The sequence below is a fragment of the Leguminivora glycinivorella genome, chromosome 25, assembly GCF_023078275.1.
Source record: "Leguminivora glycinivorella isolate SPB_JAAS2020 chromosome 25, LegGlyc_1.1, whole genome shotgun sequence".
NCBI lineage: Eukaryota > Metazoa > Arthropoda > Insecta > Lepidoptera > Tortricidae > Leguminivora > Leguminivora glycinivorella.
This window is the reverse complement of record NC_062995.1, coordinates 7,284,798-7,392,511: the sequence shown is the minus strand read 5'-3', so window position 1 is coordinate 7,392,511 and position 107,714 is coordinate 7,284,798. Positions and strand designations below refer to the sequence as shown.

General features: G+C 37.7%; 5 protein-coding genes and 1 long non-coding RNA gene across 8 annotated transcripts; 4 read left to right on the top strand and 2 right to left on the bottom strand.

Annotated features, from left to right (window-relative positions):
* Nucleotides 1-1,568: 1,568 nt before the first annotated feature.
* On the top strand, nt 1,569-3,029 carry LOC125239230 (protein HGH1 homolog). The gene has a single exon (XM_048146761.1). The coding sequence runs from the start codon at nt 1,627-1,629 to the stop codon at nt 2,713-2,715; it is 1,089 nt and encodes a 362-aa protein (XP_048002718.1). The 5' UTR covers nt 1,569-1,626; the 3' UTR covers nt 2,716-3,029.
* Nucleotides 3,030-37,237: 34,208 nt separating this feature from the next.
* Nucleotides 37,238-41,024, top strand: LOC125239321. Of its 2 annotated transcripts, XR_007178521.1 has the most exons (6): nt 37,238-37,503; nt 37,802-37,904; nt 38,248-38,368; nt 38,617-38,687; nt 39,151-39,234; nt 40,867-41,024. It is a non-coding gene; the product is annotated as an uncharacterized LOC125239321 (long non-coding RNA). The 2 variants fall into 2 exon arrangements; XR_007178520.1 differs by lacking the exon at nt 37,238-37,503 and having other exon boundaries at nt 37,544-37,904.
* A 10,664-nt stretch (nt 41,025-51,688) lies between these two features.
* On the top strand, nt 51,689-81,299 carry LOC125239430 (zinc finger protein 98-like). The gene is made up of 15 exons (XM_048147002.1): nt 51,689-51,896; nt 53,517-53,691; nt 55,008-55,046; nt 55,187-55,279; nt 56,832-56,966; nt 57,237-57,655; nt 60,074-60,290; nt 62,729-62,859; nt 64,335-64,409; nt 65,266-65,404; nt 65,811-65,920; nt 67,171-67,312; nt 72,396-72,527; nt 79,844-80,131; nt 80,820-81,299. Exons 1-15 carry the CDS (start codon nt 51,823-51,825, stop codon nt 80,997-80,999), a joined length of 2,349 nt encoding a protein of 782 aa, XP_048002959.1. The 5' UTR covers nt 51,689-51,822; the 3' UTR covers nt 81,000-81,299.
* An 817-nt stretch (nt 81,300-82,116) lies between these two features.
* LOC125239288 (gametocyte-specific factor 1-like) lies at nt 82,117-87,077 on the bottom strand. Its single transcript, XM_048146829.1, has 4 exons — nt 86,917-87,077; nt 86,509-86,686; nt 85,329-85,454; nt 82,117-83,969 (listed from the first exon to the last, which is right to left on the bottom strand). The coding sequence occupies exons 1-4, from the start codon at nt 86,922-86,924 to the stop codon at nt 83,823-83,825; spliced, it is 459 nt and encodes a 152-aa protein (XP_048002786.1). The 5' UTR covers nt 86,925-87,077; the 3' UTR covers nt 82,117-83,822.
* An 893-nt stretch (nt 87,078-87,970) lies between these two features.
* Nucleotides 87,971-98,861, top strand: LOC125239216 (inactive peptidyl-prolyl cis-trans isomerase shutdown-like). 2 transcript variants are annotated; one of them, XM_048146738.1, is made up of 7 exons: nt 87,971-88,130; nt 92,065-92,190; nt 94,096-94,235; nt 96,167-96,288; nt 96,881-97,083; nt 97,527-98,291; nt 98,539-98,861. In XM_048146738.1, exons 1-6 carry the CDS (start codon nt 88,060-88,062, stop codon nt 98,281-98,283), a joined length of 1,419 nt encoding a protein of 472 aa, XP_048002695.1. In that variant the 5' UTR covers nt 87,971-88,059; the 3' UTR covers nt 98,284-98,291; nt 98,539-98,861. The 2 variants fall into 2 exon arrangements, with proteins under 2 accessions (XP_048002695.1, XP_048002694.1); XM_048146737.1 differs by having other exon boundaries at nt 97,527-98,295; nt 98,543-98,861.
* Nucleotides 98,862-99,433: 572 nt separating this feature from the next.
* On the bottom strand, nt 99,434-106,159 carry LOC125239293. The gene is made up of 4 exons (XM_048146835.1): nt 105,820-106,159; nt 105,517-105,697; nt 102,811-103,002; nt 99,434-99,662 (listed from the first exon to the last, which is right to left on the bottom strand). Exons 1-4 carry the CDS (start codon nt 106,001-106,003, stop codon nt 99,497-99,499), a joined length of 723 nt encoding a protein of 240 aa, XP_048002792.1. The 5' UTR covers nt 106,004-106,159; the 3' UTR covers nt 99,434-99,496.
* Nucleotides 106,160-107,714: the final 1,555 nt, after the last annotated feature.

The following is a 107,714-nucleotide window of genomic DNA, read 5'->3' as shown; positions in this document are numbered from 1 at the left end:
ATTTAAATGCACTCTTAGTTTATCAATTAAGTACTTAATATGACCAAAACTTATTCAATAGAGAAACTTTAAACACACATATAGACTGTCAAGCAAATTTTGACACAAAAAAAGACGCGAAATTCAATTTCTATGGGACCATAAACCTTCGCCCCCATATTTGGTCATCTCCATGTCCCATCAGTATACATTCATGGGACAAAATGCCCATGCCCATTGTCCTATGCCACCTATTTTAGTGACAAAATTAGCTTGACAGTCTATACTTAAAAGTCTGCTCATTAATTTTCTTCAAGTTAAATTCATGTACTTTTAAATTTATTAAGTTTGAATACCTACATATAATTTTATAACATAATGTTATTAAATAATGCAAAGCGCACTTAGTACTTAGTGTGATTTATATGCTTCATAGTCTAATAAAAACATGCTGAAATAAAACTAATAAAATACTAATAATCAATGTTTGTGCCTAAATATCCGTCCTTGTAGTAAAATCAATGTTTAATATTAAAAATAAATAAATGTATATAGAATATTATCAAGCTAACACTAGTAGTTAAAATGCTATTTAATATATGTTTTATTTGTGTGAATATTAAACACGTTTAATAAAGAAAATAATAAAAAATATATAAATAAATATATGATTAAACCACAGCACGCTTTTAGGTACTTATAATATCACTTTTAGAGATTTTCATATTTTTTTAGCCAAAAATACCAAGCTGAAACAATCTTTACTCCGCAATATTTAGTAATAAAGTATTAGACATAAGATCTAGATGTAATTTCAAGATTCATTGTAATTTAGTGATTGCTACTGCATTTTTGGAAAGTAGATCAAGTATAGATTTACAAGATGTAATGTTTTATTTACAGTTTTAATAAAGGCGATCATAATGAACATTGTGTATGAATTTTATACCGAAAGAAAAGACAAACTTCTGAAACAAAATGCTTACTACAAAAAACTTACACATTTATGTCCTCTTGATCCCAGAGTTTCTTTAAAAATAATACAGTAAGTTCGAATCATGAACTATTAGGCACAATGGGATTAATTAAAATTTCAAATTCATCCCACAGCATCGGCCTCACATCAGTTTTCGACAACAGAGCCATCTAGTACCATTAAGCTGATAAATGTTAATATCACTCCGGTTTGTAGTTGTTTTGCTACTCACTAACAGATGTCGCTTAAGTAACAGTGCCATCTAGTCCGTCCGCCCATAATCACTAATTTCTTTCCAGTTTGTAGTTGTTTTGCTGCGTACTCACAGATGTCGTTAAATCTACTTGTGAAAATGAATCAGCTACTCACCAGCAGATGGCGCTATTACTTATTTGATCAAAGAAATAAATCAGTGTAGATATGCTCTATTTTTTATTGCGTTCGATAAGTTTTAAAACAGCGTGCTTTTTTTATAATCATAATTATATTAAATTGGTGTTTGTACAGAAAACATTTTAATACATTTCATTATATTTTATTTTACCGCGGCAACTTTAGCTGTCGTTGTCAAACGTCAATGTAATATTAATGTCAAACTTGTCAAAGTCACATTTCCGTGTGTTTGGTACGCAGTAATATTGGTAATTATTGTTTTATTTTCAAAATCCACGATGTCCAAAGATCCACTTGACGAGTTAATACAGTTCCTGAAACCCGAGTCCAGGATAGATCTCAAACATATCGCTTTGGACCATTTAGTCGGCTTATCAGGCAGCGAGGAAGGTATTCACACATTGCTCAAAAACGAACAAGTAATATCGAGTATCATTGAGTTAACTAGTGATAGTGTTGACGAGGTCGCTAAAAATGCTCTTTTAGCGCTTGTAAACATCACAGCCAACTCCAAGGGAGCTTCGGAGATACTGAAATATCGCCCGAGTACTTCTAAAAACATAATAGAATTACTTATAGGTTATGTTCTCGATCCTAATAAAAAAGATGCCGATGCAGCTTGTATGATACTTTCTAACATCACGCGGCTAGAAGATGAGTTGGAAGTGTGTTTAGACACATTAATACCCAAGTTAAATGATATTCTGAATGTGTACGTCAACATTGACTTCAATAAAACTGGTTCAAAGTTACACTATCTCGCAGCCATGTTTAGCAACCTGAGCTGCAGCAGTAGAATACGAAAATGGCTGACAGAAGAGAACCCACACGTACCTTTAATAAAAATCCTGCCATTTTGCAATTACGAGCAATCTAACATTCGCCGCGGCGGAGCTATAGGAACCATAAGAAATTTATCCTTTGATGTTGAATATCATGACATATTACTAAATCCAGATTTAGATATACTTACATATCTGTTGAACCCTTTAATGGGCAATGAGGATTATCCTGATGAAGAAATGGATGTACTACCGATAGCATTGCAATACTTACCTAAGGAAAAGAAGAGAGAAATTGATGTAGATATTCGTAAAATGATTATAGAGACGCTAAACAAGTTTTGCAGTAAACGGAACTGTAGGGAGATTCTACGGGACAACGGTGTATATTACGTGTTACGGGAGTACCACAAATGGGAGAAAGACCCAAAAGTCCTATTGGCGTGTGAGAATGTTGTAGATATACTGATTCAGAAAGAATCTGAAGTCGGAGCGGAGGATTTGTCAGCCGTTGAGGTGCCAGAGGATTATAAAGAGAAGTTCGAAAAGATGGATGAGGATTATATAAAAAGCGCTGCATCTTAATTTACATACAGTCAACCTATTTGAATCCTAAGCCACTGTAGAACCTTTTCATAGTAAACGTCGAAGTGACTTTCATGACAAATACAACACGGTGTCAATAAAACAGGGTTCTAGCTCCTCGGGTGCCAGACTGATTTTTGAGTCATTGGAATTTGGATTTTATTCTAATTAATCAAATTTCAAATTTGATTGACATAATCGGCCGGGAGTCGACCGGCCTGACTCCAAGGGCTAGAGTGGCCTAGGATTCAAATTGATTGACCATACACTTGTTAGTTTAAGTTATAAATAAATGCATTTATTTATGGTTTCTAGAGCTGTCATTTCAATTACTGAAACCTTATAAGTAACTACTCATTTAGAGCTGCTGCAACTATCTATTATATAGACAGACGTTATTAAAGGACATTATCTTAATTATATCCAAAATAATCATTAACACATACATTTTCGCTAGCCATTTCCATTAGTAGAAGATGGCAACTAAAATGTTCCCATATATTCTTACAGAACAATAAAAGAAAAGCCTTTTATTTCAAGTAAGACAGTACAGTAAAATATTACAGTTAGAAATAAATATAAATTTGACGCAATTTAACCCATTCATGGCCACGCACTGTCGAGCGTACACATCACGCCGGGGCCACCATACAAACCGTTTTTAGCTAAAACGCGTGACTCAGCTCATGGGTCTCTGGCCTGGCGCGAACGCAAAATAAAGTGCCGCTTATGAATCCAGCCAGTTGAACAATGTTATGCAACATTTTTACTAACCAACTGTTTTCTGTTCATATTAAAAAATATATTATTAATTTATTTTAAGTTGACAGCATTTTATTTTCCAATAAGGTATTTAGTTCTAGTAAACTGTTCCTAATTCCGTAAAACTCATTGGTACGAGCCGGGGTTCGAACCCGCGACCTCTGGAACGAAAGTCGCACGTATTTACCGCTAGCCTAAAATGCTACGAATAAGTAAATTTGAATTAATCAATAATCACAAGCAAGAAAAATAACGAAATCCGTTTATCTAAATGAGTTTGGATTGTAATTGTAACCCAAAGATATCACAGTAATTAACAAAGAATTAACTAAAAAAATATGACTCTTACCGGCAGGTTCAATCACATCCACACCCATATGTTGTTGTTGTTTATTTCTTGCATCATTGCTGTTAAATCAGGATGCATATCATTCAACAAAGGCGAGTTCAGGGTTCCAGTGTTCGAAGCCAGGCCGTTCGTGTGAAGCAAGTTCGGAGTCCATCAGGAGGATTCAAATTCCGGGCATCCATAGCCCAAAGACCTTTACAGGGGACAGCTCAATCACATTTTTTGCCATACGAAATTAAACCTTATTACTGAAACAGAAAGTCGATCGTATCAGACTAGCGAAAACGGTCCACATGAGAGGGCATTGTTTGGGCTGGTGTCCCTCTCGCACGTGTTGCCAGTGTTAAAGAGGTTCCCATATTAGTAGTACTTTTATCTGTATATTACCTGACTTTATAACTTCTTATTTTATTTTAATGTTATATTCAAACTAGGGTTTCGATATATATCAAAAAATTAAAATAATTATAATGTCATTATTTTGATGCCAGTAAATCAAAGATTTGTATAATTAAAAAATACTTTCAATTGGGTGTTAGTAGATTTAGTAGTAACTTTGAAAATTGACTGGTATCCCCAATTTATGACAGTGATGACGTCACTGAATAATGTTGACATTGTCAGCAAGTGCGAGAGGGACACCAGCCCAAACAATTACCTCTCATGTGGACACACTTTTTGACCTAACTAAACAATCTAGTTTAATAATTCTAAATCTATGCCATAGCCAAGGTCACAAAAATCACAAAATACGAAATCACTGAAGTGCACTGGGAGGAGTATAAAGTCGCCAACGAAAAATCGTGACTAAATAGAATTTCCCATATTACTCTAAAATACATCCTAATAGAGGGGATGGGAAAAATAATTTCTTGAGTTTTTGTCAAACCGCGTGAAAGATAAGACGACCGCTTAATTCGCCGCCGCTCAGGTGCATTCATTGTTTATTGGCCAAGTGTCACCGATAATCTTACATGTGGCCGGTCATGATCTTTGTTTTGGTGAACGTCATTATAATAGAAACAATAGAGCACTTAAAAACTGTTATAAACACCACGCAAATGTTTAGAAAAAAGCTTGTCTTGTAAATATGTCACACACTTTTATGATATACAATACAATTACTATTTAGTATGTGACTGTTTGTTTAAGCCGCCCTGTTTTTGTAATGAAACAAAGTAATACAGCATGGTAATAAGTTTGGTTCTTAGAAATGTTGCTTGCTGCCATCCAAACAGCAATACGTTGTAAAATGGTACAAGTTGCAAGGAATTTCGTCATGAAATAAGCTTTAAAACAATGCAATAAAGTTTATTTTTGCGTGCTACGAAAATATGTGTAGTTTTTACAAGTAGCGCCAGGCCACGGTGACCCATACCTTGAGTCGTGTCTATAACTTCAGGCATATATATATTATTTATATTTTTGAAATGTGGATTCATCCATTTGCTTGAAATACGTATGTATCTCGAATTTCAGAATATTTACTATATTACACTTATAGTAAACCAAACTTGAATATTCTAGACCCCATTTCACTAAAAAAAAACATCTTTATATTGTTTTTATTCATTACACCTAATGAAAATGGTTGTTAGCTCAAATTATACTTACATTATTACGTTTTGTTTATGTTTAAATCAGAATTTATTCAGGACTCACATGCGAGTCATCGGCCCTGCGGAACTGTTCCGTCATGACTCATAAGCTGAGTTGCTGGCCATGAATGGGTTTCGTTAGATTTGGCAAACGATACGTCTTAGCCACATCGCAACCATATCGCAACATACTTCAAAACAAATGTGTCAAAAATGTGAACTTACAAATCCGGGACAATACCGTCCGTAAACCGACTTTACAGACAACCAATTTTTTTGACGTGATAACGTCTAATAACTCGTTACTACGGGCAGCATGCACGAAAAAGATGACGTCATTGTCCCGTTTCGCAATATAGCTTTTGCGCCATCTATTGGCGCGCGTTGGAACTAAGCGGCTGATCGATGCGCTCGGTATGGTTATAGCGTGTGGCCTGAGTAAAGCACCACAGCTGGGACAGATGGCGCGCCCGTGTGTTGTTCTCGACAAAATTAATTATTTTAATTTATACGACTTTTTACAGAACATATCCCGTCTGAACTCATCATAGATTTAGAATTATTAAACTAGATTGTGTAGTTAGGTCAAAAAGTGTGTCCACATGAGAGGTAATTGTTTGGGCTGGTGTCCCTCTCGCACTTACTGAGATTGTCAACATTATTCAGTGAACGTCGTTTTTAATTATACAAATCTTTGATTTATTGGCATCAAAATAATTACATTGTAATTATTTTCCAATTCTTTGAAATATATCGAAACCCTAGTTTGAATATAACACTAAAATAATATAAGAAGTTATAAAGTCAGGTAATATATATATATATATATACTACTATTATGGCTCATTAACACTGGCCACACGTGCGAGAGGGACACCAGCCCAAACAATGCCCTCTCATGTGGACCGTTTTCGATAGTTCAGAATAGCGAAAACGGTCACCTTTTTGTCTCAGTAATAAGGTTCAATTTAGTATGGCAAAAAATGTGATTCCGCTGTCCCCTGTCTTTGGAACTCACTGACAATGACATTTGGGCCGCTAAACATGGTACAATAGGGACTGAGCTCACACTTTTTTGCCATACTAAATTGAACTTTATCACCGGCGCAGAAAGGCGTTCTTGTCAGACTAGTAAAAGTTTTTGGCTTAACAACTCAATCTAGCTTAATATATATAAATATATGGCATAGAACAACATGTCGGGTCCCTATATATAGGTCTAAGGTTTTATTTGAAAATTGAAATGGTCATACAATGCCAAAAATTGTAAGTATTTGCAATATTACTTTCTATTATAGTAAAACATATATTTTTTAAGGATTATAATATATATACGTATGTTTTTTCATAGCCAAATCTGGTCTGCTTTGGCAAACATTGCCATCATTGCGGTAAATGGATGGAGCGAAGAGCTTTGATGAAAGATTGTAAGTATTCACTTCTGATAATTGTGTTAAAGGCTTTTTATCTATCTACTCACACCAGTATTCCCAAAAGTTATTGGCAAATCACTAGAAAGAGTGCAGAGGAAGTTCTGTAGGCACATTTACAAACGACTGTACGGGTATTACCCATATATGTATCCATCTCTACTCGTAACAGGAATGGTTGGTCTTCAAACTCTAGAAACCAGACGGAAACTGCTGCATATTATGCATTACCGCCAACTGTTTCACCATAGAGCATATAGATGACGCATCCGTGCTTGAGAGAATGGGGCTGCAAGTACCAAGAGCGAATGTGGTGGTTGGCATGCCGGGCGCGGTGCCGGCACGGCGGCGGCGGCGCCTGTTCGCGGCGGCCGGCGCACCGCTCGAGCCCGAGCTGCTCTTAACCGCATCATGTTGGAGACAGACGATATTGACATATTTGCTGATAGTGTTGGTGTGTTTTACAGAAAACTCTTAAGGTTCATAGACCCTACACTCCTTAGGTGATTAATGTAATAACCATAGTTTAACTTTTAAGTGTGTTTGCTTTTATTTATGTCAATTTAACATGTACATAATTGTATTACCACATAAGTGCTTTGGTGAAATACTGTTAACTTTTGTGTATTTTTAATAAATAAATAAAAAATCGTGAAAAAAGTCCCAGAATCGGGCCCCTTTTGCTATACACTGACCGCCCCTGTCTATACTACTGTAATGTTTGACGTTATCACGTTAAACTGCCGTCCGTAAACCGACTTTACAGACAACCAATTTTTTGTTGTACGTAATTTATCACGTACAGTATAATTATTTTCACTTTTTTAAATATTATTTTGGGCATATTTGCGATGAAACCGTTAGAAATTTTAAAATATTTACTTCTAGTTTACATCAAGGCCTATTGACTTCCTTAGAAACGTATGTCTCTTAGTAACGGATCCAAATGTTTCTATGTGTGCTAGTGCTGGATTTTATGTTGCTAGTAATTAACACAATCATATTTTCCTGTAGCAACATTGCTTCTAATGGTTTCGGTTTTGTCTAAGATAAAATTTCGGAAACAAATCAAATTATATTATTTAATATTTTGATTATTATCACACTTCCATTTACAAAAACTATTATTCATAGAACTTGTTTCTATACATAATTATTATTATCTATTCCAGTTTAGTCTTTGGAATATTATGAATTGATGTTTATTGTCAATGTCACTTTCCAACTTATATATTCGCAGTACCTAGGTTGCTGCTTCTGATGGTCATGAATTATAACAATGCTCATAGGAAATGTACGAAATTCGGAGCCACAGCCTCAGAGGACTTTTCCGTAAAATTTCACCGCTTCCCTAAACTGGGAGAGGGAAAAATATTTTAAGGTAAAGTAGATAAATAAACGAAGGGAAATGAGACGGATCGCCTGATGGTAAGCGATTACCGCTACCCTTAAACCCTCGAAACACCTGACGGGTTGCAGAAGCGTTGCCGGCCTTTAATATGGGAGTATGCTCTTTTCCTGAAGATTTGAAGGTGGTGTTGCTATGGAAATACCTTCGCTGAGACCAAAAAATTGCCTCCGGTAAAAATGGGTCACTTTATGCCCCTGTTGTACAATCTACTATTCACATTATTGGTAAATAGCCTAGGTGGCTGGACGCAAAAATTAAGTTGGCTCGCCGATTGTACGTTATTTAATTATAAGATCATGATTAAAATGACCGAAAAAATTGAGGTGACGACGAAGAACTACTGTTTGTAGGATTAGGTACGTATATTAAAAAGGTACAAAAGGAACCCTTATGGTGCGACTCCGTCAGTCTGTCAGTTTATTTGACTGTATGATGAGATCACACTTTTTTATGAGATAGGAAGCAAACGAGCAGACAAGTCGCCTGATGGCAAAATATCACCGCCCAGAACCATGAGATATAGAGAAATACTGAAGCTATCGATTTGAAGTCTATGATAGTATGAATAAGGCTAACTCAGTCGCATTGTAAGTGTACTAGATCGTCTATACGAGTATACATACATTCATAATACATATATATACAGGGTGGTCCAGTACTTAATATTATAATTGGGAAAGTGTGTGTGTGTGTGTGTGTGTGTGTGTGTCTGTTTGTATGTCCGTCTTTCAAGGCAAAACAGAGCCACGAATTTACCTGATTTTTTAAGTGGAGATAGATGAATGGATGGAGATTGACAGGCTATTTTTTTTCTTTTTCTAACCCCACACTTCCCTAAAGTGGTCGGTAGAAGTTTGTAAGGACCATTCCGCAATTTTCGAATTTGACGCGAGTGAAGCCGCGGGCAAAAGCTAATAGTTAAATATATAAATGCAAGAGTTCTCCTGACTGACTTAATTATCAATGCAAAGCCGAAACTACAAGGGCTAGGTTGCATTAACATTTATGTGATTTATGAAACGTGCGAGAGGTAAGAATAAGAAGCGAGTTTAGAAAAATCAATTAGTACTATATGATTACGTAGGTCCACTTTTATCACTGTACTTGTATACTGTACGTAGGTCCACTTTTATCACTGCACTATTAGGCACTGAGCTACAGGGGGTCAAAGTGGGTCGAAACGGTTCGTGTAAATAGTGCACGGCATGCTCGCGGCCTCTTGCTGGAACTTGGCCTGCGCACTACCGTGCGTTTAGATCCATAAAAAGGCGATTAATAAGCGATTGAAAGTATGTATGTGGAATATTGCTGAATTGCGGATCGAGTTTTACTTTAAGTGACTGGACGCCAAAATAAAATTTCACATTATTTGATCATGACCGAAATAATTGAAGTGACGACGAAAAAAATACCAATTCGGGTTCTGTAAAGTAAAGGTATGGTGCGCCTCCGTCAGTCTGTCTGTCTGTCAATTTATCTGCCTGTCTGTCACAAATCCAACTTTTTATTAGATAGGAGGCAAACGAGCCAGACAAGTCTCCCGATGGGAAAATACACAGCCGAAACTACAGAGACTAAGGTTGCATTGATTAATAAGGGCCATAAGGGGTTGAAAGTTTCTATTCGGATCAAGTTTTATATTAAGTGAAACTTCATGAAAATATTAGAGTAAGAAGGATTATCAAATTCAGCATTCTAGAAAATCTTACCTGGAATGGAGTGAAAGCTTGTATGAGCAACTATTAGCTTTATTCGAATCTAGAAATTTGAAAACTTTTAAAATGGGAATGAATGATATATTTCAAACGAAACTTGCAACATCGTCAAAAGGTAGTTCAGACAAGAACATGAAATGTGGGTTCAAAATTCCACCACGTTGGGAGTCAAAAGTTGGATAGAAGTGGAAAATTTGTATGGACATGGGCATTAAGGTTTTTAAGCTAGGAACTTCAAAAGTTTAGTAAAATATAAGAACAGTGTTTTTAAAATTCATCTGCTAAAGAGTTTACAAATGGGATGAATGATAATTATAAGCCTAATGTTGAATGATAATTATAAGCCTAAACTCTGTTAACACTAAATAATGTTGCATTAATCCCAATCCCAATAGAGCCTGCCAAGACCATTTTAGAGAAAAGGTCGTGGTAAGTAGTAAGTAAGTCATTTAGTAGAAGTACGGCACTTGGCGTCCACAAGGTTGTATAGATGAACTAACATGTTGCTGGTGAATATTATGGCGACGAAATTATGCCTGTGCAAAGAACCACTATTAGCATAAGGTGGTAATAACCATAGATGATATGCCTAAATGACCTGACGCCTAATAGCGTAATACGTAGAATTTACGCCTATAGGCGCTAGAAGTGATATGCTCTTAATAATTGTAATGAGTAACATTTTAATCTATGGTAACATATTAACTGAAAGTTTCTACGGAAAATATCGTAGCGCCTGAAATAAATGTCTTGGGCAATTGACACAAGATTTGTGAATTTAATTTTCTCGAGCGTTTATTTAAATGTAAATTTTGTAACCCAGCTCATTAGAATTTTATAGAATTTTAATGACCTATGCAGCTGTGACCCGAATGGCCGAGAGGATACAGGCATCGGCCGCGATTGCAGAGTACGTTGCATCGCTGGTTCCATTCCAGCCTCGGAACTGTAAGCCACTGACCACTGGGGGCCTTGGTAATTTTTTGTCTTCCATAATATGTAATTTATTTTAATTTTATATAATTATATCATGTGAATTTAGGTGCGGTAGCGATAGAGAAATTTAGTGGTAAAACTGCTAGGGAGTATTATGATTTTTCTTGAAGTACTTAGTAAGTACGAGTATGTAAGCCTAGTCGTATTAAAGCTAAGGTGTGTCTGATAGGGAGCATGACACCCCATTTGGACTGGCCATGATGTTACGTAGAGCGAACTGCCCTAACCCCTCGATCCCAGGCTCTAAGATCATACATAGGATATACATAGGATCATATTTATATATATATCATATAATGGGAAAGTGTGTGTCTGTTAGTTTGTCCGTCTTTCACGGCAAAACGGAGCGACGAATTGACGTGATTTTTAAGTGGAGATAGTTGAAGGGATGGAGAGTGACATAGGCTACTGTTTGTCTCTTTCTAACGCGAGCGAAGCCGCAGGCAAATGCTAGTAGGATGTAAGTAAGTATCTAAAGACACATCTATAAGTACCACGTACCTAATATTTGAATTTTCCCAATTAACCTGCAGGGCAATTAAATCATGATCGCGCAATAAATGATAAAACATCGGGCCGTCCCTATCAAATAGGGACGGCCTGATGTTTTCTCATTTACCATAATTGTCTGGCTGATATTTCGAAGCCTACTTTGTAAACCTTTAATGAAGTATTTTAATCCTACACAGGTGGAATTTCCGGTAGCTCTTCAGACCCAGCCAGTCTACAGGATGTATCAGAAGCACTGCTAGTTGCTGGTGCTGAACGTAGATAATGGTCTAATAAGTAGGTATGTTTTAATTGTACACCACAATTTAGTAGAAAATGTTGTATTGTAATAGAAGCGATCACTATAGTTCATCAAATGATCGTCGCTAATTTTATTTATCGATATAAGTAGGAAGTTCCCTACCTGTCAAGCTCAAGATAATGTGCCACACAAATACCTTATTTTTTAACCGCCGCCTCAAATGTCTCAAAAGAAGGTGGTTCCTTCTCTATTCGTCTGTATTTTTTATATTTTTTTAATGTTTGTTCCTCGATATCTCCGTCGTTACTGGACCGATGTTGAAATTTTTTTTTTATTGAATGTATATGCATACAGATTGGTCCCATTTTTCTCAGAACCCAGTTCTGATGATGGGATCCTGGAAAAATCGAGGGAACTCCTCAAATTTGAAAGGCATACATATGACGATTTTTGTGTTTTTAAAGGAACAGCATGCATTAATGTACGGAACAGTGACATTTGGTGCAGTGGAACTGCTGATGATGGTCAGAACGGAACTCCTCAAATCTGAACGGCACGCTTATAGTGACTTTGGTATTTTTATAAGAACAGCATGCACTTACGTCCAGAAGAGTGATATTTGGTGCAGTGGAACTGCTGATGATGGTCAGAACCAAACTCCTCTAATCTGAACGGCACACTTATAGTGACTTTGGTATTCTTATAAGAACAGCATGCACTTACGTCCAGAACAGTGATTTTTGGTGCACCGGAACTGCTGATGATGGTCAGAACCAAACTCCTCAAATCTGAACGGCACATTTATAGTAACTTTGGTATTCTTATAAGAACAGCATGCACTTACGTCCAGAACAGTGATTTTTGGTGCACCGGAACTGCTGATGATGGTCAGAACCGAACTCTTCAAATCTGAACGGCACTGTCATAGTGACTTTGGTATTCTTATAAGAACATGGTACGTCCAGAACAGTGATATTTGCTGCAGTGGAACTGCTGATGATGGTTTTTTTTTATACTACGTCGGTGGCAAACAAGCATACGGCCCGCCTGATGTAAAGCGGTCACCATAACCTATGGACGCCTGCAACTCAAACAGTGTCACATGCGCGTTTCCACCCCATTAGAAACTTGTACATTCCCTTTTGCTGCGTTAAGTACACAGCAAAAAGGAGTGTACAAGTTCCAAGGAGGGTTCGGGTTGCCGACGACTCAAAGGACAATAGACGGAACAAGTTAGTTCCGTAAGTCCTCCCGTCATCAGCACACCGCACCCTCGTTGAGCTCTGGCAGCCTTACTCACCGGCAGGAACACAACACTATGAGTAGGATCTAGTGCTATTTGGCTGCGGTCTTCTGTAACCGAACTCCTCAAATATGAACGGCACACTCATAATGACTTTGGTATTTTTGTAAGAGAAGCAGTATTTAAGTTCAGAACAGTGACATTTATTTAATTATGTTTGTTAAGTATTGAGTTTTCAAGTCAAATTTTGTCAAGATTTGATTTCTTATAATCGGATTCATGAGGAATTGAGGAAACTCCTCAAACCTTAACGTTATACGTATATTCATTTGTGTTGCCATCAAATAATTAAAGCATTAAAAGCAGTTTTAAAAAATACCTACACATTTCTACATAATCCAACATTCGCAAGTAGCTTTCACCAGAAACCCAAAGGCGGCGGTTTTTTTTCTTAAAAATTATTTACAAAGCAATTATTACAAGATCCCACACGAATAGCTTTTTGATTTTTTAGACTCTAAGTATACGGAGCTATTGGGTTGGCACAAAAGTAATGAGACACTTGGTTTACGTTTTATATTTTTTATTTATCTCTTTTCTTAGATTAGGTTTTTTACAATATGAGTATAAAAGTAAAATAAAATAAAACACTTACAAAACAATATAAAACATATAAACACATTATAAAAAACCTAACCTAGGGTGCCGCCAGCAGCGGGGCAGGGCCCAAGCTGCCGGTGGTTAGGGCTGCAGAGAGAGGAACCGTCGGACTATCCGCGCCGTGTCCAAGATCACCGCCTTCTGCATCTGACCCTTGATCCAACCACCTAGCGAGAGTCTCTCGAGATGTTGGTCGAGACTCTTCGCTATGAGACCGTTCGCTGAAACGACTATCGGGACAATGATCTTCGAATCAACATCCCACATGGCGGTCATCTCGTAAGCCAAGTCTAGGTACTTACTGGACTTGTCCTTCTCGGCTTTCACGAGATTCTCATCATGGGGGATGGTGATGTCGACGAGCACGGTCCGGCGTTGCGATCGATCTATTATGACAATGTCAGGCTTATTGGCTACAATAGTCCTGTCAGTGATAATAGATCGATCCCAATAGAGCGTGGCACGACCATTTTCGAGAACTGGTAGATAGTACAGTTTTTCTTGGCATAACTTTAGATTCTAAACTTCAGTGGGGTCCCCATATTGCTACCCTCTTGAATAGACTGAGCTCTGCAGCATTTGCAGTGAGCAAGATCCGTCAGTTAACAGACGTGGAAACAGCTCGATTAGTTTATTTTAGTTACTTTCACAGCATTATGTCATATGGTATTTTACTATGGGGCAGTGCTTCAGAGATAAATACCATATTTGTTCTGCAGAAGAGGGCTATTCGAGCAATATACAAAATGAACCATAGAGACTCACTTAGAGATAAGTTTAAGGACATTAATATAATGACAGTGCATTGTCAATATATTTATGAGAATATTATGTATGTACATAAAAACATTTGTAAATTTAAGAAAAACTGTGATGTACATAATATAAACACTAGAAATAAGCATAAGCTTGCAGTGCCCTTCACTCGGCTCCATAAAATTAAAAAATCATTCATGGGTAATTGTGTAAGATTTTATAACAAACTTCCTAATGCCATCACTGAACTGTCTTTTAATCGATTTAAACATTATGTAAAGCGTATACTGATCTCTAAAGCCTACTACAGCACACAAGACTACATGAATGATGAAACACCGTGGGATACAAGTATTGTTGAAAACCATTAATTATATAGCTTATTAATGATGATAATTATTGATAATTCAATGTATTCTTATACAATTTTTTTGACATTTAGAATTTATTCTAGAAGTTTTTATACTAGTATTTTTTTATACAATTTAGATTGATATCATTTTATTAAATCAATGTAGTTTTAAAACAATATTGTTTATTGCACCAATAAATTGCTCTGATATTTAGAATAAGATGAATATTGTACACTGTTGACAATTTAAAAGTGCTTATTGTAAGCCTATTTGAATAAAGAATATTTTGATTGATTGATTGATTGACTGGCGCAGGTATGTACTTGTATTACGGTACTTCGCGGTCCACAAGACCGTATTGAAGAGCAAGCTGCTGGTGAATATTTTTTATTATTATTACAATATAAAAAGCTTAGTCGATGATGTAATCACCATTAGCATCTATGACTTCTTGCTAACGATCCGGCAAAGTTTGGATGCCTTTCGCCCAGAACTCTGATGGCTGTGCCTCGAAAAAGTTGTTACATCATGGAAATCATTGAATTGTTTACCCCGCAAATGTCGTTTCAGGGCTCTAAACAAATGAAAGTCTGATGGTGCGATGTCTGATGGAGAATAAGGTGGGTGGGGTATCGTCTCCCAGCCCAAGTTCTGCAGCTGTTGGTGAACGGTAGATGCGACATGAGGTCGAGCGTTATCATGTAGTAAAATTACAGTGGCTCGTCTTCGTCGTTTTTTCTTGATAGCAGGAGATAGTTCGGTGAGCTGTGTTGAATATTTGTTAGCGTTTACAGTTTCATTGTGTAATAGTTCATGAAACAGCATGCTTTGCGAGTCCCAGAAACAACAAAGCAAAACTTTTAAGTGGTTCTTTTGACTCAGCTTCGGTTGACTTGGTGGCGTTTCTTCTCGAGGCAGCCAAAAAGCACGACGTGTAGTATCGTTCTCATAATAAATCCATGATTCATCTCCCGTAACCAGATCAGTCAAAAACTCTTTACGTCGGGGTCGTAGCAAAAGTGATTGACAGATGGCGACACGGACTGCACGACTGGCGTCGGTAAGGATGTGCGGTACCCATCGAGCCAAAACCTTTCGATACCCAAGCTCATGCAGATGGTATTCCACAGCGTGGTAACTGCAGTTAAGTGCTTCCGCTAATTCACGAGTAGTAGCATCAGGATTCGACTGTAGTTCGCGGCTTAAATCGTCATCATTGAATGCAGGTGGTCGTCCTGAGCGTGACTGACTTTCAAGGCTCCTGTCTCCTGATTTAAAACGGTCAAACCATCTGGACACCGTGGCATGGCTTGTACTTCCAGCGCCCAATGCAGTATGTTGATATTGTCAACCGCAGCCCGCGCACTGTGGCCTAACAAGTACTCGTATAAGTAAAGTGTTCGAACTTGTCGCTCGTCCATTTTATTTCAATCTAACTAAACCAATCACGATGGCGGCATTATATACCCTCACATTAGAAGTACCTAGAATGTTCTACAACATACTAGAATATTATCGAAAACAATTAACTTAAGAAAGGAAATGTATAAAGTTTTGTAGAGTGTGTCATTACTTTTGTGCCAACCCAATACTTCTATCCCTTTATCGAGCCGGCTCATAATACATTCAAGTCCATAAATAATGAAGGTTGTCTGGAAGAGATCGCTCTTAAGCGATAAGATCGCCTGTTGTTACCTCTGTTTAATATGTTATTATTACTTGTATTTGTATAGGTACTATATATTATTTGTATAGGTACTATAACGTCTATAACTTTGATCATAATATGTAATAGTTATAATTTGTTTCAGAAGAACGGCCGGTAGAAGTTTATAGCCGAGTTTAAAATCGATAACAGACTCAATTTTTTAAAGAATAAAGAGGCAGGCAGAGTACCTTCAGACAGTTGTAATGATATAGAACAAGAAGCGAGGACGATGACGCAGTGATATCAAATAATATGAAAAAGTTTTTTGACGGCGCGTCATGTGCTCAGAACGTAAAAACGTCTATGGATAGAAAATTAATGATGATGGGCAAACTGTGAAGTACCTTCAGATAGTAGTAATGATATAGAACAAGAAGCGAGGAGGATGACGAAGTGATATAAAACAATATGAAAAGTTTTTTCACGACGCGGCATGTGCTCCAAACGTAAACATCTATAAATAAATACTTATTAATGATGATGGGCAGACTGAGGTACCTGCAGATAGGAGTAATGATATAGAACAAGAAGCGAGAACGATAACGCAGAGCTATCAAATAATACAAAAAGTTTTTTGTCGACGCGCCACGTGCTCAGAACGTAAACGTCTATGAATAGAACATCATTGATGATGCTTAGACGCCTTAGACTGAGGTACCTTCATATAGTAGTAATGATATAGAACAAGAAGCGAGGACGATGACGCAGTGATATCAAATAATATAAAAAGTTTTTTTGACGACGCGTCATGTGCTCAGAACGTAAAGATGTATGAATAGGACGTTACTGCTGCAAATGCATGCTGAGCAATCTAAGGTACTTTCATATAGTAGTAATAGTATAGAAGCCGTTTCTGGGGCACATGTGTACCTACCTACGTATCTATATAACTCAATTTCTATTGAGTGATTCTGTTATTATACCTTATCAACACTGGAAATTTCAAATGTCGTAGTACGTAACTTTTCAAGAGACCCAATTCATATCTTGGAATCTGCTTACCTATCCTATTAAGACGAATCTTAAAATAATAGTTTCCAAATAAGTTTGTCTATGTTAACATATTAACTAAATATGAATAGTTGCTTGAGAAAATAGAGCCCCTTACGCCAAAAATGTTTTAGCTAATCGGTAGGTAAAGATGCCGTCAGAATAAAATCATTATTCTGTTGTTTATACTTGGTACTAACAGTACCTTTAATTGAAAGTAGCATGTCTTTTTGGTGCCAGCAACAACAGTTACAATAAAGGCATTTGAAAATTACTGAGACATATACGAAATCTATAAGTACCTACCTAATATGAACTATTTTATCTAAACCTTAGGAAGTTAATGACAAGGTATTTTCAGCTCATAACTTCATTATAAAACGGGTCTTTATAATGTACTTATATGTAGATTTCGTATATGCATGGGGTCTCATCCGGAACATCGTATAATTAATGTCAAACTAAACTCATAGATGGCGCTACGTGCCACGATTAGCCATTATGACTTATTTATTCAATAAATTTAAAGGTCTCAAAGGTATTATTTTAGTCTCATGCATTAAGAATATCATTAATTTAATACACAAATCCACAAAAACACGAATTCAATGCAATATTTTTCAAAATTCGAATCTAAAATTTATTACACGACTGAATGAATACAACATCAGCAAACTCGCATTGAACGTTATTGAGTCGTCTAAGTATTATTACCTCTCGTCACTAGATGGAGTGACTGTGCATAACGTACGTGATATAATTAGAATAGCCACTTGAGTGCGGGCTAGCAAAAAACCAGTGTAAGGGCGCTCTCCGGAACCATGATCTTCTTACGCGTCTGGACGGCACATTTTAGACTGGTTACGTAGCCGTATTCAACTCGTATGCACTCCGTAACCACATGGTATCGTTAATGAAACTTATGAATGAATGGCGTTGTTGGTAAAACGAAAAGCAATATGTGGAGCCTGACGTCCACTAAGCGATTCGTCACTAATGCACGCACTTTCATAACAAATTCAGAAGGCGAATTAACCCTTAAGAGGATACGATACCGAAGCACGAATTCAAATTTGAGTTTTTTAGGTCTTTATCGCCGTCGCGCTGACGGGGGTGGAACCCACAGAGAGGCCCTGTGTGCGTGCGCGTGGCACACGTACAGTCGTACACAACCGCGTCCGCCGCCGCCGGCGCAAGTAGCTACTCGCGATCGAGCGCTCTCTATATTTCTCTAGTTTTGGACTTCTGATGCGACCGAGCGGCACCACCCCCGACTGCGCGATGGCAATAAACACAAAAATCACAAATTTGAATTCGTGCTTGCCTACCTTATCGTGTTAGTTCTTCATTATTAATAAATCATTTGAATTGTAGAATGTTGATTAGAACTGTTATCTGGGACATTTTTATTTTTGTCAAAGTTGTACGTCCACCCGACTTTTTTTGAATTTGGAAATTTTTATGTGGTTTCCACTCAGAATCGTGAGCTCTTTCACTCCTAATAGGAAAAAAAGTCTCCCAAGTTTTTTCCCATTCCGTTACCATTTTTAGGGTTCCGTAGTCGACTAGGAACCCTTATAGTTTCGCCATGTCTGTCTGTCCGTCCGTCCGTCCGTCCGTCCGCGGATAATCTCAGTAACCGTAAGCACTAGAAAGCTGAAATTTGGTACTAATATGTATATCAATCACGCCAACAAAGTTCAAAAATAAAAAATGAAAAAAAAATGTTTTATTAGGGTACCCCCCCCCCCCCCCCCCCTACATGTAAAGTAGGGGCTGATATTTTTTTTCATTCCAAACTCAACGTGTGATATATTGTTGGATAGGTATTTTAAAATGAATAAGGGTTTACTAAGATCGTTTTCTGATAATGTTAATATTTTCGGAAATAATCGCTCCTAAAGGAAAAAAAGTGCGTCCCCCCCCTCTAACTTTTGAACCATATGTTTAAAAATTATGAAAAAAATTACAAAAGTAGAACTTTATAAAGACTTTCTAGAAAAATTGTTTTGAACTTGATAGGTTCAGTAGTTTTTGAGAAAAATACGGAAAACTACGGAACCCTACACTGAGCGTGGCCCGACACGCTCTTGGCCGGTTTTTTTTTCATACATTTCGTATGGCAGTAACGGAATGGAAGGTTTGAAAAATGTATGGATATCTTAAGACATTTTTTTTACTTCCTATCAGGCAGGATCGAAAGACCTTGAGATTCTGAGTATGAATCGCGTAAAAAACACCCATGTTACAAAAAAACAGGGGTGAACAACTTTAAAAAAAATGGCTCATCTGGCCGGCAGCCATAAGGCCATAACAGATAATAGTAATTATGTATTGAAATGAAATGAAAATGAAATATTTATTTTTCAAGTAGGCATATTACAATAAACATGTGAACGCCAAGTTTCAGTAAATAACTAATTTCGGTGTTTTTCTCAATTTCATGAGTAAAAATTACTGTAGACAATGAAATAAAACTATGGAATTGTTAATTAATCCGTTTCTATAATTTTATTTCATGAGTAACTATCGCGGTAACCGTTACATTACCTTTTATTTTTATATTAAGTACATGTATTTGTTTACTCAATAATATACATTTCCATATTTATACATTGAAATAGATATCATACACGAAAGGAATAACGACACCGACGACGGTTTTTTTCCCACATTTCTAATTAACTATTACGCGCCTGCTTTCGAGTGCTTTAAATTTTAATAAACCAACGCATTCTTTGATTGGGGGCTCGGGCCTCTCAAGGTCAGTGCAAGGGCATTTCTATTTAAACTTGTACCATGACTCATTTGAGAAGTTGAAAATAAAATTGGCATTATTTGGTATTTTGTCGTGTTATTCTGTTAGAAAATATATTCTAGTTTACGAAACACTGAAGAGAATCGCAATATTTTTAGGATAAACTAGTTAAAATGAATTTTTATTATGATGGGAGAGGTTTTTTGTGGTCCGTTTGGTTACAAATGTTTTTTAGTGTAGGAAATAAAAGACATACTTGAACCAAAGGTTTTAATGTTTAATAGATATAATTTGTATTAAACAAAGTAAAAACAATCATCATTTAATAATACTAATGAAACTTTTTTTATAAAACCGTATTTTAGGTGGTTTGGTTACGGCATGGTCCCAAACCGTACCTTATTTTTAGTTTTATTAAGTAACTACGGGCATTATTGACATATAATGAATAACAATTAATAGAATTAACGAAACCTGTAATTATTAGCATTAAAACCTAAGATTTATAGCTTCTATACTTTAACTAAACAATAAAAAACACTTTTTTAACAAGGGGACAATTTCCAAATGGACACCTATGTAACTTAACGGACAAAGTAAGGACGAGATCACAATAAGCAAACATTTCACTCAAATGCTTGCTCAGTAAAAAAACACAGTACTTGGAATATCAGAACTTATAATATCAATACTTATTAAAAATATATATCACTATTATAATGGCTTTTTATGAAATATACCTAATATCTAATCTCACTTTGGGTAGAGTTTAGTTCTACTAAACATCTGTGGTATCAAATGCGTATTAATCACAGTTAAAAATAATAATATTAAAATTAATATTTCTTATCAAAATGAATTTAAGTAATAGTATATTTTAGTCTTAACTCTCTTAGTAAGTAGAAAACACATTAAACGGAGTATTTTCTTAAGTAATGGGAAATATCTTCTATTTAGTAACAAAAATTATCTTATTATTATATAAGGTCATATTTTGTGTCCATGAGATCTGCAAACTAGTATGAATATTACCAAAAAATAAGCATGGACAAAGTCACGGCAAAAAACTAGCTATTCTCAATGTGCACGCAACTTTACCGTGTCAGTTTGGTTACATTTGACTGTCCGGCAATATGTTACGCTGCAAATTGTTTCCAAACGGACGTAACGATTTGTCTAGACCAGAATTAAATCGATTGAAAATAATACAAAACTAACAGCAATATTTAACTTATTTACTTGAGAAATAACTGTATGAGGCATTGATTCATTTAACATCAACAGTTCTTTACTTACCTAACAGTTTAGTTACGTAAAAATTAGAACAAAACGGACCAAACATAGTGGTAAACTTACCTGTCACATGCCAGCACTCCTTATCGGTCGCGGTTTGGCTGTTTTATTAACCAAAGTGAAGTTAGACAAGGTTTGTCTATGGTCACAGGTTTGCCAGGATTAAAATAAACCTTAAATGTTGGTAAAAAATATTTTGCTACTTAGTTAAAACTGCGTAACCAAACGGACGATCTCGAAACTGGACATTTCGAGGGGACAACGTTTTTATCGAAATTATACCCTGTTACTGTTGTTTTTAAAGTTCTTTTTCGTCAAAAATACGTTTTCTACTACTTAAACTATGGTAGAAATGCATTACTTAATGTTACTATCATAGAAAAAAATTGTGTAAAAGTCCAACAAAACTTCGAATCGTGGAAGGGGACAGTACTACAGCCACATTTTACCATATTTTAAAACTTAATTGTAAGTATAAAAAATGGATTTATTATGCATTTTACTTGATAAATGATGCGTCTACTTAATATATTTCAATAAAAACCAACATTTACCCAGTTAAAACTTCAATCTTAAGAGTAAATCGCAAAAAATGTAAGGGGACATGCGAAAACTCGGGGGTACAACTTTAAATAGAAATGCCCGCAAATGTGATGCGTAGAATAGGTACTAGTATAGGTAGGTAGGGGCGCGGGGCGCGGGGCCGCGACTAAATCTTGTTCATTCACATCCGCTTGCATGTGTCGCGGATAGAGCGAGTACGTAAGCGGCGAGCACACATACTAACCGCGCGGAGGCCGTTTGCCACCCTGATGTACCTCTATGTACCTAAATGAATTTATTAAACTAAAATTCACAATCCTGCGGACTAAATTGACAAATGACTGACAGATGAAATGTTACCAGGAACAGTGAAATAAAAATAGTGAAGGGTATATGTCGATAACAATATATCGACAAGTTGTAACAGACTAGTTTAAATCAAAAATACGTTTGTAACTTTTAAATAAAAGGTAAACATTTTGGTTTGTTCGGTTTTCGAGGTAGTGGATGGATAAAATGCATTTTTACCCACTAGTTTTATAGCATAAAAAGGTATCCGAACCAGTAGGTAAAGTCTTTATTATAAAAAATGATTCATTCCCAGGCTCCGTTATTTCGTCATCTTCTTCACCATCATCATCATCAGTTACATTTATAATAAAACTATCCGAGACATTGTCCACTAAATGGTCGAGTTGTAAAATTTTGTCCTCGGTTTTTATTATGTGATTTACACAATCTTTCCATCTTTCGACTGCAACACAATAATTGTAATAATTCATTTGTAAAGATTCAATAAACTATCATAATAAATATATAAATTTCATTTACATTATTGCTGGTTTGAAATTAACATTTTATATCTAATTAGGGGTCTACAGACCTTTTGATCTGTCGAAATCACAGAAAAAGTTGGTATATTGCTTAAAAGATCAAATTGCCAATTTGATTGTACCGTCTGGGTGCACCTTAAATTTACGGTGTAATAATAATTTTAATATCGATAAGAACGACACTAGCCAAACTGTGGCAACATTTGTTCACACTTACTTGTCAATTTGGTCCGTAGGATTATGGATTTTAGGTGTGAGAGACCCTTACGAATAACATTCAAGTTAGTGTCAAGTGATTGACTGCACATGTTACTTAAAATATGTAAAAAGAGTGTCTCTTTTCGCCAACAAACTGCTGTGCAGTTTGGCGAAGATTTAAATTTAAATTTGTGTTATGTGTTTTCTGTAATAAAATAATAAAAAAAAAAAAACAAAAAACATTAGGAATTGGTCACACACGTGTTCAGTAATTATCTTTGGTAAAGGCAGTCACACACATGTTCAGTAATTATCTTTATTTTTTTAATAACTCGATAACCGTAAGAGTTAAGTTTCTTAGAGACATTAAATTCATTTAATCTTCCCTTAAAGTTGACGGAATTCAATAAAAACAGTGTGTATAACAAATAACAATTGTAGAACGGGGGTGGCGGGGCGCGAAGTGAAGAGAAAGCCGAGCGGTACTAGCAACAAGTTTAATACAACTAAGGACCTATAGTCTAGAATTTAGGAACACTACCTGGACCTAGGTGACCTAACCAGGGTAGGTGCACTAGGGAACAGGTAAGGTTTATTAGCTCTCAGACACCTAAGTGCTTAAACACGGTTAAGGCACCAGGCGTGCATCGAACTATTCCCTGCCGCGAAAGTTCAACGATTCCCGGTCGAGGCCGGAGGGTCATGTTTCTACGTTGACCAAACGTTAGCGTGTTCTATTTTTTCCACTGGCGCCATCTATTGGTGCACCGCGGAAACATACAAGGCGCAGATGCGTCGGCGCGTCGGCTGCGCTGCACCCAACGCTGTGTACGTAGTTCGATACTATTAGCGACAGATGGTGTTGTGTGGCGGTAGTGGTGCTACAACTCTCCCCCTATGTCCACGCAGGCGTCCCGACAAGTAGGACATAAATCAGTAGAGTCTGTGTGTAGGCTGGAACATGATCTGCCACACAGTTTGGTTACTGCAGGCGTAGCTTTCTTGGGAAGCGTTGTTACAGTAGCATCTTATACATTTAACCTAAAGAGAATCAGTCTTCAATGAAGGTAGAGGCGGTCATCATATTTCCTTCTCAACAGCCGACCTACGCTGTGACGTCAAGCGATGAGAATGTTGTCGATGGGAACAGTGCATCATCGAGACCCTCCAAATCACATTCTGCATCGTAATCCTGTAGCGAGACTCTTGCGTCTTCATAGAGAGCTTCCAGGATGGGAGAGTAATTCGCCGGGTACTCCGGTCGAGGCTTAGGTCTTTTCTTAGGAGGAGAAGGAGCGTCAATCTTAATCAGTGGTCCGTATGAGCGGCACGTGTTGCCGGTAGAGATGGTGACTGAAGAAGCTCAGGAGTCATGACAGCCAGGGTGGTCTTACTGTCGTAATTGACGAAACTTTCCGGGTAAAGTTCAAATACCTGAGTAGGATCGTCAAGGAAGTTCCAAGTGCTCTGTGCTAAGCTGATATCAATGCGTGCATCTTGAATGAATCCCACCCCTAGTAAAGTTTTGTTCCGACGTGACTCGGGGAAAACTAGGAGAGTTGTGACAACCGTGCGATCATTGATTTTGACAGGCACCTGGGTAACCAATACCATCTGGCGCTTTGACTCGCCGTCAGCGAGCGTTATTCCGACCTCATACTCCTTGAACGGGAATCCTCTCTTCTTCAGCTCACAGTACAGTGAATACGACGCAACGCTAGACTTCGCACAGGTGTCCAGGAACACTGCACCAGTTATTCCAGCAATTTCAACAAATATCACCGGACGATCCCTGGCGTCGATAACAGCATCTACCGAACAAAACCCGATGTCCGGCTGAGGTTTCTGGCTCTTGTTTGCGTGACACGTTGGGCAGTTGGTCCTCACAACTCCAGGGGCCCCGCAGCCATAACATTTAAACCTCGGAGCAGAAAGTGACGGAGCTTGAGTCACTGCCGCTGAAGTAGAGGTTTCAGTACCGTTACCCTCTTTCAATTCGTTGGCTCGTTGGAGCTTCCTGCAGTTTTCAACTGAGTGCCCAAAATTACGGCAGTACCTACATTTAGTCTTCTTTATGTCAGGTTTCGTGGTGGTTGCGATGTCAACTGGTGGCTCTACTACAGTCTGGACAGCGCCGGCGTCCTTTTCCTTTAGTACGAGCTCGGCCGCTTTCGCTGCCTTGGATAAGTCCTTGAAATCTTTTATGTCTGCGCGCGGAACCTTATCTCGTATGTCTAAGCGCAGCAAGCCGTATATTAGGTCAAGTTGCTGTGTCTCACTGTGACCTGGACTAGGGAGCTGGGAAAACAGCATCCTCTTACGTCTAACAAAATCATCAGTAGTCGTTCCCTTAGCTTGCTTTTCCTGCGTTATATCCAAATATATTTGGTAGGGCTCGCGAGCAGGCGCAAAGTACTGTCGCAGACGAGTTTCAAAATCAGACCACGTAGTTACCTCATTTTTCACTCCTAACCACCAAACTCCAGCTTCACCTTTGAGTAGAAGAGGTAATTCGCTCAAAGCTGTCACGTCGCCTAGGTCTGCGGAGCGTTTGAAAATATTTATTGCAGAGAGAAACGCTTCCACAACCTCGGCATTCTTTTCACCACTATATGCATACTTGCAATAGATGAACGACCCCCTGTTTGGTTGTGGTGCAACAGGCATCCTCTCTAATAGTTGCGCAAATTGCTCGGGCGATAGCATCTTGGGGGGTGTTCTCTTGAAACTTGTAACACGACCGGCACGAGTAACCACAAAAGTTGGACTCTTCAATTTCGCAGATCCGCCTCTTCCGCTCATTAAATAGGTCGTCTTGCGTAGCGTAGCTTGTGATGCGACGGTAACAACACGAAGGTCGTAGCACGCCAATGACGTCACAGGCTCCGTAGCACGATGTCGTAGCAAATCCCGTAGCACCACGATGACGTCACGCAGACTAGCCCCACGTTGGGCGCCACTGTAGAACGGGGGTGGCGGGGCGCGAAGTGAAGAGAAAGCCGAGCGGTACTAGCAACAAGTTTAATACAACTAAGGACCTATAGTCTAGAATTTAGGAACACTACCTGGACCTAGGTGACCTAACCAGGGTAGGTGCACTAGGGAACAGGTAAGGTTTATTAGCTCTCAGATACCTAAGTGCTTAAACACGGTTAAGGCACCAGGCGTGCATCGAACTATTCCCTGCCGCGAAAGTTCAACGATTCCCGGTCGAGGCCGGAGGGTCATGTTTCTACGTTGACCAAACGTTAGCGTGTTCTATTTTTTCCACTGGCGCCATCTATTGGTGCACCGCGGAAACATACAAGGCGCAGATGCGTCGGCGCGTCGGCTGCGCTGCACCCAACGCTGTGTACGTAGTTCGATACTATTAGCGACAGATGGTGTTGTGTGGCGGTAGTGGTGCTACACAATTTTATTTACATGATTTATTTTAACTTGCATTAATATGCTGTTCTCGAACATATTGTATCGATAAACTACCTCTCTAGTCGATCTGTGTCGATACTAACCCAACGAAGTAACTTTTCTAAGACGTCACCAGGTTACCACGCGTCCTTTTCTTTAGGGTGCTATAGAAAAGGATACCTATAGTTTTCTTTGTTCTTATTTACTGACAGACTTGTTTGACAGATTATATCAATTTATAGAGCAATCAATTTGATTAGTGAAACTAAATAATTTGTTATTCATGTTACCTACTTAAAACTGGAGTTTTAACATTTGGTTTAACAAGACGTCCTTACGAGGTTATATAAACAACAATGTGCCACAGGACTCATAATAAAACGGCTCAACATAATTTTTAAGAAAAAAAAACCGTCGCCTTTCGGGTTCTGGTGAAAGCTACTTGCGAATGTTGGATTATGTAGAAATTTGTAAGTATTTTTAAAACTGCTTTTAATGCTTTAATTTTTAGATGGCAACACAAATGAATATACGTATAACGTTAAGGTTTCAGCAGTTTCCTCAATTCCTCATGAATCTGATTACATTATAAGAAATCGAAGCTTGACAAACTTTGACTTGAAAACTCAATATGCTTAACAAACATAACTAAATAAATGTCACTGTTTTGGACTTCAATGCAAGCTTTTCTTACAAAAATACCAAAGTCACTATGAGTGTGCCGTTCAGATTTGAAGAGTTCGGTTCTGACTATCATCAGCAGTTCCACTGCACCAAATGTTACTGTTCTGGACGTAAGTGCATGATGCTGTTCTTATAAAAATACCAAAGTCACTATAAGCGTGCCGTTCAGATTTGAGGAGTTCGGTTCTGACCATCATCAGCAGTTCCACTGTACCAAATGTCACTGTTCTAGACGTAAGCGCATGCTGTTCTTATAAAAAATCGGCCAAGAGCGTGTCGGGCCACGCTCAGTGTAGGGTTCCGTAGCTTTCCGTATTTTTCTCAAAAACTACTGAACCTATCAAAATTTCCTTTAGGAGCGATTATTTCCGAAAATATTAATATTATCAAAAAACGATCTTAGTGAACCCTTATTCATTTTTAAATACCTATCCAACAATATATCACACGTTGGGGTTGGAATAAAAAAAATATCAGCCCCCACTTTACATGTAGGGGGGGGGGTACCCTAATAAAACATTTTTTTCCATTTTTAATTTTTGCACTTTGTTGGCGTGATTGATATACATATTGGTACCAAATTTCAGCTTTCTAGTGCTAACGGTTACTGAGATTATCCGCGGACGGACGGACGGACGGACGGACAGACGGACAGACGGACAGACGGACAGACGGACAGACAGACATGGCGAAACTATAAGGGTTCCTAGTTGACTACGGAACCCTAAAAATGGCAAAGTCACTATGAGCGTGCCGTTCAGATTTGAGAAGTTTAGGTTCTGGCCATCATCAGCAGTTCCACTGCACCAAATGTCACTGTTCTGGACGAAAGTGCATGCTGTTCTTATAAAAATACCAAAGTCACTATAAGCGTGCCGTTCAGATTTGAAGAGTTCCGTTCTAGCCATCATCAGCAGTTCCACTGCACCAAATGTCACTTTTCCGTACCCAAATGCATGCTGTTCCTTTAAAAACACAAAAATCAGCATATGTATGCCTTTCAGATTCGAGGAGTTCCTTCGATTTCTCCAGGATCCCATCTTCAGAACTGGGTTCTGAGAAAAATGGAACCAATCTGTATGCATATACATTCAATCAAAAAAAAAATTTTCAAAATCGGTCCAGAAGCGACGGAGATATCGAGGAACAAACATTAAAAAAAATAAAAAAAAAAACATACAGACGACTTTATAAAGCTAGGAACATACTACGCGGACGTCCGTCGTAAATCGACCGCGGACGGGAATCTGGACAATGGAAATACACATAACCGTGCAAACTATCGGTCGACGGACGTGGACGTGGCCTTGAGCGCATGGACTTCCGATCGAAATCTGGCTCGCTGGATGTTTTGTTCCGTGCACACTGATCGGTCGCGGTCGCGGTCGTTTTACGACGGACGTCCGCGTAGTATGTTCCTAGCTTAACCGTCCTTCTTGAGAGATGAGGCGACGGTTAAAAATAATACCAATACTAATAGGTGCGTGCTATATTTTACTCAGCAGCCGGCGTAGCCGAATGGCAATTGTCGACACCATATGCCGACAGAAATGTAGTCTAGCTTTGTCGCGCAAGTACGCAACAGCTATAATTAGAGGTAGATAGATACAACGAAACAAATATTATCGTGAGCACGTGTGCATTCGACTACGCACACTGATGAGCGGACCCAGCGTGTAACTAAACCTCCGCTCACCTTACTTATCTACTTACTTACTTGACTAACCATTAGTATTACTAACCCCCCTTTAAAAATACCCCGTAAATTTGGCCTTGTGATCGTCTAGCGTGAATAAGTAGAACCCTTCGAAGTGAACCGCGATAACCTAGATCCTTTAATGAGTATCAGCTGTATTTTTGACTAATTTTTAAAATTTTATTTATTTATATTTTGGAAAAGAATAAAGGTTATTGTAGCATAATAATATAGTGTTATAGAAGAGTATTTTATCAGATTTAGGCCTAGAAAGTTATGAGTGAGAAAATTAATGACGTGATGAAGGAATTTTAGAATAAAAGTTAGTGAGTGAAACATACATGAAATAAATATTAAAAAAATATTTTAGAAAACATCGGCTACGCTCTATTTTCGATTCCGGTTTGGGGTGAGAACTTGCGATACCGTCTGGAATCCTTAGGCCCAATCAAACCACATTATCGGGCATCCTAAGCAAGTAAGCCTGAAGGGCTATCTATCTACAAACTAACCCCTTTTTTATTTTGTTTCTTGTCCCTAGCTAAACCCCCCCTTTTCCCCAATACTGCTAATAGACCATAACTTCTCGATCTTTCTAATGTTTTATCGAAACACCGAGCAGTTGCTAACTTTTATAAGAAATAAGTAAGTCAAACTTTCCTAAGCTTTAGACTTTCCATCAGTGGACGGCGCTCGCATGCCACTGGGCCCTATAACAAACCTATACTTTTTATTCCAAAGAATAGTTTGTTTCCCTAACCAACTTGATAGAATTTACCCTGAAAAACCAGTTAGCAACACTAAGTGTCCCGCAGCCACACCGAAAAATCAGAAATTGCTACCACAATTATTAATTTCACTCAAATAAATTAAGTAATAAGAGTTTTTATAAATTACCAGTTTTACCACATATTTTAAGATAGTAAACACCACATTTAAAGTCCATTAAAACCATAATAGTAGTAGTTAAATTATCTCTCCACAATACACGTTGACCAATTATATTCCAAGACCAATCATAAAAGAACTCTACTTTTATAGAAATAGTGTGTGACTCTACCCTATTCCTATCGTTTTCCCTATTCTAGCATATCTGAAACACAGACCATCACTTACCATAGATCTAATGTTCAGAATATGCACAAGTGTATCCCTACCATAAGCTGTACAGTTCAGCCAGCGAAGCTGAGATAGGCAACCTATAGGCTTGAGTTCTGATCCCCCCCTCTGCTTTTGCCCGCGGGCTAGGGTAGCAGAGAGTAGATCGCCCTATCCGTGTATATATCCAGTATTCTAGGACATACCAGTACCAGCCACATGGGAAACCCAGCTGCGATCAAACTTTACTTAGATATGGATCAATCACAACCGAAATCTCCAGCGACCAACGCCAGCATGGACCAGAGCACCGAGTAAATAAATATAAATATATATAGGACCCCAGCCTCAAATACTGCCGACTTCAGTGAGCAAGGATTACTCCTAATGTCTTTCGTCAATCGTGAAAGTCCTCACTTCCATCTAACAGTTGGACTCTTTGAGACCGGTGAGAAAATACGCTTTTGTAAGTATAGAAAAGCGTCCAAGCCCTCCACTTGGAACAAAAAGACCCCTAGACGCCTCTTATTTGACACCGTAAGGGAAGAAGCGCCTAGCCGGACAACAGTCTGTCACAAACAATGATCTGGCTTATAACTTTCACAAAATAATCCCATAGAAAATTACTAAATTCAATTTTACTGACCAACTAAACAAACGAGTGAAGTTTCCTTTACGTGCTATAATCTAAGCTTAGTTTTGCAAGAATTACTCCCTACAAAACCAAACACAGACTTATCTCCAAGCACCAGCCATACATCGACCCAGTCTTTGTATTGCTTGACGGCACTCATGAAACAAAGCACAGAAAACTTCACTATACACAACAATTTAAATGTAACACTACACTATAAATAGAACACTAAATTAACCCCACAACTGACGGTAAAGCAATTCCACCACAGGCCTAGGTTCAACTGTACGACGATATTGTCCCCGCACAATCAAACAGAGACACAATTTCAAAGTTTACAATCACTTAGAATAATTTCCAAGTAAAAACAAACAGAGAAACAATAGCAGAACAACTTCACTCACCAGCAACACACGAAAGCCAGAGACACTGCTAGTCTTGTAGATATTTTAAGAATGACGCGCGTCGGCTCGCTCCGACCCTTTTATAGATTCAAAATGAGCGACAAAAAGGCTACAAAAGGGCTACAAAACGGCTACAAAACGGCTACAAAACGGCTACAAAACGGCTACAAAAGGGCTACAAAAGGGCTACAAAACGGCTACAAAACGGCTACAAAAAGGCTACAAAAGAGCTACAAAGAGGCTACAAAAGAGCTACAAAGAGGCTACAAAAGGGCTACAAAAAGGCTACAAAAGGGCTACAAAACGGCTACAAAACGGCTACAAAAGAGCGACTGGCGACAAAAGAGCTACAAAAAGGCGACTGGCGGCAAATTACAATGGATAGCCGCTAAATTACACTTATAAGAAAAAAGTCGTAACTGTTTTGTTTACTAAGTCGTACGCCTTAGGCATTAATGTCCAAGACAGCTCAGCACGTACGTTTTACTTCTCAATAGTAACATCTGCATGATTGCACGTGTTTTAGAGTGAGACAGAGCTATTGATATTGATTCCTATCTCATCCAGTAGTGGAACATTCCGTAAATCGATAAATATTTTTACGTAAATATTATTTTGTGAAAGATTGTTTAAATCAATTTAGTAAGTAACTTCGCAATGAAAGATCACATTTGTTCCTAATTGTTACATTGAATGATATATTCAGAAAGCATAATAATCAATATTAGTGATTATTACCTTTCTGACTTGTAATTGGAACCAAGACGCAATATCGGAACGCCATTCGTTTGTCAGATCAGATTGTCAATGTCAACAATCCATCCATGTGAATATAGTTTGTAAATAAGCTTTTTCCAATAAGTTGGGCATCGAATAATAGTGAATTTTATGAGTGATGACGTAACTAAACATGTGATTAAGCATCACAGATATTATTTGTTAAAATACTCAATGAAATCCCGAAGGAAATATGCACCAAAAAGTTGGTCAAGGAAAAGTTGATTTGCCGTAAGTTTTATATGTAAAAACAAGTCCATTTCCTAGTCATAGACGCTTGTTCTGTTACAACTCGCCCCCAGATTGGATTTCTTTTATAAAATACAAAGTGGTTTGTAAAAAAATCCAATCTCACTTAGCAAAAGAAGCAATAAAATTGAATAAAAGAAAAATATCTCTAGATCAGTCGGAAATTTCCCCCCATTTCTAATCGTGTGGTGTGTATTCCAATACTATGCGACTGCTAGCGACTCAGTTTTGAAATCAGCTCATCAGAATCTCGACAATGAACCATGATAACTCCTTTCTCAGAGTCCACGCACCGCCAGGGATATCAGGTTGTGAATCTGATAGGTCCTACTAACCCGTTCTTGCTAGCTCGTTCCCCGGTCGCGGCGAATATTCATTCCATCCACACTGTTGGACCGGAATAATTATCGTAATAATTTCAACGAGTTCACAATAACTTCCCACGCAAATACGAAGAAACCTTTTGAGCTCTCATTATAAGTCCAGAGCCTTCAATCTCCATTGTCGGAACTCAAACCAATTCCTCTACCTAATCACTCCAGAAACATGTTTTGGCGCATGTCTCATACTTGAATAAAATATACTGACTTAAGATCTGTTTGGATGTGTTTTTTTTTTTTTTTTTATAAAACAAACCTTAAATGACATAAGCATGTACCTCAACTCGGTACCATATCATGATCAAATGAAGAAATGATTTGATGATACTAAACTTCACATATTTGAACACATAACAAGGAAACAAATATTGAAAAGAGCCTCGTTCTCACTAGACGATTTTGGCCCTTTTATTTATGTCGATTGTCAAATACATCCCATTCAAGATGAGGTGTGTGGATTCAGTGTGGGTCTTATTACCTTGTGTAGTTAGTAGTCACAAAAAACTACCCTTGAAATGGGTCGAATCCATTGGATTTTAACCTAACCGATAAGCTTTTTATGGCTAATGTGTTTCCCTCAGCCCCCCCGCTGTTTATTCCCCACAAATTCCAACCAAACTAGTTTTGACCACTTTCCAGCGCTGTCTGTCTATATCAATCCACTCATTCTATAAAAAAAAAAATTCAAGACACACATCATTCAGTCATTCATCCCATTCAAAACATTCTTACATCTATAAACATTCATCATCTCTAAATTATTCACACACACACACACATAATGTAACCATTCTTACTTCCTCATTCGCTCTTTCACTCGATCTCAACAGAAAGCCAACGCTTTTAAAAGTAATCAAAATAACGAATAAAAATGGAAATAAAATTACACAATAACTTCAAAAGTTTACGTATCCCATTTTACTCCACTCTACCCTGACTCGAAGGCAAAGAAAATTTCAATTTATTTAGGATAGGTTTCATTTTATACATCTATATTTAATTTTTACAAAGTATTTATTAACCGCAAACAATTTGACAATGTGTGAAAATTGTTTGATGCACATACTAAAAATAAAATGTTCGTACGAACAGAATGTTATATTTTATGTTCACATCTTAACTAGAGTCAATTACTGTAAGAACACTAGCCTACTTTCAATTTCCCTGTCTTTGTTGTTTTTTTTTTCTGCAGTTCATAATGCAAAATTGATAACATAAAATGCAAAAATTTAATAAAAGTAAGTACAGTCAGCTAAAAAATTAGTGGCCCTCTCTACTCCGATCTTTGTAGGATAAAATACTGACCAAGTTATGCTTAGGATCGAGGATCTGCACTGGTGATTACCGATATCGTACAGTATACCACCCTATATAATGTAATAAATGATAACGCATAAATAATAAATATCACTGCTAACTGTAATAACTAAAATGAAAAATAGCTTATCCACCGATCTCGATTTTCCTAACGTCTACCCCAGGCAGACTAGCTACTATGATGTCCAGTTATTGTTATATTAAAATAATCTAACCATACAATGTATATCCAATATATTCTTCTTACAAAATAAAGATTAAAAAAAAAATTGTTGTCCATATAATGAACCGACTTCTTTATCTAGATAATAAAAAAATTCCGTATTATAAATTTACATTCACCATACACCATTTTATAATCCTAGGAACGAAACTACTAAATGACAGAGAAACTATACGATGTGCTAGCCAATAAAGCCCTTTATCACACAGATCACTATAGAAATAAAATTAATTTCAGACAAAATTTTGAATTCTACCACCCCTATAATAATAACACTGCATCTCAATAAAATTTTGAAGAACTCGTGACACGTTTAAAGAAAAATAATAATGTTCCACATAAGTATGTCGCAATAAATAAACATTCTTTACTAAGAAGTCATTAACTTGTAACCAATATACTCATAGAATTTACATTACACATCATGTAATGTTCATAATAAACGCATAATACAATTTTGCAAAAAAAAGTAATTGCAGTTTTGAAGTGGTTTTCATATTTTCAATTTTTTTCCGCAAAATATGATGTATCCTTAATTTTGATATGGTTTTGATATTTTTTGTAAAATATAATGTAACATCAAATTTGATGTGGTTTTGATAAAATATATTCCTTTTTTTTTTTTCAAACTATCTGCAAAATTTTATTTTGGTTTTAATTGCCTTATGATAAAATACAAAATGATGGCATAAATAGGTTCAAAATACTTTTATTTGATTGAATAATAATATAACAAAATAATGATTTTTTTCTTGAAACGAGCTTAAAACTTGTATTGTCCTATTCTATGTCTTCAATATTGTATAACATGCCCCGAAAGTTTTGTAACCTCAGACAATCCATTCCTTCTTCATGGCATTCGCAGCTGCAGCAAACTTAGCAAATTGTTAACAAACACGACAATGGGTTGAGGAACTTGGTCAAAGGTGTCTCTCTTCCTTTTTTCCCTTCATACTTGGCTAGTTCTATGATGGGTTCTTGAGTAGCTAATGATGATGGTTAAATCCTGCTGGCCTCCTGGTAATATTTCAAAATTTTCCAAACTATTCTCTTCTCAGTCGGTGTCATAACCCAGGACACCATGAAATCTCTTCCGAAGACACGCTGCACACTTGATCACAATCAGCATAACCGCAAAAGATCCAGTTACTTATTTTTGAACACAGCAAGTAACTTGAAACCAATGAATATTTCTTCAACTCTAAAGTTGGCTAGTCCTTATTTGTCCAATCATTGGTCAAAAAATAAAATATTGCATAAATCGAATATCATAAACACTTGTTATTTCACTAGCGTTACTAAGCATGCACTTAAACACACACTGAAGTTTTCTCCGCATGTTTCCACCATCCTCGCTGATCCACTATGTTCAATGACAGAAACACTGCTGTGGTAAGAATCTATCTTAGGTTAAAACTAAAGTTAAGTTAAAGACTTCCAATAAACAGAGGGAAAGATAAAATAAAAATCACAAGCGTTAAAATATTTTCCAAAAAAAATATGCCAACTAAGGTTGCAGGACCATCTAGGTACTTTAACCATATGAGACGTACGTCTCATTTACGTTCACCTACAATTATTATTATTATTTTTTTTTTTTCCTCAAGTATGATGTCTGATCGCTAAGTGACTTTAATTTTTCTAACTCAAAAATTACTGCAGACTATAAAACTCCGTCTTGTTTGCTTGATAAAACAAAAATACTCGTAGGGTAAATTAACTGGGGTTTTGAACACTTACATATATGTATTTTTCTTGATCCTCATTTTCTGTTCCATTCTTCTGCGTAGTGTGGCATAATATGGCACCAATAACAACATAATCATATTGAAAATCTTCAGTAACACGTTGGTCCTATGAGCAGGTATGAGACCAGGCTCAAAAACTCTTACTCCTCCGTTAGTTGACATCAAAAGCCGGGTACTTCAACTCGAACGTCCCACGAAATATCTCAATGTTCACTTCATGTTTTTCGCGTCCAAACTGTTGCTAACTCTGTCTCCTTGTACTCAAATCTTGCACTGTCGCACTAACACCTTTTTCAACTGACTAATTATGGCCTAAACTAATTGAAATTCACTATGTTTTCATTAGCAGAGCTCTTCGTTTCAAACCGTAGTTAACCCTCAAATTTCTCTTCGTGTGATAATAAGACGTCACTAAAAATGACACGTGCTCCTACACTATCAATTACACTAATTATTTGAAGCTACATAACACTATAATTTCAGTGAAATCGGTTTTCTTAAATAAAATTTAATAACTTCGCGCTCAGATTTTTTTTCGTAAGGAACTGTCACTGTCAATATTGTCATCCTTAACCGTTTTTTTTTTCTTTTACAATTGTCCTCATGGGCGTATTTTCATTGTAAACACACTAAAGTGTTTTGTGTAGTCACAAACATTAAATCAACAAAACAATTATTTGATATCATAAATTTAGCCTATCATAATGTTCAAATATTTGACTAGTTATTAGAAATATATAATTGATTTTTTTTTTTTTCATAATTTAATGAAATCGAACGAAAACTATCGTGTAAATTTGTCAATGCGTAGGAAATCGCGTGTGCGCATCGGTTTACAAAAGTGTGACCACATTAAAAATATATTGTGAGATTCTTTAAGGATCTAACAGACGGTCGGACCGCACTTGTAAGGGGACATGTGTTAGGCCCTATTTACAAAATACCGTTCAAAATCTACACAACTTGAATAGTTTGATGTGATTTAAGCAATAGAAAATTAAATTAACAAAATCTTTTGTATTTAAATACATCTATTGTATTAATTTTACTATAATGAAGTAGAGAAAAGTGAAGTAAAGTTTTGTAAATGACAACACCGGACAATAAATTACTGAATTACTGAATATTTTTTTTTTGTCGAAAATTGTATGACCGATCAAGCGTACCAACTTAAAAACAATGATAGTTTGTGTAATGTCACCGATAGAACACCTTTTGGCGAAGATATATGTTATCTGTGGTTAAATTATTTTCTCTAATCTATGTCATGCTTACCGCTAATCCGCTTGTTCGCGAAAAAATGGCAGATCCGTTTTTGTTTTCTTTAGCTCATTATTAATTACGTGATCTACAACTAGAATTATTTAAATATTCGCTTTATTTTAATCTGCTTAAACAATACGACAGGCAATTCTGTGCCGACGCCGGTCATGTGCCGTCCATATTCGCCATTTTGTCATTTAGCAAACTAAGAAAATGCAAACAAAACATTATTTGCCCTAAACACGCGTTACTTCTAAATAATTTTGTCGACAAAGTGAGCCTGTTTTATCAAATTGAACTCTGAACTCCAATTGCAATGTAATTTTCCGTTAGCGAAAGTGAGGTTACGAAATTGACATGACATTATTGTTGGAAAAAAAAAAACGTGAATGCAATGGACATGTGTTTTGTTGTGTTTCTCATCAAGATAATAGAAGAATTTAGTGCTCATACTCATGATCTAATGAGCAAACAGCCCATGCAAAGGATGTCTTATCGGGCTATGCCTCAATTGATAAAGTGAACTAATTGCCTTCTCCAAAAGCAGTTTTGCATGAAAGGTAAGCTTTTGTTTTATTATTTGATGTGTTTTCAAACTAGTCGTCGTTTTCGAAACCCAGCAGAACATACTTGCGAACTACAACGACTAGACCGAATATATTGGTGAAATGTTGCTTATTTCATTGTTCTGTCGTCAGATAAGTTAATGATAATAAATTTCCCCACGTTACTCGTACTTTCTGACTTTCACATTGCCTAAGAGGATCTTAAATATTCTAAATGTACGTGAAATAGTCCTAACTGTCAAAATATATTTGCTACTTTCAAAGAGGTTTATATGGTTGTTTGATTTTTCAGTCAACATCTAATTGGAATTTACAATGCCCGATATTTCTACACATCTGCCACAAATTTTATGGAAAACAATATTTATAGAAACTGAACATACCTTGGTTAAACGGTAAGCATTAAAATTATATCTTTGACTAATTTATTTGATCTAGGCTACCTAACTGTTCTTGGAAATTGTAACGTTGTTTCCGTACCAACATATATACTTCTCAATTATTTTTCTGAAGCGCTGGCTTATGGGCTATGGAAAATAATATTTGTAGGACCTCAAACGAATGTCATGGCATTTAAAAATAGGCATTGAATCTTGTCTAAACTTTAATTTTGTATTTTTCAAAGATAAAACTTGACGTCTGATACTTAAATAAAATTATGTAGACTAAAAATCCAGACTTAGCATAGATTTTATTTCTGCTACATTGAGTTTAAACAATGTATGCATTAATTTTCAGTATATGAAATGGGTAACCATCCTTGAAGAACATCAACCAGCTGTCGGCAATGTGCAGGTGGACTGAGGAATTTTCCGGTGTGTCCTTTATGGACTGTACTCCGTCTTAGCACTATCCTCAAGTAAGTACAAAAAATCATTGCCACTAAACAGCTACTTTTTAACTTAATTAACTCTACTTAGTGAGTAAAACGACTCGGCAGGAAATTTTACATAGAAACATGGATATGGTTGTTCTTCTTTTTTTTTTCTTAACCATGAATGGCCTAGATAAATATAAACAATCTTAATGATACATATTTACAAATAAGATTCCTTAAACATACATACACCCTTTTTTTAACTAATCTTTCAATATGTACAATTTCAGGTTTTACCCGAAAGGCCATGCTTCAGGTTGGACCGTCTTCCATATATCTACTGACTTCATATAAATGAAAGGTACTTATGTTTTATTATAATAACACGTTCTAATTATTAAATTTAAAAGTGAACAGCTCATGGCATCATTATCTAGAAAATTGAAGTGAAGCGTAAAGCAAAACGGCGAGGCATGAGCGACCGGATAAAAATCAAACTTAACTGACTCATCATCATTTTATTGGCTAAGCAAACTTATTACTAATTTATGTCCTAGCTCATGTAGATATGAACTGCAAGGCAGGGGTTCTCAAACTTTTTTTTATTTTTAATTTCCTTTTTGTAAATTTTGCTGTATGCATTGTTTTTTCTGACACAATATTTCTCATGGGCGTGTCTTAGTTCCAAAAATTAAGCGACGCGCCCCCGTGAATAGATAAGTGAAATAATATTGTTCCTATTTGGCAGAACCCCACTCTAAAACTAAACCCTTTTCTTACGCTATCCACATGAACATTTCTAATGTCTGACTATTTCCCTTCAGTCTCGCTGATCTGCACTACCAGCTCGTTCAACGTTACTGAACAACAAAGTAATCCGACAATCAGACTGGACCCGGTCACGTTAGGTAAGTTTACATACTTAATGCGTACCACATACTACATACTTTTTCTGAACCTCAGTGAAATATGGTTTTATAATGATAATAGTGCTTATTATCTATGCCTACTTAACAGGAATATTACAAATTTCAATCAATTTTCATGAAATTCATTAAGCAATTGTGACAATGATCAAGCAGTGGTGGAGTTAAGGTATGGCAAGGTACGACCTCCCAGATGCTGGTAATTTTGTAGGAAATCTGGTGACGATTGTGTAGCTATTTAACTTAACTAATAAAATATGTATGTTGGCATTTGGCATATGCCTGATCCGTGAAATATTGCGACAGTGTAAGGTTCCGTATAAAAGCTGTTTACACAATCTAAGTGAGATAACATGTCATGTGTACCAGTTGAAAATATTGTTCATACATACATACTTGTTTGTACTATAGCAAAAATATATACTTATAGAAAGTTGAAATTCGCACTGTGCATTTAATTTATTGAAATAATTGGCAGATATAGGCTACGGTGACCTCTCACCATCAAGAGGGACGTATGCTTGTTTACTACGGATGTAATATGAAAATATATGATGACTTATAAGCTAATGAACTAAAATTAGTCCTAATATTATTAATACCTATATCTTAACAGACAGAAACCTGTTCTTCTCATAGTGAAAATATTCAGTATAAAGACTTTGTCAATTTATTGTATGATGTATGAAATCCTGTGAGACAATACGTAGATTATAGCGTGACAACTAAAATGCAAACAAACCATCCATCGAAGGATGTACTTGTCATAGTATCACATGCGTGTAGCTATTCAGCATTCATAGAAAAATGGCGGGACGCCCCATATAATATTGTACTTCAGCGCGACAACGAATAATCGCGCCCCCATAGCCATTAGACTAAAGCCTATCTTCTTGTATTACTAGGTCTTAAATCTAGGGCTTAGGTATCCTAGGTTATCTGAGATAATATAGTCTTACACCTAGATTATGATAACGACCTACTTACTGTCCTAACTAGTAGTTATCCTGCCTATAAATGAAATTCTGTATAACAGACGTCTTCCAGGAACATACATAACATCAGAGAGTGTTCATGGACTATATAAGACAGCATCGAAGCTATCCGATCTCCAATGTAAAGCGCAAACGTGATGTAAAGCTTTCAAAATAGCCCTGAAGATGGCAGAACCTGCTAAGAAAATGTACTGGGCATATAGAGAACTATTTGTTTTAACATGAAATTCTATTACTATTGTACATTGTGTACACACTTATGTTTCCAATTCCGGTCACGAGGTGGCAAACTCTTCTAAAGTGCTACAGCTCCGCGCTTCCTATTATTTTAGATACATGGGTATTTTCTATATAAGTACCTAGTATTTCCAGTACTTGCCCTGCCTATACAACAGCCATAAAACATACATTAAGACACAGAATAAATAATAGTACTACGCACAGGCGCAAGGGAACGTCAAGATGCGCCAATGCCAACAATTGCTACGTAGCAATGCAACCAAATGGCCTAATCGGGACGATGTTTAGTTCAACCACTACGATTATGAGTTAATTTTCTGGAAATAGATTTTGTCTAGGTTTACTACGCTATTTTAATTTTTATTTTTTTATTTTTCAGGTACCAAAGGAAAACGAAAATATCATTGGTTCTATACTGATGCATGACTTCGCTCGGAACGCGGCAAGAATTAACAATGGAAGAAAATACTACAGACGTGTTTATTAACAATAAAGTTATTTTTGTTTTTATGAAATAGCGATTGAATAAAAATATTAGGTATATGAGTTTTATTTAGAGATGAAATAAGTCAAGAAATACAGCACACCCACTCGTTTTCACAACAACAAATGTAGCCTGGTAAAGCTAATTCCTATTATTTATTTATAAACCTTGGTATCCAAGATGTGTTCTACAGAGCACATCTTAGATCCTGGTCACGGCACCAAATGTAACTAAACCTCCGCTCACCTTACTTATCTACTTACTTACTTGACTAACCATTAGTATTACTAACCCCCCTTTAAAAATACCCCGTAAATTTGGCCTTGTGATCGTCTAGCGTGAATAAGTAGAACCCTTCGAAGTGAACCGCGATAACCTAGATCCTTTAATGAGTATCAGCTGTATTTTTGACTAATTTTTAAAATTTTATTTATTTATATTTTGGAAAAGAATAAAGGTTATTGTAGCATAATAATATAGTGTTATAGAAGAGTATTTTATCAGATTTAGGCCTAGAAAGTTATGAGTGAGAAAATTAATGACGTGATGAAGGAATTTTAGAATAAAAGTTAGTGAGTGAAACATACATGAAATAAATATTAAAAAAATATTTTAGAAAACATCGGCTACGCTCTATTTTCGATTCCGGTTTGGGGTGAGAACTTGCGATACCGTCTGGAATCCTTAGGCCCAATCAAACCACATTATCGGGCATCCTAAGCAAGTAAGCCTGAAGGGCTATCTATCTACAAACTAACCCCTTTTTTATTTTGTTTCTTGTCCCTAGCTAAACCCCCCCTTTTCCCCAATACTGCTAATAGACCATAACTTCTCGATCTTTCTAATGTTTTATCGAAACACCGAGCAGTTGCTAACTTTTATAAGAAATAAGTAAGTCAAACTTTCCTAAGCTTTAGACTTTCCATCAGTGGACGGCGCTCGCATGCCACTGGGCCCTATAACAAACCTATACTTTTTATTCCAAAGAATAGTTTGTTTCCCTAACCAACTTGATAGAATTTACCCTGAAAAACCAGTTAGCAACACTAAGTGTCCCGCAGCCACACCGAAAAATCAGAAATTGCTACCACAATTATTAATTTCACTCAAATAAATTAAGTAATAAGAGTTTTTATAAATTACCAGTTTTACCACATATTTTAAGATAGTAAACACCACATTTAAAGTCCATTAAAACCATAATAGTAGTAGTTAAATTATCTCTCCACAATACACGTTGACCAATTATATTCCAAGACCAATCATAAAAGAACTCTACTTTTATAGAAATAGTGTGTGACTCTACCCTATTCCTATCGTTTTCCCTATTCTAGCATATCTGAAACACAGACCATCACTTACCATAGATCTAATGTTCAGAATATGCACAAGTGTATCCCTACCATAAGCTGTACAGTTCAGCCAGCGAAGCTGAGATAGGCAACCTATAGGCTTGAGTTCTGATCCCCCCCTCTGCTTTTGCCCGCGGGCTAGGGTAGCAGAGAGTAGATCGCCCTATCCGTGTATATATCCAGTATTCTAGGACATACCAGTACCAGCCACATGGGAAACCCAGCTGCGATCAAACTTTACTTAGATATGGATCAATCACAACCGAAATCTCCAGCGACCAACGCCAGCATGGACCAGAGCACCGAGTAAATAAATATAAATATATATAGGACCCCAGCCTCAAATACTGCCGACTTCAGTGAGCAAGGATTACTCCTAATGTCTTTCGTCAATCGTGAAAGTCCTCACTTCCATCTAACAGTTGGACTCTTTGAGACCGGTGAGAAAATACGCTTTTGTAAGTATAGAAAAGCGTCCAAGCCCTCCACTTGGAACAAAAAGACCCCTAGACGCCTCTTATTTGACACCGTAAGGGAAGAAGCGCCTAGCCGGACAACAGTCTGTCACAAACAATGATCTGGCTTATAACTTTCACAAAATAATCCCATAGAAAATTACTAAATTCAATTTTACTGACCAACTAAACAAACGAGTGAAGTTTCCTTTACGTGCTATAATCTAAGCTTAGTTTTGCAAGAATTACTCCCTACAAAACCAAACACAGACTTATCTCCAAGCACCAGCCATACATCGACCCAGTCTTTGTATTGCTTGACGGCACTCATGAAACAAAGCACAGAAAACTTCACTATACACAACAATTTAAATGTAACACTACACTATAAATAGAACACTAAATTAACCCCACAACTGACGGTAAAGCAATTCCACCACAGGCCTAGGTTCAACTGTACGACGATATTGTCCCCGCACAATCAAACAGAGACACAATTTCAAAGTTTACAATCACTTAGAATAATTTCCAAGTAAAAACAAACAGAGAAACAATAGCAGAACAACTTCACTCACCAGCAACACACGAAAGCCAGAGACACTGCTAGTCTTGTAGATATTTTAAGAATGACGCGCGTCGGCTCGCTCCGACCCTTTTATAGATTCAAAATGAGCGACAAAAAGGCTACAAAAGGGCTACAAAACGGCTACAAAACGGCTACAAAACGGCTACAAAACGGCTACAAAAGGGCTACAAAAGGGCTACAAAACGGCTACAAAACGGCTACAAAAAGGCTACAAAAGAGCTACAAAGAGGCTACAAAAGAGCTACAAAGAGGCTACAAAAGGGCTACAAAAAGGCTACAAAAGGGCTACAAAACGGCTACAAAACGGCTACAAAAGAGCGACTGGCGACAAAAGAGCTACAAAAAGGCGACTGGCGGCAAATTACAATGGATAGCCGCTAAATTACACTTATAAGAAAAAAGTCGTAACTGTTTTGTTTACTAAGTCGTACGCCTTAGGCATTAATGTCCAAGACAGCTCAGCACGTACGTTTTACTTCTCAATAGTAACATCTGCATGATTGCACGTGTTTTAGAGTGAGACAGAGCTATTGATATTGATTCCTATCTCATCCAGTAGTGGAACATTCCGTAAATCGATAAATATTTTTACGTAAATATTATTTTGTGAAAGATTGTTTAAATCAATTTAGTAAGTAACTTCGCAATGAAAGATCACATTTGTTCCTAATTGTTACATTGAATGATATATTCAGAAAGCATAATAATCAATATTAGTGATTATTACCTTTCTGACTTGTAATTGGAACCAAGACGCAATATCGGAACGCCATTCGTTTGTCAGATCAGATTGTCAATGTCAACAATCCATCCATGTGAATATAGTTTGTAAATAAGCTTTTTCCAATAAGTTGGGCATCGAATAATAGTGAATTTTATGAGTGATGACGTAACTAAACATGTGATTAAGCATCACAGATATTATTTGTTAAAATACTCAATGAAATCCCGAAGGAAATATGCACCAAAAAGTTGGTCAAGGAAAAGTTGATTTGCCGTAAGTTTTATATGTAAAAACAAGTCCATTTCCTAGTCATAGACGCTTGTTCTGTTACAAGCGCGTACGTACATTGCGCACCACCTGCACGCACACATACTAACCGCGCGGCATACAATCCACTGGTAGGCTGTCTACAACGCCATCTAGTAATGTCTGACTTTAAACGTGCACATGACGTTGTATGTTTGGTGCGTGAAAGCTAAAACAGATGTCGCAAGATGTTGCAGTTTAATGACTATTTCGACGTAGGATACTGATAAGAGTTTTGTTGGCCACGCGTGGCTACTGGCGCCATCTAGCTCTTTGAGTGTGGATTAAATTTAGTACACAGGTCTAGAATACTTAGGACGGCGCCCATTTTTAGTATGGGGTTAGGTATCTGTACTAGTATTATTTGATCTGTGGTATATGTCTCAGTAATTTTCAAATGCCTTTATTGTAACTGTTGTTGCTGGCACCAAAAAGACATGCTACTTTCAATTAAAGGTTTCAATAGATCATGTCTAGGCTATATTATATTATAGGCTGATAGAGATTTTTTCTGATTTCTATGCAGTATTTAATTTACTTACGACAAAATGTCCCTTACGACAACATTTGAAATTTTCAGTGTAATATGACCATGGTCGTGGGTACTTAACAACTTTTTTCTACTCCCGTATTGTTATTCGTCATTTACAGTGTCGTGCATAGATCGTTAAAACCCTACATAAAAGATGCCCGCCCCCACCCGGCGCCCCGCGCACCCACGCATACGATATGTTCTTAAGAGGATACGGTAGCGAAAATGCTAAAATGGAAAGGAGCCCCCTTTTCAACTTGGGAATTTTAGTTAAATATACAAGTGTTATTAACTAGATTTATCGAAAAAAAATTGTCCATTAAGAACAACTCAGTCAAAAGATATTTCAAAAAAATCTTTAAAATCGAGGTTCCGCTCTCGACTCTTTCCTCCTTCAAAACTTAATTAATCGGAACGAAATTTGAGAATCTGAATAACAATGAAATAATCTATGTCGGACCGTTTCGCTTTTTTGGTTAATTGTTACCAATCTTGAGTATCACACCTTTTTTTGCGCCACAATGAAAAAAGCAGAATATCAAAAAAATCAAAACGGTCCGACACAGATAAAAATAATAACAATCTGTGTTGAAAAAATCATTGCTCTATCTTCAAAAACCAGTAGGCCTAGCACATGATGGCCGCGGGAGTATGTCGCCGCGAGATAGATGACACGTCTTTGTCTAATTGTATTAATGACATAAGGACAGGTAGTCTATCTCGCGGCGACATACTCCCGCGGCCATCATGTGCTAGGCCTGCAGGGAGGAAATAGTCGAGAGCGTTTGTATGGAAAATTGACCCCTACCGTATCGTCTTAATAGCTTGGTCAACGAGTAGATGGAATGGCCGAAACCAGAAAGTTTCACTACGGGATGTTATTAGGGATAGCCAGGAGACATACATACTAAAAGTCCTCGGACTGGACGTGAGCTCGAAGAGGGGGGATGAAAAAGGTCCCATTTTATTGGTTTTTTGCTCATATTTCAAAAACTATGCGTCATACGAAATTTTGGTTTAGGTACTACACTTTGAAAGTTTATAAAATTCTCTTTAACTTTGATCTAGAAACTTTTTTTCTATTCTTAACCATTGTCTAGGTATGAGCTCCTAAAAACTGTTAATTTTTTTTAAATCGTCCCCCCCCCCCCCCCCCCACTTTTTGTTTCATAGATTGCTCCATATCTTGAAAAATATTTATCTTAGACAAAAGTTTTCTTAAAAAATCTTGTAGATCAGTCAAATACCTTTCATAATAATTATGTGTACATATGCTTCTGTGTCATGTACCGTTGAATAATTATACGACTTTAAAACGAAATGAAACAACAAATGTATGTGATAAACGTGTAAAATATGTATTTCATGAACATGATTGTATTACGATGCTGTATAAATGCATTCACACAATAGGTAACAATACAATTAGCTGTACATAAAGGCCTTCTCACACCCACATCTATCAATACTACAATCTCTGGTGCACCGGCAAAATATTAACTTCAGTATTTCTTCCGGAGCAGCTGGTACTTTGGTTTGCACAGGAATCAGTAAGTTGCTTTCGTTCCGTGCCCATCCCCATTCATCATCCTCCTTGCGTTAGATATCCCGGCATTTGCCACGGCTCATGGGAGCCTGGGGTCCACTTTGACAACTAATCCCAAGATTTGGCGTAGGCACTAGTTTTACGAAAGCGACTGCCATTTGACTTTCCAACCCGAAGGGTAACTAGGACTTATTGGTATTAGTCCGGCTTCCTCACGACGTTTTCCTTCACCGAAAAGCGACTGGCAAATATCAAATGACATTTCGCATATAAGTTCAGAATAAAGTCATTGGCACGAGTCGGGTTCGAACCCGCGACCTCCGGATCGAAAGTCAACGACACCGCCAGGATAGAGGAAGACACTGATGATAACGGCGGGGAGGATATTGTCTAAGATACATTTGTCACATCTGATCCAGACGACGTGGAAGAAACAGTTTCAATTTGTTTAATTTATTTGGGACAACAAACACAGTAACACACAAGGTTATAATAGAGAATTGCAGTGTTTGTCAACAGTAGTAAGGTGTGAGACCAACAACATTTCAAACAAACAAAGAAGACCGATTAATACCGTCCCGCCCAAAGAGGCAGCGAGTAAATTAAAACACGTGTAAGTTATATCGATACCTCCTAAGGATACTGAGGCAAGTGCAAAATCATGATTTTACAGGAGAGCCGTTCAAAGGTACAAAGTAACATTTTAACTAACATATTTGTTCACGTAATAACATAAAAATTCGGATTTGTTTTAACGAAATCAATGAGGTTATTTCTGCTTTCATGAGGATTTCAAATTTATAACAGTTTATGATATAGAGTACTTGATCCAGTATATGAGTATTTAGCGCACTTGGTCCAGTATTTGTCAAGTAAAAACCTTTTTTAGGGTTCCGGTGTCAACTAGGAACCCTTATAGTTTCGCCATGTCTGTCTGTCCGTCCGTCCGTCCGTCCGTCCGTCCGTCCGTCCGTCCGCGGATAATCTCAGTAACCGTTAGCACTAGAAAGCTGAAATTTGGTACCAATATGTATATCAATCACGCCAACAAAGTGCAAAAATAAAAAATGGAAAAAAATGTTTTATTAGTGTACCCCCCCTACATGTAAAGTGGGGGCTGATATTTTTTTTTCATTCCAACCCCAACATGTGGCATATTGTTGGATAGGTATTTAAAAATGAATAAGAGTTTAATCAGATCGTTTTTTGATAATATTGATATTTTCGGAAATTATCGCTCCTAAAGGAAAAAAAGTGCGCCCCCCCCTCTAACTTTTGAACCATATGTTTAATAAAAAATATGAAAAAAATCACAAAAGTAGAACTTTAAAGATGACTTTCTAGGAAAATTGTTTTGAACTTGATGGGTTCAGTAGTTTTTGAGAAAAATATGGAAAACTACGGAACCCTATACTGAGCGTGGCCCGACACGCTCTTGGCCCGTTTTTTACGTTAAAATTTGATTTAAAGTAGAATAGTAGTAGAAAACTTTTAAGAGTTAGGACATAATTGTAACTTAAGCTGTTATTTTCAGTTCTTACCTCCGAAACTATATGTTAGTTAGTTGTATCAGTATTCCACACTTTTTTTACCTCCCTCGCTAATATACCAGTGACTTTTTTCTGAACTTATGTGCGAAATGTCATTTGATATTTGCCAGTCGCTTTTCGATGAAGGAAAACATCGTGAAGAAACCGGACTAATTCCAATAAGTCCTAGTTAGGGTTGGAAAGTCAGATGGCAGTCGCTTTCGTAAAACTAGTGCCTACGCCAAATCTTGGGATTAGTTGTCAAAGTGGACCCCAGGCTCCCATGAGCCGTGGCAAATGCCGGGATATCTAACGCAAGGAGGATGATGAATGGGGATGGGCACGGAACGAAAGCAACTTACTGATTCCTGTGCAAACCAAAGTACCAGCTGCTCCGGAAGAAATACTGAAGTTAATATTTTGCCGGTGCACCAGAGTTTGTAGTAGTGGTAGATGTGGGTGTGAGAAGGCCTTTATGTACAGCTAATTGTATTGTTACCTATTGTGTGAATGCATTTATACAGCATCGTAATACAGCTTTCTTCCCGTGGGTGTCGTAGAAGGCGACTATGGGATATGGGTTAAATTGTGGCGTAGGCGAGAGGCTGGCAACCTGTCACTGCAATGCCAGTTTCGTTTTCTTTTAACCCCTTATTTGCCAAGAGTGGCCCTGAAGCTTTAGTAGTTTCATGTGCTCTGCCTACCCCTTTATGGGATACAGGCGTGATTGTATGTATGTTGTATGTATGTAATACAATCATGTTCATGAAATACACATTTTACACGTTTATCACATACATTTGTTGTTTCATTTCGTTTTAAAGTCGTATAATTATTCAACGGTACATGACACAGAAGCATAATTATGTACACATAATTATTATGAAAGGTATTTGACTGATCTACAAGATTTTTTAAGAAAACTTTTGTCTAAGATAAATATTTTTCAAGTGAAACAAAAAGTGGGGGGGGGACGATTTAAAAAAAAATTAACAGTTTTTAGGAGCTCATACCTGGACAATGGTTAAGAATAGAAAAAAGTTTCTAGATCAAAGTTATAGAGAATTTTATAAGCTTTCAAAGTGTAGTAAATCAAAATTTCTTATGACGCATAGTTTTTAGGGTTCCGTAGTCAACTAGGAACCCTTATAGTTTCGCCATGTCTGTCTGTCCGTCCGTCTGTCCGTCCGTCCGTCCGTCCGTCCGTCCGTCCGTCCGTCCGTCCGTCCGTCCGTCCGCGGATAATCTCAGTAACCGTAAGCACTAGAAAGCTGAAATTTGGTACCAATACGTATATCAATCACGCCAACAAAGTGCAAAAATAAAAAATGGAAAAAAAAATGTTTTATTAGGGTACCCCCCCTACATGTAAAGTGGGGGCTGATATTTTGTTTCATTCCAACCCCAACGTGTGATATATTGTTGGATAGGTATTTAAAAATGAATAAGGGTTTACTAAGACCGTTTTTTGATAATATTAATATTTTCGGAAATAATCGCTCCTAAAGGAAAAAAAAAGTGCGTCCCCCCCCCCTCTAACTTTTGAACCATATGTTTAAAAAATATGAAAAAAATCACAAAAGTAGAACTTTATAAATACTTTCTAGGAAAATTGTTTTGAACTTGATAGGTTCAGTAGTTTTTGAGAAAAATACGAAAAACTACGGAACCCTACACTGAGCGTGGCCCGACACGTTCTTGGCCGGTTTTTGAAATATGAGCAAAAAACCAAAAAATGGGACCTTTTTCATTCCCCTCTTCGAGCTCACGTCCAAAGTCCGAGGACTTTTAGTATGTATGTCTCCTGACTATCCCTAACAACATCCCGTAGTGAAACTTTCTGCTTTTGGCCATTCCACCTAGACCCCCCTTTTGAGCATTCATTGACTGTTCTATAAAGCATTGTTAGCAAGCCTTTAATGGATATAGCGTGGGTGCGCGGGGCGCCGGGGGATGCCGGCGGCGCGGGGGAGTGCGAGCGACAGGGTGAGGCAGGAACAGAGGGGAGGCCGACGCGTCAAAATACATGAAACAGTGCGAATTTAACGAAAGTTATTCTAGAAAACTATTAAAAAGTAAGTTCATGGTCGCAGAAAAAGTATTGTATGCAACAGTGTTTAACGGAGTCAAAAATACTCCTGGCGTCCTTATTAACAATTTTTGGCTTCGCCTCAAATTATTACTGACGTCTTTTTTGACCTCACTTAAACCACTTAAACGCCAGTTGCATAAAATACTATTATTGTGGATTTAACCCTGAAATGACGACAAAAGATATGCTTTCTCATAAGTTTCGCTTAATCACCTATTTGTTTTTGTTTTCTATTGAGCATGATGAAGATATGATATTCTTACTTTTATTTATTATGTACTGTATTAAAGTATTTTTCTTACACAAGCCATAAATATTTAGGTACTTACAGTCAAAAGCCAAGTAATAAATTAAGTTTCCGACGCAAAAACTTTTGAATTCCAGTAAAACTCTCTTTGTTGAATCAAAAATCAATTGTTTAGTTGTAAACTTTTATTGTTTGTTTTTCTTCATGTTCTTATTTACTTACTGTTTTTTTTTTATTATTTAAGTTTCATGACGCATTGGATTTATCTGTAATGTCATTGAAATATGTTTTAAAATAAATAAATAAATAAATAAATAAATAAATAAAAATGTCTTTGTCAAAAATGCATAAGTAATAGATAGATTTATATATTTAAAAAAAGGTGTGCATTACCCACTTGTTCTTCTTATTGCCTATCTACTGATTTTTTTGGCATTATAATGCGCCGCAATCTTGATGAGTCGTTTTACTGTATAAAGTTATTCTTACTTACGAAACCAAAGCAATGCGAATGAGTAAAACTTAATTAAGTATAATAATTATATACGTAGTAATTTATAATGTATCATAAGTGGCCAAGAGCAAGTAGGGAAATTATTTTTCCCTGTAATTTTTGGACATACCTAAGATGGTTTACGTTATTTGTAAGTATTTATTACTTGAAAAAAATGTAATGTGCTCTAAACGCCTGTTTCTTTTATCAGGTAGCATGGTGTATTTTTCAGTGCAGGTTTCCATAAATTCATGCCTACATGGATTTTAAATGTTATGTATTAACAATAAATAAATCAATTTTATGTAAAATTGCATTTTATTTAAATCAAGAGATATTTATTATCACTGATAGGAAATAATAGCTCATAATTATTAATGCTTAATAAATGGCTATTTTTTAAGAAATTAAATTTCCTTACCTAAGCTCTTTCTATTTTAATAGGCCCAAAAATGTGTTACAGTTTATTTATTACTATTTTTTTATGTAAAGAACTTCCAAATTTTAAAACATACTGGGCCAAGCTATAGGAACAAAAACAAAAAATACAAAAAGAAACACCCTCGCCGGGGTTCGAACCCAGGATAAATTGGAACAATAAATTGGATTACCTACTACCAAGAACCGCTAGGCTAAACCGGTTGTCTGCTATACATTTAGCGCGCCACTAGTATAAACGAACTTTTTGAAGGGGACATATTTCTGTATGGAGTTATCGTTCTTCTCCTAGTGAGTATTATATTCTTTGGTTTACATCACTGACATTCGATGACTTTCGATGACGGGTGACGGGTATCAAATAAAAACTTGTCAGGTTATACTGCAGTTTATGGAATGTTAAATTTGTTTCTAACTAAACTCCATACTGCAGTTGATTTCAGCCGACACTGAAATGTCTAATTGGATTAAAAGTGTTCTATTTACAAGATCCCGATGAATTCGATTATTGCTTTATAAATAAGAAATTATAAGTGAAAAGCCTCATTGAAATGCGGTGCAGTGTGTCAAACTGTTTCAACGACACAAAACGAACTACCAAAAGCCATGGGATAACCATTCATTTGTATGTATTACACTTAATTTGATTTGTTTGTATACACAATGTTGTTAAGAAGATATTTAATTCTTTAATTTCTTTTTTATGATATGTATTATGTATGGTTTTGCTTTGTTGGATGGTAGTAAAAGTTAGAAAGCTCCTGTAGTAACATTCTATAACCTTAGCATCTTAAGCTTTATTTTCATACTAGCTTTTGCCCGCGGCTTCGCTCGCGTTAGAAAGAGACAAAAAGTAGCCTATGTCACTCTCCATCCCTTCAACTATCTCCACATAAAAAATCACGACAATTCGTCGCTCCGTTTTGCCTTAAGGGACAGACAAACAAACAGACACACACACTTTCCAATTTATAATATTAGTATGGATGGATTGTATGTAAAACAAAATTTTAATTTGTTCGTATTTCATATTTATTTATTCCAATCAATCGGCACTGACAAATTAACCTTACATGCTAATTGGCATTATATATTACTTAGTGTCTAACATGCATTAATGACTATTAATAAGTTACAAATAATACATCAATAATTAATTAACAATATCTCTCCTCTCTCGCCTCTTGTTTTACCTCTTAAGTTGTTGTTTATACTTGCTATGTTGTTTCGTGTATTGAGGTGTGCAATAAAGAGTATTTGTATTGTATTGTATTGTAATATCATACTTCCGTTGATGGGTGAGCCTGACTCGCATTGGCCAGTGTAAAAAACATTTTCTATTTGTTCTATGGAAAAGTGTACTCCTCTTTTTGTCATAAAATAAGTAAGAAATGGAGGCAGGCCTTGACACATAATAGAGTAATGAATAATAATTAATTGCCCGCTGACTGTCTGTCAGAATTTAAAATTTTACCAAACATGAAACTAGACTGTGGGATACGGGTTAAATTGTGGCGCAGGCGAGAGGCTGGCAACCTGTCACTGCAATGTCACAGTTTCGTTTTCTGCCAACCCCTTATTTGCCAAGAGTGGCACTGAAACTTAAGTAGTTTTATGTGCTCTGCCTACCCCTTCATGGGATACAGGCGTGATTGTATGTATTGTATGTATGTATGTATGTATGTATGAAACTAGAACAAGAACATTCTCCTCACGTGTGAAAGTCGATACTACGGTAACACCAAGCCAACACTGACATTGGCAAATTCACCCTGTGCAATTGGCCGGGAGTAAAAGCCAAAGCAGGAAAAAAAAAACATGATACTCTTAAAGATTTTAAATATGACACATCATAATTATGTGGTGTGGCATCAAATATTTTTAAGGTAGGCAAAGAAAAGTAGTTATACTAAATATCGACGGTGAAGTAACAAGAACTCCTAAGTACAGGTCGATTACAAAGATATGTATCCACTTTTTCACCTTATTGCATTGTAATAAGGTGAAAAAGTTATACATATCTTTGTAATCGACCTGTACTTAGGAGTTCTTGTTACTTCACCGTCGATATAAAGTCATCATACAAGGTACTTTCAAAATTAACACTCTGCCACTGACGTGTCATGTGAATGTGATATGTACTTTAATATCAACATTATATTATGGGTGAAAAGTGTGGGATGTCACATCAGCGACAGAGGGTTAATTGTACTGCCATTACTATAATAGTTTTCTATAACACTAGGTTTCCCAAAGAACCACATCTCCGGACAGCCTGGATGGAGGCACTAGGCATGTCGGACTGGGAGCCAAAAGAGCGCAGCACAATATGCTCGGAGCACTTCCGGAATGACGATTTTTATGAGACCCGTTGCGGGCTGCGGAAGATCAAAAATGGGGCTGTGCCTGTGTCTGCACAGGTTTGTTGGGTTTATCATTTTTTTTTAACACTTGTGACCATGAATATTGTTACCTAAGCTTTTTTTTGTATTTAACACATTCACTGCCTGACAAAAAATGGCACACTACATCAGAAACCGGACGTTATCTGAGCATTTCTTTTTCTTTTCCATTTTTTTATTTTGATTTTTTCAGGGAATTTTAGGTCAATTGTACTCAGAATCACGAGTACTTTCAATCTCACTAGAAGACAAGAAGTGACCCAGAATTTCCATACATTTTTGTTACTTTCCTCTTTTGTGACCCCACACAACATGTACGGAAAATGGTAACAAAATAAGAAAAAATCGTATGGGACAATTTTTTTAACTACTAGGATTGAAAAAGCTATTGATTGTGAGTAGAAATAGGATATTTTTTTTCAAAAATATCACATTTCATAAAAGTGGCAAAAAAAAAGAATGCTCATCTTGTTATAGATAAAATAAATAAATAAATAAATATTGGTGTATGTAAGGTGTCCCTTACACAGATCAACTTAGCCCCAAACTAAGCAAAGCTATAGCCTGCTTTTGTGTCAACAACCCTCCCAGCGGGTTCTTTGGCATCTGAGCAAAGTTCACGAGTGCCTACTAGGTGGGTTCTTAATTGTGAAAGTGTTAAATCAACCAAATATGCATTATTTTTGTTATTTTAATTACCGTAAGGAAGGGGAGGCCTTTGCCCAGCAGTGGGACACCATATAGGCTATTAAAAAAAAAAAAAATACCGTAGACCTTTATTTCATAATTGTTCAAGAAATTATGATTTAGTTTGACTTTTTTTTTTATACTACGTCGGTGGCAAACAAGTATACGGTCCGCCTGATGTAAAGCGGTCACCGTAACCTATGGACGCCTGCAACTCAAACAGTGTCACATGCGCGTTGCCACCCCATTAGAAACTTGTACACTCCTTTTGCTGTGTTAAGTACACACACAGCAAAAAGGAGTGTACAAGTTCCAAGGAGGGTTCGGGTTGCCGACGACTCAAAGGACAATAGACGGAACAAGTTAGTTCCGTAAGTCCTCCCGTCATCAGCACACCGCACCCTCGTTGAGCTCTGGCAGCCTTACTCACCGGCAGGAACACAACACTATGAGTGGGGTCTAGTGCTATTTGGCTGCGGTCTTCTGTAAGGCGGAGGTACTTCCCCAGTTGGGCTCTGCTCTAGATTCGAGCGAGACGATATCCGCTGTGCTGTGCCCTACCACACAAAGCGGAATATCATTCGCTATGCCCTACCTCCTATAAAATTTTTGCAGTATGATGGCTTATATTAGGTTTCATTTTCCAGGATTTGGCCAATGACCTAGACGCACCAGCTGCCTTAAGGGTAAGACACCATTTTCTAGTTTCTGTAAGGTTTAAATATATGTATGTATAAGGAATATGAAGTAAATAAAACGAAAGGTGTATTAAAATCCAACAGAGTTTTAAAACAAAACTATTCTTATTGTAATTGTCTACTTGCAGGTGTGCAGGATATGCCTGGCTACTGACTGCAAGATGTTCAACATTCGGGATCACAAGTTGGAGCAGGCCTTCACAGAAGTCAGCGGGATGACTGTAAGAAACATCTCAATATTTTATACTTTTAAGAGGGCTTTCGTGTGAAAAACAGTGAAATCGCAACCGAGCGCTTGATCATACCGTGTGTGGTACCAAATTAAAGGGCTTTGCGAGTAGTTTATAAATATATATCACATTATAGGACTTTTTCTACTTGGTCTAACAAAATATGAGAAAATGTCCAAAAGTAGTAATAATTGTATCGGTGAAGGCTCGTTTTCAAAAAATTGCCAAAAATAAATAATAGCAATTTATAATCACTAAGGCATACCAGCAATTTAAGTAAACGTCGCAGATTAATTAAGTACAAAAATTATTTCGATGTGATTTAGATTTTCAAAGAAATTGTCACTTAATTTTAGGTAATTTCTGAAAAAAATTGAATTCGTCTTAGCCTCGTTTACTCTTTTTTAAAACCTTATAATCAAAATGTAGTCTGAGAAGTTTGTAGTACAGGGTATAGGAATTATAAATTTACCTGTTTTCGTAATCAAAATCGTCCAAATTTTACAAATAAGATCTACTAATTCAGCTCTATACGTGAGTTTTTCTAAACGTGCATTAGAGAAAAAATCATAATTAATTTAGTGACTTGGTTTTCAAAAATCCAGTCTTATAAAAATCAAGATAATAAGATGCTCTAACTGAAATTTGAATTGAATAAATCTATTGGATAACGGAAAGTGTAGTATTTCACCGACTAAAACTATCAATTTTACATTATTTTGACGTTTTTTTTGAAAGCAGCCTTAAGCATATGCTACATGCACAGAATATTATAATAGTACAAGTACAGACGGCTCACTGCTTTGATGTTCACAAAATGCCGCCAATCACAATTCTTACCTGCATTAACAAACGGACCGCACGCGAGCAGCCGACATTGAGTTCTATTGCGCCGCGCGAAGGTCCTCACCACTGAATGGGCCGCGAATGCGCGGCCGCCAGCATGTACTTGTACGACGAGAGACTCGCGGAATAAGCTCTCCCTGCTTAATGCCAAAGTTGACTACTATTATAAAAATGAAATAACTAAATTTAGTTTCGCGTAACATTATTTCAATTCTTGTACGCGACAGATACGCGCACGTCGTGAAGCACAGTGAGGTGAGTGAGGTTTAGGTGCTTCAAAAACGAAAGGGTTATATTTCAGTGAGTTGCCTCACTATTGATTGCTTCACATCAGAGGTAACTATTTTTAAATGAATTGCCTCATGTTTGAGATGACTCACTTTTGACGACCGGTCTGGCCTAGCGCGTAGTGACCCTGCCTGCTACGCCGCGGTCCCGGGTTCGAATCCCAGTAAGGGCATTTATTTATGTGATGAGCACAGATATTTGTTCCTGAGTCATGGATGTTTTCTATGTATATAAGTATTTGTATATTATATATATCGTTGTCTGAGCACCTGCGACACAAGCCATCTTGAGCTTAAGATGGGACTCAGTCAATCTGTGCAAGAATGTCCTATTTTTTTTTTTTGAGAATGTTCCCCCATTTGTATATTTTTCCATTAATTTACCAATATAACCCAACCTATCTGTGCAGATGAGTGAGGAAGATAAACTGCCACAGCGTCTCTGCTGGGAGTGTGGGCACAGACTGTTGACAGCGGCCAGGTTCAAGAGCAAAGTCCTTAGAGCCCATGATCTGCTCACCGGCCTGCCGCACGCAAGTCCATACGTAAGTAAACTTTGAGTCATCATCCTCCTTGCGCTATCCGGGCATTCGCCACGGCTTGCACAAGCCTGGGGTCCGCTTTGACAAAAAATCCTAAGATTTGAAGTAGACACTAGTTTTACGAAGGCAACGCTATCTGACTTTCCAACCCGAAGGGTAACTACTAGGCCTTATTGGGACTAGTCCGGTTTCCTCAACAGCTAGTTGAGGAAACCGGACTAGTCCCAATAAGGGAACAAGCTAGTTTACAATATTTGTTTATCCTCTTTACAGATCACAATACGCGACATTCGCTCAATAAACCGCCGTCAGAACCAACTAAGATCTCACCTAATATATAAACATTTTGATCCCAACGATTTCCACATACATTTAAATGAAACTGAGGAAGTAGAAGAAAAAGTTCCCCCTATAGCTGAAGTTGAAATTATCAAAAACGAGAAAAATAATACTGAACTATTCTATCAAGAATTCGATAACTATGATGATAATTTTAATGATAATGATGAATATAATAATGATGCAAGTATAATTAATGATAATAACGAAGTTAATGAAGATAGTGATGATACAGTGTTAAGTGAAGTGCATGTGAAGAAGAAGCGGAAAGTGAAAAAGGTTAAAGTGAAGAAAAAAGAGAAAATAGTGAGGAAAAAGGACGAGGAAGATAATCCCATGACTACCATGGATAAGTGAGTAGACTGTTTTAAAAATTCCTTATACAGCAACACACAGAATAGGGATGACTTCCACATAAAAAATAAAAATAAAAACCGGCCAAGATCGTGTCGGGCCACGCTCAGTGTAGGTATTTTTCTCAAAAACCTATCAAGTTCAAAATAATTTTCCTGGAAAATATTTATAAAGTTATACTTTTGTGATTTTTTTCATATTTTTTAAATATATGGGTTAAAAGTTAGAGGGGGGGGGACACATTTGTTTCCTTTAGGAGCGATTATTTCCAAAAATATGAATATTATCAAAAAACGATTTTAGTTAACCGTTATTAATTTTTAAATACCTATCCAACAATATATCACACGTTGTGGTTGGAATGAAAAAAATCAGTCCCCACTTTACATGTAGGGGGGGGGGGGGGGTACCCTAACAAAACATTTTTTTCCACTTTTTGTTTTACCACTTTGTCGCCGTGATTGATATAAATATTGGTACCAAATTTCAGCTTTCTAGTGCTAACGGTCACTGAGATTATCCGCGGACGGACGGATGGACGGACGGACGGATGGACGGACGGACGGACGGACAAACAGACATGGCGAGACTATAAGGGTTCCTAGTTGACTACGGATCCCTAAAAATGGCATTCTGTTTAGTCCATCAGTTAGATCGTCCAAAAATACTGAACACATATTTTTCGCTTTTTCTAATTAATGAAAAAATACAAAGATATAGAGCATCAAAGTTCCGGAGTGGGGGCTTGTGACGTCACTTGTAAGTAAGAATTGTTCCTAGGCGTGACGTCGTCATTTTTCGTTTACGAGAAAAAATACGTGTCTAAATTTCTTTAATAATCTAACTTGACGGACTAATTAGTTCTTTTTAGTCGTCTCGCCTTTTAGCAACTAGTACATTTCGATACAAGTGCGTAATAAAGGAAATTCGAAACGAGTAGCGATAAATTAAAACACGAGTTACGAATTTCCTTTTTGCACGAGTATCATACGACGTTTTTCAGTAGGTACAGATGGCCCTCCGAAGTTTCGACCTGACGTAATGAACCACTTCTCGCACTAGTGTACTGAAAAATATGTTTTTCTACTCCCGTACTGTTATTCATGAGTTACAAGGTCGTGCATAGAACTTTAAAACCCTACATAAAAGATGTCAGGACAAGTCTATCTAGTCTATACCCTGAAAACATTTAGTAGCAGTAGCACGATATAGCTGTTACAGTTCAGTAAATACATTGCTACCAACTTAACAAACCAATTCGCAGAGTCGAGACTCCTTCGTTTTCTGCTGCGTTCATTGGCGACGCGTCGAATCGCATTCAAATGTATGAGAACTCGATTCGATTCGTCTTAGTGGCCAGGCTTCAAAGAACCATACCATAGACAGTTTTATTTTCATGTTTGCACTCAAACTGCATAGGTATTCAAAATGGTAGGCGGTCCACGAGATAACTAAGATGACTGAAAGTAGGTATTTGTTGATTTATAATTTTCTTTCAAAATAAGTGCTTGGTCGTAGAAAAAGTATTGTATGCAACGGTGTTTAACTGAGTCAAAAAATGCTCGTGGCGTCTTTATTAACAATTTTCGGCTTCGCCTCAAATTGTTACCCACGCCACTCACCTTTTTAGGGTTCCGTAGTCAACTAGGAACCCTTATAGTTTCGCCATGTCTGTCTGTCCGTCCGTCCGTCCGTCCGTCCGTCCGCGGATAATCTCAGTAACCGTTAGCACTAGAAAGCTGAAATTTGGTAACAATATGTATATCAATCACGCCAACAAAGTGCAAAAATAAAAAATGGAAAAAAATGTTTTATTAGGGTACCCCCCTTACATGTAAAATGGGGGCTGATATTTTTTTTCATTCCAACCACAACGTGTGATATATTGTTGGATAGGTATTTAAAAATGAATAAGGGTTTACTAAGATCGTTTTTTCATAATATTAATATTTTCGGAAATAATCGCTCCTAAAGGAAAAAAAGTGCGTCCCCCCCCCCTCTAACTTTTGAACCACATGTTTAAAAAATATGAAAAAATTCACAAAAGTAGAACTTTATAAAGACTTTCTAGGAAAATTGTTTTGAACTTGATAGGTTCAGTAGTTTTTGAGAAAAATACGGAAAACTACGGAACCCTACACTGAGCGTGGCCCGACACGCTCTTGGCCGGTTTTTTTACGCTCTAGTGCGAGAAGTGGTTCATTTATTGTCAGGTCGAAACTTCAGAAGGCCATCTGTACTGAAAAACGTGGTACAATACACGTACGAAAAGGAAGTCCGTAAGTTTCGTAACTCGTGTCGATTTAAAACACGACTAGTCACTCCCTTCGGTTGTGTTTTAATTTATCGCCACTAGTTTCGAACTTCCTCTTTTTCGCACTTGTATCGTAAAAAAATACCCACTTAACCCTCCACAGGTACAAAAACTCTGACGTGAAACGCCGCAAGACAACCGACGGCCTAGACGAATCACTCTTCACAATCACAACTCTGAGCTATGACGAACAAATCGCAGAGATACAGAAACGACAGGAGAGCACTAACTACAAGAGCGCGCCTTACAAGTGCGGCGTGTGTTATAGAGGATTCCTCGCCCGGGACAGATATGACGCGCACGTCGTGAGGCATAGTGAGGTAAGTGGGGTCCAGGACTTCTTTTGAGTGAGCTGACTCACTTTTGAGTGAGCTGACTCATTTTTTAATGAGCTGACTCTCTTTTGAGTGAGCTGAGTCACTTTTGAGTGGGATAGCTAATTTTTGAGTGAACAGACTCATTTTTGTAATGAGGTGTCATGTTTAGATGAGGTGACTCGCGATTTAGTGAGGCTACTGACTTTTGAGTGAGATGACTGACTTGAGGTAACTGACTCACATTGAAGTGATATTGAGCCTCATATTTGAGTAAGGTGCCTTATAATATGAGTGCCTTAAGTTTAAGTGGCCTGATATTAGAGAACTACGAGCATTTGAGCGACTTGCCTCACTTTTTAATAAGATAACTCATATTTGAGTGAGGTAAGACGAGCAAATCGCAGAGATACAGAAACGACAGGAGAGCACCAACTACAAGAGCGCTCCTTACAAGTGCGGCGTATGTTATAGAGGGTTTCTCGTCCGGGACAGATATGACGCGCACGTCGTGAGGTAAGTGGGGTCCAGGACTTCTTTTGAGTGAGCTGACTCACTTTTGAGTGAGCTGACTCATTTATGAGTGGGCGGACTCACTTTTGAGTGAGCTGACTGACTTTTGAGTGAGTTGACTCATTTTTTAATGAGATGACTCTCTTTTGAGTGAGCTGAGTCACGTTTGAGTAAGCGGACTCATTTTTTTAATGAGGTGTCATGTTTAGATGAGGTGACTCGCGATTTAGTGAGGCTACTGACTTTTGAGTGAGCCTCATATTTGAGTAAAGTGCCTTATAATATGAGTGCCTTAAGTTTAAGTGCGCCTTACAAATGTGGCGTGTGTTATAGAGGGTTTCTCGTCCAGGACAGATATGACGCGCACGTTGTGACTTTGTGAGGCACAGCGAGGTAAGTTGACTCATATTTGAGTGAGTCGACTCACTTTTGAGATGCCTCACGTTTGACCTAGGTGACTTGCTTTTAACTTTTGAGTGAGGAATAACATTTTAGGAATGTGCCTCCCATCCAATTTCAGAGTTTACTTATATTTAAGACACATTTATATATGGGTGCCTCAAAATTGAGTGAGTTGACTTATATAGCGAGTTATTTTTTACATTTGAGTAAAAATCCTCACATTTGAGCGAGATGACTAACATTTTAGTGTGGTGCCTCAATGCAAGTGACATGGCTAAGATTTGATTGAGCTGTGGTTGTTCACATTTTTATAAAATTGTCACCAATATATTATTTTATTGTTTATAATTTGATTACTTTTGTTCAAAGACATATGCCTATGTAACTCCGTGTAGACAGCTACAGTCTAAAAAAACGTACCTCAGAAGCTCAGAACCATATGTACGGTGGCCTAGATGGCGTTACACCTTTGAGAGACGCTCGGCTAGATGGCGCTAATATTATTATTTGACATTTTAACACATATCAAGCTAAGAATATGGGCCAAATGGTCAAATAGACATGCGCGAAACAGTGCTTCAAAATGTAATGCCATATCACATCACTTTTTCGAGAAAGTAAAATCTCACTGAGATGTCACATCATACATCACTCGAAACGTTACCCGACCTTGAACAGCGCTCGGGCGCGCGCGAGATGGCACCATCACAGTCATCACAGATATCAACAAGGCTACGCATCTCATATCAGCGCGTAGTTCCATTACATGTTGCTTTTTGCTACGTGAATTAAGTATATTTTATAAAATTTGCAAATGGTTACTTATACTTACTGGATCATACGATACCTACCACTACCACACATGTACGTAATGTACTGTACATCTAGATAAATTTTTAGTCGCGAAAGTCAACTAAACATTTCACAACAATAATATGTTTTGTTTTCGGCGCGCCCAATTTCACAGACAACTCTGTTTACCCGCATCCACAAAATGATTATAAGAAATGATAATAATAAAATAAGCTCTATGGGGACGCATTACAGTTTTAAATCTTTTGGACTGTTATAAAATCATATTCGCAAGCGAAATTTGCAACTACGTAAACGCGACCGCGTTCGGCTGAGTGGCGCGTTCCGAACTCTTCCGGAAATAGCCGAAAGCATCGTATCATAGTTTGATGGTTAGAACGAGAGCGACCGATCGCTTAGTGCGGCGCGTGTGAGCGCGAGAGCGAGATAAGAAATAAGAAAGTAATAACTGTAATAAGTGATGCTTTCAAACATCTCAGTTGTTACACCATTACAGTTTTCACATGGGGTAGTAAACATTACGCTTACGCGCACTGTTTTAGTAGTTCGCCACATTTGCGTTCGGGTGATACGTAATGATAGAGGTGATGGTGGATTTCTCGGAGTGATACGTAATGCCATATTACGTGTTCAAGTGATATCACATTTGTGATATTACTCGCATTACTTACACATGTCTACTCTATAATACTTGATCCTCTTTGCTTTTTTTCTAGCAATACGGAGCATACGAGTGTTTCATATGCAAGAGCCGGCTCAAGAGCGCGCGAGCGCTGAGGCAGCACCTCACATCTCTGCACACGGAGAAATTCAGCTGTAATGGATGTCCGTTCGTCACTAGGAACAGGTAAATACGCCACAATATCACAACTAGAGAAGAGATGTGCCGAACACGGACTTTGCCGAATACGAATATTCGGCCGAACATTCGGTTCATCTGTTACCGAACCGAACATTCGGCCGAATATTCGGTTGAGCCATATTTTAAATTCTGGCTTACAGTTAAAAACTTTTCAATGATTGGTAATGGGTATACATTTATCTTACTAAGGCTCTTAATGTTTCTATAATTTAGTGCATAAGAAAATTTTGGTTTTTGTTTCGTAAGATACGTTATTTTTACTTTTTTACAAAATTATTGTATTTTATATTTTAACGCATTTTTAACTCCCTTTGGTAGTTCCTTAGAATGCTGAGATAGGATCTCATTATCCGATGAATTACGAAACAACTTACGCTATTTATTTACTTTGTTCTTTCGGTAAATATTCGGCAATGAAACCGAACTATTCGGCCGAATACGAACATTGAAAAAATTGCCGAATATGCCGAATTCCGAATATTTACTTAATATTCGGCCCACCTCTAATCACAACAATACAATCGAAACATCGGGATACTCGGGGTTTTGACAAAAGTAGCATAGTGGTTAGCTCCGATGTCTGTACGTACGGTGACAGCAGCCGCGCCGCGCTCTCGATGAGTAACGGTGGGGCTACTCTTCGAAAAAGATGCTCGGAAATGGATCGAAACATGTCGAGCGTTATATCGACTTTAACACGTGAGTAACCCACTTAAAATCCATATTAATATTATAAATGGGAAAGTGTGTGTGTCTGTTTGTTTGTTCGTCTTTCGCGGCCAAACGGAGCGACGACTTGACGTGATTTTTTAAGTGGAGATAGTTGAAGAGATGGAGAGTGACATAGGTTACTTTTTGTCTCTTTCTGACGCGAGCGAAGCCGCGGGCAAAAACTAGTAAAATATATTTGAGTCTCACGGGAGTTTTATACACCGTGTTTTTTTTGTTTTCCGTTAAATTCGACACGTCATTAAGTTCTTTATCAGAAATCGTCTTATATTAATTTTACATATTAATCTTAAGGGTCTCTCACACTAAATAACTGAATTAATTAGTATTAGAGACCCTTAAGATTAATATTCAAGTTAGTGTCAAGTGATTGTCGGCAAAACAAATAACATTAGGAATTGGTAAAGGCTGTCACACATATGTTCAGTAACTATCTTTATTTTTATAATAACACGATAACCGTAAGAGTTAAGACGCTAGTTTCTTAGAGAAATTAATTGTATTTGATGTAAAGAACCTGCCCTTAAAATTAACGGACTTCAATAAAGATACTGTGTAGATAAAGTTACTATGTTACTTATTTATGTACATGTATGAATCAAAAAATCAAAATCAAAAAATAAAATAATTTATTCAGCAAATAGGCCACAGGGGTACTTTTACACGTCACATGTACATATTTAGAAAATATTTAACGCACACCTTAGCCTTACTTTTCTCGTTTTTTCTAGGGGAGTCGCGAGAGAGCATGAAAAATGGCACGCCGGCACCAAATACCAATGTCCTCACTGCCCGAGCGAATTCGAGTGAGTAATTAAACCCTAATTAACACTAAACCAGCTAATTACACCATAGAGAAATAAGTAAGGGAATAAGGAACTCCATACATCAGTAAATAATATGGTAAATGCGAGTTATATGTATAGGCATAGATAGTGACATCCAGCGACAATCACGTATCAAATAGCTGAATTATCAGTACCACTACTCGATACTAGGTGTCAATAGTGACTCGTCTGCCAAAAATGTAATATTAGAACAGTTTACAACTTAATTACAAGCAGAAGGAATTGAAAACATAATACTGATTAATATTATTATAATATTATAGCTAAAAAGTGGTGAGCAATACACTCTTCGTTCGTCGCGACATTTATTGACAAGTAGTAGTACTGATAATTTACGCTAGTTGACGCATGATTGTCGCTAGATGTCACTATAACTATGCCCTTATACAAATAACTCGCATCTGGGGACATTTTTTTTTCTCCTATCAGGACCGAAAGACCTCGCGATTCTGAGTATGAATCGCGAAAAAATGCCCATGTTACATAAAAAGTGGGTGGACAACATTGAAAAAAAAAAAATGGCCCACCTATAATATAACTAAACATTATCTACTCGCGGGCGGGTGGTCTAGTGGTAATGACGTTAGCCGCGTAAACTGAAGACCCGGGTTCGATTCCCGGCTCGGCCACCAGTGGGCCTTGCCGTTTTTTTCTTTCGTGTATGATATCTATTTCAATTTATAATTTATATATAGTATTGTGACTACTTGAAAAAAGAACAAATCAAAAAATATTCAATAAAATAGTTTGATTTGTTCCCTAGTTGTAAACATTATCTAGTTTTGTTAATAACGCAAACCTTTTTTTTTTTCAGCAAGCTATCAACATACATGGGCCACATCAGAATAAAGCACGTGTCAGACTTCGTGTGTGAACTGTGTGGCTACACGTTCGTCAGTAAAAAGGGCATAGATCTTCACAAGAAGAAGAAACACCGACTACAAGATAAGACGGTCAGTTTTTTTATTCACAGACGGCAAGCAACAACGCAAAAACAACTTTTACATACATAAAATCACGCCTGTATAAATGGGTAGACAAAGCACATAAAACTACTCAAGGTTCAATGCCAATGTTGGCAAATAAGGGGTTGAAAGAAAACGAAATTGTGACATTGCAGTGACAGGTTGCCATTCAGCCTCTTGACTACGCCATCATTTAACCCATATCTCACAGTGTCGACTTCTACGACACCCACTGGAAGAAAGAGGGTGGTGAAATTCTTAACCCGTCTCACATGGGTTTAGAATACGGGTTAAAAAAAGACGAATAAAAATTTGTAAAGACTAACTTTCTAAAACAATCTTTATATGAAATATCCTGGTCGCGGCACCAAAATGTAACTCCTACTTTTTACAGGTGGAGTTAGAAGGCCCTTACTGCGAGACGTGCGAGGTGCGTTTCGTTTCAGAAGAGGCTCACGCGCGACATCTCAATCTGTCGTCGCGACATAGCAGCGACAGCGACCCGTAAGTACATAAATGAAAATAGTTGTGGTCCATGTGTCTTTCATTTACTTAAGGGTCTATAATAAAACATTTCAATTATTTTTTTGCAAGAATAAACGTCTTTAAACGATGCTATCAGAAGGGAATGATAAGCCAATGTTCTGTCGCCAGAATGCAGCATTACTCATAGTCATATTTGATTTGAACATTGTTTTGAAAAGTCTTCATTATGATATTGATGTATCAAAGCGATTCACAGAGTGCATAGCGCGAACCATGTGATGCTTTCCTATCACATACATATACTCTGTCATACAAGTCTGTCAGTAAATAAGAACAAAGAAAACTATAGGTATCCTTTACTCTAGCACCCTACAGAAAAGGATGCATATAGTTTTCTTTGTTCTTATTTACTGACAGACTTGTTTGACAGAGTATACGTATAACCAACAAAGTGACAATACATAGAATATGGTTTAGCAAAGATTTGCGTAACATCCCCTATTGGCAGAGCGTTAGAGTATATTTTTACAAGCTTTTATTTAACTTGCAATATAAGTATGTAATGTATGTATGTATGTTCGGGTAAAATCTTGCGACTCAATTTTGAAGCAGATTTCTTTAACCGATTGAGGAGGAAATTTTGCACGAATATGTAAATCACGTGACAATGCAATATTATGGGATCATGGAGCTGATCTCATGAAGCAGAAAGGTGGCCATAGGAACTCTGTAATGAAGTCGAGTAAGGGATTTTTAGAAACGTCTCGGAGAGCAGTAGATGACTGTTGAAAGAAAGGTACAGTCGGCGATAAAAGCTTGTGCCAAAAATGAAGTCATCATCATCCTCCTTGCGTTATCCCGGCATTTGCCACGGCTCACGGGAGCCTGGGGTCCGCTTTGACAACTAATCCCAATATTTGGCGTAGCCACTAGTTTTACGAAAGCGACTGCCATCTGAATTTCCAACCCGAAGGGTAACTAGACCTTCTTGGAATTAGTCCGGTTTCCTCACGATGTTTTCCTTCACCGAAAAGCGACTGGCAAAATATCAAATGACATTTCGCATATAAGTTTTGAAAAACTTGTTGGTGCGAGCCGGGGTTCGAATCTGCGACCTCCGGAACGAAAGTCGCATGCACTTACCGCACTACCAGCGCTTCTAAAAATGAAACAAACGAAATCTTTGCGAAAAATCTTATTTCAGTTTTAAATTAACTGGAAGGTTATTAAATACAGTAATCTTGCACTTTTATTTTGTAACTTTGCAGGAATCGCATCCGCAACGACTCGCAAAGCATAAACGCGGAGAAGAACGGGCGCGTGGTCCGCAGAGTGGAGAGGAGGCCCGTCATCCACGCGCGCGACGGCGAAGAGAGGCAGGACGCCGCCGGGCCCGTCACTTGCGAACAGGTATGATAGTTAAAACCGAAATAAATTACACACATGGAAGAAAAACCGGCCACGCTCAGTGTAGGGTTCCGTAGTTTTCCATATTTTTCTCAAAAACTACTCAACCTATCAAGTTAAAAACGATTTTCCTAGAAATTGTTTATAAACAGGGTGTCCACTTTCTGGAAAGTCAGGGAAAAGTCAGGGAAACTCATAGTGGTCATGGAAAGTCAGGGAAAGTCAGGGAAATGATTTGGAGGTCAGGGAAAAACTTGGCACCAAGAAAAAAAATCAAAAAGTATTGAAAAAATAATATGATTTCTTGGGTTGGCCACATCCATGACAGCAAAGATGGATTCCCGGTAGTGATTTTAAGGCCACTTAAAATTGTCTCTTTAGACTTTTCATGACAAGTATAGTACCTGGCCTTCATTCCAGTGATTGCTAATGAGAGATATCTTCATGCTCTAGCTGACCTTAATTTATCCGGCCCAAAATCGTAGATGCGGAAAAATCCACATTTTTTTTACATTGCGTGCCCTACCCACATATTCCAAAATGGCGAAGGGGGTCGGGAATAAATTCAGTTATTGTGATTCAGATTAACTAGAAAGTTGCACCACAATGTCACCATGTGTAATGATAAGGTACTTAGGTGCTTCTGTTAGGGCGATGTGAAAACGACAAAGACAAAGTTACGTCGCTGTCCAAGTATCTATCCGACAATTCAAAGCGGAGTTCCTCATAAAGCTAATGGCGCAAAACGTCACATAGAGGCGCAATTTGTATGAGTCAAAGGAGTGTGTGTGTGGATTGAGTGAGCACCTTCCGAAAATAAAAAAAAATATGCTGATCATTTAGTAAAAGTTCTAAAACAATTGTAAAACGAATCTCTGAATTTGTAAAAAGATAAATCAAAAGATACAGCCATTAACATGTGCTCACTCAGTTCTCACAAACTACCAACGAAAACAGTGAATATATTCATTTAACATATAATATTTATATACTAACATTTAGTAAAAAATAGGCCAACCTACCTCTATAAATATTAGATCACCTAGTTACGTATTTAATTTTTTACAAATAGTTTCTTATGCTCACTCAATCCTCACACTTTTGAAAAGCCGAATTTTGATGAAAAACATAAGATTTAGACCGCTATTACATGTGTATAGTTTAGTAAAAGTGAAATGGGAATTTGTAAAATACAAAACGAACCACTAACTTGTCAGGTTTTTTTATAATAAATTTTTGTAAGTGCTCACTCAGTCCACACGTTTTGAGAAAGTTAAAAATGTAAATATCTTACGATTTGTAGCACCTAAGACACTCGAAAGTACTTCAACATTTAGTAAAAATTTTTACTAAATATCCACCATCTAATATTTTAAATTCGTTGTCTGGTTTTAAAGATATTCAGACATAACTTTTCTCATACAAATGTATCAAGTAGGGTGACCACACTATGTCGGCTCCTGATTTTCCCCACCTTCCCATTGTCATATTGAGATTGGGGAGTTTCGTTCAATTTTGATAATAGTTTATATTAAACTAATACCATATTAATTCTCCATCTGCAAACTGTTTTTAGGTTATGTTCTTGGCCTAGTGATGATGTGTATTGTGTAATTTTTATCGACGTCAGGATAATAACCATATCGACATTCATGCATTAAAAAAGACATGAATGATAATTGGAAAGAAACAATGAATATAATACTTCACTAGTAAGAAACCAGAACCTGGTAATCTATCGTGCTAACAGATGAGCGTACCGGATTTGTAAGTGGGAGCGAGAAAATAATAACTATTTCTCGCTCCCATTTACAAGCTAGCAAGCATCCTCATGTGTTAGCAGCTTTACAGCGTGCGTAGCCGAATGGCATTACTCCGACGCCAAACGAAAACGAAACGCCGTGCCAGTTAGTCTGGCTCTGTCGCGCCAGTACGCACGAGCGATATAGATGTCGATATGGTTATTATCCTGACGTCGATAAAAATTACACAATACACATCATCACTAGGCCAAGAACATAACCTAAAAACAGTTTGCAGATGGAGAATTAATATGGTATTAGTTTAATATAAACTATTATCAAAATTGAACGAAACTCCCCAATCTCAATATGACAATGGGAAGGTGGGGAAAATCAGGAGCCGACATAGTGTGGTCACCCTACTTGATACATTTGTATGAGAAAAGTTATGTCTGAATATCTTTAAAGCCAGACAACGAATATAAAATATTAGATGGTGGATATTTAGTAAAAATTTTTACTAAATGTTGAAGTACTTTCGAGTGTCTTAGGTGCTACAAATCGTAAGATATTTACATTTTTAACTTTCTCAAAACGTGTGGACTGAGTGAGCACTTACAAAAATTTATTATAAAAAAACCTGACACGTTAGTGGTTCGTTTTGTATTTTACAAATTCCCATTTCACTTTTACTAAACTATACACATATAATAGCGGTCTAAATCTTATGTTTTTCATCAAAATTCGGCTTTTCAAAAGTGTGAGGATTGAGTGAGCATAAGAAACTATTTGTAAAAAATTAAATACGTCACTAGGTGATCTAATATTTATAGAGGTAGGTTGGCCTATTTTTTACTAAATGTTAGTATATAAATATTATATGTTAAATGAATATATTCACTGTTTTCGTTGGTAGTTTGTGAGAACTGAGTGAGCACATGTTAATGGCTGTATCTTTTGATTTATCTTTTTACAAATTCAGAGATTCGTTTTACAATTGTTTTAGAACTTTTACTAAATGATCAGCATATTTTATTTTTATTTTCGGAAGGTGCTCACTCAATCCACACACACACACGTCAAAGGAGCATAGGAGGATAATAAGCGTGGTGATGAGAGAACTTCAAACACATGGAAACCTAAAGGCATCATGTAGTGGCAAAACACCTAAATGGGCATCCCGACGCTGACAACAAAGAAAAAATTTCGCGCTCGCTTCGCTCGCGTTTACTATTTTTCATTTCATTAATTAAAATTCCCTTTATTTTTCGTGAAAGTTTCGTGAATTTTTCATGAAATTTAAGATTTTTTTGGAATCATTCCGCAACTTGCACATAACTACTCTGCTCTGATAGACTAGGTACTCCATTTTGTTTCCTATGTTATGTACTGTGTACAGTGTGTACATAATAATTACTACCAGTCCCAGGGACGTAAACAAGGGGAAAAAATTTCGCGCTCGCTGCGCTCGCGAGATATTTTTTTCTAGTGTGGGATATCTAAGGGCGCCGAAACCCAAACTCGCTCTACCATGATGCACGGGCCGGCACTGATATAGCCAAAAGTAAATGGCGATAACTACCAACTACAGATTTCGTTTACGTTAGTTTTATAAAACCAGAAATTAAAGTTTAATAGTTAACCTTAGGTACAAAAGTATGAACTGCCTTGCAAATTTTAATATTTCGTACTTTAGAAAATAAACATATTCCGGAAAAAAAATTGGATTGACAGACGGACAGACAGACACACGAGTGTCCATAAAAACTTTTAGGTTTTTTTTTTCTAGACAGAGAAAAAAAACGTTTTTTTGCAACCCTAAGCAAAAGCGGTAAAAATTGAAAATTTGCTCAGGGAAATTTTCTTAAATGGTCATGGAAAGTCAGGGAAAAGTCAGGGAATTTTTTTTGGGTTTAGTAGTGGACACCCTGATAAAGTTCATTTTTTTCATATTTTTTAAACATATGGTTCAAAAGTTAGAGGGGGGGGACACATTTTTTTTTCCTTTAGCAGCGTTTATTTCCGAAAATATTAATGTTATCAAAAACGATTTTTGTAAACACTTATTCATGTTTAAATACCTATCCATAACAATATATCACACGTTGGGGTTGGAATGAAAAAAAAATCAGTCCCCACTTTACATGTAGGGGGGGTACCCTAACAAAGCATTTTTTCCCACTTTTTATTTTACCACTTGGTCGGCGTGATTGATATACATATTGGTACCAAATTTCAGCTTTCTAGTGCTAACGGTCACTGAGATTATCCGCGGACGGACGGACAGGCAGACTTGGCGAAACTATAAGGGTTCCTAGTTCACTACGGAATCCTAAAAACCGTCTTGGCCGGTTTTTCTTTCATATGTGTAATCGATTTCGATTTAGTTTTTTTTTTGTTTGAAAGCTGAGTTAGTCGGGAGTGTTCTTAGCCATGTTTCATGAAAATCGGTCCACTATGTCGCGGTCGGAGGTTTTTCAAAATTTTAATTTTGTGGTTCTGTTATATTGAGATAACCTGGATTATAGGGCAGAAAACAGTGTCCCATACATGTAAAAGCTCTATGGAAATACTGCAATACGAGTTTTGCAAGAGAAATTGCAAATCGCAATGAAAACATTTTCATTTTCATACTTTTTAATCTTACAGTTATTAAAGTGAAACTTGCAACTAACAGCGTTAAACGTTCAACGCTCAGTGCTGCCAACTGGAATTTTAATCAAGTGCGACTTGTACTCGCGTTGCAAGGGTTCCGTACACTACAAGAAGAGCTTAAGCGCCTCCGTTTTAGTAAGAACTTAAGTCATTTTTGCGAATAATCGATATTTTGAACAAAACGGAACAGAAATGAATTTATATGTAATATTCAAACGCGCTCACACAATTTCAAGAGATTTGGTAACTCCTTGCAGCGGCAGTGAGTGAAATTCGTAATTTGAGTTTTTTTCTGTAATCTATAGATTGAAAAGTATCTCGTGTATTTTTTTGAAAATTTTACGCTTAGTAGTTTCAGAGATAAGGGGGAGGAATGGTTATTTTTTGCCTATTTTTATTTTTCTTAAATTACTTGAAAATTACTTTACTAAAATTTTTTTTTAAATACTTATAAAAAGCTCTTTCATTTGATATGTAACGCAATATAGTTCTAGAAACTTTAATTTTAATTTTCACTTTTACCCCCCAAAAGTGGCCCCTACATATGTGTTCCAAATTTCAAGTTAATCGATTCGGTAGTTTCCGAAAAATTGGTTGTGACAGACGGACAGACAGACACACGAATGATCCTATATGGGTTCCGTTTTTCTTTTTTGAGGTACGGAACTCTAAAAAATGCTTGTTTTCAGTGCGGCGTCCAACTACGTGATCTAAGACTGTACGCGCAGCACTTCCGCCGCGCGCACCCCGACAAGAATCGAACCAAGTACCCCGCCATGAAGACACCCTGTATGTGCGAGCAGTGCGGACGCATGTTCCAGGTAAAACTATCAGTAACCTCACGTGAGACCTATGTTGTCTCATTCATATCATAGAGGAGGATATCATTTTTGTAGGAGGTAGGGTATAGCGAATGATATTCCGCTTTGTGTGGTAGGGCACAGCACAGCGGATATTGTCTCGCTCGAATCTAGAGCAGAGCCCAACTGGGGAAGTACCTCCGCCTTACAGAAGACCGCAGCCAAATAGCGCTAGACCCTACTCATAGTGTTGTGTTCCTGCCGGTGAGTAAGGCTGCCAGAGCTCAACGAGGTTGCGGTGTGCTGATGACGGGAGGACTTATGGAACTGACTTGTTCCGTCTATTGTCCTTTGAGTTGTCGGCAACCCGAACCCTTCTTAGGACTTGTACACTCCTTTTTGCTGTGTACTTAACACAGCAAAAGGCAATGTACAAGTTTCTAATGGGGTGGCAACGCGCATGTGACACTGTTTGAGTTGCAGGCGTCCATAGGTTACGGTGACCGTTTTCCATCAGGCGGGCCGCATGCTTGTTTGCCACCGACGAAAAAAAAAAGAGGAATAAGTAAGGGAAGAGTTGTAACTCCATACATCAGTAAATGCTAGTTATTTGTAGTGACATCTAGCGACAATCACGCGTCAAATAGCTTAAATTATCAGTACTCGACACTAGGTGTCAACAGTGTGCAATGCAACATGATCCAGCATGCTCAGATAACGATCAAAATCAAACAAAATCATTTGTACTACTAAATACGGACGAATTGGAAGTAGAAAGAATGATAATGAGCCTAAGAGACGACTCTGCAGTTGGCTGGGATGGCATTTCAAATAAATTTTTAAAGCAATATAAGCATTTACTGCTCCCTCACTTAACACACATTTTCCAAAGATGCCTCACCGAGGGGATCTTTCCCAAATGCCTAAAAAAATCTCTAATCATTCCAATTCACAAATCTGGCAACAAAGACCAAATATCCAATTACAGACCTATTTCTTTATTACCCTCAACATCTAAAATATTAGAAAAAATTATTAATAATAGAATCATTCAATATCTAGAAAAAAATAAGTAATTGTCGAAAACCCAGTTTGGTTTTAGATCTAATTTGTCAACCGGCGATGCAGTACATGAGCTAACAGATTACTTGGTCCAGGAACTGGATAAAGGAAACCAGACAATAGGAATATTTCTTGATCTTGCCAAAGCATTTGATACAGTTTCCATTCCCATACTTCTGCAGAAACTCGAAAAACTAAGTTTTAGAGGTACTCAGCTCATGTTACTTACAGACTACCTAAACGAACGTGAGCAATGCGTAAAAATCAATGACGTTATTAGCGCAGATATGAAAACTACACATTATGGAATTCCACAAGGAAGTTGCTTATCCAGCACTCTATTTTTAGTGTATATAAATGACCTTTGCAATCTAAAAATGCAGAATGGAAAAATCATCTCCTACGCTGATGACACTGCCCTACTTTTTTCCGCGAAATCAACACAGGAAGTCTATGAGTATGCACAACGTGGTTTTCAGAAGGCCACTCAATGGCTACAACGTCACGTACTAACTCTCAACTCAGCTAAAACTAATTATATAAAATTTAACATGCGCAAAAATAACCTCGACACAAATAATTACAAACTATACGCCCATTACAACTGTACAAGCCTTGAAATCAACCGATGCACGTGTTCTGTAATAGCTATTACAAAAAACACTAAATATTTGGGTATTATAATCGATGAAACTCTCTCTTTCAAAGACCACGTCGAAAAATTGTGCAGTAGAGTGCGCAAGCTGATATATGTTTTCAAAAAACTACGAACAGTCGCGTCAACTCAACTAATCAAACAAGTTTATTATGCGATATGTCAGTCGGTGATCACATACTGTATTTCCTCTTGGGGCGGACTAGCTAAAACTACTTTCCGCCCATTCCTCTTCCCATCTAACCTTCTTTACAAGTCCTTTGGGGTCCTTACTGTTAGACAATTGTTTATTTTGAACATTGTATTAAAACAGCACGCCGCAACCCCGTACAACACTGAACATACTAACAAGAGGCGCAAAGATATTGTTTGTCAACAAAACATTCATAGGAAATATGCCTTTTCTATGAGATTTTTCATCGCTCTAGGTCCTTTTTTATATAACAAGCTTAATGCAATTTTAGATTTATACTCACTTAGCTACACGAAGTGTAAGGAAACTCTCCGAAAAGCCCTCCAAAATATGACGTACGAAGACACAGAGAATCTACTATTAGTTATAAAATGAATATATAGATAGGTAATAGGTAGGTCTAAACACACATTGAGATAAATAAGATTATTAATATATTATGTATAACAATGGTATTGATCTGCTAAAGCAAATAATAATGTAAATAGTTATATTATATAAATAACTTAAGTAGTGAAATGAATAAATGATAAATAAATACATTTTGTAAGTGAACATTAAAATTGAATTAAATTAAGTTTGAACCTTGTTTTGCCGTACCTCTCGCCTGAAACACAGGGTTTCCCTAGTTCAGGCAAATGTAAATCATCGATAATTTTAAGTATTTGTTGGATGTAATGTAAATATGCAATACTTGTTTTCAATAAAAATTATGTTTATGTTTATGTTTTAGTGTCGCATCTGCCAAAAATGTAATATTAAAACAGTTTACAACTTATATTACAAGCAGAAGAAATTGAAAACAGAGTACTGATTAATACTATTGTAATATTAGTTAAAAATTGTTGAGCATTAGACTTTTTGTTCGTCGCGACATCTATTGACAAGTAGCAGTACTGATAATTTACGCTAGTTGACGCTAGATATCACTATAAATAACTGCATTTACTGATGATGTATGTAATGTACAACAATAGTAAAGTAGAAATAGTTAATTCAACAGTATTTTTAGGATTAGCTCTTGATGACCACTGTAACTGGAAGAAACATATTGACACTGTATGCAGTAAAGTAAACCGATTTGTGTTTGCACTCAAACGCCTAAAAGAAATCGCATCCTTAGACACCGCTTTAAATGCATATCATAGCTACGTATCATCTGTGCTGCGATACGGCGTCATAATCTGGGGCAACTCTGTTGACATTAATAGAGCATTTAAAGCCCAAAAAAATTAAAACCGGCCAAGAGCGTGTCGGGCCACGCTCAGTGTAGGGTTCCGTAGTTTTCCGTATTTTTCTCAAAAACTACTGAACCTATCAAGTTCAAAACAATTTTCCTAGAAAGTTTTTATAAAGATCTACTATTGTGATTTTTTTCATATTTTTTGAACATAGGGTTCAAAAGTTAGAGGGGGGGGGGACGCACTTTTTTTTCCTTTAGAAGCGATTATTTCCGAAAATATTAGTATTATCAAAAAACGATATTAGTATTAAACCCTTCTTCATTTTTAAATACCTATCCAACAATATATCACACGTTGGGGTTGGAATGAAAAAAAATATCAGCCCCCACTTTACATGTAGGGGGGGTACCGTAATAAAACATTTTTTTCCATTTTTAATTTTTGCACTTTGTTGGCGTGATTGATATACATATTGGTACCAAATTTCATTTTTCTAGTGCTAACGGTTACTGAGATTATCCGCGGACGGACGGACGGACGGACGGACGGACGGACAGACAGACATGGCGAAACTATAAGGGTTCCTAGTTGACTACGGAACCCTAAAAAGTGTATCAGAGCATTATGTGGAATTACTACAAGACAATCATGTAGACCGATGTTTGTAAAACTTAAAATTCTGCCCTTAGCCTGTATATATATAGCAGAAATATGCATTTTTGTAAAGAAGCACTACCAATATTTTACATTTGTAGCGCAAGTCAATCCGAATGCCAGAGCTAATCGATTAAAGAAACTTCTTGGTACGAGAAACAATTTGGCACTATACCGTAATAATGTAGACGGAATGACATACATTATATATAATAAACTGCCACAATATTTAAGAGATATGCCATTTATTAAATTTAAACGGGCAATCATAGCATTTTTAAGTAATCATAATTTTTATAGCGTTAAAGAATATTTAAATGGAGACGTTAATTAATACTTAGACATTTTATTATTAATGAATTTTATTTAAATCTGTAATTATTATTATGTAAATTATTATGAATCAATAGTTTAACTTTAATTAATGGTATAAATATGTGATATAATGTAAATAGCTTTAATTAATAACATTTGCATGCCTACTAGTATAAGGTATTGACATTATCTGGACATAACACTAATGATATTACCAACTTATCTGGGTGGCTAGCCGAATGGCACAATCGCTCACGAAACGAAGAGCTAGTAGATATCTATCTCTATCGCGCTTGCGTATTGGCGCGACAGAGCCAGCGGCGTATCGCTTTCGTTTGGCGTCGGAGAAATGCCATTCGGCTACGGGGCCTGTACATAATGTTGAGCAAATAAATGCATTTCATTTCATTCATTTCATTTCATTTCATATGGAGTTACAACACTTCCCTTACTTATTCCTCTATGGTTTGGGGCTAGGTCGATCTGTATAAGGTGTCTCTATATTAATAGCCTACATGGTGTCCCACTGCTGGGCAAAGGCCTCCTCCATGGATCTCCATCCGTCACGGCCTTGAGCAATCTCCGGCCAGTCGCTAATATATCGTCACTACTTTAAAAAAAAATAAAACCGCCTACAAAAATAAGTGCGTTACAAAATACGGAGAAACTAAAAAGCAAAAAATAATGAACCTTTGAATTCAGATTTCTTATAGGATCGCAATAATCTAAACATCCAAATTATAAACAAATCAATTATTTTTGTAGTCCGTACCAGCCCTGTTCCTCTTCTTGCTATTGCTAGTTTGGCTGGCCACCCACATTCGCAGGCTGGCCCCGACTCCAAAAATAATTGATTTGTTTATAATTTGGATGTTTAGATTATTGCAATCCTATAAGAAATCTGAATTCAAAGGTTCATTATTTTTTGCTTTTTAGTTTCTCCGTGTTTTGTAACGCGCTTATTTTTGAAGGCGGTTTTATTTTTTGTTAAAAAGTTTATTTATTTGTTGATTTTTAGTGGTTCCTATTGATATTATAAGTATCAGTCCGAATATGCGTACAGTAGTGAAATAATTATCCTTTAACTCCTAACCATTGAGAAGTTGACCTTCCATCATCAGCTCAGCTACATAATAGTCAGGGAGCGTACTTTTCGTGCCGATGACATCAATTTGACGTCACGCTCCATATAGGGTGATCACAAATTGTTTTATATTATTAATTATTAATCATTAGTCATCAATCATTTTAAGTTATGAATTTCTTTGCATGGTAATGAATGCAAGAAGAATGGTGTACTTTACGTTCGAGAGAAATTCTCTTTTCTACGTATTTCTTGTACTGTGTTGTTAACAATACTATTTAATTAAATTTATTTATAAAAACAAATCAAATAATTTTATTCACGTTTCACATTTCAAGTAGGTATTATTTATGCCACATGTAAATGGACTACTGTATTTGAAGTAATTTGTACACGATTAAAATGATTGACGACTAATGATTAATAATTTACAATAAAACTATTTGTGATCATCCTATACGGAGCGTGACGTCAGATTAATGTCATCGGCATGAAAAGTACGCTCCCTGATAATAGTACATTGTGCAACAAGGGGAGGAAGTTGAATATTACTAACGAGAGTAAGTTAAATCGCGACGGCTTGCCGGAGCGATTTAAAGACTCGAGTTAGTAATATTCATACTCCCCGAGTTACACACAATGTTTTTCATCACACTCGCAATGTAAAAAATATGTAAATAGATGTAAAAAAGTTAAGTACGGTACAAGAAATTTCATTATTCCCTTGGGAGAACGATTTTTCTATAACTCACGCTCCGCCTGCGTGCAATAGCACATTTAAAGTGCGGGTGTGATGAAAAATTATTACCATCAGGCGTCAATACTGGTGTACCTTTGAAAAATACACTAAAAGCATTACAAGTGCCTATAACATTTGAAGTGTTCCCTCGATTTCTCCAGGATCCCATCATCAGACCCTGACTTGGTGCGAATCCGTTCGATTAAAAAAAAACTTTTTGAAAATCGGTTCACGATTCTCGGAGATATACATACAAAAAAATTAAAATAAAAACATTCAGTCGAATTGAGAACCTCCTCCTTTTTTTGAAGTCGGTTAAAAAAATCTCGTATCTCACGCTGCTCCTCAAAGTTAAAACGCAGTAAGTCTATATGCATTTCATACATACTTACTACAATTTTCTTTTCATTGACAGACGAAGATACAAGTTTTTTTAAAGTAGTGACGATATGCGTCCAGGTCATCCCACCATCGTCGCCTAGGTCTGCCAGATCCTCGCCCGTCTTGCGGCACCCAATTTTTGCTCACGTCTGTGAGTGCATGCGACTGACATGTCCTGCCCAGTCCCATTTCAGCTTGGCGGAGTCCCTACAATAGTTATTTATGGGCTTTTTCAGAATTTGGTACACCCGTGTGTACATGTAACGAAAGTTGTAAACAAAAATTAACTTACTGTCAGTTTCGTGACGATAATTAAGCATGAATTTCTCTAAAATATTGTTTTTGTGTTAGTAATAAACTTTAAGCGATAATCTACATTTAGAATGTGGAAAAAGTAAATTTTTAGATAGATTTTATGCTTAACTGTCGTCACAAAACTAGTTAATTTATGTTAACAACAACTAGAGTTAATTTATGTTAAAAATAATCAAATTATTTTATTGAATATTTTTGATGTGTTCTTTTTTTCAAGTAGTCACACTACTATATACCTACCGGGTGCCCGGTAATTAATAATAGACAACCTTTTAGTCACCAAGAGGGCACCTTATACTGGTCCAGAAAATCGACATTAAGGTTCAGTATAAGTCGCCTGGTTTTTGGGATTTTCACACTTTTTAAAATTGTAGGTAGTATTAAAATTTTAAGAAGTGTGAAAATCTCGAAAAAATTAAAAGGTTGTCCATTAATTACCGGGCATTCTGTATAAATTGTAAATTGAAATAGATATCATACACGAAAGAAAAAACGGCAAGGTGGCCGAGCCGGGAAGCATAAGCTGAAGACCCGGGTTCGTTTCCCTGCTCGGCCACCAGTGGGCCTTGCCGTTTTTTCTTCCGTGTATGATATCTAGAATAGAATAGAATAACATTTATTCGTGAACACAGGCAAGACAAAATACACATAATAACAATAAGACAATCGATTTCAATTTATAATTTATGTTAACAACTTTTTTGCTAATTGGAGTGTCCCAAGTTCATGCTCTTATATCTATTTATATTTTGCAGAGTATGGCTCTTCTAAAAGACCACATGTGGGTTCATACCGGCGAAAAGCGTTTCAAATGCGACCGGTGCGAGAAGAGCTTCACGCAGAAGAACAACCTGGTGTACCACATGAGGGTTCATACCGGCGAAAAGCGTTTCAAATGCGACCGGTGCGAGAAGAGCTTCACGCAGAGGACCAACCTGGTGTTCCACATGAGGGTGGTGCACAGCGCCTCCAGGCCGAGCTACGAGTGTCCTTTATGTGGGAAACACTTCGCCTTCTCCAACAACCGCCGGAAGCACATGTTTGTAAGTATATTTCTAACCCCCGACGCAACTAACCTAACCATACATTTAAAATTTTGAAAAACCCCCGACCGCGACATAGTGGACCGATTTTCATGAAACGTGGCTAAGAACACTGCCGACTAACTCAGCTTTCAAACAAAAAAAAAATCTTAATCGGTTCATTCGTTCGGGAGCTACGATGAAACAGACAGACACACACAGAGACAGACAGACAGCCTGGCAGGCAGACAGACAGATAGATATACATACAGACATACACACATATAGATAAACAAACAGACAGATAGAGAGAGACAGAAAGACAGACATACGTACAGACATACAGACAGATAGATAACAAACAGACAGGCATCAGACAGACAGACATACAGACAGAGAGACAGACAGGCATACATACAGACATAGAGACAGATAGACAAACAAACAGACAGACATACAGACAGAGAGACAGACAGACAGAGAGACAGACAAACAGACAGACATAATAGACAAACAAACACATAGACAAACAGACAGACAGACAGACAGACAGGCAGACAGACAGACAGGCAGACAGACAGTATGTCACATAGTGACGTTATAAACCAGATTAAGAAATCTTTTACTGCTTGTCATTTTGACATGGTTGTACAGTGGTCTAGGGTTCCAATTGGTTGACTATACTTAGTACCTACGTTTTTGTCCTTAGATCCACACCGGGCTAAAACCCTTCAAGTGCGAAACATGTGGCAAATGCTTCACGACCGCTGCCCAGCAACGCGCGCACGTCGAACACGTGCATTTGAAGAAGCCGTGGCCGAAACGTCAGAGGCATCGCGAGGCGGAGCCCGCGCCGTGGCAGAAATGCCTCGACCCTATGGAAGACTAGACCTATGATCTATCATAGAGGAATAAGTATGGGAAGAGTTGTAACTCCATACATCAGTAAATGCGAGTTATTTGTAGTGACATCTAGCGTCATCCACGCGTCAAATAGCGTAAATTATCAGTACTGCTACTTGTCAATAGATGTCGCGACGAATGAAAAGTCTAATGCACAACACTTTTTAGCTAATATTACAATAGTATTAAGCAGTATTCTGTTTTCACTTCCTTCTGCTTGTAATATAAGTTGTAAACTGTTTTAATGTTATTTTTTTGGCAGACGAGACTCTGTTGACACCTAGTGTCGAGTAGTGGTACTGATAATTTACGCTATTTGGCGCGTGATTGACGCTAGATGTCACTACAATTGCATTTACTGATGTATGGAGTTACAACTCTTTCCTCCTTATTCTTCTATGGATCTATCTAAGGGTCCCCCCACATCTAGCGTCTCGCGAGCGTCGCGTCGGGCCAACTGTATGGGCAAAGCCTGACGCTGCGTCGACGTCGGTCGGTCTGGATTTTAACCCTAGAAAAGGAATTAATAAATAACAAAGTATATCATATTATATGTTGTTTATTTTACAACCACAAATATCTTACGTAATAAGCAAACACTTTACATTATGGCACTAAGAGAAAAATTAAACACAATATTTAAACAAAATTATCTCGAGACTGGCAAGAGTAGAAATTAAACAGTGGCAAAATGTGCGGGGAGGGGCGTGTGGCGTACATGTCAATCAGTTGAAGTCATACCAGTGTCCTGAGTAGAGGTGGGCCGAATATGGACTTTGCCGAATACGAATATTCGGCCGAATATTCGGTTCAGCTCTTACGACCGATCCGAACATTCGGCCCAATATTCGGTTACGCCATATTTTTAAAGGGGAGGTTCATTAAAACTATTAAATGATTGATAATGGTTACATATGTTACTCCATATATGTTTTTATGATTTAGTGGATAATAACTTTTCTCAACTCTTAAACTACGGGTTTTTTAATTTTTTTCAAAGCTCTCTCTTTTTAGCAGTTCCTTAAAAATCTACTAAAATACGAGCTTATTATCCAATGGATTACGTAAGATCTTCATTAGTTATTTACTTTGTTTATTCGGTAAATATTCGGGAATGCAACCGAATTATTCGGCAGAATACGAACAATTAAAAACTTTCCCAATACGCCGAATATTTACCGAATATTCGGCCCAACTCTAGTCCTGAGTCCTGAGTTCACGCAGTAGCTCGTACGAGGGCCACCCCACCCCGCTGCCAAACCGATTGAGCGTCTACGAGGGCCTTACATTTACGGCCCGGCCACGACATTGGTCTAAGCGCGGCAGCGGTGAGCGGCAGCCATACGTGCGAATGAAAAGTCCCATCGCTGCGTCTCGCTCCAATGTATGGCCGCCGCTCACCGATGTCGCGCTTAGACCAATGTCGTGGCTGAGCCGTAAGCGAGACAGCACTATATTAAATATAATACTAGCATTGTCTATCTGAGACTTCGTCGAAAAAATATGAACAGAAAAAAAAAGAAAAAATTCCTGTAAAGTAATTGCTAAAAAAATTACAAAAACAACATTACGTAGTCAACTTAACGATATAACTTTTCTTATATAAGAATTTACTTATATAATTAATGATATTATATTATAACTTGTGGCTTCCACGCACAGAAGGGTCTTATGATTCAAATCAAAACTCAATGTACATTCCTTTCCGTCTCAAAATCTTGATAAGTAGTACTTGCCAAATTTATATAAATGTAGTTAAATCTCACACACATTTTAAGCTTAACATACTCCTACTGATTTCTCCATCAATTAACTAACTATATTATTTATACATATCGTCACTACTTTGAAAAAATCTCGTATCTCACGCTGCTCCTCAAAGTTAAAACGCAGTAAGTCTATATGCATTCCATACATACTTACTACAATTTTCTTTTCATTGACAGACGGAGATACAAGTTTTTTTTTAAAGTAGTGACGATATGTATATAACTTCTATTTAGACGCTTGAGAACATCATTTAAAGAATAAACCCTTTTGTGACGGAAAGTCTCATCAATTTGTACATATCATACATTTTGTACATATTATTCTGTAACATTCAAATTCGTACAACTAATGAGGTATTTCTAATTCTAAACCATAGAGGAATAGAGTTGTAACTCAAGTTGTTTGTAGTGGTCACGCGTCAACTAGCGTAAATTGTCAGTACTGCTACTTGTCAATAGATGTGGCGACGAACAAAAAGTCTAATTCTCAAGAATTTTTTAGCTAATAAGTAGTATAATTAATCAGTACTCTGTTTTCAATTCTTTGTGCTTGTAATATAAGTTGTAAACTGTTTTCATATTACACTTTTGGTAGACGAGACACTGTTGACACCTAGTGTCGAGTAGTGGTACTGATAATTTACGCTAGTTGACGCTAGATGTCACTACAAATAACTTGCATTTACTGATGTATAGAGTTACAACTCTTCCCATACTTATTCCTCTATGATGAGCACGTTTTGCGCGCGAGTCGTGTGGTCAGTGTGGACCCGGCTAGTGATAATACTTAAAACACATGTTATACCTCTGCCTCACTATGCCCCTCGCGTTGCTCCTCGCGCTGCCGCGATGTTGCCCTCTGTGGCTACACACTGCCCTACTCGCGCGAGTATCGCATTAGGTTGTTACCGGCCTTTTGACTTGCTCCAAAAAAACCGACAAAATAGGGAGCGGTGGGCATGACGAGTAGCGCGGCCCCACTACGCCTCTGCCTACTTCCCACGGCGCTCGTCGAGTGTGTGGCAGAGGTATTAGGTTTTTTACTCGGAGGCGGAAGGCATGGGGCGATAATTCTTGACGCCTTCCATTCTCGCCTGGCGGCGCTCGGAAGGCGTAGCGCCTTTGATCTTAGTGATGATGTGAGGCCCTTTTCGAGACACATCTGGCACGTAGGATGTGCTCGCCTCCTGGAATTTAAAAAAAGTATTAGACAAATTTGTAATGTAAACTGTGGTAAGTGCTCCTTCAGTGAACAGTTTCAAAAACAGACTTGATAAACATTATTACATACATACATACATACATACAATCACGCCTGTGTCCCATGAAGGGGTAGGCAGAGCACATGAAACTACTCAGGTTTCAGTGCCACTCTTGGCAAATAAGGGGTTGAAAGAAAACGAAACTGTGACATTGCAGTGACAGGTTGCCAGCCTCTCGCCTACGCCACAATTTAACCCATATCCCACAGTCGCCTTCTACGACACCCACGGGAAGAAAGGGGGTGGTGAAATTCTTAACCCATCACCACACGGGCAATATAAGACAAACATTATTAATAACTAGAAAAACAAGTGGTTTGACATACATCTCCAAGTGCATATACCTATATCCCCATACCGGTCATCCAGTATCTGAGCAAAGTTCATGAGTGCCCAGGCAGGTTCTTAGTTGTGAAAGTGTACGTCCTTACTTGGGGTCTGGATGTTTTCAAGGGTTTTGTAGGAATAAAACGTTCAAGATTTTAACGGGGCACTATGACATAGACCAGTTTCAAGACCTGTACAAGCGCAATATTAACACCCGTCTGCGAGGCCACCAGTACAAACTAATATCTGAACTGTCTAAAAACAACCCTCGCAAACATTTTCTCAGCAACAGAGTGGTCAAAACATGGAACAAATTACCAGAAGACGTGATCTCAGCACTGAATGTTAACCAGTTTAAGAACCGACTAGATAACTACTTAACAAATTTAAAGAACACATCTTAAGAAAGAATTTTGTTCTGACGACCGGTCTGGCTCAGTCGGTAGTGACCCTGCCTGCTAAGCCGCGGTCCTGGGTTCGAATCCCGGTAAGGGCATTTATTTGTGTGATGAGCACTGATATTTGTTCCTGAGTCATGGATGTTTTCTATGTATATAAGTATGTATTTATCTATTTAAGTATGTATATCGTCGCTTAGCACCCATAGTACAAGCTTTGCTTAGTTTGGGGCTAAGTTGATCTGTGTAAGGTGTCCCCAATATTTATTTATTTATTTATTTAATTGTTGGATACAGGCAACTATCAGTTGTTATAACTGCTGGTCTGATTAATAAATAATAATAAGAAAATAAATAAATAACTGTTATACATTCTTACACAAATAGGCCTGTGCTGTGGGTACTCAGACTACAATATATATATAATATAAATACTTATAATATACAATATACATACAAAACATCCATGACTCAGGAACAAATATCTGTGCTCATCACACTAATAAATGCCCTTACCGGGATTCTTCTTTTCTGTGCAGTAGTAGTATTTAATGCTTACCTCCTCCCAGTTCTCATCAGTCTGCACCACGGGTACAGGCGGCAGTTCTCGTGGCACCACCTCGTCTTCAACTAAATACTTTTGAGTGTCGAACAGGAAACGCTTCGGGCATGTTGAGACGTGGAACTGTGGATGTTATAATAATTACGTTTTAAGATGGAGTCTGACTCTCATTGAACTTTTGACTACAAAGAAACAGTTTCATGTTTATAACAACTAGGCTTGTGTAGTACATGTACTAACAGTACAAAAGACATGATTCCCTGCACTGTACTAGACCGAACTACTCCCAAATTCTGCTCTCTAGAACATTTAGTACACTCACACACGCGCAACAGAATGAGAGCGAAAGGAGCGAAGAGCCGAGGAGTGACAATGACAGCAAAGTGATTTGTGTGATCCGATCGCAACCGAACTAAAACCGACTGACTCGGTCCGAGAGCGCGTGAAAACGGCCGATCAGCTCTCGGCTAGTACGAGCGAGCGTTACTGTACGCCATATGCACAATTTGTCTCTCGCTCTCTTGGTGTACTACTGTCCTAAATGTCCTAAAAGAATGAACTAGTACACTTCGGAGATCGTACTAGTTGGGAGCGATCTTTTCAGTGAACGAGCAGGCACAACTCTAATAACAACTGTGTAGGGTACACAAAATACAATAATACAAAATATGTAAGCTTTTCTAATATGAGATAATAACTAAAATACTAAAACTTTGACTGATCAACATGGTGGTATGGTTATATGGAATGAAATTGTCTGCATTATATCCTAGCCAATATTAACTTCAAGATACTCCCAATGGAACAACAAGTATTCATTAGCGGTGAGCTATCAAAATCGCCGCTCTTTTATTTGCATGGGAGTGCTTATCTTTTGTTCGTTTTTATATAATAGAATAGAATTCATTTATTCAGCCAATACATCACTACAAAATATCAGAAATAGAAATACAAAGACTTAAAACAAAACAGTAGAAATAGAAATGAGAGGCCGAAATGGTCTCCACTCAGCATTGCAGCTGACACAACAGGCGTGTCAACCGCACTGGTTTTTTGCAGAGCCAGCGAGGTGTGCGGGACAGCATACTGGTTGCGGACAACGTTATAGCCGATAGCTCATAGCCACAGCTCATAGCTTACTAGCTTGGGGTGGACCAGTGCCATAAGCAATACTTACATCTAACTCAGCATCATTAACTACATGTGTAGCGTCAAGCGGGCAGGAGACTTTCGGCATTTTCGGATATTGCTTGCGGCACTTTTGTAAGTGAATGTGCATTCTATAATGCTCAACCTGATGTGCCTTATTGTATGGGCACGTCATCATTTGATGAGGCTTGGGGTCGACAACGGTGCTGAAAAAAGAAAATATAGCTTTTTTTACTGGTCAGCGAGACATACAATATCGGCAGGTAGTAGCTTAGATGGCATACTCATAAATCTATTCTAGTAATTGATGATTAATGCTACATAAGCGGTAGATATTAGTCGCGCGGAAATCCTCGTTTCGGTGCCACAACAACCGTGCGAGTGAATGCGACTACGGTAAGTTTGTAAACAAGTTATAGATATTTGAAGGACTTACGAATACATTCTGAGGTTTTAATGCAGTTTCTGATGATGAGATAATATAACTATATTGTTACTCCTGATGCTTTAAACAGCCCTCAATCTGCAAAACTGCCACTCCGCAACTCACGGGCTTTAATCTTCAAACATCGAACCGCAACTCCTCAAGTCAAGTCCTCAAATTTCAAAGAAAAAAACTGATATTGAAAGTAGAATGAATGATTCGAACGAATGGAATGAAAAAGAATGAATATTGTTCTGTAAGTATTTCGTTCGGATATCATACAACATTCGTCCATTTTACAATAAGATTCATTGTTTACAATACAACGATAATACAATTTGTATATCAACAAAAACTCCACGGCAATTAAAATGTGTTTGTCTTGGTTTGTCTATTATTCGGTAACATAAAAATTTCCTTCATACCAACAAGTTGCTTAAAATAAAGACAACGAGAATAGTATTTGAACATACCTTGCATCATCTGTCAAGTCAAGTCGATAACATCGACTTACAATAGGGACTGAGCTCACACTTTTTTTGCCATACTAAATTGAACCTTATCACCGGCGCATAAAGGCGTTCTTGACAGACTAGCAACAGTGTGTCCACATGAGAGGGTCAAAGTTGGGGCTGGTGTCCCTCTCGCACGTGTGACCAGTGTTAAAAAATTACTATAGTAGTAGTATTTTTACCTGTATGATAACTAAGTTTATAAACTACTTAAATTATTTTCGTATTATATCGAGGCAAGGGCATTAATACCTTGTAACGAATTGGTAAGTCATTATTATGAAGCCATAAAACCAAAAAATTGCGCAATTATTAAAAACCTTTAATTGGGTATTAGTAGATTTGGTAGTAACTTTGAATATTGACTGGTATCCCCAAATGATGACAGTGATGACGTCATTCAAATGATTTTGATAGTGGTAATAAGTGCGAGAGGGACACCAGCCCCAACTTTAACCTCTCATGTGGACACACTTTTTGGCCTAACTACTCATTCTGGTTTAATTATAATTCTGTGGTCGATAAAGTTTAGAAGATGCGAAAAATGCGATCATTGTAATTTTGTATTATTATTTTAATTCAAATTTAATCATCAATAGTACTGTATTGACAAATTATTAAATAATATAGATATCCTTTCACAATGGCTGACGTTAGCAATGAGGCAGACGCTTTGGAAGAGCCTGTACAGCTCTCTAAAGGAATAAACCTTAAGTAAGTATTTTTATTAACCTAAACTAGGAAAACTGTAATCTTTTTCCAGTAAACTAGCCTAAAAACTCTCAAGCTTGTTATATGATACATGCCTTAGTTATTTGTAGCTACCTCGGGCGTTTAAGTACGTTGTTTTGCACCATCTACTTTGTATACTACTATGTATTATCTTTTGTATTGATATATTTCTCGGCAATATATTAATAAGGCTACATGTTTTAATGGTACTAACTATCCCCCAAGCTACCCCACGTTTAAAAACCCACAGTGAAGGAAATATGGAAACCTTTGTTCATATTGAAAACTTATTTTAATTATAGTAATTAATTCTGAAGATAAAGGACTATGTGCCTTTTGATCTGAGCCATGTATTGCCATGTATTTTTTTCATCTTGGATTTATCTAAATCAGACATACTCAGAGTGTGCTGCGTGGATCCCTAGGGCTCCGCAAAGCCTCTCTGGGGGCTCCGTGTGAATTTTGGTTACCTCTCTTCAACTCTCTGCCATAAAACCAAATATTCACCAATTGTTAAAAAATAAAAAAACAGTTTCATTTTTTACTCACATTAGAATCTAATCTTGCCTGTGTGGTGACGGGTTAAGAATTTCACCACCCCCTTTCTTCCCGTGGGTGTCGTAGAAGGCGACTATGGGATATGGGTTAAATTGTGGCGTAGGCGAGAGGCTGGCAACCTGTCACTGCAATGCCACAGTTTCGTTTTCTTTTAACCCCTTATTTGCCAAGAGTGGCCCTGAAGCTTTAGTAGTTTCATGTGCTCTGCCTACCCCTTCATGGGATACAGGCGTGATTGTATGTATGTATGTATGTATGTATTAGAATCTAATGATTAGTTTCAGCGATTGTTAATATACCTAGATGTCTAAAGAGCTCTCAAAAATGACCCCACGAATATTGTGCCACAGTAGGCGGGGCCTAAAAATTGTGCCACGGAGCTTGTCAGTGCGCTAATGGCGGCCAGTCGGAACAGTCGTAGTACGGCATATTTAGAATATATGTTTACAAAAAGAATATGCCGTACTGTTTTGTAATATCATGTGCTAGTCGTTCCAACAAATACGGAGAAAAATATGGGATTAAGTTTCATGTGTAATTTGGCGAGGATCATAATTATTTTGATTTAATTTGTACGAGCTACTTTTGTATGGGGATGATGTTATGCAATATTTTTAATAGCCATTGATATTTAAAAACTTTCATTTTTGTATAATTTTATTAATATCGCGCGACCATGTTTGCGTGCCTATTGTGCGGCCGACATAGGCCAGTAAACTTGTTTAAACACACGTACGTGTCAGTGGCATAGTAGTTCGATTATTTTGATCACAGACCTTGTGTCACCGGCATAGTGGTTTAAATGGCCAATCTGAACACATTCGTGGACACGTATGGTATAGCATACGCGTAGTCATTTGTTTCCTTTGGTCTATGACAGATGACGTCACTAAGTGTCCCTAAACGTGTTAATTTAGAAAGTTGTAGAATAGAAATAGATGTGACGTCCGGTGTCAGTACGGCGTATTATGATCTTGGAACCACTTTTCGGCTAGCATTTTGTTTGAAAGTAGTGTTCTATGTTATTTTCTTTCAGTGGCGACATCTAAGTAATTACATATTTAAGGGCCGGTTTTTTAGTCGCCAGATAAATATATCTACCAGATAAAGTTATCACTATCCTTTTCATCACACGTATAAATTACAGTGACAGCTGACATTTATCTGACAGATATTATTTATCTGGCGATTGAAAAACCTGACCAGCCCTGAAAAGGTAAAATTTATAAAATGAAAGCCTACGTTTAACACCTGTTAACAATAGATTGCAACTGACAACAACCTGAACGTGACTGTACATTGATTATACAGATATAAATTGAATTTACTAGCCATAAAAATACTTATTATAGCGGCATACGTGTACGACATAATTATTATTTTCATATGTAGGTTGTTACTTCATAACAACAAATTAATTATGTAGTTATTTTTTAATATGCATAAAATTAAAATTATTTCTGCTTGGTTCTATAATGTATGAGATAAACTCATCCTTTTTCGTGTCAAATTTTAGTCACCGTAGTACACCGTGTAGTAGCAAAGATAAGACAATCCTTAGAGCGTAAAGAATATTGCGCTGCTGCTTTTCTTGACATACAGCAAGCATTTGACCGCGTCTGGCACAAGGGGCTCCTATTTAAACTGAAAAACTTACTTCCTAACTCATTCTATATGATTTTAAGATCTTACATACAGGAGAGAAAGTTCCAGGTTAAATTTAATGACAAAAATACTCTGAACTCTATGACATCAACGCTTCTGTTCCTCAAGGTTCTGTCCTTGGACCTGTGTTGTACTCAATATATACCGCAGATCTTCCATGTACTGAAGACGTTGTCACAGCAACATATGCTGACGATACAGCGTGCCTTGCCGCTGATAAAGATCCCGCTGTAGCGTCACAAAAACTGCAAATACAGCTGCACAAAATCGACCAGTGGCTCGACAAATGGAGAATCAAGGCAAGTACAACCAAGTCACTCCAAATAACATTCACCCTACGAAAAGGAGACTGCCCGCCCGTAACTCTACGAGGAGAGACTCTACCCAGCGAATGCTGTGTTAAATACCTAGGCCTACACCTGGATAGGAGACTTACATGGGCCAACCACATCAAAGCAAAGAAGAATGAAGCTAACATACAATATAAACGGTTACTATGGCTAATTGGAAGACAGTCTCCTCTGACACTTAGCAACAAACTTCTGGTTTACAAATGTATCATAAAACCTATATGGACGTACGGTATTCAGCTCTGGGGATCAGCCAGCAACTCTAACCTCGAGATCCTCCAAAGATTCCAGAATATTATTCTCAGAACAATATCTTGTGCACCCTGGTTTGCCCGAAATAAAGAAATACATGATTACCTTCATATACCAACCATTAAAGAGGAAGTAAATAGCTTCTCAAGGAAATACAAGGAAAGACTCACAATCCATGAAAATGAACTTGCTAGAGACCTACTAAATGAAAACAGTAACAACACAAGACTCAAAAGGTGGAAGATCTTGGAACTAGACCAGAGAGAATAACGCCCCCCTCTCTCCACAAAAAAGGAATGGTGGTTAATGGACCACCACCGGGAAAATGTTATTAATAGTACCATACAATCTGATTATGGCTAAGAAAGCCGATGGCAGATGAAACTTCAAAAAAAAAAAAAAATTTTAGTCAAATATGAACCGCGAATTCTTAGCTGCCAGTACGTACAGCAAGAAGGTTATTAGCCGAATAAAATCGCTGATTGGTAGTTAGTGACATTATATGCATTTCAGCTACACTTATCTGTGTGCATTAGTATAAAAGAGATGACTATTGTTTTGTTTACCAGTTTTGATTACAAGGCCTGTAAACGTATTGTCTTGTGTAAATGTAGGCGTAATTGTGTATGTGTGCTAAACGGTGCCAAGAATTTGAACGGTAATGTTCTTAAAAGCGGCTTCCATGTTTATCTTACTTCGTTGATTAGTTTACACTATTATGATTACATATTAAAATAAAGATTGCAATAAACTATTTTTTTATTTATTTAATTTAAGGGTTCTATCAGATATTTTGATTTCTAAAAGGGTTCCATGGGAAAATAAGTTTGAGAACCGCTGATCTAAATATTACTAGCTTTTGCTTGTGGCTTCGCTCATGTTAAATTCGAAAATTGCAAAATGCTCCATAGAAACTTCCACCCCACATTTTAGGAAAGTGGCTTAGAAAGTAGGCTATGTCACTCTCCATCCCTTCAACTATCTCCATTAAAAAAAATCACGTCAATTCGTCGCTCCGTTTTGCCGTGAAAGATAGATAAACAAACAGACACACACTTTTCCTTTAATATTAGTGTATGGATTGGTTACAGAGAACTATTGACGTCTAACTCGGAGTTCTGCATTGACCTGGATTACAAGAATGCACATAAAGCTATGAAGGCTGATCCTCTTCTTAATGATGACTTGTTTGGCGTAGATGATGATGATGAAGACAGGTATTTTACGATTTATTTTACAGTACCAGGGCGAACGAGCTTTGCTCGGTGTTGAATTTTATTATATGGTGTCTTTAGTTAAAAAAAACTCGTATATAAAAAAAAAAAACAAAAACTATTTCTGGCCGGGATTCGAACCCCCGACACCTGCGAATCCTGCGATTTTTAAACCGACGTGTTTATGACAGAGCTACATGTCGCCTATGCTATATATTTTGCTAATTACTAATGTGAGAGAACACGAAAACTCGAAAATTCGCTCTTTCTGGGTCCCAACGCTAAGCTATTAGATCGATTTTTCACCACCGAAAACCCCCACATAACAAATTTCAGCTAAATCGTTAGTGACCGGCCACATCAGAGCGTCGCGTGTCTCGGGGCGCGCAACGGACGTCCGCGCCACGCTACCTGAGTGTAATTAAAAAAACGTCTCCTCAGTACATTTTGTATAGGAAGGACGTAAGACGCGCCCCAGGTGGCGTGGCGGCGTGTGATACTATACAGCACGACCACGGATGATTTTATTAATTCTGATGCGGTACAAATTCACGAAAAAAAATGTACTTTTTTGTACTGACGTTTAAAAAAAATGTACCCTTATGACTTTGGAGTTTCGACATAGGGCCCAGGGTCGTGCTAGGTAGGTACTCCCTGGCACGACCACACTATATTTAATGAGATTTTAAATTTCTGTTGCAGTACAAATTCACGAAAAAAAATGTACTTTTTTGTACTTACCTTTAAAAAAAAAATACCCCTCATGGTTTCAGAGTTTTGACATGGGGTGTGGTCGTGCTAGATAGGTGGTACTTCCTGGCACGACCACACTATATTTATGTTTAATTTGATGGTCAAATGAATACTAAACAAGTGTTTTGAAATTGTACTATGTAAATTACTTCAAAAACTTAGTGCGGTCGTGCCAGGGAGTACCTATCGAGCACGATCACAACCCATGTCGAAACTCCGAAACCATGAGGGTACTTTTTATAAAAAGGTAAGTACAGAAAAGTACATTTTTTTTCGTGAATTTGTACCACTACAGAAATTAAAAAAATCATTAAATATAGTGTGGTCGTGCCAGGAAGTACCACCTATCTAGCACGACCACACCCCATGTCAAAACTCTGAAACCATGAGGGTATTTTTTTTTAAAAGGTAAGTACAAAAAAGTACATTTTTTTTCGTGAATTTGTACTGCAACAGAAATTTAAAATCTCATTAAATATAGTGTGGTCGTGCCAGGGAGTACCTACCTAGCACGACCACGGGCCCTATGTCGAAACTCCAAAATCATAAGGGTACATTTTTTTAAACGTCAGTACAAAAAAGTACATTTTTTTTCGTGAATTTGTACCGCATCAGAATTAATAAAATCATCCGTGGTCGTGCTGTATAGTATCACACGTGGCGGCGGCGTGGCGCGCACCGCGCCGCTTGGCGGCGCGCCTTACGTCCTTCCTATACAAAATGTACTGAGGAGACGTTTTTTGAATTACACTCAGGTAGCGTGGCGCGGACGTCCGTTGCGCGCCCCTAGACACGCGACGCTCTGATGTGGCCGGTACCTACAGAGCGGTTAACGAGATCGTCGGTATAAATAAATAATAAATATAAAAGAGTTGCTTGTTTAAAGGTATTGTTTTGTTATTGGTGTAAGATTATTAAAATTTGTGTAATTATTTACATACTAACTTTGAGTATGGTTATTTCGTTTATTCTGAAGTAGAAAAGACCACATTTATCGCAAACCATTGGAGTTTTTATTGCACAGTAAGATGTTAGCAAGATTTTGTAGACAGCCATTATTTTGTAGACGAATCACGAATAAATGATTGAAAATGATTGATTTATGTAGACACCCAAAGACACTATAACTATTTTAATTCCAAGTAACTATTGCAGTGACATTCTGAAAACTTTGGAACAGACCACAGAGTATGGCATGCTCTCGAGCCCAGAGTACCACTCCTTCGATGAGCTAGCGGCCAAGATGACGGACTGCATACCTACCGGGGAATGCAAGATGCTTGTGTTAGAGGAAGGTAAAATACTATCACATTTTAATATAGCACTATTGATTTACGGTTTTAATTTATAGGATTTGTTATATCAAAATAGAAAAACGGAATGGAACACTGAACTATACATACATACAATCACGCCTGTATCCCATAAAGGGGTAGGCAGAACACATGAAACTACTAAAGCTTCAGTGCCACTCTTGGCAAATAAGGGGTTGAAAGAAAACGAAACTGTGACATTGCAGTGGCAGGTTGCCAGCCTCTCGCCTACGCCACAATTTAACCCATATCCCATAGTCGCCTTCTACGACACCCACGGGAAGAAAGGGGGTGGTGAAATTCTTAACCCGTCACCACACAGGCTACTGCACTATACTAGTACTATAACCATAGGCAGGGTTCGAAAGGATAATTATCAATGATAATTATCGTGATAATAAAAGGTGGATAATTATCGATTGATAATAACAAACAACGTAGGATCTTAGTTGGTTTAAATACCAAAAAATATAATTTCTTTTTTTTTATGAAAAAATGTAACAAGTACCCATACACGTGATAATTATCTTGATAATTTCGAACCCTGACCAAGCTGTCCCATGTAGCTGTGATATCAAGACAGTTAGCAACTTGCCTTAGACGAGGCACGTCTACATTAGACATTTGCTTCGCGCTGTGTGGACCCGGCTATTGGAACAGACCACAGAGTATGGCATGCTCTCGAGCCCAGAGTACCACTCCTTCGACGAGCTAGCGGCCAAGATGACTGATTGCATACCTACCGGGGAATACAATATGCTCGTGTTAGAGGAAAGTAAACAATCAGATTTTATTTGAATGAATGAATGAATGATTTATTTACAAGAACATACATATAAGATACAGATACAGGGCCGATCGAATATATGAAAGAGGCGCGTTTCTACACACACAGTCTAAGGCAGCGTTCCCACTTATGCGTCGCGTGTCTCGGGGCGCGCAACGGGCGTCCGCGCCACGCCGCTTCAGTGTAATTCAAAAAGCGTCTCCTCAGTACATTTTGTATAGGAAGGACGTAAGGCGCGCCGCCAAGCGGCGCGGCGCGCGCCCCGCCGCCGCCACGCCACCTGGGGCGCGTCTTACGTCTTTCCTATACAAAATGTACTGAGGAGGCGTTTTTTGAATTACACTGAAGCGGCGTGGCGCGGACGCCCGTTGCGCGCCCCGAGACACGCGACGCATAAGTGGGAACGCTGCCTAAGCTCGTGTAGGTGAACGCGTACTATGCTTGTATAAGTATATGACAGGTCAACTGGCCGCGTTCTTGACAGCCGGTAACTGAGGTAACCGAGAGCGGGTGGGGGGCACTTTTAGCGGGGAGCCGGAGTGGTACTGTACTATAGTACTCTTATTATACTGTGGTTTGTTACATCAAAAGCATAGAGGAATAAGGGAAGAGTTGTAATAAGTAAATGATTTGTAGTGACATCTAGCGTCAATCAGACATCAAATGCGTAAATTATCGGTACCACTACTCGACACTAGTTGCTAACAATGTCGAGTCTGCCAAAAATGTAATATTAAAACAGTTTATTACAACTTATATTACAAGCAGAAGAAATTGAAAACAGAATACAGATTAATACTATTGTAATATTAGCTAAAAATTGTTAAGCATTACGGCTCAGCCACGACATTGGTCTAAGCGCGACAGCGGCGAGCGGCGGCCATACATTGAAGCGAGACACAGCGATGGGACTTTTCATTCGCACGTATGGCTGCCGCTCGCCGCTGCCGCGCTTAGACCAATGTCGTGGCTGGGCCGTTAGACTTTTCGTTCGTCGCAACATCTATTGACAAATAGCAGTACTGATAATTTACGCGTGATTGACGCTAGATGGCGCTAGACTAGGGGCGATTCCGCGTCAATAGGTTTGGGGAACTTTAGGTAATATAGCTATGTTCTTATACAGGTGACCCAAAGAACCCGCTAGTACCCTATGATGCAGAAGTGACTATCCACTATGCAGCATACTGGGAGAAGGAGAAGATACCCTTCGATTCCACACTCACCATGAATTTTGGGAAACCCCAGGTAAGGAATACAGTCCTACGGAATTTTAAGAGTCCTGGCAGGCAAGCACGGGTGTCTGATAGACGATATGACGTCAGGCAGTCCCTTTTGCACTATTTGTAAGTGCGATAGAAACGGACCGATGCTATAAAGTTATGCCCGCGGATACGGTCAGGAAGTCGATTTTTAATTTCGACCGCTCGTGTCACTATACTTGATTTCATATTAATTCCATATCAGCAAATAGTTTCGACAGTTCTTAAAAAGAAACTATTTGACTAGGAAATTATTAGCTTATTGCTTTTTTTAACCTAATTTCACGGGTTACCCTCATCTGGCAGAATAATTTTGGTCAGAAACGCACTTCGCATAAAATGTTTCGCAGAAACACTTTTGATTGAATGGTAATTTTGCAGAAAAAGTAGTTGTCATTATTACATAAAATTATGCTAAATCCAATTCGACTAAAGTAATGTTCTGCCAAATGTATCGTGTGCGTGGTAGGTACCATAATAATCATGTAGCATACTAGTACAAGAGCAAAATTATGACAGGCTGTCAAACAGGAAATACTGCGAAGATTCCATACATACCGTTCTTTCTTATTCTTTAGAAACACCGCTTGGGCGAGGGCAGACTGATCCCCGGGCTCGAGATAGCCCTGACACTGGTGCGGGGCCCCACGGCGCGGCTGCTCGTGCTGCTGGCGCCCGCGCTGGCGTGGGGCGCGCGGGGCGTGCCCCCGCGCATCCGCGCCGAGCGCGCCCTCTTCGCGATCACCCTGTACGCCGTCCGCGACCGCGCTACTCCTGAACAGTGAGTACCACACGCCAACACTATGAGAATCACTTTTAATGAGTGTATCGCGTGAACTATGCACAGTTTGTGTGACATCCATATTCCATACTAATATTATAAATGGAAAAGTGTGCGTGTCTGTTTGTTTGTCCGTCTTTCACGGCAAAACGCAGCGACAAATTGACGTGATTTTTTAAGATACATGTCATGAGGGTCATTATCTCTTTTTCACAATTATCTCTTTTTAGTAATTCCTTAGAAAACTACTAAAATATGAGCTTATTATTCAATGGAATAATACGTATCATCTTCATTAGTTATTTACTTTGATTATTCGGTAAATATTCGGCAATGCAACCGAATTATTCGGCCGAATACGAACATTGAAAAACTTGCCGAATACCGAATATTTACTGAATATTCGGCCCATCTCTATTCTAATGACTATTCATTTGTTTCAGGTTCAACAGCCTTCCAAAAGAAGAGCAGAAAAAGTACGAAAACATCATGAAGACAGTCGAAAGTCTACATTTAGACGCCAAAAAACTATTCTCGAAAAAAAAATACAAACCAGCCAGGAACAACTACCAACATGCCATGCTGATACTCAATTCTGCCAACCCAGAAAATGAAGAGCAAGCGGAAAATATTAAAAAGTTTAGAATCAACACTTACGTCAACTTAGCTATGTGTTACTGCAAACTTAACAAACCGAATTACGCCATTTCGATGTTAGAAAACTTAGATTACGTCTCGGATGTAGATAAGCATTGTAAAGCACTGTTTTATTACGGAAAAGCGTATCAATTACTAGGAAATAACGAAGAAGCGTTAAAATACTACAAAAAAGCTTTAGCTTTAGAACCTAGAAATAAAGATATAGGTAAAACGCTGTCCGAATTAGATGATTATTTAAAAAAGTCAGTTGTAAAAGAAAAAGAACTGTGGCAGAATGCCTTCCAGTCGACGCCGGCGAAAAAAGAAAATATTGTCTATGACGTTGAAAAGGATTTCGAAGATGGCGTCCGTACGATGTGTCAAGATCTGACAGCTAAGAACGAATATGCAAAATTCGATCTACCCTCGGGTCTTTCTAAAGACGAGGTTTTGTGTATCAAGTCTATGATCGGAGATTTCGAAGGTTTAGTTTTAGTGGAAAACGGAGAAGGCCGAAGAAAAAAGATGTCTATTGTTAGGAAGTCTATCGAATATATTTAAACATAACACCAGCACGGGAAGCATGGTCGCGCGATAGACGATAAAATGGCAGGCCGTCCCTATCGCACTTTTTGTAAGTGCGATAGGGACGGCCTGATATTTTATCGTCTATCGCGCGACCATGCTTCCCGTGCAGGGGGGCGATTTTTGAATCTCACATACGGGATTTAGTCACTAAAATACCGGTTGAAACTTGCTTATTATTTTCAGTGACAATTTTCTGAATTCGAACGCGTGAGACTCAAAAATCGGCCCCCAGTGCTGATCCACTGGGGACTTCTTTATTGGAAAGACATAGTTTTTTAGTTGAAGTCCAGTTTAAAATTTATTGAATATTTTTTTCACCACAGCAACTAAAGGCATTCTTTGATATTCGAAAACGAATAGCAATATTAAATTTTATCCACAAGAGTGCAAAGTAATTTCATTCAAATTTGAACTTGATGTCTGAATGGGCAGGTAGATTTTTACCTATAAATGATGATTTTGAATCATAAATATTTAATAAATTGATGGATTTGATTTAGTTTGATGTTTTATAGTCGGTATTTTGTTGGTGTGGTGAAAAATTTTGTGTTTCACTCTGTGGCAATGTTTGTTTAACCTTCATGGCTTGAAACCCTCACAACGCTCAATATTCCACTTTTTGTACGCTCGCGGTTCAATATTTCTCTTGCTCGGGTAGGTATCAATATCAATATTGTCACGTGCGGTTTAACTTTGCCCCCTTGTAAAACAAATAACTATTATTTAAGTACTTACCTATTTGTACAGGCAATTTCCCTATTGTGCAAAGTGTCTATAATCTATAAATGACTATGAAACCATACCCTGAATAGGGACCGACATGCTAGGGGAGTTTTGTAACACGTATAGGCTAAGCGTAATATTAATAAAAATGTTTTTGATTGCTTTTAGCTTTTTATTACGTCAGCCATTCCCGTTAGGGATCATCCCCACACAAAAGACGCATGTCTTGAGGTGCGGAACGGACGTCCGCGCCACGCCGCCTGAATGTAATTAAAAAAAAACTGTAATTAACAGATTGAAAGTTAGGTATTAATTCAGTAGCAAATTGTTGACAACGGTCGTCATAATCATAGAGTATTGAATGTATGTCATAACTCATAACAATAAAAGCAAATTTTGTTAAAGATGTTTCTTTATTTTCTAGAAGTTAGGAAAGCTTATGTTTAGTGATATAATATTAAAGCTACATTCCAGTATAGGCCTCCATGGAGTTTGTCTCGCGCGCCATTTTGAGCGCTCGCAAGCGGCGGTCAGGATCCCTGAGCCAGTCGTAATTCGACCGAGCAGTCACAAGCCGAGATATTAGCCATCGCATCATCTCCATCTTTTGTATTAACGCTTGCAGTTTGCTGAAACAATAAGTTAATTGTGATATTGTCTTCGGTTACCGCGATAGTTACTCATGAAATAAAACTATGGAAACGGATTAAATCGCGTATAATGAATTTAAAATACATCCCGACGTTTCGAACTCTTTACAGCGTTCAGAGTCACCCGTTGACCACGAACGCTGTAAAGAGTTCGAAACGTCGGGATGTATTTTAAATTCATTATACGCGATTTAATCCGTTTCCATAGTTTTATTTCATAAGTTAATTGTGAATGAAGTTTATTATTTGGGCGCATTTTTAACCCCCGACGCAAAAACGATGGGGTGTTATACCCCTGTAGTTTGACGTGTCTGTCTGTCTGTGTGTGTCTGTCTGTGGCATCGTAGAATGGATGAACTGATTTAGATTTCTTTTTTTTTTGTTTGAAAGCTGAGTTAGTCGGGTGTGTTCTTAGCCATGTTTCATGAAAATCGGTTCACTATGTCGCGGTCGGGGGTTTTTTCAAAATTTTAATTTTGTGGTTAGGTTAGTTGTGGCTCAGAATCATTAGCTTTTGAGCATGAAAAAAATGTCTCACAATTTTTTTCCACCGAGTTACAATTTCTCATACAACTTGTTTGATCGTAACTCAGAGGAATAAAAAATGTATGGAAATTTTGGGACATTTTTTGTCTCCTAGTAGAAAAGAAAGAACTCATGATTCTGAGTAGAAAAAGAGCAAATTTTTTCAGAAATAAAAAAAGTGAAATCAACAACAAAATAAAAATATGCCCAGTTCTGGTTGCACACAGCAGTAGCCGGGTCCCACAGAACTTAATTTAGATAGAAGAAACAAATTCATATATTTGTATAGGGGCCGAGCGTGTCAAATTTTGTACTGAAGTTGATTCTTGCCTGTAATTTTAAATATGTCTCAGGCTGTTGATTGTTCATAATTTTTGTGTTGTTGCAATTTAATATCACGTAACGAGGCATTTTTTTATGTTTTGGTTGACTTCAACTTACAAAAATTGACGCCCGAAAGCTGCAAGCTGCGAGTAAAGACGGACAACTCAGTGGATTTCACTGAGTTCATTTGACACGCTAAGTAGATACGTTTGCTTGATCTATGGTTTATATGACATCTGTGCCGGGTCCACACTAACCGTACGCCTCGTGAGGCAATGCGTATGCCTCGCGCGCAAAACGTCCGTTTTGCTAGGCAAGATGGCGGCCTTTGGTCAGCTGTGAGTGTGATGAAAAATGAATGATGTCGTTTTTAAACCCCGACGCAAAAACGACGGGGTGTTAATAAGTTTGACGTGTCTGTCTGTGTGTATGTCTGTCTGTCTGCGTGTGTGTCTGTCTGTGGCATCGTAGCTCTCGAACGGATGAACCGATTTTGATTTAGTTTTTTTTGTCTGAAAGTTGAGTTAGTCGGGAGTGTTCTTAGCCATGTTTCATGAATATAGGTCCACTATGTCGCGGTCGGGGGTTTTTTCAAAATTTTAATTTTGTGGTTATATTTGAGGAGTGTCTTTTCAAAAGGGCTTATTTCCATTTTATCTTTTTTTTAAACTATGAATGCAGTTTTTCTTACTCAGACGAAGGATACTATAGACTTGACACAAGGGTACACCCGTAAGGGACAGATATAGAATAATGGAGCGAATTTAAGAATCACTTTAAAAATGGCTGACAGTTTACCATACACAACCTACGTAATTTGGGCGGATAATAAGCTTGACAAGTCACGTCCTTATTGTTTGCCACAAACTCGTTTGTGGCAACGGCGGAAAAGTGAAACTATGACAAAGACAAAAAATAACATTTTGCTCTCTGTCACTCTTATTATAATTTGTATGTGACCATCTCGTTCGGTAGTGGTATTATTATTTGGCTGTCTAGTCTATAGTATCCTTTGTTTAAGTTTTCTTAGTATAGAAAATTACGTGTTGTTTTGAGATTATAGCTCAAAAAGTCTCGCCTTGATCTTTAAAAAAAAAGAGTAACATCAAAGTTTAGAACAAACTTTTAAGAATGTGTAATGATTATTTATGTGGATAAACCAATGTATGTAGTACAACAACATTGATATCAACTAACTTAATAAAAAATCTAAAAATAAAATAAAACTATTTTAAAATAATAACATTTACGCTACAAGGCCACAACAAAAGGGCTTAATTCCCAAAAGTTCGCATCAAAAGTGCTTAATTCTCAAAAACATATGGTAATTAAATATTGATTTAGGTACACATGTTACGTTTGATGTAATCATAGCATTAACGTCAACTTACAATATTACAATTTTGCAAATTAAATATTAATTTCAAAATCAATACCGTGGAATTATGTTTTTCTCGATTTCCCAAAAAAAGTTCAAAGTGGAAATAAGCCCTTTTGAAAAGACACTCCTCATTTGACGAAATAATTAGACCAGTCCCGAAAATCCCGGGAAATCCCGGTTCCTTAAAACAGTACTGTCTGCGTAGCCGAATGCACAAACGCTCACGATAATATCTCTTTCGTAGCTATCTATCTCTATCGCTCTTGCGTATTGGCGCGACAGAGCCAGACTACATTTCTGCGGTGTTTCGCGTCGCTGCAGTCGCTTTTCAGTGAAGGAAACATTGTGAGGAAACCGACTAATCCCAATAAGACCTAGTTACTCTTCGGGTTGGAAGTTCAGATGGCAGTCGCTTTCGTAAAAACAAGTGTCTACGCCAAATCTTGGGATTAGTTGTCAAAGCGGATCCCAGGCTCTCATGAGCTATGGCAAATGCCCGGATAACGCGATGATAATGATGATGCGTACTGCCTATCTGTAATCCATACTAATATTATAAATGGGAAAATGAAGTGAAGTGGAGGCATGGGCACAGGTTGGGCAGACAGAATAACGTCTGTGACCGCGTCTGTGATGCACCGGGCCCGGGATCGAGTGGCGTGGAGACAACTGGTGAAGTGTCCACATTCTTCACGTCCCTCAGCCATGAGGATACGACAAAGAAGAAGAAGAATGCGAGTGAAGCGGGGCAAAAGCTCGTTGTTGTTGTTGTATGTCCTAAGGCACCCCATAGGTGCATAGGGCCTCCACAAGATCCTTCCACGCCTTTCTATCTTAAGCCACCGCCTTGGCCTCGTTCCAGCTCAGTCCAAGCTAGTGTAATATAAAAAAACTTACTTTTTCAGCGGTCCGTCCCAAACCTCCTCCTCGGCGCCCGCCTGCTCGCTCATATCCCGCAGCTCCCCTAACTCCTGGTCCCATTGTCTCCGGAGCACAATATGCTCTTCCTCAGCCTTTGTCAACAATTCCTCGGTTTCCCAGAGCTTTTCCTCTTTATCTCTGTACTCTTTTAGCTTGACGATGATTTCTCTGTAACCAATACAAATAAGCTATTTTAAATCATTGATTCTTGTTTTAAACTCTATGATATGTTCTTGTCCATCAATCCATACTAATATTATAAATGGGAAAGTGTTTGTTTGTCCGTCTTTTACGGCAAAACGGAGCGACGAATTGACGTGATTTTTTAAATGGAGATAGTTAAAGGGATGGAGAGTGACATAGGCTACTTTTTGTCTGTTTCTGACGCGAGCGAATGCTAGTAGTTCTTATATTTATAGTCAATACTAGCTTTTGCCCGCGGCTTCGCTCGCGTTAGAAAGAGACAAAAAGTAGCCTATGTCACTCTCCATCCCTTCAATTACGAGGGCTGGCTGATAAGTCACCGAAGTGAGTAATTAAAAAAAATATAATTAAAAAAGTTGTAATGTCATTCTAATCTTTAGGCTTTTACGTAAATAACAAGGCAATATTAGGTTCTTATAAATTGAATAATTATATATTCGAGAGACCTAAAGAAAAGCTGTATTGATTTTCATGAAAATGGAAAAATCCGAAGTGCGTGCGGTAATTAAGTATTATGTTTTGAAAGGTAAAACTGCAACACAAATAAAAACCAAACTGGACCGCGTTTTGGGCTCTTCTTCGCCATATTTAAGCACAGTTCACACTTGGGTTACCGACTTCAGACGTGGTCGGCAGAGCTGTACAGATGCTCCCCGCAGCGGACGGCCTATAGAGGTAACGACATCGGAAATTATCAACAAGGTAAAAAAAATTGTACTAGATGATCGTCGTGTGAAATTGGTGGAAATAGCAGAGATGGTAAACATTTCAAAGGAACGTGTTTTTAACATTTTGCATCAACATTTGGAAATGAACAAGCTTTGTGCACGTTGGGTGCCGCGTCTCTTGACAGACGAGCAAAAACAAACCCGCAAGGATGTTTCGGACAAGTGTTTGGAGAAGTACAGGCATAATCCTAAGGAGTTTTTACGTCGATACATAACGGTCGATGAGACGTGGATCCACCACTACACGCAAGAAACAAAAGAGCAGTCTAGGCAGTGGACCAATCGGGGTGAACCTGCCCATAAGAAAGCGATAACGGTTTTGTCCGCCGGTAAAGTAATGGCTACCGTATTTTGGGATTGCAAAGGAGTAGTTTTTGTGGATTATCTTCAAAAGGGAAAAACAATAAACGCCCAATATTATGCCGATCTGCTACAAAGCCTCCACAACGCAATTCAAGAAAAAAGGCCTCACTTAAAAAAGAAAAAAATTTTGCTCCATCAGGATAACGCCCCTGTTCACACAGCCAAAGTTGCAATGGCTAAAATCGAGGAGTTGCACATCGAATTGTTACCCCATCCCCCGTATTCACCAGACTTGGCCCCTTGCGACTTCCATCTGTTCCCGAACTTCAAAAAGTGGCTAGGCGGACAAAAATTTTCTTCGAATACTGAAGTCATAGATGCTGTTAATAGGTATTTTGAGGGACTTGAAGAGTCATTTTTTAAAAATGGGATAATGGCCTTGGAGAGACGTTGGACTAAGTGCGTAGACTTAGAAGGGACCTACGTTGAAAAATAAAATATCACATTTAGATATATTGTCTTATTTCTGTGCCGTTTCGGATACTTATCTTATCAACCGACCCTCGTATCTCCACTTAAAAAAACACGACAATTCGTCGCTCCGTTTCGCCGTGAAAGGCGGACAAACAAACAGACACACACTTTCCCATTTATAATATTAGTATGGATAAAATTAGTTTCCAAAAAAAAAATACAAAAGATATTCCAAATTCTCAACAAATTTAAGAATGAGTTGGACAAGCACAGTGCAAATGATACATCACATTGAAAATTCTGTTGATGACTGGATACAGGCATTATCAGTTACTGCAACCTGTGTCTGCTTTACAAGTAGTATAAAGGTCAATACGGGTAAGTGGGTAAGTGGGATAAATGTGTCATAACTGTCGTAAAGAGAAGTGTGTCTGGCATTCACATTTGGCCTGCTTAAATTATGATCAGTGTTTTATCACAGTATAATAAAGAGTGCTATCGTACAGTATGGCCACTCCCACTCTCCACCGAAAGTGCCGCCCACCCCCTCTCGGTTATCTCACAGTTGCCGCCTGTCAAAAACAAGAACAGTAGGTCTGTCATATCTCGCTCATACAAGCATGGTACGCGTTCACCTACACGAGCTTAGAATGTGTGTTAGGAACGCGCCTGTTTCATATATTTGATCGCCAGTGTCCGAGGTGTGGTTTTATTGAGAGTTCATATGTTTACCACTAATTGTGAGAAGCAAAGTATGAATGAATGAGTGAATGAATGAATGAATGAATTACTTTATTGCGATAAACATGGTATACATCAGGTGGTACATTATTATTATTGAGTAGCAATACATGAATTCGTAAAACCACCTGTGACCTGTGACAATGACTTAAATAGGTCAAAATAAATGTGAAGGCCAAACACACTTACCCTTCACCTTCATTATATTTAAAAAAAAAATCACAAATCTTACTCTTTCCTCTCCATCTGCTCCGGTTCTAGCCTGCTATCTGGTGTAGTTATCAACCTCCTCACATCGCGAAACTGGCTCACACTGTTCACAGTTTTCTGTTCCAGCCCTTTCCATGTAGCCGTCTCTTCGTATTGGGCCATTGTGGCTTCCTCGGAGTGTGGGTGTGGACGATCTGGGCCCACTGTAATGAATAAAATGCGATTTGCTTATTGACATGCAAGATGGCTTGACAAAGTTGTTTGTTTTATAAGTAGCAGTCGAATTCACACAGATAAATATGTAAAATCTTGAAACAGTACTTACTAGATATAGATTTTGCCTGCAGATACTTTAATTTGGCAGAAAATAGTGATAAATCTTGCATTTTGTTTGAAATTTCCTCGTCGTAAGACTGTCCAATTCTAGCACAAAATAACTGAGTAGAATCATTTTCCAAATCCTCTTGGAAATTGATGCAAGCATCTCTTAAGTTTCTAAAGACCGACATGGTGAATAAAGTTTATAAAACTTAGTTTTCGAGTGAAAATATTTATATTCGGCCGATCAAGAACACAAAATAATAGCCGTTAAGAGTTTGTTTTGATTTGACATTTAAGTGACAGTTTCAAGGGTCCTATTCTCATATCTCGATTCGATTCATATGCACTTTTTTTACAAATTCATTGTATAGACCTTTTTTGTCTATGGGTTGGTCGACTCAATTAACATTCAATTGAATAAAAAATTGCAAAAATATAGTGTGTGTATCATGTATGTATATGTAGATTTTTTCACATTATTACTACAGCAAATTAATATTATTATACAGAATCATAAATATTTTCGACTCATCGATTGTCGATTCAAATGGTGTCTGGTATCAACACTAGTGACAGTTGTGTCCTCTGATCAATATTTTCTTGATCTAGTACATCTGTTACAGTGTTGACAAACAATGAAAAAATAAATAAAAATCTCACGGAAACCTACAAAAATGTATGCATAAACGATCCTAAACCAGTTTTCAACCCCGCCAATTCATAAATCATCAAAATGACATACGACATCGAATCATACATTGGCAACTTGCCTACGGAAGTGTTACTGTTTATTTTTTCGTTGATAACTGCTCAAGACCTTACGGCATGCCGTCGAGTGTGCTCAAGGTGGAAGATGATAGTCGACGGGATGTCCAGAAGCGACCATCTGTGGCGCATGCACTGTAGGCGAGACTTTAGGAACATCTACAAGGTCGCAAGAGTCAAGGCGCGACCTGGTGTCTTATGGTTCCATATTTACCGGTCGTTATCTCTCTGGTCGAAGCTCTCGCAGGCTAGAGAGCAACGAGACGAGTTCGCAGCTGCTTCCGGTATCAGTGAGGAGATACAGAACTTCAAAATACTTAGAGACGGAGTTATTGGGGTTCACAAAAAAGGAGCTATAGTGTACTATGACATCGAAACTTTGGAGAAATCGAAACGTTCAAGCATCACTGGCGACTATCTGAGATATACGGAAAATGATGACTATATTATCATTCTCAGTTACCATCTGCACTTGTTTATTATCCGAAAAGCAATTCAGAATCCTAAATATGAAACTAATGTTACATTCGATAATGTGAAGTCTTTTATTTTGGCTAAAAATAAAGTATACTACGTCACATTAGAAGACCAGATATACGTATGCCCGTTAGAGGATGGTGGTCTCCGGGAGCAGTTTATAACCAACTCATCGGACGGAGTCATGTGTCTTGGTTTTACGGACATGCTTCATGTTTTAACGTTCCAGCGTAATATTTATACTGTAGTCAACGACCATGACCTTCATTTCTCCTGCAGTATTGATTCAGACACTAACCTTCTGCATCAGTTGAAGGAATACAACTTTTTGGAACGTATGGATTGGCGCGTCTATATTCAATGGATGTATGTCCTGAACCACACTATACCGGAAGGTCCGTTGCGCGACATAGTAGTAGTCCGTATATATGGTGATGTAGCATTTGTCGGATCGAACTGGGGAGTACTACGTATTTACTATGCACCGTATACTGCCGATGGAGAATTTGATCTGTTTAACTCGGAGCCAGTGAAACAGTATAATTTTATGGAGAGATACGATTGCCCAGTGTTGTCAATGTGTCCGATCATACAGATTGATGTAATGGAAGGCGAAGCTGGACATACAGTGATAGTGGCGATGCCTAAAAAGATAGC

Bases quoted from the DNA above. Each gene is read 5' to 3' on its own strand.
- LOC125239230 (XM_048146761.1), top strand. From the start codon at position 1,627: ATGTCCAAAGATCCACTTGACGAGTTAATACAGTTCCTGAAACCCGAG.
- LOC125239430 (XM_048147002.1), top strand. From the start codon at position 51,823: ATGCGGTGCAGTGTGTCAAACTGTTTCAACGACACAAAACGAACTACC. The intron at 55,047-55,186 runs GTAAGACACCAT...GTCTACTTGCAG, and splicing joins ACGCACCAGCTGCCTTAAGG to GTGTGCAGGATATGCCTGGC. The intron at 62,860-64,334 runs GTAAATACGCCA...CGTTTTTTCTAG, and splicing joins CCGTTCGTCACTAGGAACAG to GGGAGTCGCGAGAGAGCATG.
- LOC125239288 (XM_048146829.1), bottom strand. The intron at 85,455-86,508 runs GTAAGTATTGCT...TAACATCCACAG, and splicing joins TTAATGATGCTGAGTTAGAT to TTCCACGTCTCAACATGCCC. The intron at 83,970-85,328 runs GTAAGCATTAAA...TTTAAATTCCAG, and splicing joins CTGATGAGAACTGGGAGGAG to GAGGCGAGCACATCCTACGT.
- LOC125239216 (XM_048146738.1), top strand. From the start codon at position 88,060: ATGGCTGACGTTAGCAATGAGGCAGACGCTTTGGAAGAGCCTGTACAG. The intron at 96,289-96,880 runs GTAAGGAATACA...CTTATTCTTTAG, and splicing joins TGAATTTTGGGAAACCCCAG to AAACACCGCTTGGGCGAGGG. The intron at 97,084-97,526 runs GTGAGTACCACA...CATTTGTTTCAG, and splicing joins GACCGCGCTACTCCTGAACA to GTTCAACAGCCTTCCAAAAG.
- LOC125239293 (XM_048146835.1), bottom strand. From the start codon at position 106,003: ATGTCGGTCTTTAGAAACTTAAGAGATGCTTGCATCAATTTCCAAGAG. The intron at 103,003-105,516 runs GTAAGATTTGTG...TATTGGTTACAG, and splicing joins GAGCAGATGGAGAGGAAAGA to AGAAATCATCGTCAAGCTAA. The intron at 99,663-102,810 runs GTAAGTTTTTTT...TTATTGTTTCAG, and splicing joins TGGGACGGACCGCTGAAAAA to CAAACTGCAAGCGTTAATAC.